General features: G+C 39.3%; 2 protein-coding genes, 1 long non-coding RNA gene and 1 pseudogene across 5 annotated transcripts; 2 read left to right on the top strand and 2 right to left on the bottom strand.

Annotated features, from left to right (window-relative positions):
- The first annotated feature begins 1,881 nt into the window (after positions 1-1,881).
- Positions 1,882-96,365, top strand: MELK (maternal embryonic leucine zipper kinase). Of its 2 annotated transcripts, none has more exons than XM_047830806.1 (18): positions 1,882-2,016; positions 8,821-8,916; positions 11,651-11,736; positions 13,924-14,040; positions 17,485-17,628; positions 19,559-19,627; positions 21,397-21,489; positions 26,517-26,615; positions 50,592-50,660; positions 52,243-52,341; positions 63,389-63,475; positions 70,881-71,012; positions 74,880-75,002; positions 79,641-79,872; positions 83,258-83,354; positions 84,954-85,122; positions 93,647-93,750; positions 95,869-96,365. In XM_047830806.1, exons 2-18 carry the CDS (start codon positions 8,859-8,861, stop codon positions 96,044-96,046), a joined length of 1,956 nt encoding a protein of 651 aa, XP_047686762.1. In that variant the 5' UTR covers positions 1,882-2,016; positions 8,821-8,858; the 3' UTR covers positions 96,047-96,365. The 2 variants fall into 2 exon arrangements, with proteins under 2 accessions (XP_047686762.1, XP_047686763.1); XM_047830807.1 differs by lacking the exon at positions 1,882-2,016 and adding an exon at positions 2,026-2,158.
- LOC125150433 (interleukin-1 receptor-associated kinase 1-binding protein 1-like) lies at positions 18,462-19,219 on the top strand (annotated as a pseudogene).
- On the bottom strand, positions 27,562-48,354 carry LOC125150661 (uncharacterized). 2 transcript variants are annotated; one of them, XR_007146422.1, is made up of 3 exons: positions 48,023-48,354; positions 32,124-32,128; positions 27,562-27,572 (listed from the first exon to the last, which is right to left on the bottom strand). It is a non-coding gene; the product is annotated as an uncharacterized LOC125150661 (long non-coding RNA). The 2 variants fall into 2 exon arrangements; XR_007146423.1 differs by having other exon boundaries at positions 48,043-48,354.
- On the bottom strand, positions 48,693-49,772 carry LOC125150660 (14-3-3 protein epsilon-like). Its single transcript, XM_047830808.1, has one exon. The coding sequence runs from the start codon at positions 49,640-49,642 to the stop codon at positions 48,995-48,997; it is 648 nt and encodes a 215-aa protein (XP_047686764.1). The 5' UTR covers positions 49,643-49,772; the 3' UTR covers positions 48,693-48,994.
- Positions 96,366-121,896: the final 25,531 nt, after the last annotated feature.

The raw sequence follows: 121,896 nt of genomic DNA, 5'->3' as shown, positions 1-121,896 counted from the left end.
AAGGGGCATTAAGGAATCTACTCCTGAAATCATTGTTTCACTATATGCTAACTAATTTGGATGTAAATTTTAAAAATTAAAGTTAAAAAATTATATATTGTACACATATATATTGTACACACATATATATTTATATATAATTATATTAATTATACATATATTACATATTATGTACATAATTAAAAAAAAATTTTAACATTCATTATTGAGAGACAGAAAGATACAGAGCACGAGCATGGGAGGGGCACAGAGAGGAGGAGACGCGGAATCTGAAGCAGGCTCCAGGCTTTGAGGTGTCAGTACAGAGCCCGTCACGGGGCTGGAACTCACAAACTGGGAGATGGTGACCTGAGCCGAAGTTGGACGCTTAACCAACTGAGCCACCCAAGGCGCCCCTATATATAATGTTTTACTGCAATGAAGTAAAATAGAGTGCTGGATATATATAATGTATACTATATATATATATATGTATATATATATATATATATATACACACACAGTATATATATATATATACACACAGTATATATATATTGTACAAATATGTTATATATAGTACACATATATATTGTATATATAATTTGTTACTGCAATGAAGTAAAATAGGCATATACAATATAAGTAAAATAATATATACCATATATACAATATATGTTATATATTGTACACATATATATTATATATGGGTAGGTAGAGCAGAGAATTTTTAGGGCAGTGAAACTACTCTGTATGATACTATAATGGTGGATACATGTCATTATACATTTGTCTAAACTCATAAAATGTACACACCAAGAGGGAACCCTGATATGAACTATGGTCTTTGGGTGTCAATGTAGGTTCATCAGTTGGAACAAATGTACCACTCTGGTGATTTGATGAGGGATATTAATAATGGGGGTGGCTATGCATGCGTGGGAGCAGAGTGTTTAGGAGCCCCTCAAACTTCCTGTGAACCTAAAACTGCTCTAAAAGTCAGGTCTATTTTAAAAATACACATGCAGGGGCATCTGGGTGGCTTAGTCAGCTAAGCGGTGGACTTCGGCTCAGGTCATGATCTCACAGTTCCCCAGCTCAAGCCCAGCGCTGGGCTCTGTGCTGACAGCTGAGCCTGGAGGCTGCTTTGGATTCTGTGTCTCCCTCTCTCTTTGCCCCTCCCCCACTCACACTCTGTCCTCTCTCTCAAAAATAAACATTAAAAAATTTTTAAAAATGCATATGCAAATTTATACTTAATGTTCTTTCCTGTGGCTATAATTTTTAATTTTTTCTTCCAGATAGAGTTACCATTACCATTGTAATTCATACAGCAATGAAAATCACATAAATAATGACCAGATAGTGAACTGTATAAGAAAGATTTCCAGTGTGATGCTGGGTTAGTGATTTTGGTACCCTTAATAACCTAAAGGACAATTAATTTGGCCCCTGAGGGTTTTACACCTGGTGGCAATACATTTTAGTGTGATTTGGAGCGGTGAGAGTATACTAGCATTTGATGGGTGAGAGAAGGGCCACTAGGCAAGGGTAGGACGAAATGAGAACCATTAAGACCAGCGACTTCTCTGCAGATCAGTTTTAGGAAGCAGGGCGTAAGAAGGTAGAATTATGTGGAAACTTTGTATGTCCACGCCCCCTGCAGACTCTTTACATACCCTCCGGTGAAGGCGTACCCCGTCTGAAGACCAAGACGTCACGTCACAGGGCCTCGCCTAGCCGACAAAAACTGGCCTCCCGGTTCCCTGCCCAGCCCTTCCGGTCCCGGTTAGAGCGAGCCCGCGCGTCCCCGTCTCACCCACTCCCGGCGCCGCGCGCGCCCCCGCCGCGCCCCGCCCCGCCCCTTCCGGCCCGGGAGTTTTGATTTCCTTGGCGGGCGGAAGCGGCCAGAACCAGACGATTCCAAAGCTTACCAGGGGCTGTGGGCGCTCGCTGCTTCGCTCGGGACGGCTGGCCGCCTCCTGTGTGCTTCTACCCGGCCCCGCCCCCCCGGCTCTCCACCCCTCTGCCCCTCAGGTCAGTGTGTCCCGCCGTAGATGAGGGCCAGGGTCGGAGCTATGCGCGGCGTGGGGGAGTGGCGGCGCGAGCCCGGCTTGTTCTTGGCTCTCCGGAGACTGGAGAATTTCCCCGGAACCCCACCTTGCGAACCCACTTCCCGGTTGGTATAGTCAGCCTTTCCGACGCCCCAGTTTTCTCCTTTGTGAGTGGGGATAATGATCCTACCTACCTCAGGGTTACTGAGGTGCAGGCAAAGCGTTTGCCGCTCAGGAGACTGCGAGAGTTGTGATTTCCATGCCTGCCACGTTTCCGTGACCCTGTCTCCGCGAAAAGAAGTTGAAGGAAGGGTTCCAAATTAATTCTGTTCGTACAACCCAGTTTACTGGGGCAGTGCAGTTCAAAAGGAAATGTGTTGTGTGTTACCACCCCCTTTTCAGAGTTCAAATCCTTCCTCTTCCTTCGCCTTCCCAAAGTAGTGGCTTAAGAGGCTCACGCAAAAAGGGATATGCCCTGACTGCCAAAGCAGTACAAGGAGCCGCACCACCAAGAAACCGGTGGGAAAAAGGGAAACTCCTAGAGGCGAGCGTCCCAAGCAAGCGCCTTGGATGAATAATCGTACTTGAGCTTTACCTTTGGTATTTCTCTTTGGTGGTGGAACGGGGTAAAGTGGCGGTGGGTTTCAGAGGTACCTGGAGTTTTGCTTAGAAGCCAGTTTTCCCTTTTTTGTTCATATTTTGGTTTCTGTTTACTGTGTTGTTTGGGAGAAATCAGAAACTCCTTTACTACACCCTCACGGGCTTGTTTCACCAGTGGATCTATCTTTCCTCCGTATCTACTGTGGACCCACCAGATGGGCAAATGAGTCCCTGAACGTCTTTAGGAATGAATGCCTCTTCGTTGGTGCTCTCAGAAGCCAATGCAAGGGAGCAAGACAGGATGTTAAATGTATCAATTACAAGGCCACATTATAAGCTATTCGGTATTCTACTTCTCATTTGAAAGATCTTCAGCATCAGTATCTTACCAAGCTCATAGATGAAGTAAACGTATTACCCAGCAAGTAATAGCATAGCCCAAATAATACTATTAGTAGGAAATTGCCCCTAATTTGTTGCTCTTCTATAAAATTTAATAATAAACCTATTATCTAAGCAGTGCTTGTTTCCTCAGGGAAGTGCAACATCCCAATTGTTTATGCCCCCAGTTCTTCTGTTTAGTCACACTCAGAGGACGTTCAGGTAACTGAGTCTAGTTTTCTTCATTATCCACAGGTGAGAGGCTGCCTTCCACATTGATCATACATCTCCTTTAAGCAGCTACAGAATTGGGTTCCTCCAGCCCTGTTCTTCTTGTGTTGTATATTTCCAAACTTTTGAGGATAAACAGGGCACTTAAGAATATTTGCAACCAGCTCCACATCCACAAAATTTGAAAACCAAGTAAAATCTGTTGTCATTAAAGCAGTTTGCAACGCAAACACCAGTTTTCTTCCAAAAGCAGCAAAAATGATGATCCCTGGATTCAGTAGATATAATTTAGGCCCACGTTTGTATTACTCATCCAAAGGCATGGTGTAATAGGAGGGTGGGGGGAGTAGATAAAAAGGAAAGAGAAAGAGAAGGTGCGTGGTTCCATCCTAAATTGGCACAAGTTGATCTCTGCTAGTTGACTCGAGGCCATGACCTGGAAGTTCAAAACTCACTTGGGAGAAATCTATTAAGAAAAGTTAATGGTGAATTCTTATATTCCTCATCGGGGGATGTGACTTTCAACATCATACAAATGATTTTTTCCTTTTGAGTGCAACTGGAATCGCCCAGTCCTTTATATGGAATTTAGATATGGGCAGTGGTGGCAAGTAGGATTCTTATACTTTGTGAAGCTTTTGCCCATTTCCATTTCTTTGTCTTTAGGCTTTGAAATGTCTCTTTGTGTTTCCTCTTTAACCCATGTGTTCTCAATACCCAGTATTAGTTGGGCTTTGCTCTAATGAACCTGATTGTCTACTTTTATAGCAGGCAACTTTGTAAACAGATTTATAGCCTGACCTTCCCCCATTTCTAATCTGCTCTTTGTCCTCTCCCTCATGAAGATCCCAAAGATTTCCTTTCTTTTTCTTTCCTTTCTTTTTTTTTTTTTTTAAAGATTTTATTTTTAAGTAATCTCTACACCCACTGTGGGGCTCAGATTCACAACTGTGAGATCAGGAGTCGCATGCTTCACTGACTGAGCCAGTCCAGGCACCCCAGGAGCCCAAAGATTTTTTTATGTTGACTATACCTTTACTGCTGTTGTTGCCTGTTTTGAAATTTCTTAGTTCCTATGTTTCCTGCCTTTTTGGGGTGGTTCCACTTCATTCCCATCTTTGCCCCGCTGACAAATACTCTTTAAAAGATTTCTTAATTAGTACTGCTGTTAAGGATATATTTTATCCTGTGCCTTAGGTGCCAGTGAGAATAAATATGACCACTGTGATATCTCCTTGCCTGAAGTAACTTGCCACTCCAGTGGAAGTAGAACTGTTCCATTGTGGGGGCACCTGGGTGGCTTTGACTCTTGATCTGAGCTCAGGTCATGATCTTGTGGTTTGTGAGTTTGAGCCTGGCTCTCTGCTAATGGTGCAGAGCCTGCTTGGGATTCTGTCTCTCTTAATCTCTGCCCCTCCCCTGCTTGTGCTCTCTGTCTCTCTCTCTCAAAATGAATAAATAAACTAAAAAAAAGTTCCTTTGTATATCCCCAACTTTACTGTGGCCTGACGTTGCTTCTTCTGTTGCCCTACCCCATTCATGCAGGTTCAGCTAGATTAAAAATTCAGTCTGCTTATTAAGTTGGCCCAGTGCCGTCTCTTCCTAGGAAATGGCTACTCTTTATTGGATCAGAATGTCTTTTGCCCATGATCTTTATCTTTCTTGCTATAATAGCTTTGACATTGAAATTAAAACTTTTTTTTTTTTTAAGGCTGATGTTTTTCCTTGAGTTTGAATTTCCCTTCCAGAGCTTCTGCTATAGCATTCTGTTCACTGAACAAATTTTTGAAGGCTTTATACTCACCATAATTTATCTTTTATCTCTAAGTAAAATGATTCATGGAATCAGAGTGCTTTATGCATTTTAAAAGGAGATTTAAAAGGATCTTTGAAAAAATATCCTTTGAGGCTCCTGGGCTTTTTTTTGATTATTTCATTCAGTTTTTTCTCTACTTTGATTTAAGAAGATGCCCATCCTCACTGTGTTAAGGACCTCCTTTTCTAAAATTTTTTAAAATATTTATTTTATTTTTGAGACAGAGACAGCAAGCGAGCATGAACGGGGAAGGGGCAGAGAGAGAGACACACACAGAATCCAAAGCAGGCTCCAGGCTCTGAGCTGTCAGCACAGAGCCCAATGTGGGACCTGGGGCTCGAACTTGGCAACCGTGAGATCATGACCTGAGCTGAAGTTGGACGCTCAACCAAATGAGCCACCCAATCACCCCTCGCCTTTTCTTTTATAAACTTACCACACTTCTGAGGTTGAACGTGCATTCTAGATCTTCCAAAGTCATGACCATTATTAAGGCTTAGTAACATGCTGGCCACTCAGCTCTGGATGAGACAGGACGAAGAACAGAGAATGTGAAGGTAGTGAACATGGTGCTGGCCACCCATCAATCTGAGCCTTCGGTGGCTTGCTAGAGGTCTGCCTGTCGGTGAAGGGAGACTATCTGGTTCTAGAAATGAGCGCCAATACCAGGTGTTCACTACTGAGAGGCAGTAATGAAGTTTCCAGGTGGAACTTGCTTCCCAAGTCCCAGTTGGGTATGCATGTACTCAATGTTTTGAAATGTTAGCGAGAATGGGTCTGAGGATCCTGAACGCTATTCTGTCACAGCTACTCCACTGCTAAGTCACCAAGGGAGATTTGTGCATAGGGGTGAGGCCAGGCAAAGGGAGGATTTCATCTCTAGCTGGGCATTGGCTTCAAACCCCTTTGTGAACTTTAGAGTCCTGGTGTGCTGTGCTGGCCTAGATGGGACATTCTTTGTGCCTGACTCAGTGATCTCTGTTTTCCTGGGCCTTCTGATTCCTGCTTGGCTTTCTAAGGGGTGTCAGGGCATCTCCTCCCAAGGTGAAATCCCTAGTCCTGTCCTTCCATACCACCCTCCGGAAAGGAGAGTCCCTTAAAGAAACCATTTCTCTGTAGGTTCAGAGATCTTTCACCCCATGTCTACTCATAATGAAAGCTCCACTTTGCAACACCAAAACTCATGTCCTAGGACTTGACCTATATATAAATGCGCACTTTTAGAAAATTTTAGAAATCTGCTTCCTAGAAATTATCTTTTACTGTTTTACCTTTTTCTTCCTTCTTGGCTTCTATGAAATGGTATTCTTTTAATTCTTACTTTTCCGTTTCTTTCTGCCTTTTCCCACTCCTAGATATAGGTCTGGTGTGGGCAGGACCTTAGCTGTCTGCATTTTAAAGATTTGTCTTTCACTTTTAAGTCTTTGTACTAACTGTAACTGATTTTGTGTGTGGTGTGAGAGAGAGATCCAGTATTCTTTTTTTTTCATGTGGCTAACCCATTGTCCCTGCTCCAAATCTGCATTTCCATTTGCTGGTACCTCTAAAAGCAGTTTCAGTTCAGTACATGTCAACTTTTTTTTTTTTCCCCTGGAATCTTTGCACCTAAAATTCCCTCTTTTCCCAGTGCTCATCTTCTCATTCTTTTTGGGCTAATGACTCCTGTTAAGGTCTATCGACCAAAACCACTAAGAACACATCTGTAGTAAAAAATATTAGGTGTAGTAAGCTTGCTGCAGCAAGAGAAACCATACTTACCAGGAATTGAGAAGGGCCTTCTAGGATCTGAGTTTATGGTGGTGATTTTAAGAAAGGATTAGGGAAGCAAGAACCCGTTTTAGAATGGATGCTGTCAAAGAGCTGGGGCATTTCAGCACATGGGTATCTTAGGAAGCAAGAGGTGGGAGGATGTCATGGATGAGAAAACAGCAATCAATGTAAGAAAGGATTATTATTTTAACCACCTCCAATTTGATTGCCTGAGGGCTGATTTTCTTTTTCTCACTTTTCATCCTTTGAATCGGATCTTGACTTAAATATTACCGTCTCAGCAACCCATTCTCACCATTGTTGCTTATTTCTTTCCCAGTACTTATGACAAATTTTAATTATTTGCTTACTGTCTTTTCTGCTAGAATGCGAGATTCATGAGGGCAGGAACCACCTTTCTTTCCTTCTGCATTTTAAGGCTTAGTGCAAAGCGCAGGTCTGGCACAGCATAGGTGCTCAGTAAACACATCTGTATGATAAATGAATAAACAAAAATTCGGGGTTGACAGTCTGATTGCAGTAGCACTTCTGTCAGATACTGCTAATCTCTAGTTAAAATCAACTAAGAGCATATCTTCCACAAATAAGACAAAGCTGATAAGAGTGTGACCTTATGCAGTCATGTACACAATAGGGCCCTACTTGTCCTTGTTTTTTTTTTAAATTCTACCTTATTTTAAAATGCAGGAAGACAAAATCAAACAATATCTACCAAAGACGTTTTTACAACTAATTTTTATATATTTTTTGTTACATGCTTGAAAGTATAGCTGACCCTGAACAACATGATTTTGAAATGTGTGAATCCACTTATACATGGATTTTTTTTTTTTTGGTAAATAGGGTACAATACTGTAAGTGTATTTTCTCTTCCTTATGATTTTCTTTTTTTTTTTTTTTAAGTTTATTTATTTTGAGAGAGAGACAGTGCATGTGAGCAGGAGGTGGGGGAGAGAGAGAGAGAGAGAGAGAGAGAGAATGAATGAATCTCATGCAGGCTCTGTGTTCCACACAGGGCACAGAGCTCCACATGGGGCTTGATCCCACGAACCTTGAGATCATGACCTGAGCCAAAATCAAGAGTTGGACACTTAACCGACTAAGCCACCCACATGCCCCTTCCTTATGATTTTCTTAATAAATTTTCTTTTTTCTAGCCTACTTTATTGTGAGAATATAGTATATAATGCATATGAAATACAAAATATGAGCTAATTATGTTATTGATAGGGCTTCCTGTCAACAGTAGGCTGTTCATAGTTAAGTTTTAGGGTAGTCAAAAGTTATATGTGGATTTTCAACTCTGCAAGGGAGTTGGTGCCCTTTACCCCTGCATTGTTCGAGGATCAACTGTATATGTAACATACATAAGTTGAGCATAGCAATAAAATATGTATCTCATATATTTTTTTAATTGTGTATCATTGGAATCTTAATTTGCATTTCCCTGATAACTAATAAAATTGAATGTTTTTTCATGTTTTTATTGGTCCTTTGTGTTTCTTTATGAAATGCTTTTTATTTCATTTACTTATTTTTTCTTTTGGGTTGCCTTCTGTATTGTATATAGTATGTTCTGGATAAAAACCCATTGTTTATAAGTGTTACAAATATTTTCTCACATTTATGATTTTTTTTTTAAGGATGTCTTTAAATGGGCAAAAGTTCTTAATTTTAACATTTTTTTAATGATTAACACTTTATTTAAAAGATTCTCTTCTGTCCTGAAATCATGACAATATTCTTTAAAAATTTTTTAAAGTTTATCTTGCATATATAAGTCTTTGCTTGATCTAGAATTGATTTTTATGTGTGGTATGAGATAGGAATCCAGGCTTTTTATTTGTTTGTTTGTTTTTTACCATATAGTAAATCAGGTTTTTTTTTTTTTTTGTATCATTTATATGCCCAAGACTTATTTATATTTGCACTTATAAGGTAATCTCATAGTAGTTCCTTTTTCGGTCATGTACTATTTCTGTCTTACAGGTTCCTTTTGTAATTTTGTAGAAACTTCCAGGAGGACTATGAAAGATTATGATGAACTTCTCAAATACTATGAATTATATGAAACTGTTGGGACAGGTAATCTTTTTTTTTTTCCTGGAGGCAGAGGACAGATCAACTATTTGGGAATAATAGTGCATTTGGGCAGTCATGAGCTTTTCAGTTTAACCTGTGTAGTTTTAAAATTCTTCAACTTACTTTAGAAAGAAAAAGCAGAGCAAGAGAGGAGAATAGTAGCAGGGGCCTTGTAGGTCATTTTATTTAGAATAAAAGTCACTGGAGAGTTTTGAGCCAAGGAATGATCTATCTGACTTTTGTTTCTGCTTTTTTCTTATTTTAAAAATTTTTTTATGTTTTAATTTTATTTTTGAGACAGAGACAGTGTGAGTGAGGGAGGGGCGGAGAGAGAGGGAGACACAGAAGCCAAAGCAGGCTCTAGGCTCTGAGCTATCAGCACAGAGCCCGATGCAGGGCTCGAACTCATGGACTGTGAGATCATGATGTGAGCCAAAGTCAGACGCTTAACCAACTGAGCCAACCAGGCACCCCTGACCTTTGTTTTTAAGGGTCACTCTAGCTGCTTTGCTGTGAAAAGATTAGTTGGGAAAGGCAGGGGTAGAAGCAGAGATATGTTAAGAGATTATTGCATTAATTTAGGTGAGTGATGGTAGAGAATATGGTGACTTGGATGAGGGTGATAGCAGTGAAAGTAGTGAAAGGGGTGTGATTCTGTACGTATATGTGTTTTAATTTGTTGAGGTATAATGGTAAAATATGCAAAGTGCATTAGTCTTGATGGAGTTTTTTGTTTTTTGTTTTTAAATTTTTTTTTTTAACGTTTATTTATTTTTGAGACAGAGAGAAACAGAGCATGAACGGGGGAGGGTCAGAGAGAGAGGGAGACACAGAATCTGAAACAGGCTCCAGGCTCTGAGCGGTCAGCACAGAGCCGGACGCGGGGCTCGAACTCACGGACTGTGAGATCGTGACCTGAGCTGAAGTCGGACGCTTAACCGACTGAGCCACCCAGGCGCCCCTGGGGTTTTTTTTTTTTTTTAATTTTTTTTTTCAACGTTTATTTATTTTTGGGACAGAGAGAGACAGAGCATGAACGGGGGAGGGGCAGAGAGAGAGGGAGACACAGAATCAGAAACAGGCTCCAGGCTCTGAGCCATCAGCCCAGAGCCCGACGCGGGGCTCGAACTCCCGGACCACGAGATCGTGACCTGGCTGAAGTCGGACGCTTAACCGACTGCGCCACCCAGGCGCCCCTGGAGTTTTTTTTTTAATGTTTGTTTATTTTGAGAGAGAGTGAGAGACCATGTGCGTCTGCACACAGGGGAGGGGAGAAAGAGAGGGAGAGAGAGAATCCCAAGCAGGCTCTGTGCTGGGGGACCCAGTCTCACAAATTGTGGGATCATGACCTGAGCCAAAATCAGTGTTGGATGCTTAACCAACAGAGCCACTCAGTTGCCACTTGATGGAGTTTTACAAACATGTCCACCTATATGTTCCATGCTCCGATCAAGACAGATTTCTTTTTTTTGACAGATTTCTAGTCAATACCTGTCTGTTTTCCCCCAAGGTAACGACTGATGTATTTTGAAGACAGAGCCAGTGGGATTTGTTAATGGGTTGGGTATGTAGTGGGAGACAAAAGAGAAGGGCTAAGGATGGCTTCTAGATTTTTGGAAAATGTTGAGTTGCCATTTACTGAGATGGGGAAGACCATAGCAGGGACCTCCAGCGCTTCTTTTTATTTATTTATTTTTAATGTTTATTTATTTTTGAGAGGGGGGCGAGGGGCAGAGAGAGGGGATCAGAGGATATGAAGCAGGCTCTATGCTGACAGCAGAGAGCCCAACATGGGGCTTGAACTCACAAACTGTGAAATCATGACCTGAGCCAAAGTCAGATGCTTAACTGACTGAGCTACCTGGGTGCCCCAGGAGCTTCTTTTTCAAAATATGAAGTTGGCAGTTTGTTTTAGATACCAAAGTGTAGACATTTATCTAGCATTTGATCCAGTTTTGAAAAATCATATCCTTTTGATTCAGTTTTATTTATTTAAAAAAAAATTTTTTTTTAATGTTTACTTATTTTTGAGACAGAGAGAGACAGAGCGTGAACAGGGGAGGGGCAGAGAGAGAGGGGGACACAGAATCTGAAACAGGCTCCAGGCTCTGAGCTGTCAGCACAGAGCCCGACACGGGGCTCGAACTCACAGACCATGAGATCATGACCTGAGCCAAAATCGGACGCTTAACCGACCAAGCCACCCAGGCGCCCTGATCCAGTTTTAAAACAGTAGATGTTTCCCATTGTCTTTTATCTCAACAACTTTATATTGTGTTGTAGCAGTTTTAATTATAAAGCAAATTTATTTGCAATGTTACTTGTAAAGCAAATTTCTAAACAGTGAATTCTGTTTTCCTACTTCTTCATTACAAAGTTAAAGATTCTATCATGGTAAAAATCTTCAGCTAGACATCGGATGAGGAGAGGTTAAAGTCATGGCTAGTGCTTTGGAAGCGATAGGAAGAAAAAGCCACAAACTTCCAGGAAAATATGATTTATAGAGCTTTTTAGAAGCATATGGAGGGGCACTTGGCTGGCTCAGAGCATGCAACTTTTGATCTCGGATTCAGTTTGAGCCCCATGTTGGGTGTAGAAATTACTTAAACATAAAATCTTAAAAAAAATAAAATAAAAGCATGTGGAGAGGTATTTGTGCCTGAGTCCTCAGGTTGTTCTGATGATGATTTTAGGTTACTCTTGCTTATCTCTTCGTAACACATTTTTCTATACTTAGGTGGCTTTGCAAAGGTCAAACTTGCCTGCCATATCCTCACTGGAGAAATGGTAGCTATAAAAATCATGGATAAAAATGCACTAGGGGTAAGTTAAAATTATTTAAAAAATATCTATAGATCAGTTTTGTAAATTAAAACCTGAATTTGCTCTATGTTCTAGTTACTACTTTCATTAGAATGATCTTTCTATGGCTTGTTGGGCTTGTTTTTTAGATTGCAAGTTAGGTATAAATCTCTGGTTTTATTTTTTTTATTTTTTATTTTTTTTAATTTTTTTTTTTCAACGTTTTTATTTATTTTTGGGACAGGGAGAGACAGAGCATGAACGGGAGAGGGGCAGAGAGAGAGGGAGACACAGAATCAGAAACAGGCTCCGAGCCATCAGCCCAGAGCCTGACGCGGGGCTCGAACTCATGGACCGCGAGATCGTGACCTGGCTGAAGTCGGACGCTTAACCGACTGCGCCACCCAGGCGCCCCTAAATCTCTGGTTTTAAAAAGTAATCTGGGGAAGGGGTTACTTTGTCCTTAATTTTAATGCCAGGCCATGGTACATATCTGGTCTGTGGAGTCCATTTTCCTACAGATGTTTCATAGTATTACAGGTGTTTCTGGATATTAATATCTCCTGTACCTTCTCACGATCCCCTTACTAAGTGTTGATCTCTTTTATGATAGATAGATGTGAGCTCTAGAATTTTATTCAAATTGACGTTCGAAGTTATATCATTAAGTCCTTTTTGTAATCAGCCTCTTGCTCATATACATGGGTGTTTCCAGGACTGGGCTGATTGTTACCTCCTGAAACAGCTCATTCAATATGTGGTTTTGGTTTTAATGTACATAAAGTTTATTGTTTTTATATTAAGGGAAGATGGGTCTCTTTTGATGGTCTTTTGGGCCTATTAAACCCTTTCTAGTGTTTGAAGTCACCCTGAGTGGTCTTTTGTTTCTAATTTTTTTATTGTTGCTCATATCATTTGGTTTCTTAGTTTTGGTCTCCTGCTGAGAATTTACTAGTCTCTTTGTATATATGTGTGGCTGTTTCTTCTTTTTGTTTTAAAAAAAAATTTTTTTAATGTTATTTGTCTTTGAGAGAGAGAGTGTGAGCAGGGGAGGGGCAGAGAGAGAGAGACAGACAGACAGGGAGACAGAATACGAAGCAGGCTCCAGGCTCCAAGCTGTCAGCACAGAGCCTAATGCAGGGCTCAAACCCAAATACTGCGAGATCATGACCTGAGCGGAAGTCTGACACTTAACCTAACTGACTGAGCAACCTAGGCACCACTGTTTTTTTTTTGAAGATAAATTAGAAAACAGTAAAAAAATTATTTTTTTCTCTAACCAAAAATCTGAGTGTTAAACATTTTTTTTCTTGTGGATTGAGTTAGCATTATAATTATTAGTAGTGTACCACTGAGTAAAACAACGCGAAAATTTTATAAATGTTGGTAATTATCAAACATAATAAGTAACATTTTTTAATTTAGTGAAGATTTTAATAAAGTAAGATTTTTAATTAGACACATAGGACTTTTTTTGGACTCCCTTGTTGGAATGAGACAGAATTTAACATCAAGTGTTCATATCTATTTACTTTTATTTTTTTCTTATTTTTTATTTTTAAGGATGTAAGTGTTGATTAACATGAATAAATTAGTCAGAGAGAATGTGAGGAGTTCTAGTACAGCAGTGTCCCTCAATTCTTTGAACTACTTCCAAATTATATGCCAAAATATAGTGACCTAATCAGAAATTATTTCTAATAATCCGTCAACTGACAATTCAGGCTCTCCTTCAATTTTTTTTTAAGTTTATGTATTCATTTATTTTGAGAGTGTGTGCGCATAAGCCAGGGAGGTAACAGAGAGAAAGAAAGAGAGAATCCCAAGTAGGTCCCACACTTGCCAGCACAGAGCCCAAATCAGGGCTTAATCTCACAAACTGAGAGATCATGACCTGAGCCAGGATCAAGAGTTGGAAGCTTAACTGACTGAGCCATCCAGGCACGCCCCTGGAATGCTAACCTAAGGGGTTCTCAGACTGTTTTGATTTTTCTGGACATTGTATTATTCACCCACATCAAACTGTCTTTCATAAAACCCTCAAGGCCTTTCTTTATGTACACACAGATAATTTTTGTTGTATTTTTCTGTGCTGTTGAACAATTTGGCTATTGGTTGCTTTTGCTACTCAGTAGTAAAGCTTTTGTTATTGGTGCTTGGAGCACTTCCAAAATAGGTTTATTGCTCATGTACTGTGTTTTGTCACAGAGTGATTTGCCCCGTATCAAAACGGAGATTGAGGCCTTGAAGAACTTGAGACATCAGCATATATGTCAACTCTACCATGTGCTGGAGACAGCCAACAAAATATTCATGGTTCTTGAGGTTAGTAGTATGGTCTAGAGACTGAAAGGTATTTGGTTTCTGTCTTAGTCCACTTGGGCTGCTATAACAAATATCACAGACTGAGTAGCTTATGAACAACAGAAATTTATTTCTCATAGTTCTGAAAGCTGGGAATTCCAAAATTAAGGGGCTGGCATGGTCAGGTGAAGGCCTTCTTCCTGATCCATAGCTGGCACCTTCTTGCTGTGTCCTTAATGGTAAGAGGGACCAAGGGATCTCTCTGGAACCTCGTTTATAAGAGTCCACTTATAAACAGATTTTTTTCAGTATGGTATTGTAAATGTATTTTGTCTTCATTATGTGTTTCTTTTTTCCAGCTTGCTTTATTATAAGAATATAGTGTATAATACATGTAACATATAAAATATGTATTAATTGACTGTTTATGTTATTGGTAAGGCTTCCTGTCAACAGTAGGCTTTTAATAGTTAAATTTCAGGGAGTCAAAAGTTATATGCATATATAAAACATTTAAAAATAGAACTACCATATGATCCAGTAATTCCACTATTGGGTACTTACCGTAAGAATATGAAAACACTAATTCAAAAAGATATATGCACCCCTATTTTACAGCATTATTTATAGTAGTCAAATTATGGAAGCAGCCCAAGTGTCCATTGATAGACGAATGGATAAAGAATATATGGTATGTGTATGTACACACACATACACCACACGCGCACACACACTGTGGAATATTATTCTGCCATAAAAAAATGAAATCTTGTCATTTGCTACAACCTGGGTGGATCTAAAGAGTATAATGCTAAGTGAAATAAGTCAGAGAAAGACAAATACCATATGATTTCACTCATGTGGAATTTAAGAAATGAACAAAAAAGAGACAAACCAAAAAACACTTTTTAAAAAGATTTATTTATTTTGAGAGAAGGAAAGAACAAGCGAGGGAGGGGCAGAGAGAGAGAGGGAGAGAGAGAATCCCAAGCAGGCTCTGCACTGTCAGCATGGAGCTTGATGCAGGGCTTGAACTCACAAACTGTGAGATCATGGCCTGAGCTGAAGAGTCAGACACTTAAGTGACTGAACCACCCAGGTGCCCCTCTTAACTATAGAGAAAAACTGATGGTTATCAGATGGGGGGGGGGGGTGGTGGTGGGGGAGGTTGGGTGAAACAGGTGAAAGAGATTAAGAGTACTCTATCCTGATGAGCACTGAGTAATGTTTGGAATTGTTGAATCACTACATCCTACATCTGAAACTAATGTAACATATATGTTAACTATACTGGAATTAAAATTAAAAAAAAAGTTACATGCAGATTTTTGACTGTGAGAATGGTCAGCACCGCCAACCCCTGTGTTGTTCAAAGGTCAACTGTACTTACATACAAATCCCTACATGTATTTTAGGTGTGTGTGAATACATACATCTGTGTGTTTTCATATATATATAAATATATATACACACATAGGTGGCTTATTAGTTTCTGTCACACAAGTGGTTGCCTACTATAATATTCTGTACCTTGTTTTTTTTTTTTTTTTATGCACTTAACATTTTAGCTTGGAGACCATCTGTGTATATTTGTAGAGGTTTTTAATGTTTTTGTTTCACTTCATTTTGCATTTCTTTCTTTGTGTATATAAAGTAGGCTGTTTATATAAATCTTATTGGAAAGCATTTAAAAAATTGAGGTATAATTTTTATATGCTAAAATGCACACATTAGGTATACAGTTTGAAAAAGGTAGACATCTATGTACTTCCCACCCCAGCCTAGGGATAAAACATATCCGTTATGCCCGAAAGTTTTCTCCTGACCCTTTGAAGTTAATCCCTATAACCCTACCTGTCCACTGTACTTCTCAGTGACCAATGATTTGATTTTGGTCACCATAGGTTAGTGTTACCTGTTGTAGAACTTGATATAAATAGAATCATACAGTCTGTACTCTTTTGTGTTTGGTTTCTTTTGTTCAGCATAATGCTTTTTGCAAGTCACTGTATCAATGTATACTCTTTTATATCTTGCTTTTTCACTTAATACTGGAGATTGTTTCATATCAGTTTGTAAAGAGCTTCCTTTTTTTTATGGCTGCATAGAATTCCATTTTATAATGGAATTTAAATAGTGTGAACATATTTGGGTTGTTTCCAGGCTTTGTTACAAAACAATACTGCTTTAGTGGATAATCTTGAAAGTGTATCCTTTTTTAAAGATTTATTTTATTTTTAGAGGGCGGGAGCAGAGGAGAGGGGTACGGGGGAGAGAGAGAGAGAGAGAGAGAGAGAGAGAGAGAGAATCCCAGGCAGGCTCCACACTCAGCATGGAGCTTGACACAGGACTTGATCCCATGACCCTGGGATCATGACCAGAGTTGAAATCAAGAGTCTGATGCTCAACCGACTTAGCCACCCAGGCACTCCCAAAGAGTATCGCTTTTGATGTTAGAGTATATCTGTAGGAACATTTTCTAAATGTGGAACTATGAGGTCAAAAGCTATAGATATCTGTGATTTTAATTGGTACTGCTAAGGTGAAGTGAAATCTTGAAGGGAAACCCCAGTTTACAGAAAGGTAGAGTTGCTTTGGAGAAGGGATGGAAAGCTTAGAACTTTATATTCTGGTACCTCTTCTCCTGTAGCTTCTTATGAACCTCTGTAGAACTGGGCTCCTTCTGGTACAGACTAAAAATCTCTGGTCTTCAGGATGGAAAAGCAATAATTGCTTCTGGGGTGCACCTGGCTGGCTCAGGTGGTAGAGCATGTGACTCTTAATCTTGGGGTTGTGAGTTTGAGGCCTACATTGGGTATAGAGATTACTTAAAAATAAAATCTTTATAAAAAAATCTTTAAAAAATTGTGCTTTTTTAAAATTGTTTTTGTTTTAGGGAACTACACTAAATATGAGTGCATTAAGATGAGAATGGGTTTTAATACTTTGCTATAAAAATATAAAACCCTGAGTGAACTTAAAAATCACAGTGTCAGGGGGTGCCTGGGTGGCTCAGTCTGTTAAGCATCTGACTTTAGTTCAGGTCATGATCTCACAGTTCATGAGTCTGAGCCCCATTTTGGGCTCTGCGCTGCCAGTGCAGAGCCCGCTTGGGATCCTCTGTCTTCTTCTCTCTGCCCCTCCCCTGCCTGCGTGTGCACGTGCTGTCTCTCTTTCAAAATTAAATAAACATTAAAAAAAAAAAAATCACAGTGTTAGTTGGTTCTACTTCTACTTACTGGTGATAAAACTGTTTGAGACCAAGAGCTGTTGTTCTGTGTCCTGGAGTAATTGTTGACCTGTTTGATCGTGACAGTGTATTTTTGACTATTCTTCACTTGGTTCCCTTGCCTATTAAGTTGAATTAAAGATATCTCTGAGTTAAGTATAATTTTTTGTTTTAATTCCTCTGAAGTGATTTTTGTCAGTAGTAATCATACCTGCATGCCTCTGTTGTTATTGAAGTATTGCCCCGGAGGAGAGCTGTTTGACTACATAATTTCCCAGGATCGCCTGTCCGAGGAGGAGACCCGAGTTGTCTTCCGTCAGATAGTATCTGCAGTTGCTTATGTGCACAGCCAGGGTTATGCTCACAGGGACCTCAAACCGGTAAGTGACTATCACAGATGCTCACCTGAGAGTTCAACATCATTTACCAGTTTTTACTAGTGTTCTACAGGTTCTTTCTGTTTAGGGTCTATCTTGGCTTTGCTTCTTTTTTTGTTCCACTGATAATGTATCACTTTTCTTTCTTTTCTTTTGACTGCCAGTAGGCTTTTTTGGATCTACCTAATTGTTGATATTCTGTATGTTTGTCAGTTGTGGGTGACATTATGAATGTCTTTGTAATCAACTGGGGAATATAAACTTCAGGATTTTATCTCTAGGAAAGAAGAGTTTTGAGTATTTTCTTTGAGAATATTGTCATTGAGTATTTTCCCTTTAATACTCTTTTCCTGACCTCATCTTCCTTTAATTTTAATTCCATTACATCTCAGAAAGGAATAGTTCAATGGAATGAACAGTCTCTAATTTTCAAGGACAGAATAAAAATGCAAATACTTTTAAGTCTGCAGGCTCTGACTAATATGGATGGTAGTGAACATGGGTTTTATGTTACTTGGTATTAGGGCCAGGAGTCTAGAATTGGTTGACAAAACATGGCAATGTTACTTTCCTTTTGCCTCTGTTTATATACAGCCCTCTGATTTGAGCTCATTCTTTTGGTTTGGCACACGTTGTGTTTGCTTGTAGTTGAATCTCAGGGTACCACAGAGGGGATGGTTTATGCTGAAGTGTCTCAAGGGGAAGCAGAATAGTTCTTGCCATTCCTCCTCTTTCCCTTTCCTTACTTCTTGTCATTTCATTCTTTTTTAGTGATTTTCATTCTGTTGTTCCCAGGCTGCTTGGTATAAACGATCTTAAATCTTATCTATTGGTTTTGCTGCTGCCTGGACTGCATCACACAGAGCCTCCAGCAGCAGGGCCTGCAGGCAGAGAATGTAACTGTGACAGAGGGCTTTAGAAGAGTGGAAAGTGCTTATTTTATGGAAGCAGAGGTCTGCGTTACATTTACTGAATTTGGAAAAGTGTAAAATATTTATAACTTTGTTAGTGAAAAGCTAGATAGCTCTGTTGTCATCAGCCAGCTCCATTTGCATCATCCTCCAGCTTCTGTTGAATATCTAAGATGGCAGGCCTGTCTTATTGCCAACGTGTGGTACAAAGCTCAAGATGTCTGTAACCTTATTGGCCAAACTCGAGGAACACCTTTATTCATCAAAGAAGAAACAATAGGGGCGCCTGGGTGGCTTGGTCGGTTAAGCGTCCGACCTCAGTTCAGGTCATGATCTCACGGTCTGTGAGTTCCGTGAGTTTGAGCCCCTCGTCGGGCTCTGTGCTGACAGCTCAGAGCCTGGAGCCTGTTTTGGATTCTGTGTCTCGCTCTCTCTCTGCTCCTCCCCTGTTCATGCTCTGTCTCTCTCTGTCTCAAAAATAAATAAACGTTAAAAAAAAAAAAGTAACTGCTTTCTAAAAAAAAAAAAAAAAAAAAAAAAAAGAAACAATAGAATGGGAAGGCCAAATAGATGATCCCCAGTCATCCAGACTCTCAAGTTCATTAACTATACAACCAAAAATCAAAAGTGCAGCAATATATGCCTCTTCAGAAGTATTCATAACTGTTGAGGTAAAGGGGAAGAGAGGAAAAAAAATCTCTGAAATTCCAACCAAAATATATTGTTTGTATCTTTTCATTTTTGTACTTTTTATAATGTTTGCTTTAGTCCTGAATATATATATATTGTATAAAGTATTTCCCCCCCCAAAAGATGTCACTCCTTGAATAAAGTCCCACAGAATACTCAAGTTTACTTTCTATTTTTAAAAACTTACTATGGCAAATACTCCAGAAATAAATGTCTTATATGTGGAAAAAATAAATCTTGTTCATTTAGAAACTGTTTTTAGAAATGGCTAGAGGTAGGATGTGATATAAGGAAGTCAATATACAGTTATGAAAATATCTTTGTTTCCCCAGGAAAATTTGTTGTTTGATGAATATCATAAATTAAAACTGATTGACTTTGGTCTCTGTGCAAAACCCAAGGTAAGTACAGAAATAAAAATGTATTTATTTCCTTTGTAAATATACCTTTTTAGGGTATTATCTTGCACTGGCTTCCACTTAGCCTTTGTTGAGCGTGGTTGCATCCATTGAGAAGAATGTTAAATTGCATCCCCTTTAGAAGTTCTCTAGATGATTCGAATAGGTAGCCAAGATTGAGAACCACTGCTCTAGGTCCAGGGTTGGCCCTGCTGACGCCCCCATGGATGTGCTGTGAGAGAATTTGCAGTGCTGAGGTGACATGAGGTCATTACAACATGAATTCTGAATTGATTCTATGTTTGCAGTTTGAGTATGTTGCCACTAGGTGAAGCTTTTGTTCATTTAGATAGGAGTTTTGGGAATTTAGTGCAAATCTATTCTTTGTTATCCAAATGGTTCTGTAACTAATGGTTACGTTTTGAGAGACAATCCTCTTTCCTTATAAAAGAAGAAGGAAAAAGTCCATATGCACTATTAAATGTATATGGGTATATATTTCCTTAATTTGTAGCCCACAGTTAAGTACTGGTGTTCTCCAGCGTACCTTCTCTTTGAGGTGACTTTGAACTTTCCAGCTGCGCTGTCTGCAGAGCTCCTGTGTGACTGCCTGTTGGAGGCTTCCTCCTGAGTTCTCTAATGATGGTACTCACAGTCTCTAAAATGAGCTGTCTACACTCATTAGGAATGTTGAAATTGCAGACCTGTCTTAGCCCTTTGTAGTCCCATGATTATTTCCTGCCCCAATCAGAATTAGCTAAATGCAAAGGGAAGCAGATTTTGCCCCTTCAGCTGAATGTCTGATTCTTTCTGATTTTCCTCTCCTTCCCTTGGCTCTTCAGAGATTGTCAGTGGAGCCTTGTGTCTGGGAGCCAAATGCCCTATGGCATTTTTTTGATCGGCAGTCGTATAAAGATAAAACATACTTTGAGCAGATAAACTGGTTTAAGTCATGTTCTCCACAGGAGGCAGTGGAGAAGGTTTGTGACAGACTCCATTAGCTTTTATTTATGGCTGCCACAGATTCGACCCACACAGACACCATCTGAGAAAGCAGCCTTGGCTGGGAGAGGATTGCCTCTGCTTTCTGCTGAGAAGTTCACTTCTGGGCACGTTGTTGCAGTTGTAAATGAAATTTCGCAGTTTCACAAGTCATTTGCCAGTTGTAGGACTACACAAATGTTGGGTAGTCGTATCATGTTCGTTATGTTTTGATGTTTCTGTGCGAGAGCAGAGGATGTCGAGCAGATTCTCATTTTCACAGATCTGGAAGTTCAGGTGTTTTTTGTGTTACGACTGGGTCTACAAAACAGACTCCTAAGGCACTGTTCTATGTAGCAGATTCCTCTCTTCCCTCTAAGGAAAGAGAAACTTTTCTGTATTTGTAAAGATTTGATATTGGAGATAGAGTCCAGGAAAGAAATAGTCCTTTTTCTTGGAGTACTTGGGAGTGGGCAGACATGGGTGCTTGGATGTTTGTTAAACTGATTATTTTGTGAATGGATGTCTAGGAAAGTATGAACCTGACTTGATTGAGCTAAGGGGAAGAAGATTTTGTTCATGCCAGGTTGTAGTGGTATTGGAAATCCAGAGAAGAGTAAACTACACGTGTTTGCATGCATATAGCATAGTATGGGGTTGGCTGCACAGAGTCTCTCATTCTTTGAGATAATTCTTCATCTAGTTTCTCTTTGTGCCAAAAGAATGTTTATCAAGGTTTCAATTTCTTCAGGGCCGTAATTAAGGAGTATTTCATTTTTTCTTGTTGGCAGGGTAACAAGGATTACCATCTTCAGACATGTTGTGGGAGTCTTGCTTATGCGGCACCTGAATTAATACAAGGCAAATCATACCTGGGATCGGAGGTAATTATTCATTGATTAAATCAATATGTAATCAATATACATTTATTGGTGACCTGTAGTGAGTCAGACATTGTGCACTGGGGATATTACAATAAGGTAAGAAATAATCTTGTTAATCAAAGAGTTCAGTTTATTCAGAGAGTAAGACTTAAAGTAACACATGAAATGAATAACTTGCAATAAATATAATAATGTATATTATACTTATGAAGCAAAGGTATATTTCTGGTGTCCTTGTTTTGGTTACTTTCATGTTAAAACAATACGTAGTTTAGACTGGTTAGCCCAGCCAGGTAGAGCACAAGGCCAGGGTTGTAGCCTCAGTTTTCAGAGATGCTTCCTGGTTAGCTCTGAGAAAACTTGGACTTTGTTCATAGCCAGATAGTTATCTGAGGCCAGCAGTCCTTTGCAGAAGGCCCAGGCTCAGAAGGCCTGGGCACTGCCTGTTTTACTTACCATTAGCTACTGCGAGCCCATCAGTCCTTTCTGTTCTGTGGAGTACTAATACTGCTAATATTAGTATTATAAGACAAAGTTGAGTTATCAAAAGCTCAGGAAATGCTGGATTGAATAATTTTTTTAGTTCAGGACATCTCTAGATCTTTAATATGTTCTCATCCAATGTGATCCTCTGGGAGGGGAGCATCATAGATAGCAGTTGGCCTTGATTTTACCTGCCTACAGAGTCCATTTTTTTATGTGCTGCATCTTTTGGAACTAGTGTTATGTTGGAGAAACCTTGACAAATGCCCATTTACTTAATTGTAACAAGAGAAGATGGGAACTGACTTCTTTTGGTGATTTTTGATGTGGATATAATCTCAAACTTACAGAACAGTTGCAAATATGGAATGAGGAACTTCTGTATACGTTTAGTCCTATTCACAGTTGTTGGCATTTTTTTTCATTCTGTTTGCTTTTTCATTCTCTTTCTATGTTTGTATATATGCATATTCTTAACCAATTAAGAATAATTTTTAGACATTATTCCCCTTTATCATTAAATACTATGTATATATTTCCTAAAAGCAAGGGCTTTCTCTTTTATACCTACACTATAGTTATCAAAATCGGGGATTTAATATTGATACAACTTATTTAATTCATAATTCATAGTCATGTGCTGTTAATTGTACCACTAGTGTCCTTAGCTATATTTTCCCTCCAGTCCAGGATTCAGTTCAGGATCACGTATTGCTCCTTTGGCCTGCTTTTTCATTTTATTAAAAAAAATTTTTTTTGAATGTTTATTATTTTTGAAGAAGAGAGAGAGACAGAGTGTGAGCAGGGGAGGAACAGAGAGAAAGGGAGACACAAAATCCAAAGCACACTCCAGGCTCTGAGCTGTCAGCACAGAGCCTGACACGGGGCTCAAACTCACAAACCATGAGATCATGACCTGACATGTCCGACCTGACAAGTCAGACGCTTAGCTGCCTGAGCCACCCAGGCACCCCATCCTTTGGTCTTCTTTAATCTGGAAGAGTTCCTTATCCTTTATCTTACTTGACCTTGACATTTGTGAGGAATCCACTTATTTTTTAGAAAGTATCTCAATTTGAATTTATCTGATGCTTATGATTAGATTTAGCTTATGCCTTTTTGGCAGAAATACCACAAAGGTGATATTGTGGCCTTCTCAGTGCATCATAGGAAAAGGAACAAACTTTTACTGAGCATTTATTATAGTCCTGGAATCATGCTAGATCCTTTTCTTGTTCATTTGTGGTATAAATACATATTACATAAAATTTACCATCTTAATTTTAACTATCTTAACCATTTAAAAAAAAAAAATTTTTTTTTTCAACGTTTATTTATTTTTGGGACAGAGAGAGACAGAGCATGAACGGGGGAGGGGCAGAGAGAGAGGGAGACACAGAATCGGAAGCAGGCTCCAGGCTCTGAGCCATCAGCCCAGAGCCTGACGCGGGGCTCGAACTCACGGACCGCGAGATCGTGACCTGGCTGAAGTCGGACGCTTAACCGACTGCGCCACCCAGGCGCCCCTATCTTAACCATTTTTAAGTGTACAGTTCAATAGTGTTAGGCACATTTAGGGGCACCTGGGTGGCGCAGTCGGTTAAGTGCCTGACTTGGGCTCGGGTCATGATCTCATGGTTGGTGAGTTTGAGTGACGCATCAGGCTCTGTGCTGGCAGCTCAGAGCCCAGAATGTGCTTCGGGTTCTGTGTCTTCCTCTCTCTGTCTGCCCCTCCCCTGCTGATGCTCTGTCTCCCTCTCTTTCTCAAAAATAAATAAATAAAAAAAAGAAATAGTGATAGGCACCTTTATATTGTGCAAGCAATCTCCAGAGCTCTTTTCATTTTGCAAAATGCAACTCTATACCCATTAAATAATTATTCTATTCTTCCTTCCTCCCACCACTGGCAGCTACCCTTCTACATTCTGTCTATATGAATTTGACTACTCTAGGTACCTTATATCGTGGAGTCCTACAATATTTGTCTTTTCGTGACTGGCTTATTTCACTTCACACAGTATCCTCAAGACTCATACATGTTGTAGCATGTGTCAGAATTGTTTTCCTTTTTTTTTTTTTTTCAAACATTTGTTTATTTTGGGAGAGGACGTGCGTGTGCACAGGGGAGGGGCAGTGAGAGAGGGAGAGAGAGTCTCAAGCAGGTTCCGTGCTGTCAGTGCAGAGGCTGACATGGGGCTTGAACCCACAAACTGTGAGATCATGACCTGTGCCGAAATCAAGAGTCAGATGCTTAACTGGCGGAGCCATTCAGGCGTCCCAATGCTAGATGCTTTTTATAATTTTCATTTAAATGAAATCCAAAAATCCTTTGGAGTGAATACTGTCATTCATTTCATTAAGGTAAGAAGTTGAAGAAACTGAGGCTCAGAAATTAAGTGCCTTCGCAAGGTCACACACCTGGTAAACAACAGGTCAAGATTTGAACTGAGGGAGGCTTTACTGCATACCTGTACATTCTCTTTCTCTCTCTCTTCTAAATTATATGGTAATTTTTTTTTTTTTTTAATTTAAACTTTTTTTTTTTTTTTCAACGTTTATTTATTTTTGGGACAGAGAGAGACAGAGCATGAACGGGGGAGGGGCAGAGAGAGAGGGAGACACAGAATCGGAAGCAGGCTCCAGGCTCTGAGCCATCAGCCCAGAGCCTGATGCGGGGCTTGAACTCACGGACCGTGAGATCATGACCTGAGCCGAAGTCAGACGCTTAACCGACTGCGCCACCCAGGCACCCCTATGGTAATTTTTTTAAATAGGCTCCACACCCAATGTGGTGCTTAAACCCACGACCCTGAGATCAAGAGTCACATGCTCTACCAACTGAGCCAGCCAGGCACCCCAATAATTTTTAATAGAATTTTAAAAGCATTTTTAACCGCTTTTATTTTAATTTTTTAAAAGTTTATTTATTTTGAGAGAGAGAAAGAGAAAGAAGGAGGGGCAGAGAGAGAGAGAGACAGAGACAGACAGAGAATCCCAAGCAGGCTCCATGCTGTCAGCACAGACTCCTCCTACACTGACTTGATCTCATGGTGTCATGAGATCATGACCTGAGCTGAAACCAAGAGTTGGATGCTTAGCCAGCAGAGCCACCCAGGTGCTCCTTTCCTTATCTTTTTGTTTAACCTCAGATATAACCTCTCTGTTGACCTCTTCTTGTGGCATTTGATGAGGCCATGCTAGCCCAGTATTTCCTGTGCAGCCTCTTTGCTTTGAATTGAACACCCTGGTCAGGGGTGCCATACTATCCAGGCTGAATTTATAGATCAATTATTTGACATCTCTGAGTCGTAAATAGTTAATTTCTGACCTCCTGCAACTGGGAAGAAAAAAATGGGAAGAAAAAAATGGGAAGAAAAAAATGAGGTGTTTGCCTAAAAGTAGATCATTCACTTGGGGCATCTTAATGATTTGATGTGACTTGGTAGACAGGACTAGGCATTAGATTTGGGTTACTAAGTATAGGTATTACTTAGATGTGATGCCGCTTGAGTTATTTTAACTCTTGTTTCTCTCCTCTGCCTACCCCTCCTGCCTTAAAAAAAAAAAATGCTGCTCTTTTTACCTCTTAAAATTTTCCTAAGTCTTAAGTGATAGTGGGAGCTGTGATTTCTCCTCAGTCAGCAGCCGTGTCATTATTGACTAAGGCCAAATACGCTTGAATTAGTAGTTCGTGCTTAGGACTCATGGGACACATGGATATCTTATACAAAGGTTAAGCTCCTTTCTGGGATTTTGAGATTTGTAGGGGTGTTTGTGCTGGCAGGCTAATTTCTAGCTTCTATATTTGAGAAGTCAATCATTGAACTTTATTAAGTTTTCTTTACGTAGAGAGGAATTTACAACACAGCTTAGTTACATTTGTAGATTATCAGTAGTAAATTTTAAGGCTTGTTTTGACATCCTCAGGCATGTTTATATAACCCTCAACAGCACTACAGAATTGTCTTTCAGAGTCAGAGACCTGGCCTCATCTCCTTTCTTTTTTTTAAATTTTTTTTTTTTAACATTTATTCACTTTTGAGAGAGAGAGACAGAGGGTGAGCAGAAGAGGTTACAGAGAGAGAGACACACAGAATCTGAAGTAGACTCCAGGCTCTGAGCTGTCAGCACAGAGCCCGACGTGGGGCTTGAACCCATGAACTGCAGATTCATGACCTGAGCCCAATCAGATGCTCAACCAACTGAGCCACCCAGGTGCCCCCTCATCTCCTTTCTTATCATACCCAATCCAGCCCAGCCAACTGGGAATTATTTTCTATTGAACATTACAATCCAACACTGGGAGAGAGTGCACTGAACTAAAAGTCAGGAGACCTACCTGGGTGGCCTGCCATTGACTGGGTGACTTTGAACAAGCCTTCCTTTCTGGGCTTTAGGTTCCTTGTCTGTAGAATGAGCAGGTTGAATTGGATGATCTCTGCACCATTTTTCAGCTCTGTGAAGATTCTGTTAAGTGTGCTGTCGCTTAATATGTCTGTAATATGTTCTCAATTTTTAAAAAATTATTTCTTTCTCCCACTCAGGCAGATGTTTGGAGTATGGGCATACTCTTATATGTACTTATGTGTGGCTTTCTACCATTCGATGATGATAATGTCATGGCTTTGTACAAGAAGATTACGGTGAGTGTTACAAGGCATGTGTAGAATTTCACTGTAACAGTTCTGTTAACTATTTGCTTCTATTTATAAGGCAAAAACAGGCAGAAGTAATGTATGCTGTTAGAAGTCAAGATGGTGGTTACACTTTGGAGGAGGGGAGTGACTGGAAGAGGGGTATGGAGGGGGATTCTGTTCTTTCTTGATCTGGATGTTGGTTATGTGTGTGTATTCAATTTTTGAAAACTTGCCATGGTGGACCCTCAATACGTATACTGTTCTGTATGTATATTATACTTCTGTAGTAAAATGCTTAACAGAACAAAAACAAATGGGAACACAAACATGGAAGATGATTTTTCTGGTAACAGTTTTTACTTTGTATCCTGAAATGATACCTTAGTAAGTTACTGTGTTAAATCACATTTTTCTGTTGGGTTCTGATAAAATAAGAAACTGCTTCTTTTTGAAGGTAACATTTGGCTTTAAGGTTTAATAAAACCATAGTTAAGAGTGCTGTAGGCTTTGTTAAAATCATATATGTCAGAGACAGAAAGATTTGTGGTTGTGGGGCTTGGGGATGGAGTGGCAGTGGGGAGTAACCCTTAATGAACACAGGGTTTATTCTGGGGGTGATGAGAACATCCTGGAATTATATGGTGGTAATGATTGCACAACTTTATGAATACAAAAACTAAAAATCACTGAATTGTGCACTTTTAAAGGGTGAATTTTATGTTTGTGACTTAAATTCAATTTAAAAAACCCCTCAAAACCATATATACCAAGGAAACAGTAAAATTCATTTTAAAGATTTAACATTCAAAGCAAGCTAACACAAGATATGTAAAGAGGAAGAAAGAACACCATTTTGTATCCCTGGCAAACCAGGATCAGACCAACAGGGCAACTTCTCTGTGTGTGACTTGAATTCAGTTCTGTTGAACAAATGTTTCCTGAAGGTTTTCTTTGTATAAGATACTGGAAGGCATGAACAAGAATCTGTGAAACTTGATCATTGTCCACCAGGGCCTGATTTCTTGTTGGAGACAGATACAAGGCTATCTAAAAAGGACAAAGGGTCAGGGATGCCATATTATTACAGAGATATAAATGAATGTAATACAGGAATGGGTGAGGGGTTTGGGAGAACATGTTAGAGGAAGTGAGGTTTGAGCAAGACTTTCATAAGGGGTAGAAGTGCTTCAGAAAGGGGTAGAAGTGCTTCAGAAAGTGCTTCAGAAGTGGGAGAGAGCATGTTTGGTAGAGTAGACAGTATGAGCAAAGACAGAGGATAGGAGAAGCATGGGGGAAGATGGCCGGATATTTTATGTGGCTGGACCACTGGGTCTCTAGCACCCTTTAGGTAGGGAGACTACCTAAATCAACTCGCATTTTGGGGACACAGTACACTGAATTGAAAGTGGTAATCCCACTTGGCTCATTGCTTGCCCTATAGAACAAGTTTAAAGGCACTGAGTTCAATCTTCAATTTTTAAATTTACTTGACTTAATAGTTGTTTCCTATATCCCCTTCTCCCAGAAAAACCTTTAAAATCTATGCCAAAATTAGAAATAGAATTGTAGTAGTTTCAACTCCTTGAAGGCTAGGAGTTCTAATTCTGCAGAGTCGAACGGAAGTTAGGTCGACATAGCTGTTACCACTGCTTTGGGGAACTGTGTGTATATGCTTCTTCTTGGGAAGGAGAGATGGATGAGGCAGGAGGCTGGAGGCCAGCTTCCTGGGGCTGGCTGGGGTAGCCAAGACAGCCTGTATTTCCTCCCATCCCCTCTCAAGAAGACTCCCCTAAGCTTCGCAGGGTAGCAGTTGTCGCTTTGGCTGAACTCGCTCACTGTGGCCGCAGTTCTGACTACACAGAGCCACACCCTACTGTGTCAACAGCAGGATATGGGAGAGAGTAGCGGTAGGATCGCTTTGTAGCCTCAGCTTGCTTTAACAGAAGTAGAGTGGGAAGGAGGCTGGTCTTTGGGCAGCTCAGCAACAATTTTCCAGTTACGCTTTTTCAGAAAAATATTAGGTTGGCCTCTTCAATTATTCACTCTTTTTGCTACTCTTTTCTGTAAAGCAGAGCTATGTTTCTCGCTCTGAAAATAATTTTAGTATTATAAGCTACTAGTATATTTTACTACACTCTTTTTTTGGGCATTCCATGTCAGAGAAATAAGCTGACAGACAAATTTCTCCAAAGATGAACTGGAATTGGATCTGTTAGGTGGTGTAGCATGAAATCTTACACCTTTTAGAATTCTAGAAAGTGTGGGGACACATAATCATAGAATTGCACTGTTGGAAAGGATCTTATAAATCATGTTTTCTCACCTCTGCTTTTTGTTTCATATTTAAATCTTGACTAAAACTTCTGCCTTAGCTTTGTCCATGTAATTTCTCTCAGGGTGGGGGAAGCCTTAGATACTGGATGTAGAACGGTGGTTCACAACACTGGCTGCACATTAGCCTCTCTTGGCGTGGGCTTTAAAATATATTGGGTCCAGCCCTCAGAGCAATGAAATCGGAATCTCATTGGTATTACTAAAATCCAGGATCTCTGCTTTCTGTCTGTGGCCAGAATTTGGCAAGTTACTTTGCCTTTCTGAGCCTTAGTTTCTTCCCCTATAAAATGGGTAGAATGATAGTTTTTACGGTATAGGGTTGTTAGGGTTAAATGAATGAAGCCATGCACAGTATTTAGAGTAGTGCTAAGTAAATGTTAGCTAGTATTATTAACATACCTGTCTAAATTTGGTTTGCCAGTATTTTGTCCAGGACTTAAAATTTGTTCAGAGATTAAGATGTACTTTTCTTTCTCAAACTGTTTTATTTGTTTGTTTTTGTTTTCAATGTTTTATTAGCCACATACAGTTAATTGAAGGGTTTTCTCCCTTTTACTGTTTGTTTTTTTTTTTTTTTGTTTTTTTTTTTGGCGGGGGGAGAGTTTAAAATTAGTACTTTTAGTTCCTTTGGTATCTTATGGAATGTGCTTGTAAGTCCATCTCCACCAGGGTCTTCTTTATGGGAAGCTTTTGAAATAGCGTCTAAGTCTGATCAGAAACTTTCCAGTGGCTGCTTTTTCATCTCACTCCAAGTATAAGCCACAGGTTGCGCTGTAGGCTGTAGGCTTCATCCCTTGTGAACTGGCCTCCTATTAACCTCAGTGCCCTCATCACCTACTATTCCCCTCCTCACTTGCTCCGTGTACCTGTACTCCTTGTTTCTTTTCTTCCTCTCAGTGGTTACTTGAATGTGCCAAGCATGCACCTGCCTCAGGGCATTTGCACTTGCTCTTTCTTTCACCTGAAATGGTTTTCTCCCATATGGTTGCTTTGTGCTCTCCTTTCCTTCAGGTCTCTATTTGAATGTTCTTTAATTAGGAAGGCAACCCTACACTGTATATTAACTAACTTGAATTTAAATAAATAAATTAAAAAAAATAGAAAGGCAACCATTCATGTGTGTTTGTTTGTACTTTTGTTAGTTTATTTCTTTTTTTATTCATTCATTCAGTATTCTTTCAACTTTTGAAACAATTAGATATTTATTGAAAACCTAATCTGTGCAGGCATTTTCTAGATACTTGGGATATATCACTGAGTAAAACAGATGGAAGATCCCTGCCTTCATGGAGTTTATATTCTGGTGGTAGGGATATAGAAAAAAACAATAAACACACTAAATAAGTAAATTATATTAAAAGATGCTACTTGCTTTGGGAAAAAGAAAAAAAATTGAGCAGGGTAAAGAGTAATCAGAACAGATTGGGGAGGTATGGAGGAAAAGGGGGGCAAGTTGCATTATTAAATATTAAGTAAGGTGGTCAGAATAATCCTCACAGAGGTGAGATTTGAGCAAGACTTGAAGGAGGTGAGAGTGTTAGTCAGTGGATATCAAGGAGGAGAATGTTTCAGGCAGAGGAATTGGCAAAGACCACTAGCTAGAAGCACCTACTGTAGTCCAGGGAGGGCAAGAGGGCTGGTGTGATGGACTGAGAAATCAGGAGAGTCGTAGGAAATGAAGTCTCAAGAAATAGGATATCCAATTGTCATTGGGCTTCATAGCATGTCATAAGGACTTTGGCTTTTTCTCTAAGTGAAACAGGGAGCCATTGGAGGAATTTGGGCAGAAGGGTGATGTCTGGTTTAGGTTTTAATAGGATCATACTGGCTACTGTAGGAAGCAAAAGAGAACTAGGGAGATCAGTTAGGGTATTGTAGTAATATCCTACAGATAAGAGATGGTGGTGAGAATGGTTGGATTCTGGGTTTCTTTTATATTAAAAAATGTATTTAATTTAAAATGTAATTAAAAAAATTTTTTTAAAGTTTATTTACTTTGAGAGAGAGAGAGAGAATCCCAAATGGGCTCCATGCTCAGCACGGAGCCCAACATGGGACTCAATCCCACAACTGCAAGATCATGACCCTGGGCCAAAATTAAGCACTGAACCACCAAAAAATTATTTTCGCTTTTATTTTTTTAAATGTATTTATTTTTTTTAATTTATTTATTTTTGAGAGAGAGCATAAGCAGGGGAGGGGCAGAGAAAGATGGAGACACAGAATCTGAAGCAGGCTCTAGGCTCCGAGCTGTCAGCCCAGAGCCTGACGCAGGGCTCAAACCCATGAAACCGTGAGATCATGACCTGAGCCAGAGTCAGATGCCCAACCAACTAAGCCACCCAGGAGCCCCCAAAATTATATTTATTTATTTATGTATTTATGTATGTATGTATGTATGTATGTATTTTTAATGTTTATTTATTTTTGAGAGAGTGAGACAGAGCATGAGCAGGGGAGGGGCAGAGAGAGAGGGAGACACAGAATCAGAAGCAGGCTCCAGGCTCTGAGCTGTCAGCCCAGAGCCCGATGTGGGGCTCGAACCACAAACCATGAGATCGTGACTGAGCCGAAGTCAGACGCTCAACCAACTGAGCCACCCAGGTGCCCCCAAAATTATTTTTAAATTAACAGAGTCAAATTTACTTTTTGTGTATGTGTACAGGTCTACAAATTTTAACATGTATCTAGATTCATTTAACCACCACCACAGTCATGACACATGTTTAGACTAGTCCATAGTCTTTTGAAGGTATAGGTAACATGATTTGCTGATAGATAGGATGGGAGAAATAACCTGAGCGATTAGAAAGTTGGAGCTTCCATGAACTGAGATGGGGAAGACTCTTGGTAGAGCAGGTACAATCAAGAGCTCAGTTTTGGACACAAAAAAATGTGCCCAATTTGTCTAATTTCTCGAAGTTATTGGTATAAAGTTATTTACCTGTGACAGAGTATCAGAATTTTATGTACTTTTTCTGCTTATATTCATATAAGGAATTATGTATTTTATCTCTTTATGCTATTCCCTTTCCAGTTTTTTCCCACAGATGGGAGCATACAACAAACACTGCTCTGCATCTTGTTTTCCTCCCTTCCCAGTGGGTCTTGGAAATCATACCCCTTCAGAACAGCTCAGAATAGAATCGAGGTATATACATGTACCTTAATTTTTTTAACCAGTCCTAGGTTAATGGACATTTAAGTAATTTCCAAGTAGTCATTTTTTGTACATTGTGAATAGATCTGTAAGAAAATTCCCTGAAGAGTCTCTGGGTTAAAGGGTATGTGAATTAGTAATTTTGATAGATATTTCTAAATTGCTTCCTGATGAAGTTCTATCAGTTTTAGCAATAGCATGAAAATGCATGTTTCTCTATATCCACATCAATAAAGTGTACCTTTTTTTTTTAAGTTTCTTTATTTTTTCTTTTTATTTTTTTATTTATTTTTGGGACAGAGAGAGACAGAGCATGAATGGGGGAGGGTCAGAGAGAGAGGGAGACACAGAATCGGAAACAGGCTCCAGGCTCTGAGCCATCAGCCCAGAGCCCGACGCGGGGCTCGAACTCACGGACCGCGAGATCGTGACCTGGCTGAAGTCGGACGCTTAACCGACTGCGCCACCCAGGCGCCCCTAAGTTTCTTTATTTTTGAGAGAGAGCAAGAGTGAGTGCATGCACAAGTGGGGGAGGGGCAGAGAGAGAGGGAGAGAGAGAATACCAAGTAGGCTCTGTGCTGTCAGCTCGGAACCCAACATGGGGCTCAGTCTCACAACTGTGATATCATGACCTGAGCCAAAATCAAGAGTTGGATGCTTAATCAACTGAGCCACCCAGGTGTCACTGAGGCTAATTTTTAACAGTAATGTGCATAAGTCTGTATTTCAAATAGTCTTGGTAATTTCAGGGTTTGAGACAACTTGTTAGCTTTGTTTAGGTCTTTTTTTTTTTTTTTTTTTTTTTTTACTTTGTGTTTTGGCTGGTGGGCTCACACTAACCATTGAGGTGTTAACTCTGGTAATATTCACTTGTGCTTATATTCCTAGTCTTTAATCTGTGGGTTTTTTTTTTTTTTTTACAAGAATCTTTATAAGCCATTTGGCTATTTTGTGAGGATTTAGTTTAAATTAAGTACTATGATCTGTAATTAATTTAACTGGGCTCAGGTAAAGCACAGTACTTTGCAGTATATGGAGAGTGGTGCAAGATGGAGCCACTCTCTGTCTGATGTCACTCTCAGTCAAGGAAGAATTACCATATATTATAGGTTATATAGGACTAGTGAAGGTGCCAGTGCCAAATGATATAGCAAATATTAATAAAGAGTAATTTTTGTTTTTAGATAGAATATGAATATAAATAGAAGTCCTAATTAGATAGAATACGAATATAAATAGAAGTCCTAATATACTCTTTCCACATCTTACTGTATCTTTTTTGTATGTAAATTTTTATTTATTTATTTATTTATTTATTTATTTAATTTATTTATTTATTTATTTATTTATTTTTAATTTTTTTTTTTATGAAATTTATTGACAAATTGGTTTCCATACAACACCCAGTGCTCATCCCAAAAGGTGCCCTCCTCAATACCCATTACCCACCCTCTCCTCCCTCCCACCCCCCATCAACCCTCAGTTTGTTCTCAGTTTTTAACAGTCTCTTATGCTTTGGCTCTCTCCCATTCTAACCTCTTTATTTTTTTTCCTTCCCCTCCCCCATGGGTTCCTGTTAAGTTTCTCAGGATCCACATAAGAGTGAAACCATATGGTATCTGTCTTTCTCTGTATGGCTTATTTCACTTAGCATCACACTCTCCAGTTCCATCCACGTTGCTACAAAAGGGCATATTTCATTTTTTCTCATTGCCACGTAATATTCCATTGTGTATATAAACCACAATTTCTTTATCCATTCATCAGTTGATGGACATTTAGGCTCTTTCCATAATTTGGCTATTGTTGAGAGTGCTGCTATGAACATTGGGGTACAAGTGGCCCTATGCATCAGTGCTCCTGTATCCCTTGGATAAATTCCCAGCAGTGCTATTGCTGGGTCATAGGGTAGGTCTATTTTTAATTTTCTGAGGAACCTCCACACTGCTTTCCAGAGCGGCTGCACCAATTTGCATTCCCACCAACAGTGCAAGAGGGTTCCCGTTTCTCCACATCCTCTCCAGCATCTATAGTCTCCTGATGTGTTCATTTTGGCCACTCTGACTGGCGTGAGGTGATACCTGAGTGTGGTTTTGATTTGTATTTCCCTGATAAGGAGTGACGCTGAACATCTTTTCATGTGCCTGTTGGCCATCCGGATGTCTTCTTGAGAGAAGTGTCTATTCATGTTTTCTGCCCATTTCTTCACTGGGTTATTTGTTTTTCGGGTGTGGAGTTTGGTGAGCTCTTTATAGATTTTGGATACTAGCCCTTTGTCCGATATGTCATTTGCGAATATCTTTTCCCATTCCGTTGGTTGCCTTTTAGTTTTGTTGGTTGTTTCCTTTGCTGTGCAGAAGCTTTTTATCTTCATAAGGTCCCAGTAATTCACTTTTGCTTTTAATTCCCTTGCCTTTGGGGATGTGTCGAGTAAGAGATTGCTACGGCTGAGGTCAGAGAGGTCTTTTCCTGCTTTCTCCTCTAAGGTTTTGATGGTTTCCTGTCTCACATTTAGGTCCTTTATCCATTTTGAGTTTATTTTTGTGAATGGTGTGAGAAAGTGGTCTAGTTTCAACCTTCTGCATGTTGCTGTCCAGTTCTCCCAGCACCATTTGTTAAAGAGGCTGTCTTTTTTCCATTGGATGTTCTTTCCTGCTTTGTCAAAGATGAGTTGGCCATACGTTTGTGGGTCTAGTTCTGGGGTTTCTATTCTATTCCATTGGTCTATGTGTCTGTTTTGGTGCCAATAGCATGCTGTCTTGATGATGACAGCTTTGTAGTAGAGGCTAAAGTCTGGGATTGTGATGCCTCCTGCTTTGGTCTTCTTCTTCAAAATTCCTTTGGCTATTCGGGGCCTTTTGTGGTTCCATATGAATTTTAGGATTGCTTGTTCTAGTTTCGAGAAGAATGCTGGTGCAATTTTGATTGGGATTGCATTGAATGTGTAGATAGCTTTGGGTAGTATTGACATTTTGACAATATTTATTTTTCCAATCCATGAGCAGGGAATGTCTTTCCATTTCTTTAAATCTTCTTAAATTTCCTTCATAAGCTTTCTATAGTTTTCAGCATACAGATCCTTTACATCTTTGGTTAGATTTATTCCTAGGTATTTTATGCTTCTTGGTGCAATTGTGAATGGGATCAGTTTCTTTATTTGTCTTTCTGTTGCTTCATTGTTAGTGTATAAGAATGCAACTGATTTCTGTACATTGATTTTGTATCCTGCAACTTTGCTGAATTCATGTATCAGTTCTAGCAGACTTTTGGTGGAGTCTATCGGATTTTCCATGTATAATATCATGTCATCTGCAAAAAGTGAAAGCTTGACTTCATCTTTGCCAATTTTGATGCCTTTGATTTCCTTTTGTTGTCTGATTGCTGATGCTAGAACTTCCAGCACTATGTTAAACAGCAGCGGTGAGAGTTGTATGTAAATTTTTAAATATTCATTGCTTACAAATAGTATTTTGTCTTGACTTTTTTCCATACCATTATTTATTTAGTTATTTTTATTGAATTATAATTGGTGTACAATATTATTAGTTTCAGGTGTACAACATCATGATTTGACCTTTGTATACATTGCAAAGTGATCACATCAATAATTCTAGTTATCATCCATGACATACAAGTTAATACAATATTATTGCCTGTATTGCCCATTTTGTACATTACATGTACTTATATTACATGTACATTACATGACTTATTTTAAAACTGGGAGTTTGTACTTCTTGATCTCCTTCACCCATTTTGCACTCTCCCTCAAGCAGTTCTCCCCTCAGGCAACCATCCATCTATTCACTGTATCGATGAGTTGGGGTTTTGTTTTGTTTTTTAGATTTAAGTAAAATCATACAATGTCTTTCTCTGACTCATTTCATTTAATGTAAAAACCTCAAGGTCAATGCTGTCACAAACGGCCAGATTTCATGCTTTTTTATTGCTGAGTAGTATTCCATTGCATGTGCATGCACACACACACACACACACACACACACACACACACACTCTTTATTCATCTGTTGATGGGCACTTAGGTTGTTTCCATATCCCTGCTATTTGCTAATTGCAAATAATGCTGCAGTGAACATAGGGGTACATATATCTTTTCCAATTAGTTTTGTTTTTGTTTTCTTTGGGTAGACACCCAGAAGGGGAATTATTGGATCATGTAGTAGTTCTGTTTTTCATGTTTTGAGGAGCCTCCCTATTGTTTTCTATGGTGGTTGCACCAGTTTATATTCCCACCAACGCTGCACTTTTTTCTACATCCTTACCAAAGCTTGTAATTTCTTGCCTTTTGGGTAATAGCTATTTTGACAGATGTAAGGTGATATTTCATTATGGTGCATGTGCACTTGAGACAGATGTGTATTTTGCTGTTGTCGGATAGAATGTTCTATATATGTCTGTTAGGTATATTCAAATGTACCTGACAACAAATGTCTGTTGTTCAGATCTACAGTTTCCTTATTGAATATCTGTCTTTATGATCCACCCAGTGATGAGATTTGGGGTATTAAAATCCACTACTATTGTATTTCTGTCCATTTATTCCTTCATGTCTGTTAGTATTTGCTTTATATATTTAGGTGCTTCAGTTTTAGATGCACAAATAGTTCAATTGTTATATCCTTTTGTTGGGATTGACCTCTTTACATAGTGTATCTTCTTACATTCCTTCTGGGGTGCACATGCCCCACCTTTGAAGACCACCATTCAGGGAGAATGGATGGTTGACTCTATATATTCTTTTTTTTTTTTTTTTTTTTTTTTTTTAAGTTTAAGAGAGGGGGGAGGGGCAGAGAGACAGGGAGAGACAGAAAATCCTAAGCAGGTTCTGCACTGTCCATGCGGAGCCTGATGCGGGGCTTGAACTCACGAACCATGAGATCATGACCTGAGCTGAAATCAAGAGTTGGATGCTTAATCGACTAAGCCACCCAGGCACCCCGACCCTATATATTCTTTAGTAGACCCTCAATTAATGTAATCCCTCTCAGCCAAATTATTGAGTGTGTCAGTAAATTAGGGATTATCGTCCCTGGAAATTTCCTGAAGTTATGGCTATGCTAAGGGGAAAAGTGACTGTCAATATAACCAGGGCTAGGATTGACATTCTTTTGTGAACATGGAGTCTTCTAAGGATACTTGGATTCATGATAATGACTGTTTGGGAATTTCAGTAAGACATTATGCCATAAAGGATCACTACAATGATTTTATCCAGGAAAAGGTTTGAATTCTCACCTTGGCTGTTCAAAGTCTTAATAAAGATATCTGACTTTGAAAAGTCTAATTTCTATATACTCCGTAGATAATACACCTAGTAAACCAAAATGAGGTACTGTATGGATTTACCAACTACAAACTTTAATTTTAGAATAATTATATCTCTTCTTTATAGTGATGAGTATACAAGCTGTAATCTTTGATTTGCAATGTTAAAACGATGTAATCCACATGTAAGGACATTACTTGGCAGGAGGGCATGCATTCAGCTCTTCCAAGTAATATCCAGCCATTAGGGGCAAGTTAAACGGAAGAGGTAGGTGGGCCAAGGATTGAGGGGGGGATATATTGTCTTATCCTATTGGAAAATACTGGTTGATCTGTCAGGAAATTTTTCCTACGGACCCTGACTCAAGTAAGTAGCATGATGCAAAATCCTTACAGATATGTGAATAGCTGGGAATCTGTGTTGCAGCTTAACTTATTCCTTTCTAGGGTGCTAAAGGCAAGGAAAGGTTGGTTGAAACTTCAATCAGTCTTCTTGGCCAGGTGATATAAAGTAGAGGATGGCAAACTATGCTACAAGCCAAGTCTGGCCCACCACCTGTTTGTTTAAATAAAATTTTTATTGGAACATAGCCATACCTATTTGTTTATGTGTCATCTGTGGCTGCTTTTGCACAACAGTGGTGGAGTTGAGTAGTTGTGACAGAGATTGTATGGCTCACAAAACCAAAAGTATTTACTATCTGTCCCTTTTCAGAAAAAGTTTGCTGACTCCTGGCTTAGTTGTAGTGACCTGTAGCAGAATGATCCTTCCCAGAGCCTGCCTGGTCTTTTCCTAGAAAATTGGTCTGAAATGCCCAGGCTTGTAGCTTATCAAGAGCTGACATTTAGTTAGTTCTTTTTATAGTGAGACATTTAGTTGATTGTTTTTATAGTGAAAAACAAAGCATATATGGTAAAATGCTAAAACAGTACTAAGAAGTATATAGTTAAACCCCAAAACATCCTGCTCACCTAGCCCTCTGTTTTCTTCACAGAGACAACTAGTTAGAAATTTCTTCTATACGTTTATAAGAATTATTTGTACTTAAGCAAATCTTTATATATCTGTATATATCCTTTGGGATTATATAATCTGCACAGTGTATGGATCTTGCCCCCTCCTCCTCTTTAATTTTAATACTTTACTTTGAAGATTGTTTCATATTGGTACTTAGCAGCATGTGTAGGTTTTCATTGTTTCTTTAATGGCTGCATAGTATTTATTGTGAAATTTCCTTTATTCTAAGTTTGTGGACGTCATTTAAAAAGTTTTTTTTTTTTAATTTTTTTTCAACGTTTTTTTTTTTTTTATTTTTTTATTTTTTTAATTTTTTTTTTCAACGTTTATTTATTTTTGGGACAGAGAGAGACAGAGCATGAACGGGGGAGGGGCAGAAAGAGAGGCAGACACAGAATCGGAAACAGGCTCCAGGCTCTGAGCCATCAGCCCAGAGCCCAATGCGGGGCTCGAACTCACGGACCGCGAGATTGTGACCTGGCTGAAGTCGGACGCTTAACCGACTGCGCCACCCAGGCGCCCCTAAAAAGTTTTTTAATTACACAAGTAGTGTGTGAAAACATTCTCCGTATAAAGAACTAACACATCACTGGTTACTGAAGTCCTCTTGGCCTCTCACATAGGTAATTACAGTTAACACTTTGGTTCTTCCAGATGTTTTATTTCTATTTGTAGTCATTTATATTTTTTTCTTAACGTAAATTGTATCATACTGATATTATTTTACATCTGTCTTTCTTTACTCAATATTGTATGTGCCATTGTACATATAATATTAACTCATTTTTACAAATAGTTTAACCATTTTCTTGTTGAACATTTTAGGTTATTTTCTAATTTTTTCACTAATATAAGTGATGCTCAGTGAGCATCCCTGTGCATATCTTCTTGCATGTGCGTACTGAGTAGTAGAATTGCTGGATCCTAGGGTATGACATTTGAAAACTTAACAGATATTGTCAAATTGTGCTCCAGCCTTTTTTTCCCCACATTACACTTCCACCAGCAGTGGTTGAGAGTAGCTGTTTCCCCGTGCTGTCTTTAACATTATTATTTATAAAAATTTTGGATATTTATAAAACTTTTGGATCTTGGTCAGTTGAATGGGTGAAAATGGCATTTGATTTTTTTAAAATTTATGCCATCTGATGTTTTATTCATGTCTTTAGTAATTAGAGTTTGAACAGAGTTCCCATATATTCCTCACCCAGTTTTCCTGTTATTAACATCTTACATTACTATGGTACTTTGTTACAACTAAGGAACCAATGGTGGAATATGACTATTCACTAAACTGTTTACATTATTTCTGTTTCACTAGTTTTTCCCTATGTCCTTTTTCTGTTCTAGGATTCTTTCAGAATATCATATTATATTTAGTTATCATATCTTCTTAGCCCTCTCTGATCTGTGATAGTTTCTAGGGATCTTTTATTTTTAAATAAATAACGACTTATTTATTTTAAAACAAGTAATTTGTTGTCCTAAGACTTCTTACTCAATAGTCCATCACTTTCCTATTGATTTTAAAGGATAGTTTTATTATATATTGAATTTCTGCATTTACTATTTTTCTTGGTTTTTAATTTTCTGTCTATTTTTGTCTGATACATAATTATTTTAGTTGCTGTATCTTTTTTTTTTTTTTTTTTAAATTTTTTTTTTTTTTTTCAACATTTATTTATTTTTGGGACAGAGAGAGACAGAGCATGAACGGGGGAGGGGCAGAGAGAGAGGGAGACACAGAATCGGAAACAGGCTCCAGGCTCTGAGCCATCAGCCCAGAGCCCGACGCGGGGCTCGAACTCACGGACCGCGAGATCGTGACCTGGCTGAAGTCGGACGCTTAACCGACTGCGCCACCCAGGCGCCCCATAGTTGCTGTATCTTTATAATACCATTTCTTTAATGTCTCGTAGAATTAGCCTTTCCTTATTCTATTTTTCCTTGGTGTACTGTTTGTGCCACTTTGCATGTTTCTTAAATATCTCTAATCCAAATTGTCGATTAAAAACCTTAATAGAATAAGTGTTTTGAGAATTGGGTTTTGGTCTGTATAAGGTACACTTAACCTAGGTTTTGTGGTCTTATCCACAACGATAAACTGACTATTAATGCCTTACTGAAATTGAACTTTATTATGATGTTCCTCATTTACCAACTTAACTCTAAACTTGGCTTTTTTTTTTAAACCTGTCTGGACCTAAGTTTCCATACTGTTTATTTGCCTTTGCTTGCTGCTCTTTCAAGTTCACATTTATGTGGCAGCCATGGCATCGGTACCCTTGATTATTAATATATTATTTCACTGCTACAAGGTGAATGTATCAACACGTAATAATCTTCAGTGTTCTTTACATTTATTTATTTGTTTGTTTATTTTAATCCTTTGGGAGGGTAATTTGATATTTTTGGTAAATCAAATATTTCTTCTGTGGAATAAATATGGTATAAAATGTCTAATTCTTGTTCAGTAGAGATTTAACCTTCCTAATTAATATTATTTACTAATGCTGTATATTCTTTGTTTCCCCTACTCTGAATTTCATCTTTTAGTTTTTCATGTATTTGCAAGTTGAAAATTGATTCAAATTAGGACTTTTATGCATTATTGTGGAATTTAATTTCACACATTATAGATTTTGAAATTTATTGTAATCTTGGCTCAGAACTATTGTTCCGAGGCACGGTGTAATACAGTCTGCTGGTTGAATCTAATTAAGGTGTCGTATCACTTGCATGCAGTATGTATCTTTGTCTAGAATGTTCTAAAATTCCTCAGTTGGGAATAACACTTCCTTCGGTTCTTGGTCGATAGAAAACCCCAGCAATATTTGATATACTATATGTAACTATTTAAGAAGCAGACTTTGTTTATCTTTTGCATTTTTTGATTATTTTAACCAAATGCTCAGTTGCAGTTTCTAGCATGATTACCGACAGATTGGGCATTAATCTTATTAATGTCACCTATATTCATTTACCATCACTGTGTTCAAAGACAAGCATGACCATACTCCAGTTTGGGGTACACAAATATTATAGAAGTATAAATAATTTAGTAAATGAAAGTTGAATAGCTTGCAAGTAAAATTGCTTTCTAACAAGTATAATTTATAATTTTAAAGAAAATGAGCACATTATCTTTTTATGAGATTATATTTTACAATTATTGAGTTGACTATATACTGTAATTATGTGTTGGAGAGATGGCCTGCCTTTCTTACAACCATGTGAAAACGAGCAATTTCAAGCTGTCTAGAATTCCCAGGATTATCTTGCTTGGCCCACAGGGTTTTTTCCCCCCTCTTTCTTGGTTTCTGTCTCTATTACCCATTTCTTGCTCTCATTTGCAAGGTAATTGTCCCTTAAATAAACAAGAATTCTCTAAAGACTGAGCAGAAACCAGGGTTAAGTTGCACAGCCTGGCTGACAGGGCCTTTTGTGGACATGTTCTTCTCCAGCAGAATTGCTTGTCTCGAGGTCTTTTCTATTTGCTCTTTGCGTATGCTTCCAATATTTAAATAAGGAGCCTTTTCTCCCTGTTTATGTCTAGGCTTCCTTAGACTTTCCAGCACAGTACAATAGAATAAGTATTGTATGTCTCTCCTAGTCCCATCTCCACCCCTTTTTACAGTGTTTTCAACTTAGGCACTATTGACATTTTGGACTACATGATTCTTTGCTGCGGGGGCTGTCGTATGCATTGCAAGTTTAGCAGCGTCCCTGCCCTTTACTCACTAGATGCCAGTAGTAACTCCCAAGTCATGACAGTAAGAAATGTCTCCAATTGCTGAGAGAGTAGATCTTAAAGGTTTTCATCGTAAGAAAAACACTAAGCAAACAAAACTAGTAACTATGTGTGGTGATGGGTATGAACTAAACTTATTGTGGTAATCATTTCATAATATATACATATATCAAATCATTATGTGGCACACATAAAAAAGTCTCCACACAGTGCTAGATGTCTCCTAGCAGTGGGGAACAAAATCGTGCCAGCTGAGAACTAGTGCCTTATGATATTGAACACATGCTTGAATTCCATGGCTGAGACTTAGATTCTTCATCTGTGTTATGTGGTTAATAATCCTTGCTTACTGCACAGGTTAAAATACAATAAAAATGTATTTTAAAGTATCATGTACAAATAAGAGGTTGGGTTAAGCCTGGCAGCAGAACTCGGCTCTGAATTCCGTTTCTGTCATATCCCAGTGCAGAGAATAAAGCTGAGAATGTCAGGTCTTGGTGATGGGTCACAGGCCTCATGACTTCCAGTAGATGGTACTCTGCAGAGCTCTTCTGTCCAAACAGGGAAAGTGGGTGGGTACACTTCAGGAAGTAAAAGGAGCAGCGCTTGACTAGATGATGTATGTGTTCCTTCCCAGGCTGTCTGGTGGCAGCTGCAGTGGGGCAGGGCTCCATTGGGAGGACACGTGGCATTCCTCAGAATGACTCTAGCCTTTCTTACGATACTGAGTATTTAGCACTCTGGCGTGCATGGTTTTTGGCCAGCCTACCCATCTCTGGTCCGTTACTATTTTGGGCATTCCTATCTCCTTCCTATGTATTTCAGGTTCAACAAACATTTATTGTGTCTAATGTGCAAGGCATTGTGTTGAGTGCTTTCACATATTCTCTTTTACTCCTTTTATAATCCTATAGGTGGAATTACTTGTTTCACAGGTAGTAACAACAATAGTAGTAATACTAGTATTAGTAATAGAGGCAGCAGTAGTAGACACTAACATACAAGGAGTTCTTACTGTATGTCTGGCACTGTGCTCAGTGCTTTTCTGTATTAAAGCACTGAATCCTCGCAACATTTTTGTGTGTGGGCACTATTATTTTGCTTCTTTTTACAGGTGTGGAAACCAAGGCACAGTGAATTCAAAGGCTCATCCACACGGCTAGTAAGAGGTAGATTTTGGATTCGAATCTAGGCAAATTGTCTCCAGAGCCTATTTTCTTAGGAAACAATGTCAGAGAGATTCAGTAACTTGTACAAGTTCATGGAACTACTATGAAGTAGGCTGGGATTCACATGATGACTCCGGTCCATCGCTCTTTCCAGTGTGCCAAGCACCACACTTATCATTCACCTGTTCTTGCCTCTTTCTGGGTAGGATAGCTTCTGTGGTGCTTATAGCACAATAAGAGGATCTATTAGAAGATAGGTCATGAATTCAAGATGGGATGATAAAAGGGGTGATAAAAAGAGGCAGAGAGGAACTTGGAATCAGCCTGGTGGAGCTTTTCTTATTCAGTACTTTGGTCTGGAAGGTACTTTCTGAATTTAAAGTCATAACATTTCTTTTGTTTTGATAGATCTGGTGATGGGCCTATTATCTGTGTTGGAGCAGACCAGAAAGGGCCAGAACCTAGAACCAGACTTATCCCCGGGGTGGGCAGGTGCTGGTGGGAGAGAAGTATGCAAGGAGTTAAACCCTTATAGATGGTGTATTAGTTTCCTAGGGTTGTTGTAACAAAGCACTGCAAAGTAGTGCCTTAAAGTAACAAAAATTTATTCTCTCACAGTTCTGGAGGCTAGAAGTCCAAATCAAGGTGTCGATAGGGCCATGTTCTCTTTGAAGGTTCCAGGGGAGAATCCTTCTTGGCCTCTTTCTAGCTTCTGGTGTTTTCTGGCAATCTTTGGAAGTCCTTGAATTGTAGACGCGTCACTCTAGTCTCTGCCTCTGTCTTCACACGGCCTACTTCCTTGTGTGTTTGTGTCTTTGTGTCCAGATTTTCCTCTTTATAAGGACACCAGTCATACTGAATTTAGGGTCTACTCCTACCCAGTATGACCTCATATTAATTTAATTACATCTGCAAAAGACTCTATTTTAAAATAAAAATGCATTCATAGGTTCTGAGTGGACATGTGTTTTGAGGAGCAGCATTTAACCCAGTGCAGATGGTATCCAGGGAATAAGCAGCAAAAGGCTCCACAATCAGCTTGAGGGGAGACCCACCAGAGTACATGGGGGTTCTGACCAGTGAGTGAAGCATGACAGAGGATATCTAGGAACAGGTTGTGATCCGAGATTCAGCTAGGTCAAAACCATTTATTTGATCAGTGTAAGCAGATAGGAGAATCTTTACCCTAGGCCGGTCTCTACTTTCTTTAGGACAATGGCAAGAGCAAGCCAAACTGTTTGAGAGAACAGGCAAATGATCAGGTTGTTAAGAAAGAGAACAAGTTAAGACACCCAGGATTTGAATCATGAGAGACCTTGGTCTCAGGAATAAGGAAAAGCTCAGGCATGAGGGTGGGACCAACTAGGTCAGGGCCAGTCCCACAGCAATTGATTTACTGCTCAGTCCTAGAGAGTTGGCAGAAGCAGCTAAAAATCCCCACTTCCTAGGGATGCACCTGGAGACCAGGTGGCATGGAGCAAGGAGTGAATGGAAGTCTTTATCAATGTAATTTGGAAACAGATTGTCAGTTTTCAACACTGGCTAGTGTTAAGGTGCCCTAGTAAGGTGTAAGTAATAGTGGGCTCTCTGGATGATACTGAGTGTGCTGGACAAAGGATCTTGAAAAATTTAATGATACTAAATGTCATTTGTAAAATGAAAGAAAGCTCTTATCCTTCCTGGGAAACACTTTGTAAGGTTAGCCTCTCTGCTCTAATCAGAGAAGCTGAGTCAGAGACTGAGTTGTTTTGACATTGACACCTTTTCTTGTTTTAAAAAAGTTTTTCTTAATGTTTGTTTATTTTTGAGAGAGAGAGAGAGAGAGAGAGAGCGAGCGAGCACGAGTTGGGGAGGGGCAGAAAGAGAGGGAGACAGAATCTGAGAGGGAGAGCTTCAGCACAGAGCCCGATGCGGGGCTCAAACCCAGGAACCCTGAGCTGATGTTGGATGCCTAACCGACTGAGTCACCCAGGTGCCCCATCGATACCTTTTCTTTTAAAATTTATTGCTTGATAATGCTTCTTTGGAACTTTGATTATTTCTTTAATACAATTAAAATCCAGCCTGCCATGTAGTTCTAGGACTCTGAGCAACCCATATTGTGTCTGTTTCTCCTCTTACCTTGGAGTTGGGCTGATTTCTATGAGGATTGTGTCCTAGACAGCTTATAAGAACAGAGAACCCCAATGCTTGTGCTAGTCAATGGCTTCTCCATCTACCTGCCTCTACTCTTCTAGCCTTATTTAAACACTAGGCTTTATGCACGCACGTGCATGTTCATGTGTACTTGCCTTTGTCTCCCTGGATGTATATCATATTTATTTCATTTTTATTTTTTTGTTTTGAGAGAGAGAGAGGGCATAAGTGAGTGAGGGGCAGAGAGAGAGAGAGAGAGAGAGAGAGAGAGAGAGAGAGAGAGAAGTGGGGTTCACCTGAAGCGGGCTTGTATTTACCCGAACTGGGGATCAAACTCACCCGATGTGGGACTTGAGCTCATGAATCGTGAGATCATGACCTGAGTCAAAATCAGATGCTTAATGACTAAGGCACCCAGGTGCTCTTGTATATTATATAACTCAGGATCCTTTAAAAAAAAATTTTTTTTGACATTTATTCATTTTTTGAGAGAGAGAGACAGAGCATGAGCGGGGGTGGGGCAGAGAGAGAGGGAGACACAGCATCCGAAGCAGGCTCCAGGCTCCAAGCTGTCAGCACAGAGCCTGATGTGGGGCTCGAACACACAAACTGTGAGATCATGACCAGAGCTGAAGTCGGTCTCTCAACTGACTGGGCCACTCAGGTGCCCCTCTAACTCAGGATCCTTATTCAGTACATTTTGTATTCTGTCATTAGTTTTGGTGACCCTCTGGAATTTGCCAGTAGTCTATGTCCCTTAGTTCCCAAAATTATCATAAGCAATTCTGTGATGAATGTTACTGTTCATATATTTTATATACCAAATTATTTGCTTAGGATAAATTGCTAGAAGTGAAATTGCTGGATCAAGGATATGCAGTTTTGAATGTTTTTTAAATGTATTTCACAATTATTCTCCGGGAAAGCTTATATTCTGTAGTTGTATATATATAAGCCCTCTTGTTCCTGAACTCTTAGTAATAATGTTTTTCTTAAGTTTGTCAGTTTGATAGATAACAGATGGTACCATATTCTTTTTTAAATTATTACTTTTTAATTACTTGATTATTTGGACATATTTTCATGTTTATTGGCCGTTTGAAAGTTCTTGTTTTAGGAATTACCTGTGAATAGTTTTTGCTCATTTTCCTTTGGAGTGTGCTTTTCATCCTCTTCCTTCATTTATTAAACAAATATTAATTGAGTACCTTTTCTGTGCCAGGACCAGGTAGTATTCTTTGTGAGCAGCCCTGATAAGATCTCTGTGATTAAGGAGCTTACATTCTATTGTAGTGAGACAGAAAATAAACAAATATGTAATACGATGAGTGGGGATAAGGACTGAAGGTAAAGTAGGCATGAAAGGGAGGTAGCAAATGATTGTGGGGGATGCTGTGTTATGAAATGGGTCATGGGAGTCCTCACTGACACCACTAGTATATAAGTGGAGACCTGAAGCTAAAGGCAAAAGCTCTGCTGATTTTGGGGGAAAGCATTATAAGACAGAGGAGACAACCAGTGCAAAGGCCCTGAGGTTGGACTGTGTTTGACATGTGACCATAGTTTGGTGAATGAAGGGGAGAGTTAGGAGGCGAGTCTGAGAGGCAGACTCAGCAGCAAGGAGTTGAATGGATGTGGGGATGTAGAGCATGCATGCAGGGCTTTGGAACCAGAGTAAGGTATTTGGATTTTATTCTGAGTGATCTGGGGGAGCACTGAAGAGTTTTGAGTGGTGAAGTGGCATATTTTAAGAGATGTTTTAAGAGAACATTGGTGGTAGTAAGTGGAGACTAGACTAGGAGGTGGTCAGTAGTGGAATCTGGAAGATCAGTCAGGAGCCTCTTGCAATATGCCAGATGGGAGACACTAGTGGTGTGGTGGAAGTGGCAAGTGATTCTGGATAGATTTTCCAACATAGAACCAATGGATTTTGCTGATGGAGATGATGTGAAGTGTGAGAGAAAGAGGAGTTAAAGATGACTCTGGTTTTTGGCCATTTGAGGAGATGGGGGAAATGTGGGCAGAACAGGTTGGCTGGTAAAATCTTAGTGATTTGTAAGAGCTTTTTATGTGATGAAGTTTATTAATATTTAGTCATTTAGGTGGAAAAAGTCTTTTTTCCTCAATTTGTTGTTAGTTAACTTTGTTAGTGCTTTTTTGTTGTACAGAAATGTCAACTGTTAGACTTTACAGGTTTTGGTTTTGCTGTCATGTTTAGAAAGATTCTAAAAATAATCACCTAGTCTTGATCCTCTGTGGTTTTGTATTTGCATTCACTCTTTAATCTGGATGGAGTTAATTTTTGTATAAGCTTAATTAAAATCTTAATTTTTTTTTGGCATTTTTAATTTAGGTTTGTTTTATTTAAGTTTAATGTTAATTCCATGCTGTGTTTCAGTAAGAACAATACAGATTCTGTATCTGTGGCTCCAGTCAGATATCCAGTAGTACAAATTAGCTTCAAATTACACATACTGAACAAAAGAGGTTGAGTGAGCGAAGTAGGGAAGGGGGGGCCCAGGGGGGAGAGGGAAGGAGAAGAAACAAAGAATTGAGCACGCATGCAGGCTTTTCCATACCACCTTCAATGCTAACCTGCTTTAGAGGGAGAGTAAAAGTAGGCAGGAATGAGCAGCCACGGATTGTTGAACTGTTACCAGCACCATGCTTTTCAGCAACATTTCAGCAGAGTTTGAAACACTTTTTACAGCAAAACCATTACAACTCTCTGAACAACTTTTAACCACCTCAAGCTAACACCCAATTAATTTTAAACATTGGTATAAAACTCAATTTAAACAATTAGAAAAAGGAAAAATAATACCACAATGCCTCATAGTGTGATTAACCTCTCTCTTAGATGCTCATGTCACCTAGAAGTCTAATAGCTTTCAAATATCATTTCCATTTCTTTTTTTTTTTTTTTAAATTTTTTTTTTCAACGTTTATTTATTTTTGGGACAGAGAGAGACAGAGCATGAACGGGGGAGGGGCAGAGAGAGAGGGAGACACAGAATTGGAAACAGGCTCCAGGCTCTGAGCCATCAGCCCAGAGCCCGACGCGGGGCTCGAACTCACGGACAGCGAGATCGTGACCTGGCTGAAGTCGGACGCTTAACCGACTGCGCCACCCAGGCGCCCCTATCATTTCCATTTCTAATGGTGATCTTGCCCCACCTGGCAGGAGACAATACAGTAATGCTGAAAAAGCCTCTATGCAGTCCTGTTAGTGTCTTAAAGAACCTAAAAGCTGGGACCAGTAAAATCCACAGAAATTCACTCTTGCCTTTAAGAACTTTTGAAAATGGTTTAAAAAAAAAAAAACAAAAAACCAACAGGGCAGGAACCTAAATTCTGAGACCAAATGTAAAAGTCAGATTTGGTGGTTCTCAGTGACAATGGGGGAATTTCCAATGGGGGTGGGATGGGAAGGAATGGGGTGGTCAGAGATGGTTTCTCTTGTTGGCTTTTATGTCTCACTGATTTTCGTCTTCCACATCCTGCAGCGCTTCTTTATTCTGCTCTTCACCATCACCCTGCAATGTCTGAAGTCCATAGTGTCAGATTATCACATAACAACTGCATGATAAGTGTAGAGTCCTTATAGCTTTCTTCACTCAGCGTATCCAGTTCTGCAATTGCATCATCAAAAGCTGCTTTTGCCAACCTGCAGGCACGGTCAGGGGAATTAAGAATTTCATAGGAGAATACGGAGAAATTGAGAGCAAGACCTAAGCGAATAGGATGCGTTGGTGGAAGTTCTGTCATTGCAATATCACTAGCAGCTTTGTAAGCCACCAGGCTGTTCTCCGCAGCCTCCTTCCTGTCATTTCCTGTGGCAAATTCAGCCAGATACCTGTGGTAGTCCCCTTTCATTTTATAATAGAAAACCTTGGACTCGCCAGTGTTAGCTGCTGGAATGAGGTGTTTGTCCAGTACATCCAGAATGTCACAACAGATTAACTTTAGCTCAGTCTCAACCATTTGCCGATATTCCCGAATCATTTTTAGTTTGTCTTCTCCTCCCTTGTTTTCTTCTTTCTGTTCAATGCTGCTGATTATTCTCCAGGAAGCTCTTCTGGCTCCAATCACATTTTTATATGCAACAGATAGGAGGTTTCTTTCTTCAACTGTCAACTCCACATCCATCCCTGCTACTTTCTTCATCGATTCCACCATTTCGTCGTATCGCTCAGCCTGCTCGGCCAGCTTCGCCTGGTACACCAGATCCTTCCGATTATCCGTAGCGGAAGTGGCTCCGGAAGGGTCTGCGCGACGGATGGAAGCGGATAGTGTCTCCGACTCTCAGCCTCTCGCTCTGTGTCTGGGCAGCAAAAATGGCGGCGCCTCCAAATCTTAATTTTTTTCAAATACTTAACCTTTTATTCTAGCATCATTAAACAATTTGTTCTTTGCTAAGAGAAATGATTGTATCATTGCCTCTGAATTGGGAAAGAGGGGTATGTGGCAAGTTGTGTAAAAAGATATTTTATTACATATTAGTGTTTGGCAAGCCCCTTGTCTTATCTTTGGCTGATGACTTGGTGCCTATAATTTCTGATTATCCTAGATTGTAAACATTTGTCTCCTGAGTCTCTTCGATCCCCAAAGAAGGTACTTGGCTTAGAAAATGGCTTGCGTCAGTTTCCCTCATTGATTGTGAATTCTGTCCTGTGGATGAAATGTGACCTGTTTTTAACCAGAGCCTATGACTTGCCACCAAATACTATTTTCTACTACTTCATTTTTTGTCAACTGATAATTGTTCTGAGATTATGAACTAAAATTTGCTCTAGCAATGCAAAAATTGACTACAATGTATACTTGTTGTCCATTTAATCACACTACAGATTCCAAAGCCCTCCACATTTACGTATTCCATACATTCTCCCTGCTCTAGTCCTTCTCTGATATGTGGATAATTTAGAGGGGACGATATTTAATTTACTGAATTTTCTTCTTTAGGGTAAGAAATATATTTCCTATGTTGTTAATAATGTTTACCAAATCTTATAGTTGGGTTAAGTCTTTAAGCTTGGAAGTACACCTCCAGCATTTTCTTACTTAGAAATTTATTTCAAGGCTGATTGAACCTAAATCTCTTAACTGTTTCTTTGTTTTTTTGTAGCGAGGGAAATATGAGGTTCCTAAGTGGCTCTCTTCTAGTAGCGTTCTGCTTCTTCAACAGATGCTACAGGTAAACTTTGTTATTTATATTTAAATAATAGAAGTCTACTGCAGTTGTTTGATTCAACTTTAAGATGTCTGTGGTGCTGCTGTATTTGGAAGACAACACCGTTTTCCTATTGGCTTAAAAAAATTCCCTACTGCCCTCTACTAGATGCTTTCTTTTCTTTTTATTTATTCTAAGGTTTTATTTATTTAAGTAATCTCTATACCCAGTGTGGGGCCCGAACTCTCATGACCCCGAGGTCAAGAGTTGTATGCTCTTCCAACTGAGCCAGCCAGGTGCCCCTTTTTGAAAATGTATTTTTATTTTATTTTTTTTAAGTTAGATGTTTTCTTAATTATGTTGCAAATGCATTTTCTTTTAGACCTCTACCATGTCTTTGCTGATGTGGTTTTCCTTCCTTTTTCTTGAGCATTGTCTGTTTTCTCTGACTAACTCGACCACCGTGTTCCATTTTCTTGCTCCCGCTCTTGCACATTAAGTGTATAGTAGATAGGGAATAAATGCTTGAATGAGCTGATACACAGTCAAGTGGACCCTATGACCTAATGCGATGATTCTCAAGCTTTAGCACTATCAGAATTGCCAGGGGCTTGTTAAAACACAGACTGCTAGGTGCCACCCTGAGAGAGTGGCTGATTCAGTAGATCTGGGGTAGGACTAGGAATTTGCCTTTCTAACAAGCTTCCAGATGCTGCTGATGCTGCTGGTCTTGGGACCACACTTTGAGAACCACTGATTTAGGGGAATGGCTTCTGAGGTCTAGGTATCTACCCTGGCAATCAGTAGGCATGCCACTAACCTGGTTCTCATCTGTCAAATGGGGATTCTGACACTGGCCTTACTGCTATGTAGTGTTATGAGGGTAAAATGAGATAAATAGGAAACACTTTGAAAATAGGAGTACCTTATTAGTGCAATATTTTTTTCATTATTATGTATTCAGAATATCTTCCAGTTTTTCCATCTATTAAGCCATCTCCAGTTTTTATTCAAAATTTACTTCAGGCTCACCCACCTTGATTAAGTAGGGCCAGACCACCAAATCTCCATAATGAGATTGAAAACACCTCATCTTTCTTCTGGACTCCAAAAAACTTAATCTTTGTTGATTAATTCTCCTCTCCTCACATTTGAAAATTACAAATGGAAAAGAAAGGTGTGCTTTTCAACTTGTTCTATGTGATTGTAAGCTCATCAGAGGTAGAGATTGCATATTCACCATGAATGCCCTGCATTGTGGCTGCTTGAATATTAAATTGGTGAATATTTCCTGTGAATAGGTTTTCCAGCAAAGACTATTACATCATACAATAGATTGACTGAACTTCATGAATAATGTCCATACCAATGAAGTTCATGTTTGTTAAACATTTATCTTCTAAGCCCGTGTTGGTTGCTATAGTTTTCTTGCCTCTATTGCCTTTTTTAAAGAATTTATTCCAAGGCCATTTTAAGGTCTTTGACAGCATTTTTGTGATGATAAAGTTTACATCTGTTCTGATGAATTTTGAGTTCTCAGGAGTAAAGGAGTTCTGTGTTCCCTATTTGAAATGTTAACCTCTAGCTACTTCTCAATGGCCACTAGGTGGACCCAAAGAAACGGATTTCTGTGAAAAATCTATTGAGCCATCCCTGGATCATGCATGATTACAACTGTCCTGTTGAGTGGCAAAGCAAGAATTCTGTAAGTAAAATGAAGTCTGGTAGAATTTTTCAAAAAACCTTGTTTGATCTTTCTGTGGATTCAGGAACTACACTGATGTGGTTTAAATATAAAAGAAAATGTAGTTTGTAGACTTGTTCATCAGATTGGTGTTTGTGAGGCTTGTAACCTAATTATATATTTGCCTGTTAATCTCTAGGACAGTGGCTCTTAACTTAGGCTGCACATGAGAATCATTGGGACCTTAAAAAAAAATGTCAGGGCATCTGGGTGGTTCAGTTGGTTGGGTGTCTGACTTCAGCTCATGTCATGATCTCATGATTTGTGAGTTCGAGCCCCGTGTTGGGCTCTGTGCTCACGGCTCGGAGCCTGGAGCCTGCTTCCGATTCTGTGTCTCCCATCCCTCTGTCCCTCCCCAGCTTGTGCTGTCTCTCTGTCTCTTTCAAAAAAAATAAAGAAATATTAGGAAAAAAATGCCTGTGCCCCATCCCAGAACAATTAGTGGATATTTTTAAAGCCTTCCATGTGTTTCTTGCCTGTAGTCAGGATTGTGAACAGTGCTCTGGAAACCAAAGCAAGTTGCCTAACTCTGCCAAATCTATTTATTTGTCTATAAAAAGCAGATTAAACCAGTTCTGTCTACTTCCCAGAGTAGTTATGAGGTTATAGTGGTTCTCAAACTTTTAAGTCAGAGGACTCCTTTATACTCTTAATATTTATTGATTGATTCATTTAAAAGTAACAGTAGCAAACCTATTATATTTTGTCTCAATATCTTCTGAAAAATAACCTTAAAAAATAAATGTAGCAAAAAGAGTAGCATCTTTGCAAGCTTCTTTGTAGTCTAGCTTGGTAGAAGACATTTGGATCTCATCTGCTTCTGTATTCAGTCTGTTTTGATATGTTGTTTTGATTGAAGCATATTAAGAAAAAGCCTCACAGATATGTACTAGGAAAAGAGATAAACACTTTAAAAACTTTTTCAGATAATTAGGGATATTCTGTGATAGTCCATTAAAACTTGACAACTGGTAGTTTCTGAAAGGTTAGTTGATTGTGGAATATGAAAGCACATCAATGAAGCTGTCGTACTCTGTTCCATTCAAATCCATCGGTCTGTCCATTGGATTCCTTCCTCATGTAATATTATGCATTGGTCATTTGGAAACTATTGGTTCACTGAGTTATGCATATCTTCCAAATGTTAACACCTTTCAATCATACACTAGAAAAAAATCATATTCCTTTTTTTTTAAGTTTATTGATTTGAGAAAGAGAGAGAGAGAGAGAGAGAGAGAGAGAGCACGCACATGCTAGTGGGGGAGGAGCAGAGAGAGGGGGGAGAGAGAATCCCAAGCAGGTTCTGTGCTGTCAGTGCAGAGGCTGATGCAGGGCTCGATTCCACAAACCGTTAGATTGTGACCTGAGCTGAAATCAAGAGTTGGATGCTTAACCGACTGAGCCATCCAGGCACCCCAGAATCACATTCCTTAAAATCACTATTGATCTCATCAGAAAAGTCTTTAAGATTTGGAAAGCTGTTAAACTAATAGTGGCAGATACAAATTTTCCAAAATGTTAATTTTTGCCTGAAAGCTCAAATTATATCATTGGCAGCAAATACTGTCAGTTTGTTTTCCTTGAAGTGGCAAATTCATTTTGTTCATTTTTGAGAAAATGCCAAATACCCAAGTCTAAATAATTATAGTTTGCCATTGTTCTTTCAAGTAAAAATGGTGTTTTATGAAGAAAACAGGTAATTCAACTCATAACTCAGTTACACAGGCACTTTTCCTCTAAGAACCATCATATTTTGGTATACATAAGTGCTTTATGCACAGTTCCCATTTTGTCACACAGAATGTAAAAAATACATGTACTCAGTGTCCAAGATTTAATAAAATTAGTACTTTTTACTGCTTCATCAATGATATTCTTTTTTTTTTTTTTTTAATGTTTATTCATTTTGAGAGAGAGAACGTGCATAAGCTGAGGAAGGGCTGAGAGAGAGAATCCCAAGCAGGCTCTGAGCTGTCAGCACAGAGCCCAACGTGGGGCTTGATCCCACGAAACATGAGATCATGACGAGCCAAAACCAATAGTCGGATGCTTAACTGACTGAGCCACTCAGGCATCCTACATTAATGATCTTCTTAATTGAAACTGACTTAAAAAATTTTTTTTTGAACTGTAAGTGCATGACAAAGAATATAGTATTTTAGTATAGTTTGGTGCCACTGCGTTGATTTGTACTAAGGCACAGCAGTGTTACTCATCATTGCTTTTGCACCATCACTGCAAATGTTAACATTGTGAAAAATGAAAAACAGTATTATTATAAAAAATAGTTTTGACCTTGGAGATCCTCAAGGGGTCTGTGGACTACACCTTGAGAACTAGTCTAATATATATATGAAATATATATATGTGAGCTATTTAAATAATTATCATTATATTAATATTTAAGTCTTTTTTAACCAATAGCAACTTGAACTTGGCAAAAATGTGACTATTGCGAAAGGATATGTGCTTTGATATTAACTATTAGTATGTAAAATAAAATCTCAAAATTTAGTGACTTAAAATAATTATAACCTCTAATTTTGTGGATCAGCAATTTGGGTTGGCTCAACTGGGCAGTTCTTGTACCCGTCTTACCTGGGGTCACTCATGTGTCTGTAGTCACCTGTGACTTAATTGTGGCTGTATGGTCCAAGCCTTACTCAGAAGATCAGCTGTTTGTGCTGGCTGTTTGTGGGGCTGCATTGTGTGCAGCAGGCTAGTTGGGGCTTCTTGAAATGGTGGCTGGATTCCAAAAGAGGCAAGAAAGTGGGAACGCTCTAATACTTTTCAAGCATTTTCCAAGTCTCTGCTTGCATCATGTTTGCTTATATGCCAGTCACCAAAGTGAGCCACATGGCAAAGCCTGGAGCCACTATGAAAGGTGTGCCATTCTAAGTCCAAACAATTCTTATCCCCTATGTATAGATAAGGAAATCAAGAAATGAAAAATAATGACTTAAAAAATAAATTTGAAAGAGTGGCATCACTTTACATCTTTGCAGATTAAGTCTGACTTAATAGAAGACACTTGGATTTGTATCTGCTTTTGCATTCAGTCTGTTTTGCATTCTGTTGTTTTGATTGAAGCATATGAAGAAAATGTAGCCTCACATAGGTATGTGGTTAGAAAAGTATTTTAATACTTTAAAGGAGAAGTATTTTAATGACCTTTTCAGATAATTTGGCATGTTCTCTGATAATCAGCTCAAACTTAGGCAGCGTAGTGGGGTATGTGCATGGGTCAACAGAATAGCTTGGATGTTTCTCAGACATGTCACAGTATGGACTTGGTACAGCCGTGAGGTATTTGCTTTCTGGGGTAATCACCTTAGTTACATGCAGATACTCTTCCCAGTGGCTACCTGGTCTTGGAAAAATAAATGAAGCTTGTTTTTAGCTTCTTCTTACTAGTTTGCCCACTGTTAGAAATCCCTTCTGATTCTCCTATGACTGTCAGCTCCTAACATTTTTCTTCTCCATGTTCCCTTCAGTCCTCCAGGACATCTTTAGTATTTATTACACTTGATCTTAGCCAAAAGGCCGAGAAGCGATATCTTTAGTATTTATTGAGGAAATGCAGTTAGAGAGGCAACTTAATTCTTTTTTTTTTTTTTAAGTTTTTATTCACATTCCAGTTTGTTAACATAGTGTAGTATTAGTTTCAGGTGTACAACATAGTGATTCAGCACTTCCATATAGCACCCAGTGCTCATCAAACAAGGGTACTTCTTAATCCCCATCACTTATTTAACGCATCCCCCCACCCACCTCCCTTCTGGTATCCATTAGTTTGTTCTCTGTAGTTAAGAGTCTGTTTCTTGGTTTGCCTCTCTCTCTCTCTCTCTCTCTCTCTTTCTCTCTCTCTCTCTCTCTTTTTTTCCCTTTGCTCATTTGTTTCTTAGATTCCACATATGAATGAAATCATGTGGTATTTGTCTTTCTGTGACTGACTTACTATGTTGTTGCAAATGGCAAGATTTCATTCTTTTTTATGGCTGAGTAATATTCCATTGTGTGTGTGTGTGTGTGTATGTATATGTGTGTGCGTGTATATATACGCATGTGTGTGTATATATACATGTATATGTATATACGCGTATATATATATATACACACACACACGTACCACATCTTCAATTGATGAATTGATGGACACTTGGGATCTTTCTGTAATTTGGCTATATGCTGCTATAAACATTGGGATGCATGTATCCCTTTGAATTAGTATTTTTGTATTCTTTGGGTAAATACCTAATAGTGTGATTGCCAGATCGTAGGGTAGTTCTATTTTTAACTTTTTGAGGAACCTCCACATTTTCCACAGTGGCTGCATCAGTTTGCATTGCCACCAACAGTGTACAAGTGTTCGCCTTTCTCCACATCCTTGACAACACCTGTTGTTTCTTGTGTTACTGATTTTAACCATTCTGAAAGGTGTGAGGTGATAGCTCATTGTAGTTTTGATTTGCATTTCCCTGATGATGTGCAGAGTTGAGCATCTTTTCACATGTCTGTTGGCTCTCTGTGTGTCTTCCTTATAAAAATGTCTATTCATTTTCTGCCCATTTTTTAATTAGATCATTCATTTTTTGGGGTTTTGAGTTTGGTAAGTTCTTTATATAATTTGGAAACTAACCTTTTATCAGAATATGTCATTTGTAAATATCTTCTCCCATTCCCTAGGTTGCCTTTTAGTTCTATTGATTGTTTCTTTTGCTGTGCAGAAGCTTTTTTATTTTGATGTAGTTCCAATAGTTTATTTTTGATTTTGTTTCCCTTGCCTCAGGAGATATATCTAGAAAGAAGTTGCTACTGCTGATGTCAAAGAAGTTACTGCCTGTGTTCTCTTTTAGGATTCTTATGGTTTTAGGTTTCATATTTAGGTCTTTAATCCATTTTGAATTTATTTTTGTGTATGGTGTAAGAAAATGGTCCAGTTTTATCCTTTTGCATGTCGCTGTCCAGTTTTCTCAATAGCATTTGTTGAAGAGACATTCTTTTTCCCACTGGATATTCTTTACTGCTTTGTTAAAGATATAATTGTGGATTCATTTCTGGGTTTTCTCTTCTGTTCTATTGATCTATGTATCTGTTTTTGTGCCAGTACAATACTGTTTTGATTACTATAGGTTTGTAATATAACTTGAAGTCTGAAATTGTGATGTCTCCAGCTTTGTCTTTCCTTTTCAAAGTTGCTTTGGCTAGTTGGGGTCTTTTGTGGTTCCATACATATTTTGGGGTTGGTTCTAGCTCTGTGAAAAATACTTTGGTAGTTTGATAGGGATTGCATTAAATGTGTAGATTGCTTTGGGTAATACAGACATTTTAGCAATGTTTGTTTGTCCAGTCAGTGAGCATGGAATGTCTTTCCATTTCCTTGTGTCATCTTCTTCAGTGTCTTTCATCGGTATTTTATAGTTTTCAGAGTACAAGTCTTTTACCTCTTTGGTTAGGTTTATTCTTAGGTATCTTATGCGTTTTTGGTGCACTTGTAAATGGGATTGAGTCCTTAATTTCTTTTTCTGCTGCTTCATTATTGGTGTATGGAAATGGAGCAGGTTTCTGTACATTTTTATCTTGTGACTTTAGTGAATTCATGTATCAATTCTAGCAGTTTTTTGGTGGAGTCTTTTGGGTTTTCTATATACAGTATCATGTCATTTGCAAATAGTAAAAATTTGACTTCTTCCTTGCCAATTTGGATGCCTTTTCATTTCTTGTTGTCTGATTGCTGTGGCTAGAACTTCTAGTATCACGTTGAATAAAAGTGATGAGAGTGAACATCCTTGTCTTTTTCCTGACATTAGAGGAAAAGCTCTCATTTTTCCCCATTGAGGATGATATTAGCTGTGGGTTTTTCATATATGGCCTTTTATTATGTTGAGATATATTCCCTCTAAACCTACTTTGTTGAGGGTTTTTATCATGAATGGATGTTGTACTTTGTCAAATGCTTTTTTCTGTGTCTACTGGTCGTATGGTTCTTATCCTTTCTCTTATTGATGTGCTGTGTCACGTTGATTGATTTGTGAATATTGATTTAGGTTTCATATTTAGGTCTTTAATCCATTTTGAATTTATTTTTGTGTATGGTGTAAGAAAATGGTCCAGTTTTATCCTTTTGCATGTCGCTGTCCAGTTTTCTGTCCAGCCTTGTAACCGACTAATAAATCCCATTTGATCGTGGTAAATGATTTTTTTAATGTATTGTTGAATTTCATTTGCTAGTATTTTATTGAGAATTTTTGCATCTATGTTCATCAGGGATATTGGCCTGCAGTTCTCTTTTTCAGTGGAGTCTTTATCTGGTTTTGGTATCAGGGTAATGCTGGCCTCATAGAATGAATTTGGGAGTTTTCCTGTTTTATGTTTTGGAATAGTTTGAGTAGTATAGGTATTAACTCTTTAAATGTTTAGTAGAATTCTCCTGTGAAGCCATCTGGTCCAGCTCTTTTGTTTGTTGGGAGTTTTTGATTACTGATTCACTTTCTTTGCTGGTTATTGGTCTGTTCAAGTTTTCTATTTCTTCCTGTTCCAGTTTTGGTAGTTTATATGTTTCTGGGAATTTATCCGTTTCTTCTAAGCTGTCCAATTTGTTGGCATGTAGTTTTTCATAATATTCTCTTTTAATTGTTTGTATTTTTGTGGTGTTATTTCTTCTCTCTCATTTGTGATTTTATTTATTTGAGTCTTTTTTTGATCAGTCTGGCTAGAAGTTTATCACTTCTATTAATATTTTTCAAAGCACCAGCTCCTGGTTTCATTGATCTGTTCTATTTTTTTTTTTTAGTTTTTAGATCATTTATTTCTGCTCTAAAATGTATTATGTCCTTCCTTCTGCTGGCTTTAGTCTTCATTTGTTAATCTTTTTCTACCTCCTTTGGGTGTAAGGTTAGGTTGTTGAGCAGCAACTTCATTCTAACAACTATCAACACTGAGAGCCTAAGAAAAGCAGAGCGTGCAGGTGTGAGAACGGTGCAGTAGCAGGGCGGGGAAACTGGGATGCGCCCCTTGTGAGGTGGAGGGAGTGGGTGGTGCAAATGCCTGTGTTCAGCCATTGGGGGTCATTGTTTCTCCATGTGTGGGAGGGCTTTGCATGTCTTCTCAGCCATAATCCTAATAGAGGATCCACTATACTTGCAGTAGAACAGATGCCTAAATGAAGAAGGTCTCTGATTTCACCAACACAAAAATTATTTTAAATTTGGGTGCAGTATAAAGTAAAATATATAGTTTTGAGTGTTCAAAGAATTTGTAAATTTTCTTATATCTTAGTATAGTAATTGTTTTTTACTGAATACTTACTATAATCACATAGTGTGCTATTATAGTAAGAACTCTCTGTGTATTATACCACAATGTAATACAGAGCCCTTAGGGTATTACCTATAAGAGTCAGGTGATATTCTATGGCTTTGTGTTTTTAACTCTTTTAACTCATTTAATCCACATACCAACCCTCTGAAGTAGATGGTATTGTTGTCCCCATTTTGCAAATGAAGCAACTGAGACACAGAATCATAAGGTAACTTCCCCAAGATCAAACAATTAGTAAGTGTAGAACCAGGATTTGAACCTAGACATAAGGCCTCCAGAATGAAATGGATCTGGTAGGTCAAATAATTCAAATTTAGGGCCTGCATCCTGCATAGCTGTGGCCTTTGTGACGAGGACCAGGCCATGCATCTGGTTTCTGTTGAAATAGCTATTGGAGCAGCATCATGGAGAGGTGGCACTGTGGTGTGACAGAACAAACTCTGGGCTAGGAATGAAAAATGCCAGTCTTAGGTACATTACAGGAATTTTTCTGAGTATTTTCTCACCTCTAATGTGGGTATTCTAACATCAGCCTCTTGTGTATATTTGGGTTGTATTTTCCCCTTTATAGAGTGCCTTTACATGTTGTGTCATTCATCTGTCTCGCCTGCCTTATAGTATTGCTTCAGAGATCAAATGAGTTATATACAGAAGAGCTATAAGGGTTTATTGTTGCTTTTCAAAGTATTTGCTTTTTCTCCCTCATTATTATGTTTTGTCAAGAGTGAATTATAAAAAATAATTCAGATTTACTTGGATATTTAATGTATAGGTGCTATTCTATAACTCTATGCATGATCCCCTTCTATCATTTTCACACATAACTCTAGTACCCAAGTGTTGTATCAAATAGAAGTTATATTCAGTTCCATTTTCTGCCCTACTGAACAGGAAATGTAGTAGGCACGGATAATCCAAAATAATTGGCTAGCTTTTGGTATTCATTTTTGTACTTAATTTAACTTGAGTCTGTGTGGCTGAGAATTTAGAGTACGGATCTTCCTTGACTTAAAGGGTTACACCCCAATAAACCTGTCGTAAGTTGAAAATATCTTAAGTCGAAGATGGTTTTAATACACCTAACCTGCTGAACAGCATAGCTTATCCTGACCTACCTTAAACATGCTCGGAACACTTACATTAGCCTACAGTTGGGCAAAATCATATAACACAAAGCCTATAATAAAGTGTTTAATATCTCTCATAATTTGTTGATTATTGTACTGAAAGTGAAAAACAGAATGATTATATGGGTACAGAATGGTTGTAAGTGTATTGGCTCTTTACTCATGTGGTCGCGTGGCTGACTGGGAGCTACAGCTTGTTGCTGCCCAACATCACAGAGAGGATCATACCGTATATTGTTAGCCTGGGCAAACATCAAAATTCAAAATTTGAAGTATGGTTTCTACTGAATGTGTGTCACTTTTGCACCATTGTAAAGTTGAAAAGTCATAAGTTGAACCATTGTAAGCCTGGGACCATCTAAAAGTATTGAGCCTCTTTGGAAAACCCAGCTGGAGACAAGCCATATCTATATATTTAATGTTTATTTATATTCGAGAGAGAGAGATAGAGACAGACAGACAGAGTGTGAGCTGGGGAGGGGCAGGGAGAGTAGGAGACACAGAATTTGAAGCACGCTCCAGGCTCCACAGAGCCCGATGTGGGGCTCAAACTCTCGAACCATGAGATCGTGACCTGAGCTGAAGTCGGATGGTTAACTGACTGAGCCACCCAGCTGCCCCTAGACAAGCCATAGTTTTAAGACTTGATGTCTTGTCTACCACACTCTTCATTCGTTCCAGTTCAAGAGTCCAGTAAAGAAGCTAGCACCTTCTTCCTACCCTTCCCTCCTTTCCCACACACACCTGTGGTAAAGGCACAAAGTAGGAGGCTATGGGAGAGAGAGAAAGATTGTTTGTTTGTTTGTTTGTTTTTAGGGTAGTAACTTACAATTATGGAGGGAACCCCAGAAATCTTTTCCTTCTCATTTGAGCAGTGGTGGCATCAACTGGTGTCAAAGAAGATGCCCAACTGGTGGTAAAGTGTCTGGGCTTCTGAGGTTGGGACCTTCCTGAAGGGGGAATCTATAGTAGGGGAAACTGCTAAGGTCAAAGCAATACAGTGAAAACTTACCTTAGCATTTTGGACTTTTATAGAGCCATTAGTATAAGCCTCTGTGTCTCCACATTCTCTGTAGCCCATGAGGTTGTGCTTATACAACGTTGTTTCTAGTGTTCTTCTATTTTCATGATGGCAGCATGACTTTCTCTTGAGTCCGTTATTACAAGTGTGGGGTCCGGAACAAGGGAAGGTTCATGATATTGCTCTGCTTTGCGCTGGGCAAACCTCTCTTGGCATACTATGTTTGGTTGGCATACTATGTTTGGTTCTCAGCACTTCACACTGAGGGTCAGTGACAACCTAGTGTGTGTGATCTAAAGAAAGGGCCAAGATGGTAAGGGACGTTAATCATTGGAATGGTGGTTAAAGGAAGTGGAAAAGAGAAAACTTGAAGAGGAAATATTGTTATAATAGGAATATTCAAATTTCTGAAAAGCTCTTACACCAAAGAGGAAGTAAAATTATGATTGTTAGTAAAATTAGTTAACCACTTTTTGAGAGTCTGCTCTGTTTAGATATTGTACTAGGCATTCCACGTATGTTGTATGTATTGCAAGACAAAGTTCCATTTCTATTTTATAGATGATGGAACTGATGCTCCGAGAGGTATAGTAACCTGCTGAAGGCCACACAGTTATTTAATGATTTCACAATTCAAACCAAGATTTTTCTGATTCCAAAGCCTGTTAGCTGTAAGAGTGTATGGACTCACAGCAAATACAGATCATAGGGAGACAGACCTTAGGGGACAGGTGCGAGAAGCTAGCCATCCCTGTTCCCTGGAGAGGAGGGCTAGGGCAGAAAGTAAGAGATCACTTATTGGGACTGCTGTGAAGAGAATTCATACATGGAGAAGATGACTTTAAAATTACATTCCTTTGAATCTCTTCCACTGTGATCTCCTGAACTCCTGTTCCAGGTCCAGTCTAGGCCCATTTGGCCTTTTGGTTCTCAGTGATTCTCATTTGGTTCTCGGAACCTACTTCTGTCCCCTTGTGCATGGGTCAGCATACTTGGATAACTTCTATCCTGAAGCAAAATAAAGCTTGTACAGAGGCTGTTTTTTTTTAAAATCATGCTTTGCTAGTACCTTCAGCATAATGGTGATTGTGTATCACCTATGGCACCATCACAAGGGCTTCTTGGATTGTTGTGGAACCCAAACACAGTGCACTGTACTGCAAGTTTGAGCCACTCTGACCAGTCTGTTGTGTAGCTGCTGATTTTAGTGCCTAGATGCTCTTTGCTGAAGATGCCATGCTGGCCTTACCATGTAGGGAAGGAGCATGTAGGGCCTTGGCTAGATAACAGTTTTAGCAATCGATCACATGGTGATGGAATGTGAAAGGCTGGGAAAGAACTCTTCTTCTTGAACTGCTTATTGTCATCTGTTGATATCTTAAAAAATTCTGGAAAATGTTTATTGTTACTGAAGAATTTGACGAACTCCTATTTTTTTACATATTGGCATTGATTTTACAAGGCAGTTTTGCTAGTTTAAAAAGTTTAAAAACAAATATGTTTATAATTTTTTGTTAATAAAATTTGTATTTTTTTGTAGCTTATTCACCTTGATGAAGATTGTGTAACAGAACTAGCTGTACATCACAGAAATAACAGGCAAACAATGGAGGATTTAATTTCATTGGTAAGAAATATGACATGAATTTGAAAATAATATCTTTTGTTTTATTCTTTATTGATAAAAGAAATATCCTGATAAAGTACATGGAAAATAGTATAGCGTTTTTCAGACCTATGATATTGTCATGGATGTAACTATTCCACTCAATTCTTTTCTCATGTCTGCTGGAGATCCTCTTTAAAAATGACATTGATTTGGGTCTGACTCTTGATTTTGGCTCAGATCATGATCTCTTGGTTCATAGGATCGAGCCCTACGTCAGGCTGTGTGTTGAGCATGCAACCTGCTTGGGATTCCCTCCTTCCCTCCCTCCCTCTTTCCTTCCCTCTCTCCCTCTCTCCCTCCTTCCCTCTCTCCCTCTCCTCTCTCTCCCCTTTCCTCCCTCCCTCTACCCCCCCATGCATGTGCACTCTCTCTCAAATAAAGTTTAAAATAAAAAAATATGACATTGATTAAAGAGAATTACAGTGGGAAAAAAAATTAAGAAATAGAAAAAAACTAGTCCACAGAGAATTGACAGAGTTCTGATTTTACTACTTGAAATTCTATACATGGAACTATGATTCTGCTGTAGGAATAGGTAAACACAAAGCAGCTTTCTTCTTACCCGAAAGCAACTCCATAGCACCACATCACCCCTAAGCTTATGAAATCATTATCAAGTTATTTCAGAAGCTTAATCTCTAGATCACACATGTGTTTTTTCCTAGAGATGGAGGCACTCATAGTTGACTCCCAGTATAATCGAACCTGATAGGCAGGGATTGAGCCCAACTTTGCTCCTGGTTCAGTACTGTCTTTCATTGTCTCTGATTTGTGTTGTGTTGTGTTTTTTCTTTCCTAATTTGCAAGGTAGAGACTTAAGCAAAAATTTTTTTTCTAAACAAAGCTTTGCTAAGCCACAATTCTTTTCAATGAGGAGGAGATATAAAAAATTTCTTTTGGATGACATAATAAGCAAAGGTTCCAGAATGTGTATACAAAACAGAATGATAATGTGTTTTGCATGGAAAATGCCTTTGAAGGAATGACAAGGATTGGGAATTGCTGCAAGGCCCTTCCTTAGTCTTTTATAATGAGAACTTGAAGTTTCCATTTAAGCAACTTAAAAATAAAAGTATGACTTTTTCTTTAGGATGATCTTTCATAGAGACTTTCAGGTACCTAAGATTTCTTTTAAATTTTTCATTTTAGAAGTTTTTAAATGCCTGCAAAAGTAGAACAGTTTAACAATGATCTTCCACGTACTCATCATCCAGGTTCAACAGCTAATGACATTTTGCCAGTTTTATCTATATCCTAGTCCCCTCTCCCATTTGCTTTTCTAACTAGGATATTTCAGAGCTTGGCCCAGACATCCTGTCATTTTATTGAGAAGAGATTTGGTGTGTGATCACAGACTTGTATTTATTTATTTTTAAACGTTTATTTATTTTTGAGAGAGAGAAGAGAGAGAGCCGAACAGGGGAGGGGGAGAGAGAGACACACACACACAGAATCCGAAGCAGGCTGTAGGCTCTGAGCTGTCAGCACAGAGCCCGATGCGGGGCTCGAACCCCCAAACTGTGAGATCGTGACCTGAGCCAAAATCAAGAGTCAGATGCTTAACTGACTGAGCCATCCAGGTGCCCCATATCACAGACTTTTAAAATCTGAATCCTAAAAGTCATATATGTAGAATTTCAAGAACTATTGAAAAATTATCTTTAAAATAGTATCCTTTATGTGATCTTTACATAATTTTCAAACTTAAAAGTGAAATGGGAATAGGAATTATTTTCTTTCCTTCTGATATAGGAAAAGTAGATAATGAAGCACGATATTGTTTTCTGGTGTTACATCTCTAAAGCTCTCAGTGATTCTGAAAGCTAGGCACGAACAACATCAAGAATGCTGTGAAAAAGAATAGTTTTTCTTCCTTTGGACTCTTCTCTCATTCTTAAATGTCTGCTTATACTTACTTTCCAGTCCTAGGGATGAGTAGAATATAGGCTATTCATTCTAAATGTGAGATTCTCAACCTTGTGTGGATCCTCTGGGAATCTAAACTAATCCTGATGCCTAGGACCCACCCCCAGAGATTACGGTTTAATTGGTTTGGTGTGTGGCCTAAACATCAGAATTTTTAAAAGCTTTCCAGTGATTGCAGTATGCAGCCAGGAGTTGAGAAGTACTACTCTAAATTCTTGCTATTCAAAGTATGCTTTGACCAGCAGCATTAGCGTTACTTGGTGCTTATTAGAAATGCAAACTCTCAGAGCCTACTTCAGACTTAATGAATCAGAATCTGTATCTTAATAAAATCCCTAAGTGATACATATGTACATTAAAAGTTGAGAAGCATTGGTCTCAGTCAGTGGTTTTCAACTGGGAGTGATTTTGCCCCTCGGGACATTTTTGGTTGTCACAACTGGGGTGCGTGTACATGATAATGGAATCTAGTGGTTAGAGGCCAGGATGCTGCTAAATATCCCACAATGCACAGAACAGACCCTCACAAGAAAGAATTATCCAGGTCAAACATCAGTAGTGTTGGTTGGAGAAATCTTGGTTTAGGTAGTCTCAGGGAATTCACATTGGTCCTAAGAACTTTCCAGTTTAAGGAGCCTCGGGAACAGCAGGTTTGAGATCAGCTGTGTCTGTTATACTTGTTTTTGGCACCTCAGGAGCTTTGCCTTTACTTTGGGGTCTGGTTAGACAGGACAGACAGAGATCAGGTTAGTGTGATCCATCCTGGGATGGTGCTGCTGATCTTTGTGCAGAGAGAGAAACACTGTTATTATCAAACATTGGCCTCCTAGAAGTCCCGCTTTTATATTATATACATGAGCACTCTTAATCTGCTTTTTATATGCAGCAGTTAGAGTTTCACTGTGTCATGATTTCAGGCTATCCCGCTGTAGCCTGCCCGAGAGCTTCCAGTAGTGGTGCCAGAGCTTCCTTCCACCTGATTGCTTTCCTTACTGCTCCCCTCTTCTTCCAGCTGTGAGTGGCTGTGATTTGTGGGGGCAGCCAGTCATCTGGTATGGGGACTTCATTGAGGGTCACAAGTGCATATGAGAACCAATTCAGACCAAAACAGATCCCTTCCCCCATCCCTGTAGTGCAAATCTCCCTGTATTCTGGTGGCAGAAGTTTAAAGGCCTCAAGGACCAAGGTCAAGGGAATGATAGTGATCCACTCCTCAGTTTCTCAAAACCCTCTGTACCAGTAACTTGCCTGCCCTCAGCCCAGGTGCCTGGGCAGTTCTTTAACATTTAAATTTTTTTTTTTTTTTTTTTTTTTTCAACGTTTTTATTTATTTTTGGGACAGAGAGAGACAGAGCATGAATGGGGGAGGGGCAGAGAGAGAGGGAGTCACAGAATCGGAAACAGGCTCCAGGCTCTGAGCCATCAACCCAGAGCCCGACGCGGGGCTCGAACCCACGGACCGCGAGATCGTGACCTGGCTGAAGTCGGACGCTTAACCGACTGCGCCACCCAGGCGCCCCAGTTCTTTAACATTTAGCCTGTGTGAGCAACAGCTGGGGATTTTTAAATGTTTTTTCTTTTTTTAAAAATGTTTTTAGTTGTTGTTTTTAGAAATGCAGCCTTCTTCATAATAGGTAAACCTGTTGGAGCTGCCTAAAAGATAATGGAGACATTGGTTGTGTTAGACTTGTGGATTGACATCACCTGAAAATGTAACTAATGTGCCGACTCATCTGTTATTGAACACAGAACTCCCCTGTGCATCTGATTGTGACGAGTTGTATGCAGTGGCTATGGCCAAAAAAAGTTATAAAAAGGATGCTTTTTTTTTTTGCTTAGGGGTAAAGAGGGGTTAGAGTATGGTTGTAAAACTCTGAGGCAGCTTTAGAAAACTCCATCGAAAACTGTCCAGGTATTGTTTACAGTGCCTGGATTGTGCCAGACCATTGTTGGTACGCAAATGGCAACTTGTTTCTGAGCCATTCTGTAATCAGTTTATGGCATCTCTTTCAAAGAGGTAGGGCTATCATACGTGAGACCATAGATGTGGCAGGTGGGGAAAAAAAAAATCTTGAATGTAGTTTTTGGAAAGTGGAGAGTGGTTATAACTACATAGTTTTTACCCAGTTCCCAAGTACCTTCTCCATGAAACCTTTTCTGACCTTCCCCTGATCCTGTCTGGATTAAAGGCAACATTCTGTGGTAATTTATCACAGTATTTTATACCTCTTCCACTCGATTGGTAGGTCCGTTATAGATTTCAAAGCATACATGATGACTGTGGCCATCTAAAATATTAACTGATAAAATTTAATAAAAACAGGGTTTTTATTTAGACCTTTTTGGTAGTAGACCTCTTTGGATCATGTGCCTTTTGAGGAGATACATGCATTAAATATTATTCAATGTTGGGGCGCCTGGGTGGCTCAGTCGGTTAAGCGTCTGACTTCGGCTCGGGTCATGATCTCACAGTTCGTGAGTTCGAGCCCCGCACTGGGCTCTGTGCTCACAGCTCAGAACCTGGAGCCTGTTTTAGATTGTGTGTCTCCCTCTCTCTCTCTACCTCTACCCTGCTCATGCTCTGTCTCTCTCTGTCTCAAAAATAAATAAACATTAAAAAAATATTATTCAATGTTATTAAAATTTAACGCTCTTATAGGTTAGAGTCTCCTAGTCTTATGAGTGCATTATTTAGAAACTTTCAGTTATACATAATGGATCGAACAGATATGTTTACATCCAACACTTGCTAAAACCTCACTAAAATAATAATAAAGGGGTAAAAAGGTAAAACATTTCGCAAGGGTGATTGGAATAAAAGAGGAGACAAAAAGTAATGTGAGTAAAATTTTGGGAGTTATAAAATAGGTCAGTGGCAGCTGACATAGCATTTTAGAGAAAGCTGAAAGCTAAGTGCCTGCATTGGGAAAAGAAAATAAACAAATTGATTAGGACCTTAGGCTCCAGAAAAGCTTAGGAATCAGAGGTACTCAGAACCTCTGAAGTTAGGGAAGTAAGTAGGGTAGAACAGGAAGATTGGTTGAAAGTCTGTATGAGAAACAATTGGACCCCTAAATCCCTTTCTTTACCTTGAGCTGCATGATAGCCACGTCTTCCTCACCCCAGCGGAAGATAGGAGATATTGACCAAGAGGCACTGTTGTACCACACACAGCTTGTCCATTTTGAAATGGACGCATGGGCACATGCAGTCCTCATATTTAAGAGTGAACCACTACCTCTAACCCCTTTCCCTCTTCAACTCTGAGAATGCTGGAACCAGGAATTTATCCTGTTTGCAGTGGGGGTGGGGAAAATATTGGAAGACTCATTTCTAGGGAAAAGCCAAGGGGGAGGACCTACTATACCTAATGGTTGGGAGTTTAGATTCCTGTCTGTTCATTATAGAGGGAAGCCCCCAAGCTGATGAGCAGCCTCAAACTACACACAGACCCTTTAATTAGCTGTGCTTTATAATTCCTCCCCTTTAAATAGAGACAGGCGGCCAAAGATTACTAGACATTTGAGGAAAGCCTCTAACATGAAAATCAGAGATCAAAACAAGTGGTGGGGACCAGGGGTGGGGGAAGAGAAAGAAAAGTAAAGATATTCAGAAATAGAAGATAATGCAGGGAGTGGAAGAAAATGGCTAAGAAATGATAATTAATATTCTCAGAGATAAGAGAAGCTATTTCTTTTTCGAAATAATAAGATGACTAAAAAGGAACATTTCAAGAGATAGCTCTTGAAAGTTTAAGATATGACAACAGAAATGAAAAGCTTAGTAGAAATGATTGAAAATGAAATTAAAGGAAAATCTTTCAAAAGTAGAACTTAAAGACAAAGAGATGCATAAATAGAAGAGAATGGGTAAGAAAGGTCCAACATACAAATAATAGAAGTTGCAGGAAGACAAAACAGAAGGAAGAAGGGAAGAAAGCATCAAAGAAATAATACAAGAAGAAATATTCCAGAACTGAAGGTTTCTAAGGTAGTAGAACTGAGTTTTTAAGAATGAAGGGGCTTAGCCAGGGTTTGGAAATGTGGATGAAAATAGATCTCCACAAAGTGGAATTTCAGAAAACTGGGGGAAAAGGGAATATCCAAAAAATATCTAGAGCCAAAAACAATCCCCAAAAGATCATAAACAAAGGCTTGGAATCGGAAAGACTTTGGATTTTTCATTAGTTATATAAGACGTGAGAAGACCATGGAATAGTGTTTTCAAAACTGAAAATTATTATCATCCTAAAATTGTATATTCAGCCAAACCAGAATCAAGTGTGAGGATGAAATGCAGTCAGTCACCAGGCATGCAAGATCGCAAAAAATTTACCTCCCATCCATCTACCTTCAGGAAGTTACTGGAGAATATATTGCACCCAAACAAGTGACCAAGAAAGAGGAATCCTTAGGATCTAGGAAACTGGGGACACATTGTAGAATAGAGGTGAAGGGAATCCCTAGACTGACAGTTAAGTTGCAGGTTGAGAAAGAAGCCAGTCCAGATTGGAGCATGGAATGCACACATCAGGTGGAATGTCTCCAAAATGGCAGCGGAGTGGGGGCCAGATCAGCTGGTGTATGTGGACATGTTGAGGGGAGGTGAAGAGTGCTGGAGAGTGTGAAGATGAATTAGTAAGACGAATAACTGCCTCTTTTTTATTTAACTTCAGGAAAAACCAAGATATTAAAGAAGGAAATGCGAAGAGAGTACCCTGCATGGTTTAGGTGCAATTCCATATTGGTTGTTAAGATATTAGAATACTTATATACTCACTGGTAAAGAACTGCTACGAGTGCCCTCCCCGTAGCCCATTACCTCCCTTAGGTCCCGTGGGCACCTCCCTCCAGTCTCCCCTGGAACCCAGTGATTAAAAGGTTAATAATTGTCATGGCACAGGTCCCCCAGGACCCTACTCACTCTCAGCCTCTGTTCTAATTGCTTAGAGTCACGGTACCAATTAAATATTTCGAACATTACCCTTACTTAGTTGTGAATACTATTTACATAATCATAGTAGTATAAATATTGATTTAACTAAAAATTGTCATAAAATTATAGTGGGAGGATACAGTGAGGAAGAATGTATGGGGCAGGAAGGAAAGTTCTTATTTTCCATACTAGGAAATTCATAGATAATATCTGAAGCTGAAGAAAAATTTTAAAGCCATTTAAATTTAAATTATAAGCAACATAGAAACATAGACAAAATAGCTTAAAGTATTTAAAAGTGGTTCCCTCTGGGGAGTGGAAAGTGTGTGTGTGTGTGTGTGTCTGTCTGTGTCTGTCTGTGTCTGTGTGTATGAGAGAGTGAAGGAGACAAGGTACAAGGGACGGTTATTTTTTCTGAATGGAAAAAAGTTAATGTAAAATAAAACATTATTTCAAAAAACAACTTTAGTCTTGTAAACAACTTTGATTTTCTTTTTTCCAGTGGCAGTATGATCACCTCACAGCTACCTATCTTCTGCTGCTAGCCAAGAAGGCTCGGGGAAAACCAGTTCGTTTAAGGCTTCCTTCTTTTTCCTGTGGACAAGCCAGTGATACCCCGTTCACAAACACCAAGGTAAATGTTAGAACCTTTTGTGTGAACACTGACTGCTCTGGCCTCACGCCCGCTCCATTCATGAGTGGGTCCACCACTGGTGTCAAGGAGCCAGAGGCAAGACATTTTATGATTTAAATATTTTTGGTGAGGAAAATGGGAAATTCAGAACTTGAACTGTAAAAATTTCAAAGTTAACATGGCATGGAAATAATCCTTTCTTCCCCTTTGTTTTTCATGAAAATAATTTTTGATTGTTGTAGAAGAATTTTAAGTCACAGATAAGCTAAAGGAAAATAGAACTTATGGATAAACCTACTCCCTGTAGATAATATAGTTTTATTTGACTGTGACTTTCCATTCTTTTTTGGTGTGTTTATTTATATAATTTATTTAAAAAAATTTTATTTTAAATGTTTAGTTTTGAGAGGCAAAGTGTGAGCAGGGGAGGGGCAGAGAGAGAGGGAGACACAGAATCTGAAGCAGGCTCCAGGCTCTGACCTATCAGCACAGAGTCTGACACGGGGCTTGAACTCATGAACCACAACACCATGGCCTGAGCCGAAGTTGGACACTTAACTGACTGAGCCACCCAGGTGCCCCTATTTATATAATTTATGTATATAATTAATACAAGTGCTTTTAAAGGACACTTGTATTATTGGGTTGGGGATAAAAATTTTTAAAAATTATTGGGAGTAAGATTTCTGAAAATAGGATGTATTGTCTTTTATATGACATGAAATACTTTAATGAATATTTTGATACTCATTTATGTTGATGGTTTAGGTTTTTGATTTGAGCAATAGTTATAGCTCATATAACTCAAATACCTTGTATGAATTTGTTGTGACCATATTTTTTCTACTTTTGTCCTTTTTGTCTCATTTTTCTTTGTCATGAGTGTTTAGAATGATGGAGAAGCTTTACATTTTTGGAAGCACCATGTCATTCCTAAGAACTCCCATTAGTCTCTATCTTCTGAGTTTTTGTTACCTCCCATGGTTTAAAATACTGCCTTCCAAATCCTTTGCTGGATGGGTGTGGGAACTTTGGAATATAATCAGTCTGATTAATTTAGGTTGCAATTTAAATTATTCTAGCACTAGGAAATTGTACTTTTATTATTCTCAGAGAGAGAGGTAGTTAGCTCTCTTTATTTAATCCAGTATAGCCCAAATGACTATGTGTGAGGTGATTTTATTTCTCTGCCTCTCAAAATTATGTCAAAAGAAAAGCTACCTTTTTCAGGATCTTGTGTTGAATCTCCCTCTGACCTCCCTGAATTCCTTTAATGTTTCATTTAGATCTCTCTCTCTCTCTCTTTTTTTTTTTAAATGTTTATTTATTATTGAGAGACAGAGACACAGAGCGTGAGCAGGGGAGGGGTAGAGAGAGGGGGAGACATAGAATCTGAAGCAGGCTCCAGGCTCTGAGCTGTCAGCACAGAGCCTGATGCGGGGCTCGAACTCACAAACTGCAAGATCATGACCTGAGCTGAAGTCGGTCGCTTAACCAACTGAGCCACCCAGGCGCCCCTAGATCTCTCTTTATGGCACTTATCAATCATGTGCTGCAGGTATAGGGACTCTTACGTCCCTTCCAGACCCTGTCAGTCTCTGCCTCTCTCCTTTCCTCCCTAGTTGGTCTTTTGGCCAAACTAAGCACTAAAAGTGCCAGGAGCTTTACTTAAAAGTGTACGGGTTTTTTTTTTTTTTTTTTTTTTTTAAGTACCAGGAGCTACACTTAAAAGTGTAAAGGGATCTCTGAAGTGAAATAATGTCATTCCTGGGATGGTTTTCTAGTCTATTCTTGGAGAGTTTTGTTGGATTGGTGAACACACCATGCCCAGACAGATCTTTTACCTATGGACTCCATGAGTTGTTCTGTCACTCATCCTGCCCACATTTCCAGACCCTTTAAACTTTCAGACTGAAGTGAAGATCTTGGGGTCAAAGAGAACACAAAATCATGAACTCTGTTTCTGATCAAGGTAGTTGCAGAATGGCATTAGATAAGTCTGTACCTAGAATAAACTTCAGCAAAATTTTTACATTTATAACACCTTTGTTAACAGTTCTGAGATATTTTCCTAAGCCATTGAATTTTCTTACATCTGGATTGGCCCAATCTCAATTCACCTGCTTCTAAGAATTATGAAGTATTCAAGTATCTGGGAAGACACTTACTCTTCTCTTTCAACTAATGAGCATTGACCCTGATCATGTAATTATTTGGGCATTATTGAATCAATTTTTATGGTAGGTAGATATTTTAATAATAAATAGTGTAGAAATAAAATTTTGGGTTATTTTCTGATTTTTATGCAAATCATTAAAACTTGAAACATAGTTTCTTTGTACTGTTCTCCCCTTTGGTAGAATCACCCTTTTTTCTCTGAGGTGTTGTTTATAAGAAAGTAAGTAATCCTGAACTGCTAATCAGCAGATGGCATTTTCAGCAAGACAATAATGCAGTCTGATCCAGGAATCAGATTGGTTAAAGATTTGGTTTGGCTAAAGATTGAGAGGTCAAGAGGGCGAAAGTAAGAGGAAGAGAAGGAGGGAGTGAGTTGGGAGGGTAGGTGAGAGCTAGATTGTAGAGAGCTTTGAAATGCCATGTCAGAAGGGTTAGACTTTATGCTATAGGTAATGGGAACCATTGATTTTTGAGCAAGATAGGATAAGTCACTTGACAGGACTGTAATTTTGAAAAATGTATCCAGTGGTATATAGACTTGTTCAGTTAGGGATGTGTGTGTGCTGTTACTCTCTATGGCAGTGCTCGGGATGGCCATCGTTCGTTACTTTTCTCCACTGAGCCTAGATTTAGCTTTAGTATTTTTCTCCGGCTAGCACTCCATGTAGCCAGTTCTAGTTGATGATAATTGGAGAACTCTGTCATCCCTGGTTGAGAGGGTAGAAACACTGGTGGCACAGACCATACTGTCTGTTTGAATAGTTCAGGTCTGAGAAGATGTGTCCTTGAATTAGAACAGTGGCAGTGGGACTGGAAAGTAAATGGTGACGTATGAGAAATTCAAGTAAAATTGTCTGGCTGGCTTAACTAGATGTTGAATTTCGGAAATGGAAGGAGGGAGAAATAAAAGATCCAATTACACTCCATAGTCTTAGAATTTAGGGTGTGTCTAGTATACCCTTAGTTTATGGAGGGGGGGAGATAAATGACTGTGGGGGTATTGTTAGCACAGGACCCCAAATACTCTGTCCCCAGCTGACCTGTCTTAAAGCTAGTTTATTCCTACTGGGAAAAATTGCTACATATTCTGCATGTATTTGCAAAAAAAGAAACCTGTATTTCAAAGTCATTTCTTTTATGTTTTCTACTTTGTTAGAGCGCTTTTTTTTTTTTTGAAACATTTATTTATTTTTTGAGAGACAGAGTGAGCAGGAGAGGGGCAGAGAGAGAGGGATTCACAGATTCCGAAGCTGGCTCCAGGCTTGAGCTGTGAGCACAGAGTCCAATGGGGGGCTTGAACTCACGAACCATGAGATCATGACCTGAGCCAAAGTCGGATGTTTAACTGACTGAGGCACCCAGGCACCCCAGAGCTTTTTTATTTGTAGATTTGCAGTCGAGTTGTTTCTCTGGTGTTATAGTGATTATCTGATAATAAAGCCAAATTTATCTTTGGCTAAAGAGTATATATGTAAACATGTTCCAAGACATGTTTGAGAGTCAGAGATTCTCCTCATAATTTGTGTTGGCATTTTTTGACTTCCTGTTTTCTGTCCTGGACGGTGAGCTCCTTTAGTATACTATCTGATTTGTTTCTGCTTCCAGGGCCTTGCCCTGTGCCTCGAACATAATCTTTTAAAAATTGAACCATGATGGCGTTGTCTCTGAGTTCTTCTATTTTTTGAATAGTCAAAGAATCTGAGTCTAGAAGATATGACAACAAGTGATGAAAATGATGTGGCTGGATTGATAGACTATGACTGGTGTGGAGACAGTTCATCAATAGGTGTGACCACCCCACAAACACCACAGGTTGGTTATTTATTTTACTATTTAAAGCAGTGTATGTTGCCTAAATTATAAAAACATCTAGACTCTAATGTGAGTATGTATAGTAAGTCTGTGTAATATACGGTATTGGGTGTGTGCTTGCAAATTTAATGAATTCCTAAGCCATTGAAGACATTAATGAGAGATTTGTTGGAATATGAACAAAAGGGAAGCCATTTATTTCCAAGTTGAACAAAGCCAATATTCCATTTTAGAGCACTGTTCCTCTTTTCGCTTGTCTTTTTTCCCCCTGCCCTCCCTTTCCCTCCCCTCCCCCTTTCCAAAAATGAAGTACAGCTTACATATAGTTAACTATTTGTTAACACTGTTTTAGTGTGCAGTTCTGTGTGTTTTGACAAATGCATACAGTCCTGTGACCACCATCAAAATCAAGAACAGTTCTGTTGCCCCCTCTCCTAGAGTCCCTCATTGTAGCCAACTCCCTATTCCCCCCAACTCAGAGCAGCAACTGATCTGTTTTCTTCTCCTTTTGATAATTTTTTTTTTTTAATCTTATTTGGCATTTGTTGAACTTATTGGATGTACAGTGAATGTTATTCCTCCACTCTCTCTGAGGGGGGCCACGCAGAGTGCACTCTCTTTGACAGCAGTGAAATACAGGAGCAGGTGTGCATGTTTCTACTCAGGGAAGCTCACTAGAGACTTAGAATCCAAAGTTTTTACTGGGGCTGGTTACACAGGCTCTCTATGTTGGTGGAATTCGTCACAATCACAGAAATTCTAGACTTCTAGAAGAAAAGCTGTCGTTCATCATAAATCACACTGCTTGTAGTCTGTGCAGTCTGGTACAGCAGGGTTTGGTGCTCCAGCCCTACAAACAAACTTATCCCAACAATGTTGGGAATTTTCTAAAAGCTGGGTTACCCAGCTTCCATCCAGGACCTGCTAGGCTAACTCTTGTGTGCAGCGGGGCCCCTATTACATATGTGTAAGAGTGCTACCACATATATACTTAGGAGTGGAATGAGTATCTTCAGCGTTAACAGATAATGCCAGTTTTTTCCCCAAAGTGGTTTTGTTAAGTATACTTCAACCAGAAGTAGAAGACTGTTCCCATTGCTTTACCTATTTATTAATACTTGATATTTTTGGCTATTTAATATTTTAATATTTAAATATTTTGTAATCTGGTGAGTATAAAGTTATATCTCCTACATTGAAAAGTCCATTCTTTCACCACCAGATCTACAGTGGTGCTTTGATCATATATCAAGTTGTCATAGGAGTGTATCTGTTTCTGGGCTATATTTTGTTTTATTGATTTTTTTTCACCACTACCACACATCTTAATTACTTTAATTTTGTAATAGTTCTTCTCTCTGGTTGGCCAATTCTTTAAGAATGTCTTGGCTACTCTTGTCCCTTTGCATTTCCATATACATTTTAGAATCATTTGGACAAACTTCACATACACTCAAAAATTGAAATTGCATTGAATTTAAGATTCAACTTGGGAAAAATTGAAATCTAGACCCTCAAATCCCCCTATCCATAAACATAGTATATCTCTTCATTTATTAGGTTTTAGTTAATTGCTTTTAATAAAGTTTTATAAATTTCCCCAGAAAGGTCTTATATTTTTATTAGATTTATTCCTAAATACTCTTATTTTTTTATTGCTGTTAGGAGTGGTAGGTCTTTTAAAATCACAGTTTTGTGTCTGTTACTGGTGTATAGATATGAAATTGATTTTTGTGAATGATCTTATATTCAGTAACTTTCCTAAACTCTTAAATTCTTATAATGTGTCTGTATATTTTTTTGAGTGTTCTGTGTACAAAAGTATATCATCTATGGGTGGCAGTTTTGTTTCTGCTTTCTAATTCTTTTATTAACATTTTTTTAAATTTTTTTTTTTTGAGTGATAGAGAGACTGTGAGCAGGAGAAGGGCAGAGAGAGAGGGAGACACAGAATCCAAGCAGGCTTCAGACTCTGAGCTGTCAGCACAGAGCCTGATACGAGGCTCGAACTCATGAGCCATGAGTTCATGACTTGAGCCAAAGTCAGATGCTTAACCAACTGAACCACCCAGGCACCCCTCTTCCTTTCTAATTCTTAAACCTTTAATATCTTTTGTTTTTTTTATAACTGCACTTAGTAGACCTAGCAATATAGCAGACACTGTTTTTCCAAGCTGTAAAAAGAATACTTCTTTTATCATTAAGTATGATGTATGTTCTCTCTCTCCCTCTTAAACCTTCCCCTTCCCACTCTCCTTCACTCTCCTTCTCCTTGTCAGCCTTCCTCTCTCTCCACTGCACCTCCCACCCTGTCTTTTTCAAGTTAAGACCTGTTTTTCATTTAGTTCTGGTCTGCTAAGATTTGTTTAAATTTTTCTTTTATAGTGTTTGTTTATTTTTGAGACACAGAGTGTGAGCAGGGGAGGGGCAGAGAGGGAGGGAGACATAGAATCTGAAGCAGGCTTCAGGCTCTGAGCATAGAGCCTGACGCGGGACTTTGAACTCACCAATACGCGAGATCATGACCTGAGCCTGTGTTGGACGCTTAACCAACTGAGCCACCAGGCATCCATCCCTAAGATTTGTTTAAAGTCATGAATCTGTATTGTAGAAAATACCTATTGAGAAAATCATCTATTTTTGTTTCTTTCACTAGTTGATATAATTAACTACATTAAATAATGTAGTTTGTTATATGTTATATCAATAGTTATGATGTTAAGCCAGTCTTGTATTCTTTATATAAGCCCAGTTTACTATCTTTTTAATACACTGCTGGGGTTAGTTTGCTAATATTTTGTTTAGAATTTTTGCTTCTTTGTTCTTAAATGAAAATGTCCTATAGTTTTCTGTCTCATATAAGTCTTTTTTTCTTTTGAAAATTTTAGTTTTATTATTACAGACATTATACATGGATACATTCATCTTGTAAAACATTTAGACAACATAGAACAATGTCAAATAATGCATGAAAGTCTTTCTTCTCCTCTACTTGCATTCTATTCCATCCATCTGATTTTGGTATTGTGATTATAGTAGTCTTCTAAAATGAATTGGGATGTGTTTCTTTTTTATTCTCTGGAATGGTTTTTAAGAGCTAGGGATTGTACTTTCCTTGAATGCACATAGGACCATGCAGAAAGTATGAATTTGGTCCCTAAACTTATGTGAAATTGCAAATTGTTAAAGGAGAATTTTGCTTCTCCAGAGTTAAGCCTAGGGCAGACAACATTGTTGTGCTGTCCTCTTTACAGGGCGGATTTATATTTAATTCACAGTTTGATTTTAGATTTTTTAAAATAATTTTTTTAATGTTTAATTATTTTTAATGTTTATTTATTTTTGAGACAGTGCAAGAGACAGAGTGCAAGAAGCGGAGGGGCAGACAGTGGGAGACACAGAATCTGAAGCGGGCTCCAGGCTGTGAGCTCTCAGCCCAGAGCCTGACGCGGGGCTCGAACTCACAAACCGTGAGATCATGACCTGAGATGAATTCGGACGCTTAACCGACTGAGCCACTCAGTCACCCCAATGTTTATTTATTTTTGAGAGAGAGGGAGAGAGAGAGAGGAAGAGTGGGAGGGGAAGAGAGAGAGGGAGACACAGAATCTGAAGTAGGCTCCAGGCTCTGCACTGTTAGCACAAAGCCTTATGTGGGGCTCGAACCCATGAACCATGAGATCATGACCTGAGCCAAAGTCAGAGGCTTAACTGACTGAGCCACCCTGGTGCCCCTAGTTTTGTTTTGTTTTTTAAGTCTATTTGTTTTGGAGAGAGAGAAACCACAAGTGGGGGAGGGGCAGAGAGAGGGAGAGAGAGAATCCCAAGCAGGTTGTGTCCTATCAGCAGGGAGCCTGACAAAGGCTTGTCGTGGTCGTGGGGCAACTGTGAGATCAAGACCTGAGCTGAAGTCGGATGCCTCACTGACCGAGCCACCCCACCCCGCCTTTCATTTTAGTTATAGCCCCCTCTGGCTTTTCATGAGCACTTTGGTTCTAACTTACCACCTTGCGTAGGCCTAAGGCTTCCATGGCTGTTAACGTCCATGCTGCCGGTTATCCGAGGTGGTAGGTAGATGGCCTTAGAGCAATGGACAGCTTCAGCCTTTATTATATCTCTGGATTCATGCTCCTCTTCTTAGTTTAGCCCCTGAGGATTTTCCTTACTTTTTTGCAAGCTCAACCATAAATCCAAAATGATTAAAAAATATTTTGTGTGCAACATTTCTGTTAAGAGTATTTTAACATGTTTTTTCTGCTGTAATCACTAAACACTTAGTTTTTGGTACACATTAGAGACAAACCATAGGAATCTAGGCATGGGAAACAATTCCTCAGGGATTTAATGGTGACCATTCTCAGTATAGCCTGAGATCTGGGTGTGTTTGATTTAACACTCAGCCTAAAACATGTTGAAAATGATCTGTCAGTAGAACAGACTAAAGTGATCTACGTGTACTAAAGAGAATTGAATATACATTTTTAAATTTCCTGGTATTGCCAATAATATCCTTTTGAGAGTATTTCATTTTAGTAAAAATGGTGCATGGTAATTTGCAAATGATTAAGGCATGTTGTAGAGAAATTGACTTTTCTTCTTCTTCATTGTGCTTTATCCAGTAACTTTTTTTTTTTCCAGTTTGCCAAGCATTGGACAGAATCAAATGGTCTGGAATCTAAATCATTAACTCCAGTATTATGCAGAGCATCTGCCAATAAATTAAAGAACAAAGAGAATGTATATACGCCTAAGTCTGCTGTAAAGAATGATGAGTGCTTTGTATTTCCTGAGCCAAAGACTCCAGTTAATAAGAACCAGCATAAGAGAGAAATACTCTCCACACCAAATCATTACACTACACCCTCAAAAGGTATTTGCTATATGTACTGATCAGGGTAAAGTACCTTCAAATTGTATTCTTACCATCTAAGCACATAATAGGTCGGAAATGGCTAGCATTGCCCTCGGGAATTTATGCTTTTTTTAATCCTGTATTATTTGCATTGGTTGAAATGAAAGCATATTAGTCAACTTCTATTGATATTTTTTCTCTTTTTCACATATGTAAAGTTGAAGTATAGCATCATAGAATATCAAAGCCGAAAGGCAAGTTAGAGCTCATTTCATCCACCTGTTTTTTTCACAGCTGAAGAACACAAGGCTCAGACGAGTGATTTGCCCAAGGTCATATATCCAGATTTAGACTTTGTTTTCTCCTTTGCTCCCACTTATGGTGACTAAAACTGAAGTCTCTGCTGAGCCCTGAGATCTCACTCATCTGGATCTCTAGTTCTGGTATCTGATCCTGCTCTTGCTCATATTTCAGAAGCACTCATAGTCATGTCCTTCTAGAGATCTAGATCTGCGTCCAGATATTACAACTTTCTCATTGCCCTTGGTTTCCTTATCAGCTCAGTCATCACCAATTATTTAAGTGGTTTCTTTTATGACACCTCAGTGTTTTCTTGCTGGCCTCATTTAGGCACATTCTATTTTGTCAGTTCCTAGAACTGAACCCAGTTTTCTGGTGCTGGGTCTCATCAGGATGAGACTATAAGCATCATGAGAGTAGAGCTTCTGTCTGCCATTTTTGCAACATGGCATAGTATATGGTAGGGGTTGTCTTTATTGTCTGGTACTTAGTAGGTGCCCAGTGCCTGGTATATAGTGGGGCCATATCTGTTGAAAGAAAGAATGAATTAGAGAGAGCCTGAAGTGGTTTTATTTATTGTGATCTAGTCTATGTCACTTTTTAAAAAAATTGTTATTTTTAGAGAGTGTGAATGTGACTGGGCGAGAGGGGCAGAGGGTGAGGGTGGGGGGAGAGAGAGAGAGAGAGAGAGAGAGAGAGAGAGAGAGAGAGAGAGAGAAGAAAGAAAGAAAGAAAGAAAGAAAGAAAGAAAGAAAGAAAGAGAATGAATGAATGAATCTTAAGCAGGCTCCACTTACAGCATGGAGCCTGACACAGGGCTCGTTCCCACGACCCTGGGATCATGACCTGAGCCCAAATCAAGAGTCGGATGCTCAACTACTGAGCCACCTAGGTGCCCCCAAGTCACTTTTTAAAATGACTCCTAAACCTTTTTGGCCTTTTTTTCTAGCAATTGTAACCTACTCTTGTTTTATGTTAAGAGCCTGATGAACCCAAACTCCAAGACCTTGCCATGTGAAGTGCTGCTAAATCATGGCCTGCCATTGTGCTTCTAATTTGCTAATGGGCCTGATAGCCAGTTCCAGAGCTCTACTTCTTGTAAAGATATTATGATCAACTTTGTCAGAATATTTACTGGAAGTTCTGTTATTCTGTTAATTGCATTCCCTCGTTCATCAGCTCAAACAACACTTTCCCCAGAATTGTGAAGCTAGCTAGTTTGGTGTGATAAGCATGTATAGCTGCCTGGGGTTGTTATGAGGGTTCAGTGAGGTAACGTTTGGATACTAAGGTCGGATGTTACTAGTAGTAGCTGCTATTGCATTTTTTTGCTAATGGGGTATTTCTCTTCTGTTACTTGTTAATATAGCTACAGTATCATTTGTGAATCGGGGTTGGGTAGGGAGATAAGATGGACTTTAACTCATTGAGGGCTTTTTTTTTTTTAATTTTAAATGTTTATTTATTTTTGAGAGAGACAGAGACAGACTGTGAGCGGATTAGGGGCAGAGAGAGAGGGAGACACAGAATCCGAAGCAGGCTCCAGGCTCCGAGCTGTCAGCACAGAGCCCGATGCGGGGTTCAAACCCACGAGCTGTGAGATCATGACCTGAGCTGAAGTCGGAGGCTCAATAGACTGAGCCACCCAGGCGCCCCAGAGGGTTTTTTTTTTTTTTTTAAGCCTTTGATGCTTATAGTTCCTTCTATTATTGAGTATGTGTTTTTAACTTAAAAAAAATTTTTTTTAATGTTTATCTTTGAGAGACAGACAGACAGAGTGTGAGTGGGGGAGGGACAGAGAGAGAGAGAGGGAGACACAGAATCTGAAGCAGGCTTCAGGCTCTGGGCTGTCAGCACAGAGCCCGACACAGGGCTTGAACCCACAAACCACGAGATTATGATCTGGGCTGAAGTTGGATGCTTAACCAACTTAGCCACCCAAGTGCCTTGTGTGTTTTAACTTTTTATGTAATTCTGAAAGTTTTGAAACATGGATAGTTTGGAATTTATAATCTTAATGTATCATCAGTTTGCATAGAAAACTTCCTCTCAGTTTGTGAGGAAGATTGTGTTGGTCTAAAGTTATTATTGGCTATTTTTCTTTAAACATAAGAGCCACCTACAGAAGCTACTGGCTAAAGCCCCGATTGATAGCTTCCATTAGTGCTGTGTACTTTACTTTCTTTCATCTGAGTCATTTTTCACATAAGCATTAATCACTTTTCTTAATCTGGTACAATACAGTCAGCAATACTTCGTCAACGAGTAACTATGTATAATAGTAGATACTCCTTGTATACAAAGATGAAAATATTTTCAGAGATATTATTTTCTTGTTCTCATGGAACCAGTGAAAATAGTCCTGATAGTCATAAACAAAACAAAACAAAATCTTTAATGTCATCTTAAAAACTTGATATCATATGCTTGTTATAAAGTGTTGTTCCCTCTAAAGGGTATGCAACTTTTAGATCATAAACGAAAAGTTAACTAAATAGTGGTAACCAGATTTGTTACTGTGAATTTGTCACAAATTATCTGGATACAAATACCCTACTAGAATGAAACACAAAATTCTAGAATAGAATTTATATTCTAGAATATAAAAATAACAAAAGCTCACACTGTTTAAAGCTTTTGTCAAGCCTTCACGGGGACTGTTCTCTTTGCCTAACAGGAGTTGAGTAGGGCAAAGAATTGAATGAATACCTCTCAATACTATTTTCAATTAAAAGCACAAATTGGATCCTTGTATAAATACAGATTGACTTTTGTTTATAGAAAGGAGAATCAGTAGTCATAAAATCTGTATTTATATGATCTATTTAAATTTATCATATAATATTTATAATAAAATTTTAATCATGGACTCGGTTTTGTAGTGAAGGAAAAGAAGAGCCACACATGCAAAGCCAAAATGATTTTGTTTTTATTATAAATCACATGGAAATAATTCTTTAAATAAGTAGAGCCTTAACACCACTGGCCAAGTGATTACAGTATTTCTGAGTCAATGAATAAGTGATGTATGCATTATTGACAGAAATTTTGAAACCATAATATGTCAGCTACATATGGTTTGTGTTTGTTGTTTTTCTAATAGCCAGAAACCAGTGCCTGAAAGAAACTCCAGTTAAAATGCCAATAAATTCAGCAGGAACAGAGAAGTTAATGACAGGTGTCATTAGCCCTGAGAGGCGGTAAGTGTTCTGTTTTTTAGGTTCTTTGATCTTTAGTATATGTAGCCAGATTTTCTTTTTTCATGTATGATCAGCCTGATTAAGGTAGCAAGCCATTGTGTAAATTATGTCGGAGACTGCAGAAATGTCTAGCTGAATGCAGATGGTCTATGGCCATCACTGTAGCTGTTGTTGCTGCCTTCCTCATGGGGAAGAAATCTGAAACTCTTCAACAGTAGGACTGGCATCTTAACGTACAGCAGCTTGGGAAGACAGTGGCTCTGGCCCCATCCACATAGTCCCCTTTCTGAGGCCCATCTTTTCTGATGCTTCTCCTGGTAGAGTGTAGACATCCACTGATAGCAGTTCTTCATATAGTAAAGATACCAACTGGTGTGTCAAAGAAAACTCATCCCTCTTGTATGGACATGGACAGTTTGGCAGCATTGGCGTCCCTTCATTGTCTTTATTTTTTAATTAAAAAAATTGTTTATATTATTTATTTAAGTAATCCCTGCGTCCTATGTGGGGCTCGAACTCACGACCCTGAAATCAAGAATTGCATGCTCCTCTGAGCGAGCCAGCCAGACGCCCCTCATCGTCTATAATAGCTATTTTTTATTTTTATTTTTAAATGTTTTAAAAGTTTATTTTGAGAGAGAGAAAGATAGTGTAGGCACATGAACAGGGACAGGGGCAGGGAAGAGAGAGAGGGAGAGAGAATCCCAAGCAGGCTCCACACTGTCAGCACAGAGCATGACATGGGGCATGATCAGACACTTAACCAACTAAGTCACCAAGGCACCCCTATAATAGCTATTTTTTATTTATTAAAAAAATTTTTTTTAATGTTTATTTATTTTTGAGAGAGAGAGACTGAGTGTGAACAGGTGAGGGGCAGAGAGAGAGAGGGAGACCCAGAATCTGAAGCAGGCTCCAGGCTCTGAACTGTCAGCACAAAGCCCGATGTGGGGCTCAAACCCACAAACTGCAAGATCATGACCTGAGTGAAAGTTGGATGCTTAACCAACAGAGCCACCCAGGCACCCCAGTGTAATAGCTATTTTTTAAAGCAGGATCCATTTTGAGGGCAGTTGAGGAAATTAGACTGTGAACTAGATATTAGACAGTACTGTGGCATTATTATCAATTTTCTCGATGGCATTGTGGTTATGTAGAAAATGTCGTTATTTGTTGGGTATGTGTGCTGAAGTGTTTCAGAGTGAAGTCTCATGGTATCTTCAGATGGGTTACCTTTAGATGGTTCAGCAAAGATGTGCATATATTTAATGTATTCATTTATATATGTAGAGAAGGCAAATGTGGTGAGAAATTAACAACTGTTGAATCTAAGAGGATATATATATGGGGTTCATTGTACTCTTCACCCAACTTTTCTGTATATTTTTTTTAAAAAAGCTAGGGGAAAAATAGTTTTGCCAAGGGGCAGTTGGCTGAGGGGAGAGGTGATGGCTGTGTTCCAGTGGGAGATGGCTTTTGTGCTTCCTGAGTAGTGAGCTGGACTGGCCTTGGCATTCGCCTTGGCATACTTGAACGGCTTGTGACAGCCCCGACTGGCAGGAGGCCCAGTTTTACTCATGGATTTTTTTTCTTTTTAAGATGTCACTCAGTGGAACTGGATCTCAACCAAGCACACGTAGAGGATACTCCAAAAAGAAAAGGAACCAAAGTGTTTGGGAGCCTTGAAAGGGGGTTGGATAAGGTTATCACTGTGCTTACCAGGAGCAGAAGGAAGGGCTCTGCCAAAGATGGGCCGAGAAGACTAAAGGTAAGTGCACTGGAATTCTTTAGTATGGATTTCAGAAGCTGGCTGCTAACCAGACTATTATTCTTTTCCAAGAGAAGTACTGAATGAATGAATGAATGAATGAATGAATGGATTTTTTATTTTATGCGTTTTGATGCAGTGGGCTTTGAGAATGCAGAGGTAAATTATACAAACTTGCTCTTTCCAAGGAGCGAATAACTATAATCCAAATATTCAAGTGGAGAGATTAATCACAGAGGCAATATGGAGGCAGGGAAACATGGGGCATATGGAGGAACTGAGAGCTGCCTTAAGGATGGGGACTTGAGCTTAATTGTCATATCTCTGGCATGTAGAAGAGTCTCTGACACATGGATATCTCTGTAGGCCCTCACAAAATATTTGAATGCATGGGAAGTGAATTTGAACTTTGAGTGTGGTGTATGTGAAGAAAATACTGAGCAGCACACTGGGAAGGTAGGCTGAGAGGTCCTCACAGGCCTAAGAGGTTTGGAACTTTGATAGTCCTGTCATGCTTTCAAAAGGCTTAATGTGTCAGTGGTATGGGCAATATGTTCAGTGGGGAAAGGAAAGGAAAAAGAAGTGATTAGTAGATATAAAATACTTCGTACTCTCTTGGATTCTCTCTGAGCATTCCTTCAAACATCTAATGAATGACATTTTTGTTTGGGGGAAGTAAGAGGTAAAGGTATAAATAAGACTCCACTTGGAAATGACATAGCCCATGCCATGAGGATCTCATAGAGTGGCAGTGAAGACAGGCAGGGATATTACTCTGTGCTGTAATAAAAACATGTTCCATGAGGAGGGAAGAGGAGATGGTAGTGTTCTCTGTGATTTGGGGACTGGGTCTCTTCAGGTTTTGCACTGAGACTCTCATTTGGGACAAATCTGGGCCTGTTTGGGGAAGGAAAATGATGAGCTGTTGGATAGAAGTGTGCTTCCGGGGAGAATATTCAGATACGTCCTGTTTTAAAGTGGAAGAAGATAGGACTTATCCATTAATATCTGTTGCCTGTTGAACTTGTATAATGTACTGAAAAGTTTTGCATATGGCTGTTTATTAGGTATATTTTGTTCTTTTGTTCTAAGATTTCTGTAGATGGAGACAGTTATGAAATATTTCAAACACTGACATTGGGATCAAGAACACCATAGTGCTGGGGCGCCAGGGTGCCTCGGTTGGTTAAGTGTCCGACTTCAGCTCAGGTCATAATCTCATGGTTCATGGGTTTGAGCCCCACATTGGGCTCTGTGCTGACAGCTCAGAGCTTGGAGCCTGCTTCAGATTCCATGTCTCCCTCTCTCTCTGCCCCTCCTCTGCTTGTGCTCTGTCTCTTTCTCAAACATGAATAAACGTTAAAAAAAAAAAAATTAAGAAAACCATAGTGCCATTTTCCTGAAAAACATTAAAGAAAATTAAGGAAACATGTCCAATCATATACATTATTGAGAAGCTAAGCAGTTGTCAAATACTAGTGGATAATACCCTAAAAATGTTCACCTGTGTAAACTGGTTGGCCCCTGAATGCATTTTCCAGTAGGAATTGCTAAGATGTTAGTTGATTTTCCAGGGATTCTCCACTACTTCCAGGATGTAGGAGAAAAACCACAGATTGGGAATGAGAAGACCTGAGTTCTAGCTTCAGCTTCGTACTTTGTAGCTTGGATAAGTCGTTTTATCCCTGCCTGCCTCAATTTCCTTATTTGTAAAAACTGGAGATAATTTCTACCCCAGCACCTTCATAGAGCCGGGATGCATAAACAAAGCTGCCTCTGTGAAATATACGTGAAATGCTCTATTATATAAGGTATTCCAGTTTTTTTTTTAATTTTTATTACTGAAGTAGTTGACATACCATGTTACATTAGTTTCATGTGTACAACATAGTGACTTCATGATTGTGTACATTATGCAGTGCTCACCATGATGAGTGTGATTATCATCTGGCACCGTACTATGTTATTAAAATGTTTTTGACTGTATTCCCTATGCTGTACTTTTCAGAGAGAGAGCACATGCACAAGTGGGGAAATGGGGCAGAGAGAGAGAGAAAGAGAATCTTAAGTAGGCTTCATGCTTAGTGTAGAGTCTGATATGGGGCTCTATCCCACAACCCTGGGATCATGCTTGAACCTAAATCAAGAGTCAGATGCTCAACTGACTGAGCCACCCAGGCATACCAAAGGTGTTCCAGTGTTGAGTGAAATTATCATCCATGTTGAGCATTTTTAACCCTAATGTAGCAGAACCATAGTCCTCATTAACACACATCTAACATCAGAAACTTGATCTAACTTTGGATCTGTAACCCTTTTAAATGGTTTAAGTTTTTGCAGAACTGCAGGCCTCGCTTTAGGAAATTTGTTTCATTTTTTCTACCTACTTCTTTTTATTTTTTAATGTTTATTTATTCATTTTCGAGAGAGAGAAAGAGAGGCACAAGTGGGAGAGGAGCAGAGAGAGAGAGAGGGAAACACAGAATCTGAAGCAGGCTCTGAGCTGTCAGCACAGAGCCTGACACGGGGCTCAAACCCACAAACCGCGAGCGAGATCATGACCTGAGGCAAAGTCAGACTCTTACCCGACTGAGCCACCCAGGCGCCCTTCTACCTATTTCTTACATTAAAAAATTATAAACTTAGAAAAGTTAGAAGGATGGTACAAAGAACACCTTAGTTTGTTAAGATGAAGATCATGTATAGTTAAGCATCTTTTAGGCTTTTTTACAGATTGTTGAAAAAAATCTGAAATATGAATAGATAAATTAGGATTAATTTTTTTAAATGTTTATTTATTTATTTTCAGAGAGAGAGAGAGAGAGAGAGAGAGCATGTGCACAAACGGGAGGGGCAGGGACAGAGGGAGAGAGAGAATCCCAAGCAGGCTCCATGCTGACAGTGCAGAGCCTGACATGGGGCTCGATCTCACAAACCATGAGATCATCACCTGAGCCGAAATCAAGAGTTGGATGGCATCCAGGCGCCCCAGATTAATTCTTTATTTTACACAAGGAATCACTTAAATTGTATTTGGAAGTGTTCTGTTTATTATCTTGACAAAGCCAATTTAGTTTGGTGAAACAGCCCTGGATGGGGACCCAGCAGACAGGGGGTCCTTGTCATAGCTGTGCCACTTGTTCCTTTTATAACTTGAAGCTGGGTCCCTAAACTCTGGTCATTGAATACTCATCTGCAGATGGGCATATCATCTGCCTGCTATTTATCTGGTATTTTCTTTATACTGACTCTTAAAAAAAAAAAAAAAGATTTATAGAGGTATAATTGACCTAAATGACCTGTACCTCTTAAAAATGTGTGATTAATATACTTTGGCATTATATAGACACCTGTGAAACTGTCAACACAATCAGGAGGACTAGCTTTTTAAAATCTTAAGTCTATTTATTTAAAAGTTTGTTTATTTATTTATTTTGAGAGTGAGCGAGTGAGTGCAAACGGAGGGGCAGAAAGAGAGGTGAACAGAGGACCTGAAGTGGGCTCTGTACTGACAGCAGAGAGCCCAATGTGTGGCTCAAACTCATGAACTGTTAGACCATGACCTGAGCTGAAGTTGGACTCAAAATTTTAATTTTTTTTTTTACATTTATTTTTGAGAGAGAGAGAGCGAGCGAGCGAGCGAGTAGGGGAGTGGCAGATAGAGAAGGAGACACACAATCTGAAATAAGCTCCAGGCTCCGAGCTGTCAGCATGGAGCCTGATGTGGGGCTTGAACCCATGAACTGTGAGATCATGACCTGAACTGAAGTCAGACTCTTAACTGACTGAGCTACCCAGGTGTCTGATCTTAAGTTACTTTTAAAGAAACTATATGTTACTAGTTTTTGCTGATTATGTTTTTCTAAATCAGATTGGAACAAATATATAAATACTAAATAAAAATACAGTTGACCCTTGAATGACATGGGTTTGAACTGCATGGGTCACTTACATGTATATTGTTTTAAACAGGTATATTGGGAAAATTTGGGGGGGACTTGCAACAATTTGGAAAAACTCAAAAACGGCATGGCCTAGAAATATCAAAAAAATTAAGAAAAAGATATGTAGATATTAGTCTATTTGATCATTTACCCTACCATAAGATATAAACAGATATAAAAAGTTAAAATTTATCAAAACTTATGCACACAAACACTACTGTACATGGTGCCATTCACAGTTGAGAAATGTAAACAAACTTAAAGATGCAGTATTAAATCATAACTGCATAAAATCAACTGTAATACATGCTTTACTACTGTAATAATTTCGTAGCTATTCTGTTGCTCTTGCGGTGAGTTTGTGTTGTGAGTATCTGCTTAAAAACGCCGTGTGATGCTAATCGTCTCCACGTGAGCAATTGGTCCCTTCAGTGAATTGCATATCACAGTCAAAAATGATCTTTTGTGGTTCTTGCATATTTTTCACATTTAAATACGTTTAAAACGTATAAATCACGTGTAGTACAATGCCATACACCTTGAGTAACACCAGGGGACCTGTATGAATTGCCAGTAGTGATGCTGGATGTGCTCCCGAGAAGCAGAGAGAAGTCATGACTTTACAAGAAAAAGTTGAATTGCTTGATATGTACCATAGATTGATGTCTGATGTCTGTTGCCCACCATTTCCAGATAAATGAATCCAGTGTAAGGACCATTGTTTAAAAAAAAGAAAAGGGAAACTCATGAAGCCATTGTGGCAGCTATGCCAACAGGCACAAAAATCTTGCATTTTTTGCAAAATACTTTTTTTTAATCTCGTATTGAAAATGCAGCTTTAACGTGGGTGTAGGATTGCTGTAAGAAGGGCATACCTATAAGCTTTATATGATTTGAGAAAAGATGAAGTCATGTTATGACTACTTAAAGCAAAAAGAAGGTGAGGTATTTAAAGCTGGAGAATTTAATGCCAACAAAGCATGGTTTGATGATTTTAGAAAGAGATTTGGTTTAAAAATGTTAAGATAAGGGGCGCCTGGGTGGCTCAGTCGGTTGAGTGTCGGCTTGGGTCATGATCTCGCAGTTGACTAGTTCGAGCCCCGCATTGGGCTCTGTGCTGACAGCTCAGAGCCTGGAGCCTGCTTCGGATTCTGTGTCTCCCTCTCTGTCTGCCTCTCCCCTGCTCATGCTCTGTCTCTCTCTGTCTCAAAAATAAAGATAAACATTAAAAAAAAAAAAGTTAAGATAACAAGAGAATCAACTTCTGCTGACCAAGAGGCAGTAGATACTGGTTCCCAGATGCCATTAAGAAAATCATTGAGGAAAAAGAATATCTTCCTGAACAGCAGACAAAATTACCCTATTCCGGAAAAAAAAAAAATGCCACAAAAGACTGACCAGTAAGGAAGAAAAAGAAGCACTAGCCTTTAAGGCAGGAAGGGATAGGCTAGCTCTACTATACTATGCAAATGCAGTTGGGTTTATGATGACCACTGCCCTTGTCTTATAAAGCTGCTAACCCCTGAGTCTTGAAGGGAAAATATGACCATCAACTGCCAGTCTTTTGGTTGTACAAGAAGGTATAGACAATGAGAATTCTCTTTCTGGATAGATTTCATCAATGAAGTCAAAAAGTACCTTGCCAGTAAGGGACTGCCTTAATTTTTTAATTTCATTTTATTTATTTTTAGAGAGAGAGCAGGGGAGAGGGGCAGAAGGAGAGAGAGAGAGGGAGAGAGGGAGGAAGGAAGGATCGATCTTAGGTAGGCTCCATGCACAGTGCAGAGCTGAACGTGAGGCTCCATCTCACCACCGTGAGATGATGACCTGAGCCGAAATCAAGAATCCGAATCAGATGCTTAATCGACCGAATCACCTAGGTGCCCCAAGGACTGCCTTTTAAAGTTCTTTTGAACAAACTGAGGGTTGATGGTGGGTGGGAGGGAGGGGAGGGTGAGTGATGGTATTGAAGAGGGCACCTTTTGGGATGAGCACTGGGTGTTGTATGGAAACCAATTTGACAATAAATTTCATATATTGAAAAAAAAACAAACCCCCCCCCCCAAAACAAAAAAAATAAAGTTCTTTTGATATTGGACAATGCCGCTGACCACCCAGAATCCTATGAGATCAACACTGAAGGTGTCGAAGTGGTGTGCTTGTCCCCAGACATGGTATCTCTAATTCATCCCCTAGAAGAGGGGGTCATAAGGACCTTTAAGGCTCATTACACACAGTACTATGGAAAGGGTTGTCAGCATTATGGAAGAGAATGTCATGAAGGTCTAGAAGGATTACATCATTGAAGATGCCATTGTTGTAACAGAAAAATCATGAAAGCCTAAGCCTAAAACAAATTTCTGCTGGAGAAAACTGTCCACATGTTGTGCATAACTTCACAGGGTTTACGGCAGAGCCAAACAGAGAAATTATGAAAGAGTTTGTGGATATGGCAAAAAAGGGTGTTTGTGGGGCTTCAAGATATGGGGAGAAAGTCAAGAGCTGATAGACACCACGCCAGAAGAATTAACAGAAGATAAGTTGATGGAGATAAGTGATCTGAACCAGTGACGTGATGAGGAAGAACATGTAGAAGAAGCAGTGCTAGAAACCAAATTGACATTAGACAAACTGGCAAAAGGGTTTTGGTAATTCAGGACTACTTTTTACTTCTTTTATGACATGGAGCCTTTTATGACATGGGCACTGAAACTGAAGCAAATGATAGGAGGAGGATTGGTACCGGACAGAAACATTTTTTAGAAAAATGAAAAAGCATGAAGTCAGACAAATTGCGACCTATTTCCAGGAAGTTCCACCAAGTGTGCCTGCCCCTTCTCATCCCCTTCTACCTCTTCCACCTCTGCCACCCTGAGACAGCAAGAACAACCTCTCCTCCTCAGCCGACTCAACATGAAAAAGAGGAGGATGAAGGACTTTATGATGATCCACTTCTACCTGATGAGCAGTAAATAATCACCATGACATACACTTAAACTTACCTGTGGTGTATGTGTGTGAGTGTCATGTGAATGTGTAGTAACTGTTTGACAAGAGCCACAGGAGACGTTTTTGTGCCATCATCATCATTACCTAAGTGTTCCTCATGTAGAACCTTGTGTGCAAGACTCATATGGAAGTGGATAGCCTATCTTTACTTAGACACAAGGTGAGTGGTATTTAATATAAAATTAATAACGTGTTAGTTTTCTTACTGTTTCATGACTTTGTTTTCAAAGAATAACATTACTGTACAGTATGCTTCTCTTGTTTGGAGAAACTGCTTATCAGCCTATCATCACCAGTAGGTGTTTTTAAAAATATATATAACAGTGTTTCTATACTGTATTATGAATGTGACTGTATTACTGTAGCCCATAAAATTTTATAACCATTTATTCATTAGTGTGTAGGCTAAGCTACTGTGAAGCAATCATATTGATTACACCAGGCTACCATGAAGCAGTCATATTGCTGGTTTTTCGTTATCAATGCATGAGTAAATAAATAAATATAACTGTAAATAAATATGAATTTCTTTTTCATATTATCTTTTCATTTTTGACATCTAGTGTTAGTAATACATGTAACATCTGTCATGTTTTGTATCATATAAGACAGTATTTTTGTAGGTACTAATAGAAGATAGAGGATTCATCTTGTAAACAGTGTAAACTTACAGTATTGATAAATATGGTATAGTACTGTAAATATATGTTCCCTTCCCTTTAAAAAAAATTTTTTTTTAACGTTTATTTATTTTGAGAGACAGAGAAATAGAGCATGAGTGGGGGAGGGGCAGAGAGAGAAGGAGACACAGAATCTGAAGCAGGCTCCAGGCTCTGAGCTGTCAGCACAGAGCCCGATACGGGGCTTGAACTCACCAACCACGAGATCAGAACCTGAGCTAAAGTCGGACGCATAACCGACCTAGCCACCCAGCCTCCCCCTTCCCTTTTTATTTTCTTAACATTTTCTTTTCTTTAGCTTATTATATTGTACGAACTTAGAATATAATACATATAACATACAGAATATGTGTTAACTGATTGTTATGATATCTGTAAGGCTTTCGGTCAACAGGCTATTAAGTTTTGTGGGAGTCAAAAGTTATATGTGGATTTTTAACTGCATGAAGAGTCAGTACTCCTAGCCCTTGCATTTTTCAAGGGTCAGGTATATATTCAAACCACATTTCCTGGGCCATTTGTTTCATCTCTCACAGTTTACATCTTAGGACAATTAAGGTTTCTGGCATAGCACAAGAAGGGAGAAACAAGTAAAGCTCAAACAGATAGATGTTAATTAATATTTATTTCATTAAAAAGATTGGTAGGAGAAGAGGATGAAAAGTTAAAAAGGATGATATGGATGTACTTGCCAGTGAAAGTTAATTTCTCCAAGCTTTCCAGTGCCATCTTATTCCAGCTTACCAAGAATTGGTTGTAAATTCAGTATTTTTCTGGAAATGCTTCCATTTGAACTGGTGCTATAATGATTTTGGGATCTCTGAGTTAGGTAGGAAGGTGTTTGTGTTGATGTAAAGATTTACTTCATACCCCTTCTTTTTCTTTTTTAAGCTTCACTATAATGTGACTACAACCAAACTAGTGAATCCAGATCAACTCTTGAATGAAATAATGTCTGTTCTTCCAAAGAAGCATGTTGACTTTGTACAAAAGGGGTAAGAAGCACACTTAGAGGCTGTTGCATTTATTACTTGATATCTTTTGAGCTTTGAGAAGACATGTATTGATTCTTCTCTTTTTAAAAAAATTTTTTTCCCTCCTCATTTTCATCAAAAAAGCTTTTATGGCAGTGTCATTGTTCATAATTTAGCTTCTTTGGTTTTGTATGAGCTAGTGCCATATTGTCACCACTTTCAAAATTAGACTTTTCAAAATAGGAAAAATCTGAACTCCTTCCAGTTTTTTTTCCAGTCGAGACACCTCAGACCAATCAGGGGTTTATAGAATCCTTTTGTTTATGACTTGCTGTTGGACAGGACTGGGTTTTCACCATTTTAGGAAATTATTTCACCTTAACTCTTTCCCACCGTTCAGTGAGCTGCCGGCAAAGCCTCCGTAGCTGTGATCTCATGGTCTGAATGGCCAGACCTCTTCTCGTTACCTAAGATGTTCATATTTCTAAGTATTTCCAGTTATGTCTTTCAAATTTCATTATTGAGGCAGATAAAAAGAGCCACTAATTGATATAAAAAACATTTAACTAGATTTCAATGTTCAATAAAAAACATTTAACTAGATGTTCAATTTAGAGGAAGATTTTAAGAAACAGTCTTTTGCAAAAGTAATTTTACTTTTCATTATCTGTACATGTTGGTAAGCATTCCTTACCTGGACCCTGGCTTTCTTCTTTAGGCATCATCAGAACACATATAACTCACTCTGACCCGTTCTTCACGCTTGCAGTTTAGCGGTGGTTCCAGAACCTCTAGCCAAATCTATGTTAGAAAGCCTTCAATAATTGCTTCAGCATGTGATCTTTCTATCAGATTGCCAACTAGCTGTTAACCAATAATTTATCCATCTAACTTACTCATCAACAGGAAAGTGTCTGCCTTGATCCCTTTTTTCCCCTTTTTATCTCTTCTGTTTGTTTTTAACTTCTTTGTGACAAAGAAGAACATCAAAAGCTAAGTTTTTCAGGGATGTGATGTTACTAATCTCAGGTATATTCTATTATTATCTTTCTTCATTCATGAAGAATTGGCTTTTCTCTCCATATGACTGAATTGCCCTATGCTTCATCTTCCCGTCAGGAACCTTAACTACAGAATACTTCTTTTGGTATGTCTGATGATGACTGCTCATTTTTAAGAGATGAAGACCCCAAACACATAACTAAGTAAGAGAAAGAATGATATTTTGTAAAACCTCAAATACATAACAGATACAAGTAATTTCTCCACGCTTCTGTGGAACAGTACCTAATCACGTGCCCCACATATTTAGGGAACTGATATTTAAAATTGATCCTGTTGTCTATTACTTAGTAAGACAAATAAAATGAAAATATTTTGCAAACTAATTAAAAAGTTGATTTACATGAATTCAATTTATGTAACTTTGCAAGAACATACCTGATTCTTAAGTCTTAAGATGTCTTTAAGGCTTCATTTGGCCTGGGCTTTTCCATTTTCAGAATTGTTATATGGCAGTTCTAATTTTATTTCTACACACACACACACCATGTATTTCAACCATGGAAATGGGCCATCTCCATGGGCTTTCTGTTATAACTCTGCCATAAAGTGTAATGATCATAACCTCTTATTACTATTAGAAAACCTCAGAAACACACACCCTTCTGACAGTTGGTGGCTTCAGCTTTATTTATATGAAAGAATTTTCTGATGAGGTGCACACAAAAAAATATTCTTAATCTTCCCTGTGCTTTCCTTTGTTGTGAACATTATGGAAATGGCCTACTGTTCATGGATTACACTGTTGAAAGAGTTGTATAAGGAAGACCAGAAGATTTCTTGAGCATAAATGGCATTGGTAGCTATGAAAGGAAGGCTTTTCTTTGGACAAGAGAAAGTTCTGGTAAAGCCTTTCATCTTTATTCTTTCTTAAGATCTTAGTTCAGCTTTTGCAAAAACACTAGTCATGCTCCATGATTAAGGTATAGCTAAGTCATTTGGAAACTGTAAGCAGTAAGATATTGCTTAATGAAATAATGGTTTGTTTTCTCCACTGGCCTCCTATGGGCTTAGAGATTTCTTATACAGAATATTCATGGTTCTGCTACTAACTGGCTTCTTATCTTGTTTTCATAGGTATACACTGAAGTGTCAAACACAGTCAGACTTTGGTAAAGTGACAATGCAGTTTGAACTAGAAGTGTGCCAGCTTCAGAAACCCGACGTGGTGGGTATCAAGAGGCAGAGGCTTAAGGGTGATGCTTGGGTTTACAAGAGATTAGTGGAAGACATCCTGTCTAGCTGCAAGGTATAATTGTTGGCTGGTTTACCCCTGCTGGATGAATATGGGTGTGATACAGCCTGTGTGGAGAATGGTATGATTGGTTTGATTTTTAAAGTCCATTGGAACTCTAGACTTGTTTCTAAAGAGCTGTCTTAAAGACAAATATCTTTTTGTTTTTAAACAAAAGATATTTTGCAGATGAGTCTAAGGCAAGCCCATCTGTCATTATCTATTACTGTCTTTTTTAATCATGTGGTTTTGTATATTAATAACTGTTGACTTTCCTAGATTCACTTCCATATGTGAAAATAAGCTCTCAACTATGTCTCCTTTTAATGTGTAATTTCTTTCTGAATAAAATCATTTGTGAATATGGCAGGCTTCTCCTTTTCTTTGTATTTGGTTTTGATACAAATAAAACCTCAAATGGCTTCCTGACAATTAAGTAGAGACTATTTGGAGATGTTTTATCTGTTATCAAATATGCCTTGGGCAGAAAAAACAGATAAGAATTCATTTGCATAATTTTTTCCTGTCTCTGATTTAAGTAGGATTTATTGAGATCGTTAACTAAGTCACAGCTGTGGTTACCAGAGTTAAACAACACATTTAATATGTTGAATAAAAGAGTATTGACTTCAGTAAGTGTGTTCGGTCAACAATGATAAGTATCTGAACTATGAGCCCCCATGAAATGTTACTTTATGGTAATTTTCCTTAAGTCTCAATGTTGGCCCCAAATTTGTATTTTTATTTCATTTTATTGGTCTCTAAAGGCTAGCACTCAAGTTGTATTTGTATGGATTTTACCAATTAAACTAGTTGGAGAAAAAATAGCTGACTACTTCTAGTCAGTAGTGAGGGAGTATTCTGTCACTCATTTATTCAGTAAACATTTACTAAATGGTTTAGGTCCTGGGGCTGAAGATAATACTGTCTAGTAAACTCAAGGAGTTCAGAATCTATTAAGGGGAGATGCTTAAACTAGTATTTATAGCATAGAGGGGATGACCAACTTTGTCTGGAGGACTAAGTGTGATTTTTTGGAGGAAACAGTATTTGTCTTGAAGGATATATAGACGTTCATCAGAAAGAGAAGAGGGAATATGACATTCTTGACAACAAGAAGTGTATGTGCAAAGGCATGGAAATCTAAAATGGTCATGCCGTGTTGAGGGCGGAGGCAGAAGGTGGTGCAAGGGGGAAATAGTAGGAGACGAGGGTTAAACATTGAGTTGGAAGTAAGTGACAAAAGAATTTGAAGGAACCTCAATGCTCCAATAAACTGTTTTGGCAAAGGGAAGCCGTTCAAGGGTTTTAATTTTTTATAATAGCTCTATTGAAATATAATTCACATATTGTAATATTCACCTCTTTAAAGTGTACAATTCAGTGGGTTTAATTATAATCACATTTGTGCAGCTATCCCCATAATCTAATTTTAGAACATTTTCATCATGTCAAAGAGAAACCCTGTATCCAGTAGTGGTCACTCCCAGTTCCCCCACCTTACAGCTCCTGGCACCCACTAATCTACTTTCTGTCTCTGGATTTGAGTATTCTGGACATTTCATATGAATGGACTCATACAATATGTGCCTGTTGCGTCTGGCTTCTTTTTCAAGATTCATTATTTTCTATCATGTGTCACTACTTCATTCCATTTTACAGCTTAATATCCCATTGTATGGATATATCACATTTTGTTTATCCATTTATCAATTGGTAGACATTTGGTTTGTTTATACTTCTTGGCTATTGTGAATAATGTTGCTGTGAACATTTGTGTACAGATTTTTGTGTGGTCATATGTTTCCAGTTCTCTTGTGTGTATGTATACCTAGGAGTGGAATTGCTGAGTCATTTAACATTTTGAGGAACTGACGAACTGCTTACCATTTTATGATTCCACCAGTGATCTATGAGGGTTCTAATTTTTCTCCATTCTCTATAACATTTGTTATTGTCTGCCCATTTTATTTTAGCTCTGTGAAGTGGTATCTCATTATGGTTTTGATTTGCTTTTCCCTAGTGACTAATGATGTTGAGCATCTTTTCATGTGCTTATTGGTCGTACATCTTTTTGGAGAAATATCTATTCAGATCCTTTGGCCATTTTTAATTGGGTTGTTTATCTTTTTATTATTGAGTTGCAAGAAGTCTATAGCTCCAGCTATAAGTCCCTTATCAAATATATGCTTTGCAAATTTTTTCTCTCATTCTTGTAGGTAGTTTTTTTACTTTCTTGATGGTATCTTTTGAAAAACAAAAGTTTAAAATTTTCTAAAGTCCATCTATTTTTATTTTTATAAAACATAAGAGAAGAATCACTCTTCTATCCCAATGGCAGATGGCATGGTCTGGAACAGTGTTTTTAAAAAACTTTTCGCCATGAACCACAGTAAGAAGTCTGTTTTACTTTGGGATGCATTACACATAAATATATTTATAAAACACTGCTTAGCCTTACTATAAGCGTGATACTATTTTCTATCCTTTTTTCCTTTGTAAACATCTATCTTACAATTGCAATCCTTACATTGGAGTTTTTTAGTATATTTACTTTAAAAATTGAAATTAAAAACAAAAACAATTTTTTTTGGTATTAATTCAGCCTAGAAATGCTGTTATTGGCTCCATCAGACTGGATCAAGTAAAAATAGATACCCTGACTGCTATTTAGCCTAAATCTTCCTTTTCTTTAGGGAAAAGAAATGTTAATGTTTGCCATATCATCTAAGATCTATCACTTAGCTCAAATATTATAGAACCACTTGGAAAATTAAAGGAGTATAGTTGTGAGTTGAGGAAATGAGGCTGCCTTTGTTCGTTTAGATTGCTGGTGCTAAGCTAAATGTGCATAGTTTTAGGTTGGCTTCACTTTCCGTTGTCCAGCCACACCTGGACTTCTTTGGAGGGTGTGTGTGCATTTTATGTCCAGAGGAAGGCAGTGTGAAGTGGGGAGGGAGCCTCTGAGGAACGGTTGAAGGAATTGGGAGTTTGGGGAACAACTTAGGGCACCAACCTCTGAATACCTGAATGTCTGTCGTGAAGGGAGAACATGAGGCTTGTTTGGGTGACAGTGGCAGACAAAGTCCAGTGAGAAGTTGGAGGTAGAGGTTATATCTTATTCATCTTTGTGGTCTCAGCATTTACTCAGTATATACTTATGAAGTTGAACCATATTGAAGTTAAGCTTACAATAAAAGGGCTTTCAGAAAAAGTCCAAGCTACCTGACAAGAGAAAGGGTGCTAGGAATTTGGTGGTTTCCCTGTCATTGGGGGTGTTCAGACATGTTGGACAGCCATTCATAGGACAGGTCATAAAAGGGATTTAAGTATTGAACTGAACCAGTAGTCCTGAACCTCCTATCTGAACCTCTGTCTGTGATCCAGATGACGGTGTGGAAGATAATGAATCACTTGTTTGCATACTGGGAATAGAATGACCGAGAAACTTTGGCAGCAGCAGTTTAGGTAATATTGAATATTTTACAAAGTGGGAATGATAGAACGGCGAATGAGTCGTATGAGCAATAAAGGATTGTGTTTGTTGGCTGTGATAGGGAAAAAGAGAGTAATGATCATAGTACCTAGTATTTAACACCCACTATGTGCCAGCCACTGCACTGGATGATTTATGTCAGGCATTAGCAGACTATGGCCTATGGGCCACCTCTATAGCCTCTTTTGATAGTTCTATTGAAACTCATCTATGACTGTTTCTGTGCTACAGTGGCAGAGTTGAGTAAATGTGACAGACTGTATGTCCTGCAAAGAATATTTACAATTATAAAGTGTTTACAGAAAAAGTTTGCTGACCCTTGATTTAGATAAATGTTTTTAAATCTAAACATATGAACTCATTTAGTCTTTACACTAACTCTGCATGGTTGGTGGTATCCCTTTTTACAGAGGAGAAAGCTGAGTCTCAGGCAAAGTAATGACTCTCTCAAGGTCGTGAAACCTGTAAGTGTATTGGATTTGAATCAGGCATGACAGGCTCCAAAGTCCATGTTCTTTCCTATACTAGAAACAGACGTAATACCTCTCTCCTGAACTTGTATCATATAGGAAAGCATTATTATATATGATACTTATCAAAAGATTGCTTCTTTCTATAGCAGCAATCTTACACAAACCGGTTAAGATGTAGGAAAACTTGGCTAATTCAGACCTTATTACAGTGTAATTTACTACAGCTGAGTGTGTTATGTGATTCTTCTTGGTGAAGGTAATTAGTAAGAATATAGTCTACTAAGGAAATAAGAACTGAAAGACTTTCAGCTTCTTGGTTCCACAGTGATTTTATGCATTTTTAAAAGAGCTTGTTTTTGATTATTGTGTAATATGGGCCTGTAGAATTATATATTTTAAAGCCTTTCTGTAGGTTCTGGGTTAGGATCCATTTCCTTACATTTTCTAATTTCTGGAGGCTGCCCACATTTCTCAGTTCATGGCCGTCTTCCTCCATCTTCATGTGAAGGCAAGTTGGGTCCTTTTTGCATCACATCACTCCCTCCACAGTCACGTTTCCTTCTGACTCAGAACTCTTCTCTCCCTCTTCCACTTTTAAAGACCATAATGATTACATTAAGCCCACTTATGTAATGCAGGAGTATTTCCCTGTCTTAAGGTTAGCTGTTGGCAACCTTAACTCTGTTTGCAAGCTTAGTTCTCTTTTGACATGTAACATCATATTCCTAGATCCCAGGAATTAGGATGCAATGTCTATGGTGCAGGGGCATTCTGCCCGTCACAATTGTCAACTGATTTTTGACAAAGACACCAGGACAACTCTGTGGGGTAAAAGAACAAATGGTGTTCAACAAATGGTGTTCAGGGGCGCCTGGCTGGCTCAATTGGTAGAACATGCAACTTTTGAACTTAAGGTTGTGACTTTGTGGGTGTGGAGATTACTTAAAAATAAAATCTTAAAAAAAAAAAAATGGTGTTCCGGTAATTGGATATCCACATGCAAAAAATGAAGTTGGACCCCTCACACCATATTGAAAAAATTAACTTAAAATGGATCAGAGCCTGAATGTAAAGGCTAAAATGGTAAAAATTCTTAGAAAAAAAATGTGGGACTAAAAGAAACCTTTGATTAGGCAATGGTTATATAGATAAGATATGAAAAGCAGAAGCAACAAGTGGAAGAATAGATACATTGGACTTCACCAAAATGAAAAACTTTTGTGCTTCAGAGGACACCATCAAAAAAAAAAAAGAGAACCTACAGAATGGGAGAAAATATTTGCTAAATACATCTGATAAATGACTTGTATCCAAAATATAAAAGAATTCTTGTATGCCTGGGTGGCTCAGTCGGTTAAGCGTCCAACTCTCATTTCAGCTCAGGTCATGATCTCACAGTTTGTGAGTTCAAGCCTTGCAGAGGGCTCTCTCTCTGTGCCCCTCCCACATGCCCCTCCTCTCAAAATAAATAAATAAACCTTAAAAAAAAAAAGAATCTGAAAACTCAACTGTACGAAAACGGCACAATTTTAAAAATGGGCAAAAGATCTGAACAATACTTCACCAAAGTAGATACATGGATGGCAAATAAATGTATGACAAGATGTTCAACATCATTTGTCTTTAGAGAATTTCAAGTTAAAATAAGATGCCACTACACACCTATTACAATGGCTAAAATCCAAGAAACGGACAATACCAAATGCCGCAAAGGATGTGGAGAAACAGGAACTCTCATTCATTGCCGCTAGAGTGCAAAATAACACATCCACTTTGGAAGACAGTTTGACAGTGTCTTATAAAGCTAAACATAACCTCACTATGTAATTCAGTAATTGTGCTCCTAGGTCTTTGCCCAATGGATTTGAAAACCTAGGTCCACAAAAACTTGTGTGTGAATGTTTATTCATAATTGTCAAAAATTGGAAGCCACAAAAATATTCTTCAATATGTGAGTGGATAAACACACTTTGGTACATCCATATAATTGAATATTTTTCAACAATAAAAGAAATGAGGTATCAAACCACGAAAGGACCTGAAGGAATATTAAATGCATATTACTAAGCGAAAAAAAGCCAATCTGAAGAGGCTACCCATTGTACGATTATAATTATATGGCATTCTGGAAGGGGTAAAACTGTAGAGACATTAAAAAAAATCAGTGGCTGCCAGGGGATGGGAAGTAGTATTGAATCAGTGAAGCATGGGAATTTTTAGGGTGGTAAAACTATTCTGTATGATAGTGTAATGGTGGATAAGTACTATTACACATTTGTGAAATCCTATCGAACTTTATAGCACAAAGAGTAAACTCTAGTTTGTCTGAATCTGTTCAGGCTGCTATAGCAAAGTATCATAGCCTGGGTGGCTTAAACAGCACTTATTTAAGGGGCTCCTGGGTGGCTCAGTCTGTTAAGCGTCCTACTTTGGCTCAGGTCATGATTTCACGGCTCGTGAGTTCGAGCCCTAAATTGGGCTCTGTGCTGACAGCTCAGAGCCTGGAGCCTGCTTCATGGTCTATGTCTCCCTCTCTCTCTGCCCCCTCCCCTGCTCATGCTGTCTCTTTCTGTCTCTCAAAAATAAATAAACATTAAACAGCACTTATTTTTCACAGTTCTGGAGGCTGAGAAATCCCCCAAGATCAAGGTGCTGGCAGATGCCTGCTGCCTGGTTCAGGCAGCTATCTTCTCCCTGTGACCCTACATGGTGGAAGAAATGGGGAAGCTCTCTGGGGTCTCTTTTGTAAAGGAACGAATCCCATTCATAACAGCTCCATCCTCATGACCTAATCACCTCCCAAAGCCCTACCTCTGGACACCATCACATTGGAGATCAAGTTTCAACATATGAATTGGGGATGGAGGGCCGGCGCAAACATTCAGTCTGTAGTATTACTGTATGTGAATTACATCACTTGAGAAGTTGGGCTATCTCAGGAAGGAATGTATACTGTGACAAGAGAAACTATTAAAAGTATGAAATAACCTCACTGAAGGCGGTGGGGGGAAAGGTACAGATCCGAGTAACTTTGGAAATGAGGAAAGTGTGTAAGAAGACAAAAGGAGTCACACATAAACATTGATGACAAATGGTTTCCCATGAGAAGACAGGTTAACAGTTCTGATACTTGTATACTGGAATTGAAGTAGATGGATGGTAAATGGTAGAAGCTAGATTTCTCACTGTTGGCGTGGGAATTTACAGATAAGCAAAGGAAGGGGGCTAGAATGATTGATGCCCATGTGGTGATGGATTAGGGAAGGAGACATTAGTAAGAACTCATTTACCTTAATATAGATACAGATGGTTGCATATAGAAATAGTTATAGATATGTATATATTTACAACTTAGTGTTTCTTTGTTCTGTTAGCTGAGAAGGTCTGAAAGGCACTCTGGTAGCAACAAGCAGACCTACTGCCCAGATCTTGGTTTTTCATACCATTCTCCAATAAAAGGTACTAGGACTCCTTGGAGAAATGGCTGACCCTAGGACTGAGGCAGAAAATATGCAAGATGGGTCTGAAACAGTGCCAGAAAGTAAGGAAATGCTGATAACAGCAACACTCACCTTGATGGGAATGTGTCAGTAAGTGGAGAGAACTTGGAGCTGTTGGCAGATTTTTAAAAATGTAAGATTTTTGAAATGACAGTTATTGTGAAAGCTCTGTTACGTCTGAGCAGAGAGACTTGGGCAATTGCTTGGCTTCGGGAAGCTTTAGGTTTTCAGCTGTTAAAGGGGAAAAAAAACTGACTCATAATACAGGATCTGTCCAAAGTAAGCCCAGAAGATGAGTTTCACAGCATCCTAACTGCACTCTATGTGGAGTGGTCTTGTTAAAACATAAATCTGTTATGTATGCCCATTCTCAGTCCTTCCACTACTGATCTTAATGCCTTCCAAATGATTAGCCCATTGACTCAAGGCCATTTGTTGAATATGCATTCATTCTTGACTCACTTCTAACTTCATTTAGTTCAGTTATTCAGTTGACATTTATTGAAATTGAACTCCACAGTTGGTGCTAGGTGAGACATGGGAAAGAATACATGTATTGTACTGCCATCAGGGTGCTTAGGGTGTCCATGAGGAACCTGTTGGATAGCGCCAAGATGCATTGAAGTTCTCACATGCGGTTTGGGCGTCTCCTTTCCACGGGATCCTCTAAGCCAACTTCCCAAGAGCCACTTGTTTCTCATAGCATATGAGAAGGGTCTAGAGTATGACCTCTTGTTCTTACTTTAAGCATTTTGAAGACTTCTCTAAGACCAGCTCTGGCGTTTTGTATCACTGTGAGACTGTGCGCTTTAGCAGGAAGAACACTAGATTCTGGAACTCAGGTAGATGGACTTCAGAGCTGATTCTGCTTATGACCTTAGGTAGGTTTCTAGCCATCTCTAGGTTTGTTTTTATAAACATGATACACACATGCAAACACATACAAACCTCTTAGGGTCTCTCCTAGCTGGTGACACAAATGACATTGATGTTTGATGTGTAATTAGGAGTGACGATTTAAAGTTTCAGCTACGATAAGTAGCTCCAACAGAGCAGCTACAAACACCTCACCATGTGACATAAGTGTATACTAAAAATACAACAGTCCTTACAAAGGACACTCTGGCTTATCCAGAGGACACTCATCCTCTATATTTAGGCGTTTATTCTGCTGATCTGTTTGGTGTTCTGAATTCCCAGTCTGGTTTATACATGCTGAGAAGCCTCAGGCATTCACTTGATGGAGAGAAATAACTTGCATAGGAAAAATATTTAGAATTACTTAGCACAGAGTTATAGAGCAGAAAGATTTAATTCCAAGGGAAACCACAAAGTTCGATGGTTGATGGGAAATTTCTTGCATTTGTTCTAAAAGACATAAATCATCCAGAAGTCTCGTGTAGTCAGGGTGTACACAGAAATGAGAGTGATACACTTTGATATTTTAATGTCAGAGCTGCAAAAAAAAAAAAAAAAAGCCTTTGGAGAAGGGTATATCTCTCAGGATTTAATATTTTTATTTTAATATTGTAATGTATTTTTAATGTTAAATTGTATTGTTTTGGGCTAGCTATTAGAAGGAGGAAACATTGATTTATACAATTTCAGAGCTGAAAGTGGCCCTTGAAATAAAAGCCTACTGCCCTTCTCCCCACCCTACCCCGTCCCTGCCATGTCCTTAGCTGAGAGGAGGATCTTTTTTTTTTAGAGAGAGATGGAAAGAAATCATAGGGGACAAGTCCAGGGTGACAAGATCCACCATCCATCATTGCTCCTGACCACGAACAGTTGGAGCCTTTCTCTTTACTCTGTGGGTTTTTTTTTAATTAACCTTTTTTCATTTTTCCTACTTTAGAATTTCACATTATAGTCCTTTGTTCATTCTCCTCTTTTCTCTCGATAATGAAAATGGATATAATATGAACTTAAACTCACTTGCCCTGGGTCATTGCCAGTGCTTAATAAAAGTGTATTAGTATTTGTAGTAATGATAATAACCCGCAGATAATGATGTCGCTAAAGACCAAAGGGTCCCCTTGCATGAGAAGCCCCCCCTTTCAGTCTCCTAGCTTTGCTGGATTTAACGGAGACCTTGACTGCTTCAGATAGTCATTGTCCCTTTTAAATTATCAAGGTTTCATGGAGACAAGCATTCTTCACTTAAGAGTTTTCCAGACTGTCTGATGTGCTGGGCTCTGGATAACCTTGTTCCTATGTCATCATATGTCATGCTGCCTCTCGGAAATTGTTCCCTGATGTTTGCAAAAATGAACTACTTAAGGGAAAACCAGAAGAAATTCCCTTTGTTCACTTACACACACACACACACACACACACACACACACACGCACGCACACACACCTCACTATTGGAAATGGTTACACTCAGATAAGTGAGTCAGGGTCATGAGGAGATTTGAAGGTGTGTGATATGAGGAATGGCAGAAGGAATGGAGATAGCCAGACTTTACGGAGACAAGACCAAGGAGCAGATGTGACAGGCATCTTCAAAAATCTGAAGATATGTGGAAGCGCATTTGGACTTTCTGGGTGGACCTATTGGGTATAAAGAAGACCAAAGGTATGGGTATAATAAGCTGGATTTGGTTTGATTCGAGGTAGGCCTTTCTTCTTAGTTGTCTAAGAAGGAAACATGCTTGCCCGGAAAGTGGCCAGTCCCTTATCCCTGGAGTGCTCAAACAGCAGTCTCCCAACTGGGACTGTTGAGGGTTATAAGGAGTAGGTGATGTTTGAAATCAATCCCTCAAGGTTCCTTCTAACCCTGAGGGACAATAATTCTGTTAGGTTCTTGCTATGAGAATTGAGGATCCAATTTCTACATTGTGGAGAGGGGGCCCCAGGGTTTCTTGGTAAAATGTTCAAGTCTGGGATCTGGCCTTAAGAAGGGGAAAATGGCCCTTTCCAATGGCCCAGCATCTCCCCTGGCCCCAGGGTTATATGAGTAGATCTAAGCCCTGGACAAACTGCAGCCATTGCCAACTACATGTCTGAAGAAGAGTGGAAGGAGTTGAAGAGACACAGGAGAGGAAACAACAAATCATCAAAGTTAAGAGAGGAGGCCTTTGAGGGAAAGATAGCAGTCCTGGAGGCTTCTGAGAGGACAAGAAGGCTAAGGAATGAGAAAGGGGCCTTGGATTTGTCAAGCAGGAACCAGGGGTAGGTTCAAGAGTGTGCTGGGACAGAAGCTTGACCTCTGGAACACAAGAGAATTGCTGAGAAGTAGAGGCAAAAAGTTCAGATGACATGTTCATGGATTTGGCTGCAAGAGTGATTGGATGGAGGCTAGACAGGTAAGACCTATGCAGATGAAGACTGAAGGCAGGAGGGAAGGAGAATGAAAATGAGGAGAAATAGCTGATATTGGAGGCAGAAAGGATGCTGGGTAGGGGAGAAGGATAGAGAGAGAGTGAGAGATCATTTCTGTTTCTCGGATCCACAGATAGACTCCGTGCAGATGGGTTTAGGTTTAAAGGGAAGGTGAGAAATCCTTTGGTCTAGGGGCACCTGGGTGGCTCAGTCGGTTGAATGTCCGACTTCAGATCAGGTCATGATCTTGCAGTTTGTGGGTTCAAGCCCCTTATTGGGCTCTGTGCTGACAGCTCAGAGCCTGGAGCCTGCTTCAGATTCTGTGTCTGCCCTTGTCCTGCTTGCTCTCTGTCTCTCTCTCTGTCTCTGTCTCTTTCTCTCTCTCTCTCAAAAACAAATATTAAAAAAAAAAATCCTTCTGTCTAAAGAGGATATGGAGGGGCACCTGGGTGGCTCAGTTGGTTAAGCATCCCACTTTTGATTTTGGCTCAGGTCGTGATCTGTTTGTGAGTTCAAGCCCTGCATCGGGCTCTGCACTGACAGTGTGGAGCCTGCTCAGGATTCCCCTTCCCTCTCTGCCTCTCCCCCACCTCAAAATAAAAAAATAAACTTAAAAAAAATAATAAAGAGGATATTGGAGTGTCACTGTGGAGGGAACTGCCCAGAGGTACAGCATCTGAGGGTACCATTGTCATGCTTGTTGCTGAGCTCAGTGACTGCGTTGGCTGTTCCCGGCCCCTGACACTGTTGACCATTTCCTCCATTTGGAACTCTCTCTGCTTTTGATTTTATTCTCTTCTGTTTTTCCAGTCATTCTTCAGCCTCACCCTCTGTCTGCCCTTTAGATGTTAATTCCAGGCTTCTGGCTTTGACCCACTTCTCTTCTTGCTCTTCACATTTCTCGTTTTTCTGTGGCTCATGATGGCTCCCAAATCTGCATCTCTGGCCCAGGCCCCTCTCCTCTCAGCTCCATCCTCCTCCTTACTCCACCTTCACCACATAGCTCCATTTGAATCTTCCATAGGCACTTAAAAGGCAGCACTTCTAGACCCACACTTATTATACCCCCAGACTCTATTTTTTTTCCCGTAGTCCCCATCCTTAGGGTGACCATACATCCCGGGTTGCTGAAATAGTCTCACTTGAAGCCTGTTGTCCCAGCATAATTATTAATAATCCGTCTTTTCCTTTCAGAAATGTTCTGGTTTGAATGATATGTTATAAGGTCACTTTACCCATTTTGGACAACAGCATGACTGCTTAAATGCCCAGGCCAGAAATTCCATGCTATCTGAAACCTCCTCTTGCTCAATTCTCATGTTCCATATCATTTGCCTCATTCCAGTAGGCTCGGGCAGGGTCCACCAGATGACGGGGACAGTGTCTTATGCACTTGGATAGTCCAGTGCCAGGCAGAGAAACTGGCCTATAGAAGATGCTCAGTAAACGTCAAGTAAAGCACATGAAGATGGAGGTAAGGGATGGAATTAGAAGCCATAGACTGTTAGCTTTGGAAAGAGTGAGCTGTTAAGCCTATCTACTCATTTTGTAGATAAGGAAATTAAGGCACAGTGTGGTGAATGGACTTGACCAAAGTCATATGGCCCATTAATGGCAGGGTCAGTGTTGGACTCCACATCTGCCAGAACCTATCTAAGGTTCTTTTCTAGATGGTTTAAATCTTCTTCATTAAGTAGTGAGTAGAGGGACAGCTCAGCAGTCTGCCTTCATTAGACCCTGTGTGTGTGTGTGTGTGTGTGTGTGTGTGTGTGTGTGTGTGTGTGTGTCCTGAGGGTTCGGGGATGTGGCATGGAGGGGAAGAATAGATATTCTTGCTTCTAGTAATGTTCAAAGGAGCTGAGGGGCGCCTGGGTGGCGCAGTCGGTTAAGCGTCCGACTTCAGCCAGGTCACGATCTTGCGGTCCGTGAGTTCGAGCCCCGCGTCAGGCTCTGGGCTGATGGCTCGGAGCCTGGAGCCTGTTTCCGATTCTGTGTCTCCCTCTCTCTCTGCCCCTCCCCCGTTCATGCTCTGTCTCTCTCTGTCCCAAAACAACAACAACAACAACAACAACAACAACAAAAAAAAAAAAACGTTGAAAAAAAAAAGGAGCTGAGGAGGCCCGTCAGGGTTTATTTGGGAGGTGCTACACTGCATTTCCGCTGGAGACATTTTCACTTTCTTAACATTGCCAGACCAGGTTAAAATAAAATCTGATCTGACAGTAGCTCAGGTGGTGTGTTTTGTTTTTGTTTTTAAACAGAGAATCAGATGCTGTGAAACACATCCTCAGTAAGGCGGGTAATGGGAGGCTATCATATCATTTACTGCTCAATCTGACACTTTTTTGGTGGGCGTGGGGATTCTGGGAAAGAGGATGTCTGCCCACCTTCAGTGAAGTCATTCCCCCTTCTTTTAATTCACCTCCAATTCTTCCCTTAGCCCGGTCTTGGTGAATATATAATTTGATTAAAAAAAAAAAATCTCCTTTTCTGAACTTTGCGTTCCTTATTTGTAAATGAGTAGGTTAGACTAGATACTCTCATAGCTGCATCTAGCCCTGAGTTCCATCATGTTAAGGCTCCACTGCCCATTGCTCGGAGCTGACTTAGACATTCTTATCTACCACATGTATTTCTAATACACACACACACACACACACACACACACACACACACACACACACATTTAAACTATCAAAATCTATGTCTCTGTTTTGTTCTTGGCCAGACTGAATCTCTCCCCTCCTCTTATACTTGATACTTAAATCCATCATTCCTTAAATGCCCAGTCCTCTTTCTTTATAAAACACTCTAAAACGCTTGTTATTTCAACCATTTATATTTAACATTAAAGTTTAATCATGAAGTTGTTAACCATAGAAAATTATTAAATAAGTGAGTTTGGAATGAGCATAGAACAGCTGAAAAAAATGAGTGAGTATTTCAGAATGAGTACTTTGGAAAAGAAATTTATGCATAGAAAACAATGGAGAATTACAATTAAGAGCTCTGGGGATCTCAAACTGATTTGTCCAGCTATTACATAGTCATTTCAATTTAAATTAAAATTGTAACTATTTTCTAGTCTACTAAAAATATGAGGTGTCACATTAAGAATTTTAATGGTGCGTTCTCTGGGGAATGCAAAAATGTGAGATTGTAGCACATAAATAACTATATAGTGAAGAGTGAATAAATTCTCTGCCAAAAATTAATATGATAAAAACAGAAATGACAGTGGATTATTTTATTCCCTCTAGTGAAGCGCAGCTCACACATTAGAGCAAAGAAACAGTTCACAGGGTGTCTAATTCCATATCACTTTGTCAGAGCTGATGAAAAGAACAACACAAAAAATTTTAACTGGTTGATGAACTCAGGCATAAATGAGGCCATATATTTTGTTCCCAAAGTAAAATATTTTTTTTTAGCCACAGAAAGCAGGTTGATATTAATATTTGATAGCCCTGATTCATAGAAAATTGGATTAGTCAAGGTTTTAACCACTGTAGAACATGTTTAAGGCAATCAAAAACTTCTGGAGGGGAAAAAAAAAAGATTAAAGTCAAAGCAGATGTGGCTTCCTGGAGTAGGTGGAATCCTGGCACGCGCATGTGTGTGTGTGTGTTCATGTGTGTTCATGTATGTTAGAATGGTTGGTTAGAGTGTGTGGAGGGTCTGGTGATAGGACACAGAAGATTTGGGATTACTGTAGTATAGTGAATTATACACGAAAGAAGTGACATCTGGACATCTGGATAATGGAGAGAGTTAACTGAAGTAAGAACTAGGGGCAAGAGAGTTACTATAACTAAGTTTGGTTGAGCTTCCAGGTAGCTAGAATAAAAAGGAAATTGGTGGGTTTCATAAATCTTGTCATCGTATCAATGTTTTCCTGTTCCTAAGCTCTTGGAGGAATTTGTTGTTTAGAGCAGTGGTTCTCAAACTTGAGTACACTTAAGAATTATCTGGCCTCTAGAGATTCTGTTTAATTTGTCTAGGATGGGACATGTGCATCAATATTTTTTTAAAAGCTCCTCAGATGGGGAAAAAAAAAAGAAAAGAAAAGCTCCTCAGGTGGGTTTGATGCACAGCAAGGCTTGTGGGTTAGTGGTGTAGAACCTTACGGAGAATAAATGAGTAATTGCTGTTCAGCAGAAGATGCAGAAACTCTTAATACAACCAATTATCATATTGATTCTTAATACAAGAGGAGTATTGATTTGTAGTTCAGTGAAGGCATCTCTAAAACAATTCAAATTTAGTTTTCCTGCCACATAAAATTACAGGCATCTGTACTTTGAGTAATCCATTCCTGAAAATCAGACATTTTGCACACACATGCTAACTGGGAGCCAATTTTTATTATTTTAAATAGGCAAAAAAAATGCAATATGCTCCATGCAGTCCAAATCCCTCAATTAAATTTACTAAAACAATCAAATGCCTTTATAAATTTGAGTTACAAATTATCACATTAGGATATGAAAAGGCTTACAACATTCCATCCTGTCGTGAAATGATAAATAAGGTTTTGAGCAGTCATCTGTGCACGGTGACAAAGCTCCTTTTCCGGCCAGCTCCGTCTGAGACACACCTCCTTTTTATTGTTTCCTGATGTGCTGTTCGAAATTTTGTGAAACTCTGATGGTCTACCAATTGTAGTTGGAAGAAATTGGAGGCTTTTCTCAAGCATAAGGTCACAATGAGTTTTTGTGATAAAGTTTTCAATGAGTTAAAATTTTTTTCTTTTATGAATATTAGCTTACATATTATATTGAAAGATATGTATATTCTATGATATTTGGGCATTCCTATTCCAAGAGGCATTCTACCAATAAAATGCTAAACAGGGAGAATTCTATTTAGAAATGTACTTAAGGGGCGCCTGGGTGGTTCAGTCGGTTGAGCGTCTGGCTTTGACTCGGGTCATGATCTCGTGGTTCGTGAGTTCAAGCCCCACGTCAGGTTCTCTGCTGTCAACACAGAACCTGCTTCAGATCCTCTGTCTCCCTCTCTCTCTGCCCCTCCCTCCCCCCCCCCTCAAAAAAAAATAGACATTAAAAAAATGTATGTAAAAAGTTCAACCTGGATAATCAGGGTTGAGAATTGAATTAGTGAGGATCTTTTTTGGCTGCAAGTAACGTAACAGCCTCCCTCATTAAAGTGGGTATTCATGGCATGAAGTCCAGAGATGGAAGGTCACAGAGTTGGTCCAGCAACTTAATGTTGTAATCAAGGGCTATGGCTATTCCCATCTGCTTGATGCTTTACTCAATTCATGGTATTTGTGATGTCTCCTCTCTCAGTCACAAGATGACTGCAGTAGCCCAGATACCATGTCTTCTGTCAGCAGAGTCCAGAAGTAGGAAGGGAGGGCAATGAGAGAACTCATCTTATTCAGTCTGTCTCTGTATCAGGAGCAAAGTCCTTCTCACAAGCCTTGAAACAGAATTCTAACATCTCATTAGCAGAAATGGGTTATATGGCCATCCATAGCTATAAAGGAGGCTGGGAGAGTGGTTATCTTGCATCTGCAACCTCTATCATGCAGGGAAGATGGGGGAGAGGAAAGGCCAGCGGGAAGGTCAATAGAGTTCGAATTCTGTCATTAATGAGCTGTGTGTCCTTGGGCAGGTCTCTTACCCTCCATAAATTGACAGGGTTTTCTGACAGAACATTTGCTTGCATTTTAAGACGTTACTTATAAAGGTTTGTCTTGATTGAAAAAGACTCTTTGGAGATAGTCAGGACACCTTGGCATATAAAAATTGCTAACAAGTTCTGCAGCAAAGAGAACAATTTAACTGTCCAACCCAGTGTTTCTAAAATGGATTTGACTATAGAACCTTTTTTTTTTTAATGTTTACTTATTTATTTTTGAGGGAGGAAGGGAGAGAGAGAGAGAGAGCACAAGCAGAGGAGCAGAGAGAGAGGGAGACACAGAATTCGAAGAAAGCTTCAGACTCAGAGCTGTCAGCTCAGAGCCCGATGTGGGTTTGAACCTATGAACCATGAGATCATGACCTGAGATGAAGCTGGAGCTTAACTGACTGAGCCACCCAGGTGCCCCTGACTATAGAACCTTTTATAGAAACCAGGAACTTGTGCATCCAGTATTCTATGGAACTCATCAGGAATCACTGCCCTGTTAGACTGAAGTTTCTTAAAAATAGGGTCTTCATCTCTAAATGTCCCAGAGTCCGCAGCAGTTTCCAGATACACTACTTATCCCTCAGGCAAGGCTTTAACCTCACTTCCTCAGGGAAGATATCTCATCCATCCAAACTAGGTTAGTATATATCCTGACCTATATTGGCATGTATCCCGTATAAATATATCCTGTCCTCCTCCTTTATGACACCTCAATTGCAGAAAATTGTGATTGTGATATTATGATTATGTACAGTCTGTCTTGCCAGTGGACTGTAAGTTCCCTGAAAGCAGCAGTACTGTCTTATTTACTGCCTTGAACCCACTGCCTACTGCAGTGGCTAACACATACATGCTCAATATATATTTTTGAAGGAATGCCTCACACATGGTGGACTATGATCCCAGCACTGATGCCCCAACCATTCTCTTTTAGGATTGCTGCCTCCCACTCCATTCCATCTGTAAGGTTGTTCCCACTAGTGATTGGCTCAGGAGATGGGTCCCTGGGCCAGTAAGCCCTCTCTTAGGGCTTATAAAATTTGGGAAAGAAGAAGGGCCAGATTTATTTCTTCCCAACGGTTGAAAACATAGGTGGTAAAACTCAGGAACTGTTGACCACCATATTTCCTTCTGTTTGAACCAGAGAAGTGGAGAAGACGATCAGGGAAGACAGAGAGAGAGAGAGAGAGATGATAGATAGATAGATAGATAGATAGATAGATAGATAGATAGATAGATACAGAGAGAGAGAGAGCGAGAGAGATATACAGAGACAGAGAAAGAGAAGTCACTGATACCCAGCCAGAGAAGGGAGATGAAGACAGCGCTGAGCAAGACTGAGCTGCTAGGTTTTATACCTGGGACCCTGCCACCTTCTTATTCTTGGGTTTCATGAGACCTTCTTTAATACTTCCTCTTTTTTGCTTAAGCTTATTTAAGTTGGTTTTTGGCTTCTTGGGAATCCTAACTAGTTTAATTTGCCAAATGAATTAATTATTGAGTATGGATAAAGAAAGGAGATATAGGGCATTTGGGTTCATGAGTGTATATATAACAGTCAGCAGAGGGACCGAGTTGAATTCAAACTTGGTGAACGAGGACGCAAGCAGAGCGTGCCAAATTCAGGATAAGGGAACATTCAATCTATTTATGTACAAGGTGGTTTTGAGGATCAAATGAGTTAGGAGGCGTAAATGTGCTTTAAATACTGAAATGGAATTTTTTCAATACACCCAAAATATGCAGTCGGGGGCGGGTGGAGGTAAAAGACTATAAAGAGCCCCAACCACAGGCCTTACCATGAAACCTGATGGCCATCATTCTGCAGCCGTCATCATCCCCTTGAATGCCTAGACCTCTCCTGCCTTCTCTGCAAAGAGCACTCAGCCCCACGCTGCCACAGCACCTGGCTCGTCTGCACTCTGCAGGTGTGTTCAAAGTCATTCTGCTTCTTATTCCTTGTCTGCCCTACCTGGAGACACTCAGACTGTGTGAAGGACACCATCAGGGCCACTGTGGGGTGACTCTGGTGACTGAATAATGCATGAAACCAGCAGTGGCCAAGGGGGAGCCTTCCGAAGTGGGTGGTGGGTTGAGGACAGGGTCTGGTCTCCATCTGTGGGGACCCGACTTTCCTATCCATGGGGTTTTTCAGATTGATGGCTCAGTCCATATGGATGAGGTTCCTTTAGTAGGTTTCCTGGAATGTTTATTAGCCGTGCCGGAAACAGGTATGGACTGACAAATTAGACAGCAGTGCTTAACGGTTTGCAAAGGATGTTCATGTCCCTCCAGTTCATTTCATCTGGGCCTCACAAATGCTCTGGGAGATAGAGGGGTCAAGGGTTGTTGCCTCTCATCTGTTGACAAGGCAACTGAGACCCCAAGAAAGCACGACTTGCTCAAGAGAAGATCAATCTTCTGGGGTGACTTATTCTTTCTTAATGTTCCTAGATTAACTGAATTCACAGTATTTTTCTGTTCTTAAAGCAAATTGGAATGCTTTGCCTGCTCTCCTATTCCTATTTAATGTTTTTAAAACTCGTGGTGAAGTATACATAACAAAATTTATCATCTTAACCATTGTTAAGTGTATGATTGAGTAGCATTAAGTACTTTCGCAATGTTGTGCGTCCATCACTTCTAATTTCAGAGCTTTTTCGTCATCCCACATAGAAACCCTGTACATTAAACATTAACACCCCAACCTTCCTTCCCGCCAGCCCCTGGCACCCATCATTCTACTTTCTTCTCCATGAATTTGCCTGTCTTCGGTCCCTCATGTAAGAGGAGTCATACACTATTTATCTTTTGTCTCTGGCTTTTTTCACTCAGTGTAATGTTCTCAAGGTTCATCCATGTTGTAGCATGTATCAGGCAGGATAGCCTTCCTTTTTAAGGCTGAATAATATTCCATTGTAGGTGTATACCACATTTTGTTTATCCGTTCGTCCATTGATGGATCTTTGGGTTGCTTTCACCTTTTGGTTCCTGTGAAAAATGCTGCTGTGAACATGTGTACAAGTATCTGTTAGAGTCCCTTTCAGTTCTTTTGGGTATATGCCTAGGAGTGGAATTGTTGGATCATGTGGTAATTCTATTTAACTTTTTGAGGAACTGCCATGCTGTTTCCACAGCGGCTGCCCCATTTTTACATTCCCATCATCCTTTTCTATTTTTAAGCCAAAATTCATCCTCTGCCATGGCTCCCCAGCATCTCCTATTCATCTCCACTCCCCAAACATCCACCCTGTGTACAAAGCGGATGTGCCTGTCCCACTTATTAGAGAAAAAAAAGTTGCATTAATAGTTAAAAGTGTGGTATTACGCTGGGTCTGGCAGTAGGTGATTGATGGCCTCCATTACACCCCATTAGATATTTTATTCTTGTTAAATGAAGAGCAGCCAACTTTGTCAAGTATTTTTAGTTCCCTCTGGTCTTATTGGTCCGATCTATTCTTCAGGACGGCCTGTAAATGGCCACATATGGCTGAATGTCTGCAGGACGGATGGCCGTGCAGCTGGCGTTCATTGGCCACCAATTTACCCCGGCCCCCTTCATTGTGAGCCTGACAGCGCCGGGGAGCCTTGTAGATCTAACCAAATATATCTATTTTCTAATTGTCTATTTATCACCTTCTGGGGATGTGTGGGCCTCCTATCTGAAGGCAAAGGGGGGATGGCCTTGAACAATGATCCTTGTCAAGGCTCTCGCTCGCTCTAAATTAGGGCCTAGTTGCTAAATAACTAATTTAGTCCTGCTATCAAGCTGAAAAAGTGGGTATTCAGCGCAAAGTGCCAGCTGGGGAATTGATTATGTCTTCTCTCAGCGAGTGTGATAAACCTGCCGCCGAGCCACTGTGGAAGGCTGGAGATGGCTCCCCCGGGGCAGCGGCATTTCATCATGGAGAATTGGCAGGGGGTGCCAGGCCCACTGCCCACGTGGCAGCTGAAGTCCGGGGCACAGGACCTGCCCCATCAGAGTGCCCATGGGGAGTCTGGCCAGCCCAGCACCCTCCTGGTCTGTGGCTTCTGGTTGGAGCCACGGGGACGTTTGCGTCTGTCAGAGACAGGACCAAGGTGAGAATTGGGGAGGGGAGAGGAAAGTCATCCTGACAGCCCCAATTCCAATTAGAGTGAGATTATGGAAGGTAGCTCAGGCCTGGGGTGGGGGAGGTGGGAAGAAATAAAAGGGAATAGGAGCTTCTTAGGATATGTATTAATAACAGCTGCCAGATTGGAACAGCCTGCTAGCTGAAAATAGAGAGTTATGGTTTACTGCCTGAGAAACCTAACAACAACAAAAACAATAACAGCCGTCAATTACTCAGCCCTCCCTTGTATCAGGCACTGTGCCAGGAATTTTCAGATCTTTGATCTCTTTGAATCTTCTTAGTATCCAGACAGATCAGGGTTCCTAGCTCAGTGGTACCTGGAGAAAAGGAATTTCAGAAATGTTACCTAATCAACTTGTTGAAGGCTGAACTCTGCTGGTAAATCTTTCCCCAACTCAATTTTTTTTTTTTTTTTTTTTTTTATAAATGCCCAAAATGCCTCTATCATTCCTTTACTCAACTGGTCTGGGTGCTGGGGGCCAGAGTGGGGATTCAGTCAGACCAGGCCCTGCCTTCATGGAGCTGATCTTTCAGTGGAGGAGACAGACCACACCAGTGGCTCTCAATCCAATCAGACCCAAAGGCCCCTGTGTAACTCAAATCTTTTGAATGGCACCTTTATCATCCTGAAATTAAATCACAGATAATACATTATACTTATTTGCATAATTAAAAAATCAGTATATCATTTTCACTGTAACTTAATGGATAAGTAAAAGTAATTGTAATAAAATAATGTGTATTTCAGTGTTCATATGTTTGGTCATAAGTGCACCAGAAAGCATCATGACACATTTAGATGCTTATACTTACTTATAATGAATGTTTGAATTTAACAAAGGAGATAATGTCAAACTGAATGCTGATGACTTTTACTCTTTCTCTTTGACAATTTGAAATAAGGGCTAAAAAAAAAGATATTGGTCAATATATTTAGAATTGCTTTGAATGTGAAAGCTGCAAGGTCAGACAAGGTAAAAGATTCAAACACCATGAACATTGGTATCATTTTCTGAAATGAGAAAACTCCAAATTAAAGAAAGTAAAATAATCTTTGTGTTTCCATGGTGGTTGTATACCTGGGAAAGCCAGTGTAAGTTAAGCCAAACATAGTGTTCTTGTGTTTGTGTGTAAGATGGAGTTTGAGTCTAGATTTAGAGAAATGTTTTTTTTTTCTTTTTGAGAAAGAGAGAGAGCACAAGAAAGAGTGCATGAGTGGGAGAGGGGCAGAAGGGGAGAGAGAGAGAGAGAGAGGGAGAGGGAGTGGGGGGGAGAGAGAGAGAGAGAGGGAGAGGGAGTGGGGGGGGGGAGAGAGAGAGAGAGAGAGAATCCCAAGCAGGCCCCATGCTCAGTGGGGAGCCCAATGTGGAGCTTGATCCCATGACCCTAGGATCATGACCTGAGCTGAAATCAAGAGTCGGATGCTCAACTGACTGAGCTACTCAGGGACTCCAATAAGAACTACAAGTGGTGTTTGACCCACACAGATGTTATAAGTTTGCGACACAATCCGTGCCTTGCCTCCTGATCATTGGGGGTTGGTTCTGCCCCACTGAGAATACTGGGCTATATAAAAGACAAGTAAATAAACAAAATAATAAGCAGCAGTAACTACAATGATCAAAAGAAAACTGAGTGGTGGGTTAGAGAGTGTTTGAGTAGCTACTTGGATTGGGAGGTCAGGATTTCTGTTTTGGGTTAAGGGGCCCCTCTCAGCCCAGATGTTCATGGGGAGGAAGAGACAGAACAGGCATAAGCATCCTTTGGATGATTCACTACTCCATGAGGGCGGGGATGGGGGAAAGAGGGTCAGGAAATTGGCCTGGCTGGAGGCCCAGAAGACCCAGATTGGGAGCTGCTCTACCAGTTACTGAGTGACCTTGGGCAAACCATTTTTTTCTTCATGAGCCCCAGTTTCCTCATCTGTCAAATGGAAAGAGTGATGATCTCATTGCCCTCTTTCCAAGTTAATAAGAAGATCCAAAGTGATGGGAGCAAGTGCATTGTACGCCCTAGAATTTGAACAGGCTTTAGTTTGCAATGGGAAACATTGGAAACAACTCACAAACTTCCAGAAAGGAGGACTGAAAACAAAGGCATGACAAAATCACTTAGTAGAGCATTATGTAATCATTAAAATGTTGTAAAATAACAGTTAATTCTGTAGAAATGTTCACATGGTGAGAAAAGCAAGTGACAAAATGATATGGAGAGTATGGTCCTTTGTAGTTAGAAGAGGAAGAGTAAGCAAACAAAAAACTAACCAACAAACAAACAGAAAAAGAATTGGAAAGATATATACTGAAATACTAACTGATATTATCTCTGGGAATTAGAGTTGATTGTAATTTTCTTTTTGCTCCACTGTATAATGAACTGTATCATTTTTGTATTAAGAGAACAAGCCACAAACACAATTTTTAAGATGCTTGTCACACACCAAGACCCATGCTAGAATTACTGGTGCTGTGTCTGGGTTGGGGGGCCAGGATGCCGTCTTCTTTCTTGCATTTCACATGTGCAGAGAGAAACACTGTGGCCACTTGCTGTCCAGTGAAGCTATGTCCTCCCCAGAAGCAACTGGCTCTCTTTTTGTATTACATTCTCTGCCTTCAGAGCTTGAGTCAGGCAGCTCCAGGGACTAACAGACAGAGCTTATGATATACCAGATTCTGAGCTAGGTGCCATTATTTTAATCCCGATAACCCTATGAGGTAGATATCGCCCCCATTTTATAGGTAAGAAAAAGAAAATTAAAGGCTAGAAGATTAAATGAATCAGTACTTGCCATTTGTCTTCTAAGTGGAAGAACAAAGATTTTAACTCAGGATTTCTAGCTCTGAGCCACCGACATACATTTGTAACCAGTTGGGAGATTAATTATTGGCCAAGTTTCCATGTCTCTATACATGCAGGTGAAAAATGTGTCGAGCTTCCATTTTATATTGGCTACATGTTGGTAAACACCCACCTCACAGCCTGGCTGGGAGATAGGGGATTGGAGAAGGGTCCAGTGCTCTGTGTGTACAGAGGACGCACATGGTTAACATGACTTCCTTTCTCTGGCTTGGGTCTGTGTCCGAATTACAGCCCTGCCACCAGGCTCCCTCTGCCCAAACTGGAACCCATCATGCTGGTTCCAATGAAAGGAAACTAGAGACCTGGAGGGCAGCCCCTATTAAGCCCCAACGTGGAAGGGGGATGGGGGGGTCTCTTGAATTTAGCCCAAGGCTCCAGTATCCAACTGCTCATCCACCCAGCCACTCACTCATTATCATCTCTGAGAAAAGGGAGATTTACCTTCTGTGCAAGTCCTTACTCAGTTCTCATGTTATGAGGCTTTCTCTCATGTAATTTTGACCCAAAAGCACTATTTGGGGAGGACATATTCATCCCCAATAACTCCAGTGTGATGCTTCCAATGCTTATAAAGCAAAAATGGAGACAGAAACACTAAGCACAGATTTAGTCATTTTTCCTTATAATTGCAAGTATTGTACATTATAAACAAGCCTTTTAAAGATCACTTTAAAAAACAATACACTAAGTGTTTACTTTGCAGAGATCGTAAATAGAGAATGGGTACTTGGGGCTAGGAGTGTCATTTCCAGTGACAGCATCATCCACAGATCCAAAACATCCTGTATCTTCAATGATTTGGATGGAAGTGAAGATGATGCGCTCTGGAAAGTGGTGTTAGATGACTTGAAAAGTGGCTCTAGGGGTGACAGAGATACCAGTGTGAAAGAGGTATGTGAAGAGAATGGATATAATTGTTTCATGACTTAAATGTGAGCCGGGAAAAAAAGCAATGTCTCTAAATAGCTTTCTAATTAATGTAAGACTTGATGTTAACATGTTAATTTTAATGAACATATTGATTTATAATTACTACTTTCCTATATTAATATATTTTATGTAAATTACTTCACATGAAACTAAATTTTTAAGTTTATTAGTAGTTAGAGCTTTGACTATCCCATCCATATTTCTAGAAGTTGATACATGCAAGTTGGTCAAAGCTTTGTTTTGGAACTCTCTGTTGGCAAAAGGCAGATCTGTCTATACTGGGGTCATCACACGGATAGGCATGTTTACTGTGGGCCTACTATGCGCCAGGCGTGGTGTCAGGCACACAGTGAGGGAGCCCTGGGGGACGAGAAACCAGAGTTCCAAACCACCACCCAAGTCCTGAGGGTCTGTATGGGAAGAGGCCTGATTGAACCCCTTAATCTTCACCCTCCCCAAAGGTGAAATATATTCTGCTGTGGAGAGAATGTACCCAGCTGCTGGGGTAGCCTGTCTAACATGGTGTTGGCATAAGTGGGGTTAACCGTTTTTGCTCAATGCTCCCTAAAATAATTTTGCAAATCTATGTCCGTTCTTGAGCATTTTAATGTTGACTTCTAGAATATCGTAAACAATTTGAAATAATTTTAAATAAGCAGTTTTAAATAACTACAAAGGATATAATGTCTGGTGTATTATAAATATATAAACTGTGAGATAAGACTCTCCCATTGCTGTTTAAATGTGTCCAATAAAATACAAATATCATAGCAATTTGATACCCACCACCATCCTCTTTAAAAATACACGAATGAGCTCTTATTTAACAGTAGGAAATTGTATTTCCAATCCACTTCCCCTACAGAATTTTATTCTAATGTAATGTATTTTTATGCTTGAAAGTCTTTTATTGATTTTCCTATCATACTTCTCTGCGACAAAAAGATGTATATAAATTGAACTTTTTTATTTCCTAAGACCATAAGCCTGTAAGAATTAAAAAAAAAAATCTTCTGGATTGAGTTATCATTTCAACTATTAGTAATACAAACCTGATAAAAATAACATGAATGTACTGCAAATTTTGATAAATAATTATTAAAGAGTTAAAAATTATTAAACAGAACAGGAAAAACTTCTCTTAATGGAGGCATATAGCCATGTTTTCTGTCTACTACAAAACTCCACGGAGAACCATTCATATAGACTGTGATATAGATGACAACCCCTGGAATTATGCAGTGAACAACCTACACAACTGTATGTGGTAGGCCTGGATTTGGGCAGTGGTGGTTATAATGCCTTGATTAAAGGTGACATTGAGAACACCATTTGTTGAAGTGTCCCTTTATATGATGCCCCAGGTTTTTTGACGAAAAGGACAATGCAACCATAATAAGCTTCAGGGTGAAAAGATGCATGAGTCTGTTTGTACAGTAGAAGAAGGGGGATTATAGAAGGTAGGATGGGAATGGAAAGCTGGCATGATGTTTCCATCACAGGCAGATCAGTTTTAG

Source organism: Prionailurus viverrinus, chromosome D4 (assembly GCF_022837055.1).
Source record: "Prionailurus viverrinus isolate Anna chromosome D4, UM_Priviv_1.0, whole genome shotgun sequence".
In the NCBI taxonomy this organism is placed as follows: Eukaryota; Metazoa; Chordata; class Mammalia; order Carnivora; family Felidae; genus Prionailurus; species Prionailurus viverrinus.
This window is presented reverse-complemented; position numbering and strand designations above follow the sequence as displayed.

Coding starts and splice junctions, on each gene's coding strand:
- MELK (XM_047830806.1), top strand. CDS start 8,859: ATGAAAGATTATGATGAACTTCTCAAATACTATGAATTATATGAAACT. Junction 14,041..17,484: donor AAATATTCATGGTTCTTGAG/GTTAGTAGTATG, acceptor TTGTTATTGAAG/TATTGCCCCGGAGGAGAGCT. Junction 79,873..83,257: donor TTACACTACACCCTCAAAAG/GTATTTGCTATA, acceptor TTTTTCTAATAG/CCAGAAACCAGTGCCTGAAA.
- LOC125150660 (XM_047830808.1), bottom strand. CDS start 49,642: ATGGTGGAATCGATGAAGAAAGTAGCAGGGATGGATGTGGAGTTGACA.